Source organism: Adiantum capillus-veneris, chromosome 10 (assembly GCF_014529385.1).
Source record: "Adiantum capillus-veneris isolate H3 chromosome 10, ASM1452938v2, whole genome shotgun sequence".
NCBI lineage: Eukaryota > Viridiplantae > Streptophyta > Polypodiopsida > Polypodiales > Pteridaceae > Adiantum > Adiantum capillus-veneris.
The window spans coordinates 86,797,715-86,941,893 of record NC_140940.1 but is presented as its reverse complement, the minus strand read 5'-3'; the positions used below and the strand labels follow the sequence as shown (position 1 = coordinate 86,941,893).

Below are 144,179 nucleotides of genomic sequence, written 5' to 3'. Positions count from 1 at the left end.
AGAAAGCCACCTTTTCTTACCTCTTAAGAGTTTTTTTCTTCCTTATTTGTATCCTACATGGATACTCCCATTGTAAATATCCAATTCCATTTGTAAATTAATACTAACTCTACTAACACTAACCCACTATGAAAAGTCCTATCACCTCCATTTCTCTCCTCTCTCTTTCCTCACCAACTTCTTAATAATTCCAAGCAAAAGAAATTAGATAAATTGCTGAAAATCTAACCCAACCATGGTTAGAGGAGTAACCCTAGCCTTCAAAATTGCTATAAAAGGAGGGTGTAGCTAGCACAAAGGGAGAGCCATAAGCAAGAGCACTATGCTATAGCTTGAGAAGACAAGCTCAACCTCTCTAGAAGGAGCTCTTGAGTGGAAGCTCATTGTCTTATGCATGTGCATGTGTTGTAATAGGGGATTAGCAAGGGAACTCTATGCCATTGTAAGAGAGAGAGTGATCATTCAATTGAGAGTAGGAAATCTATCATTTCTCCTACTAGTGTAAGCCCAACATTTGCTGAATCAAGGAGGGTGGATTTGAACTAAGCTTGGATATTTTGTCTCCCTTCCAACGTGAAGAAATGGACAACAATGATGCGTAAGTGTCTTGGTGTTTTTTGTTAAGTTCTTGATAGCTTGTGTCTGGTGTTGTCATCAATCTAGCCATAAATCCCACATACTGTAAGAGGGCGACAGGGTGGAGAGGACTCCCCTGGCTTTAAGACAGTGATTGGGGTGGCTTTTCTTGTGATGTGTTGTGGTGAAATTTACGCAAGCTATGTTGAACAAATACTAATTTCACTTTGATTTGTCATGACAGATTTGTAAGAAGGTATTAATGCAACAAGCACCCCCTCTCCCTCTCTCTCTCTCTCTCTCTCTCTCTCTCTCTCTCTCTCTCTCTCTCTCTCTATCGTGTTTTAGTGTGTAAGAGTGTTCCATTGGTGTTAGGGTTAGTGTAAATTCCTTGCTTGTTTGTGGGTTGCTCTAACGATTCTCCTCTTTTGCGTCCTAGTTCGCTCTTAAACTAGGTGGTGCCCCTTGTGTAGTTGGGATTTGGCTGTGGGTTTGTTGTTTTGGTTTGTGTTGTGTTGTGCCCCAGCCCCATTGAGCAGCACGGGAGCCTTGAAGGGTGTCTAGAGGCCACTCTTCTTGTTGCCCGCCCCGGACCGCCTCAAATTGGTGCCCCCACGGAGGACAGGCTTGTGTATGTTTTGTGAAGGCTCAACCTTTAGCATAATCAAGTAGCTTGCATGAATCACGAGAATTTGTATGATCCCTTCATTCCCATTGCAAGGCAAAAGGTACACATAATTGTTAGTACTAAGTTGCAATTTCAACATGTCATTCGTAGAATTTTAGGTCCTCTTAGGTTGGCCGAGATAAACGCTTCAGTAAATCCTTTTATTTTGCCTCTCATTAGGTACGACCTTAGTTTGGACGTCTATATTTTTGTTTTGTTTTAAGCATTAGGACATGCATAGGCCATGGATAATGGCCCAGGAATAGAGGTTTTTCCCTTTCATTTTACTCCACACATTAGAATAAACGTTGCAATTAGTAGAAAGATCCATTTTCAACAACGAATGGTGTTCATGTTTGGTGCCCAAAGAGCAGGAGAAATTCTTGCATCACCAAACCCTGTCATTCTACCTCTCATCAACTACCACACTTCTTTTGATGTACATGTGTTCATTTTATTTTAAAATGAAGTGCAGCCCGGCAAAATAGTGTGTATGTTTGTTTTTTCTTTGTCCAAGTTGTTACAAGAAACAAAAAAACGATCATTTGTTCTAACTGGGAATGTGTGTGCAGTGACAGTTCAATCCTTAGAGATCTAGCTCTATTACCAATTGAGTTGCAGGAGCAAGTAGTAAGGCTTCTCCCTCATAACAAGAGGGTGGTGAAGTTAAGACGGAAGGTCCTACGCGTGGATTCCATTTTCCTCTTGTTGTTGGGCACTAAGGAAGACCGCGCATTCATCCAACTAGTGTGTGCCCTAAGATTGGTAAATAGAGTGAAATTTGGCGTTTGGCGAGTGCATTTCACCATTGAGGAAGACTCTTCAGGAAACTTGCGGCCAGAGTTCACGCTTCATAGACTCACATTTGGTGAATTTTTCCCTCATTTGGTGAATTTTGTTGAACGAATGTGAGGAATAGTGGTGCACTTCACAAAAAAAGCAATCAATGCATGAGCCTGCGCATCCTTTACATCCCAACGAGATTGTTCTGCTGTAGGAAAAACAACTCTAATAGCAGCAATTCTTGCAGCAAGACCCGCAACATCCTCAACATCGCCTGCATCCTCAGAACCAGGACGTACATCAATGCCCTTCACAATATTCCAGACTCCCTTAGAACATGTTGTATCATGTAAGCCCACACACAAAGGGTAATTGTTTCCATCCAATCTGTCCTCAGCAGCAAACATCTTGAACACATATGTGTTGTTGTCAGCCATGGTAAATGTTGCACCTGATGTGAAAATTGCCCAAAAAGCGGAGAAACGAAGCGGAAGCACTGATAGAAATTCTTTACAAAAGGAAAAAATAGCCTATGCAGTACTACCTGTAGTGGAAACGGAGGCCAAAATGAGCCCGAATCAAAAATCTGAGCAGACTAAGCTCTATGAGCATACCCAAAATTTTGGCCGACTTGCGAACGCTTGCCAAAGCTCACTGAAATTGGAGAAAATGAGCAGGAGTGTGCTAGAGCTGCTGGCGACTAAGCCAAGGAGGACGCAACCTGCTCTGATACCAATTGTTGGAATTAGGGTTGCAAGGAAACACACACATCTTGGAGAAGACGAAGGAAGCTCAAGGCACACAATAGAGAGTGTGTTACTTAGTGTGCAATGGAAAGATAAATAGCCCTAGAGTGATGGGCGTATATACAATGCACTGATACCAATTGTTGGAATTAGGGTTGCAAGGAAACGCACACAGCTTGGAGAAGACGAAGGAAGCTTAAGGCACACAATAGAGAGTGTGTTACTTAGTGTGCAATGGAAAGATAGATAGCCCTAGAGTGATGGGCGTATATACAATGCAAGGGGGGGGAAACCTCCTAAAGAGGGAAAAAATGCCCCGGCAGTCTTACTGTGTTCACACACATCACTGCCATATGTATATGGTAACAATAATTTTATAACATAAATGTTCTCATAGAAGAGGAACAACTATCACATTTATTTCATGTTTGATAATCCAGGTTTCATACACAATTTGACTTAATTCATAGCAAACGAAGATATATTATGATGGCAATACATACAGTGTACAATGGAGAGGAGAATACACAAAGAGAGAGATGGAGAGAGGTGAATAGGCCAGGAGTGTGAGGTACGCTCATCACAAGAATTGGAGCCTATTATGTGCGGTACATAATACATGTGAACGATCGGAGCATGAATGTCAACAACCCAGCTGATGTGAGGTACACTCAACACAAGTCCTGGACGTTGTTGTAATGTTGATTGATAGTTTAGTCAATCTAATCCCCGATGAAGTGTGTGGAATGCACAACACAACCATCAACAAACAATATAAAAATCTTGGATTGTGGTCAAACATCGTACACATTTACATCCAAGACAATACCAAGTCATCTACTGATAAGTGGCATATTTATGGATCAGAAAATACAAGGTGTGTCATGCTAAGATGAAGAGGGCATAGGTATGCATCTCTCCACCCTTAGGTAGTCAAATGTATCCCTCATATTTCTATGTAGTAAGAATGATGATGTGACTTAATCATATCCCTGATGAAGTGTGTGGAAGTCACATCACAAACATCGGCCAACAACTTAATAATCTCAGATGCAGGACAAATATCATATGTACCTACATCCAAAACAACACCAAGTCATCTAGTGATGAACAATGACGTGTCTTTGGAGTTCAAAACACAATGCCTCACACAAAGATGAAGAGGGCATAAACTATGCATCTCTCCACTCTCTGTTTGACGAACAGAAAATCTTGTGTGTACATGAAACAAATGATAATTTGAGCTACTCCAAAATTGAGCAACCTATAGACCACTCTAGAGTGAGAGGTGTAGCATCATGCCAGATACACACCACAAGTCGACCACTAAACCCTAAACTCAGCCCTATGGTGAGAGATAGACAACTGCACCACACAAGTGAGAATGTAGGTTTGTCCTAAAAACCCTTCTCTATAGTGAGCCAAGTGGCTGCACAGCACAAGAAAAGTGACTAATTTCTACACACTTTTGGAGTGAGCCGGATGGCTACAAACCACGAAGTGGCCTATAACCTACAAGCCAACTCTTTGGTGAGAGTAAAACAACTGCACCACATGAGTCTGGCACAACACACACAAAGAAGTTAGAAAAGAGTAGTACAAGTTGAAAATTTTACCTCAAGCTCTGGCTGTCCCAAAATCCTCCTCAAACTCTTGTAGTCTTAAGCTCTGTCTGTCTCAACAATCTTGTGAAGCTCTAGAACTACTCTCGATCAAAACCAGCGACGGTTTCTTATATAAGATATTTTTTTATCAAAAGCTTTTTTGATCGAAAGATCTTTCGATCGAAAAGACTTTCAATCAAAAACAATAAAACGCAATACAGTGATTATACGAGATTTTGGCGTATAATAGCGTTTTATACGTATAATTATTTCGATACGGGCGTATAAATGCAATGCATCTAGGAACAACTAATGAATCAAGAGATTCTCAGCATTTGACCCATTCTAGGAAAAGACATGAAGAAAGAATGGAGCGACAGACTCAATTTAATGGATCTCATTGGAGCAGGAAACATATTGATGATAGTAAGGGAAACAAGCAGAGCCACTGATCAGCAAGGCATAAATAAGGACAAAAACATGAAGAAGACACAGTGACTAATACTAATGATAATAATGATTGGCATGATGATACATATCATAACTATAAAAGACAATCCAAAGACAAGAATCCAGCTCATAAAACTAGATCCAATCCCCATGAACATTCTACTGACCTGGAAATCTCATTTCCAATGTTCAAAGGGAGAAATAAAGATGATCTAGACGTACATATCCAGGCTTTCAAATAGTATCAAGCTAAAGTATATAGATGAGGATGAATGGGGAGAATACCTTCCTCAAACATTGAAGGAGGTATCTAGGAAGTGGTACTACCATTATCTAGCTTATCAACTTAGATTATACAACAAGTTGATCAGAGCATTTCTTGGAATATTTATAATAGAGGAGATGAAGACATAATATGCGAGATGGATAAGATAAAGCATGGCAAGTTGTCAGTCATAAGTTATGTAGAGAGAATTAAGGAGTTGACAAGACAATTGCAGGAACCTCCATCAAACAAGAGGATGAGAGCCTGGATCCCTAATGGGTTTAAAAGTACGAAGTTAAGAGAACGGGAGGCTCCAATCCCTACAAAGAAATTCAACAATGTGGTTCAAAGAGCACTAAAACTAGAACAGTAATCTAAAGTGGAAAAGAGCCATAAGAAGAGGAATTCTTGTGGAAGTGAGACATTGGCTAAAGGTTCAGAGTCTAATACAAGTTCCAGCTTATCTTAGAGCGATTCAGATGAAAAAGACAACGGCAAGAAGGGGTTGTGGCCCAAAAAGCAGGAAGAAATGTCAAAACAAATAATTGAAATGGCTAAGACAAGGTTGTCAATCAAAAAGATGGAGATCTAGTGTTCAAAATGCAGATGAAGAGACCATAGATCTGATGAATGGCCTAGTGCACATATTGCAAGGCTTATGGGCACGTATGGAATAAGTGTGGAATCAGGATTCACCGTTTCAAGAAGAAAAAAGACTTGTCAATGATTGCATTGAGTAGTAAAAGCATATGGTGCAAGTGGCTCCAAGGAAAATGAGACCATAACAAGTACAAGTGGTGGTAGAGGTAGATACCAAGGGGTATTGGCCGAGGTAGAGGTAGAGCTGACTTTGTAAAAAGGAGCTTAAGATTTCACTATCTTCTCCAAAAATACTTCTTTTTTTCTTGGATATGGTCTTTGAAAGATGCACGAAGAAGAGCATTTGCTTGAACCCATTCAAATCAGTATTCATGGTATGGAAGGGACAACTTTTAGAACATATTGTCTCTCACAATGGTAATTGAGATGGCCAATCATAAGATGAAGTGTGTTCAGCAAGCCAAAGCTCCAAGAAATGTATCTAAACTAAGTCCTTTTTTGGGATACATGAATTTCTATTGAAGGTTTATCCATATGTTTGCAACAGAATTACTTATCTTGTATGAGCTAACTAAGAAGGGGAATAAGTTTCTTTGGACCCAAGAATGTGAACAGAGTTTTTAGTGCTTAAAGGAGACGATCATCAAGAATCCAGTCCTTCACCAACCAGACTCAGATGTAGTTTTTCATGTACATGTGGATGCATCTACAATGGAAATGGGGGCTATACTAGCACAGCCTGATGGAAGACAAACTATTCAATCTACTTCGCCAATCAACGGTTCAGTTTAGCTAAACAAGGGTACTAGACTACAGAAACAAAAGCACTAGGAATGGTTTTTAGTGCCACAAACTTCAAACATTATTTGTTGGGAAAGTTGTTTCACTTCTACATGGATCATCAAGCACTCCTTTTTCTCAAATAAAGTTATTATTCAAGGCGGGTAATTAGATGGATGATGTTTTTGATGGAGTTTGAGTTTGAGTTCTTCCATAAGCCAAGAAAGACCCATTTTAATGCAAATTTTCTTTCAAGAATTATAGAGGGCAGCTTAGAGACATCACTGAGAGATGAACTAGTTGATGTTGAGCTTTTTCACAATACAAATATAGAAGGACCAGATCTGGAATGGAAAGACTTGTATGACCTCCTTCAACTAGGAGGATTTCTAGAGGACTGGTCCCATGCAAAGAAAAAGGAATTTATGATAAAGATCTGGAATGGCAAAACTTGTATGACCTCCTTCAACTAGGAGGATTTCTAGAGGATTGTTCCCATGCAAAGAAAAAGGAATATATAATAAAGAGTTTGAATTTTACAATCATTGAAGGAGCTCTCTATAGGCTGGGTATTGATGGTGTACTTTGAATATGTGTGCCTATGCCAGAGAGGAAGCAAGTAATCACAAACGCTCATAGTGGGATGCATGTGAATTTTTTCTACTGACATCACTTACAAGAAAACCTTGCAAGCAAGCCTCTAGTGGAAGAATATGATGGCGGATGTCGGAGCCCTTTGCAAAACTTGTGACACTTGTCAGTGGATGGAAAATTATACCAACAGTTAGCTGATACAGCACCTTTGACTATAGTACACTCACTAGGAGTATTCATGAAGTGGGGCTTGGACCTCATGGGTCCATTCAAGAAGATTACTCCTAGAAAAATTTTGGGGTAAGCCCAACTTGTGGGAAAGCTCTCTAGCCACCTGGGAAAGAGATAAATGATGAGATGGTCCAATAGCAAGAGGACGCAACCTCTTTAGCCAATGATTGTAAAGCACTAAGCCTACTTGAGAGGTTTCTAATCAATCTTTGCACTTTGAGTTTACTTCATTGTGTCTATATTTTCTTTCTATGCTTTTGCACTTGGCTTCACCTAACCTTAATCTCCAATCTCTCTAACCCTAACCCTAACCATGGTCAACAAGCTAAGGCTCCATCCTCCATAGCTAAATGCTAAACCATTGGTAATTAGGGTAGCGCATGCTTCCCAACAAGTGGTATCAGAGCTGAGGGTGTCACACCTACCAATCAACCTTTTCATTTGATTGTCAATAGTAGCTTAATTAATCTCTTGCATTATTAATAAATTCCACTCCCTAATCATCACTTGGGATATGAGCATGCTCCACTACTCATGATGATTAGGTGAGAGGGAGCTGATCCTTTGCATTTTTTTCAATTAGTGTTTGCATCTCCTTTCACAATAAGCAGCCTTATTAGCCCCCTGTATTTCCAAAATTGGCATTCATAATTTGTGTCGGTGTAGATCTCATTAAGAGCTTTCCGTAGCACTTCACCAAGCCTAAATTGACCAAGGATTTCCATTTAAATTGATCAATTAAGTTTACTTTTTTTTTTAAGCCCATTGTTTTTTGCAGATCCAAAGTTTGTGTGTGTGTGTGTGTGTGTGTGTGTGTGTGTGTGTGTGTGTGTGTGTGTGTGTGTGTGTGTGTGTGTGTGTGTGTGTGTGTGTGTGTGTGTGTGTGTGTGTGTGTGTGTGTGTGTGTGTGTGTGTGTGTGTGTGTGTGTGTGTGTGTGTGTGTGTAAGCAATTGTGTGAGACAAATTTCTTAATGTTTCTTATTTGAAGCCTCTTTGTTGCTGACAAAGTGGTGGTGGGAATCATTCAGAAAACAATATTTTTTTTTAAAATCATCTTGACTTCTTCTACTCCACTTGCCTAAGGGTCGTTGGATAGATTTCAAGCCTATTCTAGAGATTTCAAATTCGAGCTGCACCCTCGTCATCATCGTCATTGATTGCACCAATAAGCATTGCATATTGCTATCATGCCATAAAGCCACCACCTGCAAAAACTCCATCTGTGCTGCTCCACCTCAACGCTCTAACATCATCAATCTGCTCTCAACTCTCTTTCCCACTCATTGGTGCATCCTCAAGGCTCATCCTTCTTTCTTCGCCTGCCTGCGAGACCCACAAGAAGTTTTGGACAAATTCTCACAGTAATTCCCTTGCAACTTACCTCAACATCATGAGCTTCTGTGAGGGAGGCACCGCATACCTAGCTAGGTACGATTGGGGGCAGGGGACCGGCGGCCCGTTGGGGGGGCCGGCTGTCCCCTGCCCCCAATCGTACCTAGCTAGGTATGTTGTGCCTCCCTCACAGAAGCTGATCATGTTATTGATTGTATGAAAAACACTAGAAAAGACTCTGTTTTCCTACATGAGAAAATTTCTAAATCTTCTTGTGACCACTACTTGCCTCATTGGTAATTGCACCTGCAACAGCTCTCCTGCCTTGCTCATCTGGCATGCGTTTTCACTACTGGCTACAATACCTTACAATACTGATTAGCCATAGACATGTGCCATCACAAACCTCAATCGACGTGCTCTCAGCAACACTGGAGGCATCCCCATGGAAGCTTCAAGCTAGAAGCACTATTTCCCGTGGCCATTTTCCTCGGCACACAAAGATACTCAAAACCCCATAAGGGGTCTTCTTTCGTAGGATTTTTAGCCACATAAAAGGTGATCCCTATTATAAGGAGGCTCCCCAAAGTAGCAAGAGAAAAGTTTGGTAATATTTTGACTTTAAGGAAAATGTCATATATGAAATGCATGTAACATTTGACACTACACACATAAGCATGATACCAAGCAATGCATGAAAGTTCAAACCCACCCAAGATCTTGAAAGCCCCACTAACTTCACACCATGTCTTTGCACTCACATGCTTTTTTCCTCACATTTGGCACAAAACCCTTGCATTCACACAAGCACAATGCATACGCGACTAGAAATTGGCATCAAAAGATATGGTAAGAACTTCCCACATGTGATGAGCACACAAGATGAAATGTATGCATGTTATTCACCATTATCCATGAATCTTGTATCCTCAACATTTTGGACCAATGACATTCTAAAGACCAATTATCAATATGATGACATAATGACAATGCATGAAGCCAATGACATGAAGATGAAGATGATGATAACAATGACAAAGAATGACGACAATAATAAAATGAAGAAAATTTTGAAGAGGACACACAAGAATGAATGAATAGATGAAAATTTGTACTACCTAAGTCACTAATGAATCACTAATTCCCACTTGTGAACCATAGTGATGAATCTGGTAGAGAATCGCTATGATGTATCATGGGACATTGAACCATGGTTGTTGAATCCATTGAGAATTGCCAGGATGTATCCACTTGAGAACCATGAAGCGTTAAATCTAGTGAGAACCGCCATGATGTATCAGGTAGATATGATCATGTTAGCCTAAGAGTGCACCATGACATAAACATATAAAGTCTTTGTAAAACCCCAAGTTTGTCTTAAGGTGGAAATTGTTGGGGTAAGTCCAACTTGTGGAAAAGTTCTCTAGTTTCCTCGAAAAGATAAATGATGAGATGGTTGAATAGCAAGAGGGTGCAACCTCTCTAGCCACCAATGATTGAAAAGCACTAAGCCTACTTGAGAGGCTGTAATCTAATCAGTCTTTTTGAGTTTACTTCATTGTGTCTTTATTTTCTTCTATGCTTTTGCACTTGGATTAGCCTAACTTTAATATCCATCCCTCTAACCCTAACCCTAACACCATGGTCAAGCTAAGGCTCCATCCTCCATAGCTAAATGCTAAACCATTGGTGATTAGCGTAGTGCACGCTTCCCAAAAAAGAAACAAGCACATCATAATGGCTACATGCTATATGAGCAAGTGGATTGAAGCCAAGGCATTGGCAGATAGCATTGCCAAATCAACAAAATATTCTTGTATGAAAATATTATCTATAGATATGGATGTCCTATCAAGATAGTCTCAGATTAGGGTACAGACTTCATGAATGGAACAATTCTGAGATATTTTAAGTTGAACACTGGAAATCCTTGCCATGTTATCCGAGGTGCAATAGTCAGATAGAGAGCAGTAATAGACAATAAAGATAATTTTGACTAAAATAGTCTGGAAAGAGCGACATCATTGGGATGAAAAACTCCAGATAGCATTATGGGCTTATAGGATTGCCTACAAGGTCACCACTGGCATGACACCCTTAAAAATGGTATATGGCATGGAGATAGTAGTTCTAATGGAGTTTGCAATCCCTAGCCTCATGCTAGCAACCAAGAACATCGAATGGATTTCAACAAGAATTTGAAATTGTGGCTAGATGAGATCAGAAAATGGGCCATGCTGGAAGAAGAGGTGGTCCAGCAATGAACACTCCGAAGAGGTGCTAAAGGCTTGTGATGACCGTAGCGATGGAAATGAATTAGGACATTTTTATCACAAGCATCGCTAAAAGTGTCAGTATGAGCGTTGAAAAGAAAACATCGCTATATAGCGATGCACATAGTGATGTTGCAGGCCCATAATAACAAAGCACATAGAGACACTATAGAGCCCTAAATAGCGACCCTGATAGCGATGCCCAAGCATTGAAAAATTTGGTGGCAAGGCAAACAATGCCTTGCTACCCAATCAACCGAATATATTGACCACAATACAAAAGCATAGAATTGACCAAAGCAGTGTGAATTGATAAAATCATAGAATTGACAAAAGCAATGTTAATTGATAAAAACGTAGAATTTACAAAAGCATAGTGAATCGACAACACCACTGTGGCACCAAATTGCATTACATTGTTCTTCACAATTTACAAAAAAATATTGTCGAACCAAATCACATTGTTGTTCACAATCTACAAAAATTGTAGGACCAAAAGCCATTATGAAAAATTGTAGAACCCATTTACATTGTTGTTCACAATCTTAAAAAATGATGTATACACATCATCTCCTAATATACATGCTATATAAAAGTAAGACCAACTAGTGCTAGCTAAGGCTACTTTGACGTAGGCTAATCTGATGTCTCATCGTAACCCAACGGCGTATCTGTCGGGTTTCGCAAAAAAAAAACAATAAAAACTTTGTAAGTTTAAACATACAAACATAAAACAATCTAACAACTTATTATTAAATTATGATAAATTTCATATCTTAAAATTAAGTACTTACCAAGCCATGTTGAGAGATCATAATGTCTATATGGGCGTTTAAGCCCTTTCTGCTTGCAAACTCACATCGTATGGTGTGGGGTCACGTCCAATCATTGACCACTATTTAGGACATACAAAGAAAATAACTACGTCAAATTCAATATTACAAATATCCAAAACTACTAAACATAAAGAGCCATGGAAAAAAACTTACAAAGTCGACCTCAAATGACGCCCATCCGCTCCCCATGTGGTGCGAGCTCCTTGCCTCTACTCGCGCTCTGGCCACCTCCTTTTGTTGCTTCCACTTGTCAGGATTCTCGCATGCTAATTCCCACTTTGCAATCTTCCAATCTTCTTTACATAGCCAAGCTCGTCTAGTCCACCCATTCTTTATTGCTTTCTTCACTTTGGAGAACTTGTGCTTGTAGTACTTGCGCATCCTCACCCTCACTCAGTCTTTTGTGAAGCGCTCATCCCAATTTGCCATGGGAAACTCGTCATGTAGCATGTTGACAACTCTGACTTTCAATTCATACAACACTTTTGACCACTTATTTAATATGTAGTGCCAAAAAACCTGAGAGCACAGGCCGTACATGAGCATAATCACCTTCTTGCCGTCCTCATTCAAGATCAATCCACCGCTGACATCGATCGAGTATTGCAAGCCCTCTTGCCTGGGCCACCAGAATCTAGGTGTCACTACTGCAAGTGTCTTGGTGGGGGTCTCAAGTGGTATCTTTAGAGGGGTTGTGTTGTTAGCTTGCAAATGACAAGGAAAACAAATGCCTTTGTAGCCTTGCACGAGCCACATCATCGGAAGGAAGACTCTTGCATTGCCGAAACCACTTGTGATAAGCACCTGTAAAGATTTATGAAGAACCCTTCTAGCATGAAACACACTTTGAATTAGGATAAACCAAGTACATCATCATATAGCTCATCTTGAGTAGATGTCTGTAGAGTATACATAGACTAAAACCAGAGGAAAAATGAGAGAGATATGGCCATCCAAAGTTGGGGGTGTACTCTCTCTTGCTCAAAAATGAGCTCTCTAAAAAGTTTGCAAGTGTTGCCGCTATAATAATGGGGTGATTTTATTATCTTTTATCCCCAAATATTTCTTCCCTCTCCTCAGTCGACAAGGATTTTTTGCAAGGCTTCATTTTATAGGCCCTTTTTTGGGCTCAATTTGGGTATAAAATGGGCAGCCGTTGACTTTTTGACCAAGGGAAGGGGTAGGGGCAAGTGTCCAGAGGACCAAAATAAAGGCCAAGTTCTTGGGCATCTGAGTGGAAATCCAAAATGGCCTCTCTTCTCCCCCAAATTTCCACGAGCCCCCATAGCCAAGCTTTGAGAGAGCTCCTCTCACCTTTGATACACCCCATAATAATGGGCACCGATTCCCCCTCTTATACCCCTTGCTTCGGGCCCAAGCTCCCCTTTGTGGGATTATTCAGTGCCACATGGAATCTTGTCTGCACTTCTGCAACTCCCTCTTTCCCCACATAAAATTTCCAACTTGACCCCTTCTCAAGACCAACTTCCCAGGATCGTAGTGCACTGGTCCGGCCACCAAATGCAACGCCGTAAAGCACGGCTCGGAGCCCATTAATTCGGCTATCTCCAAAAATTTAAAATCTCAGAATCTCTAATTTTAGATCATCAAGTTGGCCCATTTGCCTTTATCGCATGCATCTGCAACCACTTTCTAAGTCGAGACCGCCCACTTCGGATGCACATGATGTACAAGTCCGATTCACAAGCTATAAAGCACGGCCGAAAATGCTTATTGCAAACCATGTTTTGGAGACTCAAACAACCCAAAACACCAGTACACAAGCCCGGTAAAACCAAACCTTTGTACATGAATTTTTACATAGTCACTCCCAAGACTTGAAGCACTATGTACACATACATACATGAGGTTAGTTAGCAAGCACTATGTACACAGACATACATGAGGTTAGTTAGCAAGCCTTTTGGCATAATATAATGACTTTGTGTTCATCCTCCATTGACAGCATCTCATCTGTTAAAATTTTCATCAAAACGTGCTAGATATTTCTTCAGTCTATAGCCATTAACACGGTATTTATTTTGTGCACCACCCAAATCTACCAATTGATATGTGCCATTGTCAAACTTGTTCACAACAAGGAAAGGACCTTTATACTTGATTTGAATTTTTTCTGGAAAGTATTGTCTAGCTTACTATTGTCCTTCCCCCTTTGCAATAGCATAGCCCCAACAGCATCATCTCCCACTAATGGATTAACATAAAATTCCTTTTCCCAGTCAAGAGCTTACATAATGGGTAGTGTACTCAAAACTTCTTTGACTCTGTCAAAAACATCTTCACAATCATGTGTCCACTCCAGTGGATTATTCTTGCTACAATGGATACACTAACTGTGATGCCAAAGGTATAAATCAAGACAAATACTTAAACTACTGCATGAAAGTGGCCAACTGTCTTGTATCCTTTGGCTTGTATCCTTTGGAGATGACAGCAATAACAAGGCTTCTACTTTCTCTGGATTTTCTTCAATCCCATTTTTTTGAGATCACATGTCCAAGAAGCTTCACCCTTGGCTACGCCAAATGACTCTTCTTAGGGTTCAATTGACCTCGCATTCATCATACCTTGCAAAAGTCATTTCAAGCTTTTGAACATGTTCTTTCCTTGAACTATATACACAAAAATCATCTATGAATCTTTTGACAAACTTCCCAAGGAGCAAGGTAAGGACCCAATTCACTTCTCTTTCAAAAGCTCTAGGCCCATTTGTTAACCCAAAAGAAAGGCAGCAAAAGCAAAAACAACCCCATGGAGTGATAAAAGTAGTCTTTTTCTAGTCTTCAGGAGCAAGGATAAGTTGGAAATACCCTAAATAACCATCATAGACACTGTATCTTTCAAAGCCAGCCACGGCATCCAAAAGTTGATCAATGAAAGGTAAGGGATAAGGATTTTTCTTGTTCATTGTATTTAATGGCTTATAATCAACACAAACTCTCCAACGCCATCTTTCTTTGGAGTGACCACTAAAGGGCTCACCCATTCAGCATTATCAACTGGCACAATGAACCCTGCATCCAAAAGTTTATCCACTTCTTCCTTTAAAGCATTCATTTTCTCCTTAACCACCCTTCTTAATTTCTATCTTATTGGCTTTGCCCCTTCAACTAGTTCAAACTTCACAGGTTCTCCAACAAAACCCTATATTTCTTGATATGAAGTGATAAAAAAATTTGGATACATGTCCAACATTTTTAAGTACTCCCTTCTTTCTCCTTGTGTCAAATCAATACTCAACATATTTTGAATCAACCCTTTCTTCATTGGCAATTCCTATTTAGTCCGCATCAACTCCTCAAGTTGTTTTAAACGGCTTGAAGCATTTAGATCCCCTGACACTTGCAATACTTTGCCAATTTCTCTCTTCTCCTCGTCCAGCAACAAGAATGACACTTCACCCTCATCACTGGAACTAGTAGTAGTGTTGCTTTTTGAATCTTCAGAATTGTCTTCACTGGTAGCTTCGGATTCATCATTTTCACTCACATCTTCTAGTGCTAAAGGTTGATTGGTAGTCATATAAAACACCCTCTTTTCACCCTTCTTGCCATACACACAGGTTGTGCCCTTGCCTCAATCTTGCACAGCACCAACAGCTCTCAACCAAGGTCATCCAAAAATGAGAGGACCATTAGCCCTATTAGGAATCTGCTGAGAAAGTGGAAAGATATCACCTCCCATCCTTGTTGGCTTTGGACAATAAGTGCTAATATGATCAAGTTCACCACAATTATAACAGGTAGGGATGAACCTCCTTTGCGGCTCAAAGACACCTTTGTCCACGACCCACATTAGCATTAGGCTGAGCTTCACACAGATGGGCTATTCTCTACCACGATCAAGACCACAACCACCTTCAAGAACATTGAGCCACAATTCTTGCATCATGGTCATCATGTCTTGCATATTTCATTGTAATTGTTCAGTGTTCTCAACCCTTTGAGAAAGTTAAGCTCTAGCCTCTACCTAATTTTCCTCATTTTGGCCACCATTACCTTGCACATGGACCGCTTTCCCATACTCATTGAGTCTTTGAGATTTCCATTCTTTCGCCCTGGCGATAGTGACTGCTTGCTCGAAGGTAGCGGGCCTTTTCAGCTCAGCTTTGAACTTCAGACTTCCCTTCAAGTTTTCCACAAAACGGTCCTTCTTTAACATGGCTAGAGGTATTTCATTTCCGAAAGCTCGGGCCAATTATTCCATAAATGAGTGAACTGCATGAATAAATCATCAACACTTTGATTAACCTTCCGAGTATACCCCAAAATTTCATGCCAAACTCATCAGGTACTTCAATGGATCTGTATTGTGCCAAGAAAGCTTGCTTCACATGATTGTAGTCCAAAACCATCCCTGGGGTTTGTGCCTGTACTTCTGCTTCATAATTTTGTAACCAAGCTTTTGCCTCATCCTCTAAACTATATTGCAACAACTGCAATAATATAGCTTGATCTAGTATATTTCACAGTAAGAAATTAACTTCCAATTTCTTATTAAAAGTACATGCATTCTCATTAGGCGATCCATGAAACTGTGGAAACTTGTCCTCCATGTTCGATTGCCACAAAAACACTTACATGTGACATCGAAAGTTCAAGGGATGTCGATGGATCGCTCAAGTACCTAATCCACCTCACACTGGGAAACCCGGCCTGCAGTGCTTGGCTTCACAAAACCTCACGACCCTCCAAAGGTAGCAATCCAATTACACGACCGTCTCAAGTGCTATCCACAATTTGCACATACATAGGCGGTTGTCCATAAGGACCCACATCCCCTTTACATTCTCTACCTACAGAATAGACATATTTCATAAAAATTGGAGCACAAGAGCACTTGCTCCTCTGTGGGGGCACCAAAAATGATGCTATCTTGCAAACAACAAGGAAAATGAGTGCCTCTATAGCGTTGCACGAGTCACACCATCGGAAGGAAGAACTCTTCATTATCAAAACCACCTAAGATAAGCACCTGTAAAGATATATCAAGAACCCTTCTAGAATAAAACACACTTGGAATTAGGAGAAAACAAAGACATCATGACGTAGCTCATCTTGAGTAGATGTCTGTAGACTATCCATAGACTAAAAACAGAGGAAAAATGAGAGAGATATGGCCATCTGAAGTTGGGGGTGTACTCTCTCTTGCTCAAAAATGAGCTCTCTAAAAAGTTTGCAAGTGTTGCCGCTATAATAATGGGGGCTTTTCTTATCATTTATCCCCACATATTTCTTCTCTCTCCTCAACTGACAAGGCTTTCTTACAAGGCTTCATTTTATTGGTCCTTTTTTGGGCTCAATTTGCGTAGAAAATGGATAGCCGCCGGTGTATTTTTGACCAAGGGAAGGAGTGGGTTTCTTACAAGGCTTCATTTTATTGGTCCTTCTTTGGGCTCAATTTGGGTATAAAATGGGCAACCTTCGGTGAATTTTTGACCAAGGGAAGGAGTGGGGCAAGTGTCCGGAGGACCAAAATAAGGCCATGCGCCTGGGCAGCTGAGTGGGAATCCAAAATGGCCTCCCTTCTCCCCCAAATTTCCATGAGCCCCCATAGCCAAGCTTTGAGAGAGCTCCTCTCACCTTTGATAGGGCCTATAATGGGCACCCATTCCCCCTCTTATACCCCTTGCTTTGGGCCCAAGCTCCCCTATGTGGGATTATCTCAGTGCCACATGGCATCCTCCTCTTGCACTTCTCCAACTCCCTCTTTCCCCACAAAAAAATTCCAGCTTGACCCCTTCTCAAGATCGACTTCCCAGGAGCATAGTGCACCGCTCCGGCCACCAAATGCGACGTTGTAAAGCATAGCTCAGAGCCCATTACTTTGACTATCTCCAAAATTTTAAAATCTCATAATTTCTAATTTTAGATCATCAAGTTGGCCCAGTTTCCTTTGTCGCATGCATCTGCAACCACTTTCTAAGTCGAGACCGCCCACTTCGGACGCATATAACTCATGATGTACAAGTCCAATCACAAGCTATAAAGCATGGCTGAAAATACTTCTTGAAAACCATGTTTTGGAGACTCAAACAACCCAAAACACCAGTACACAAGCCCGGTAAAACCAAACCTTTGTACATAAATTTTTACATGTTCACTCCCAAGACTCGAAGTACACATATATATATGAGGCTAGTTAGCAAGCCTTTTGGCATGATCTAATGACTTTGTGCTCATCCAAAAATTGCCTGACAACATCTCCATGGGAGTCTGGGCTCGGAGCGAGGAGTGTTGAGTGGGGTGAGCCCAGAGGAGTAGCTAGTGGTGTGTATCAAGGATTGTCGAGGGGGGTGAGTCCCGGAGAAGTAGCTAGTGGTGTGTAGCTAGGAGTGCCAGAAAGTCACTCAAAAGCCAGATTAGAGGGCGATGTCGTGGTCGATGTGGGGATGGGAAAAAAAGTGGGAGGTAAGGAGCTTCGATGACTACAAGGCAGTGTGGAAGTGTCAGTGGTGCCTCCTCCACAGTAGCCGCTACCTCTACCACTAGAACAACGGTGCCTAGAGGAGTGTGTAGACCATCTAGTTGACATCAAGCTCTCGAAGCATGTTGATTGCTTTGAAGTAGAAAAAAAGGACAAAGGAGTGGGATGATGCACCAGTTCACTGGCGGTGTGGTGGGCGTCGTACCACCTCCTCTGCTCAAGGTATAAGGAAGAGTAAAAACGTATCTAAATCCATACCTACATTAACAAAAACACATTTGAAGTTAGAACATATTAATGATAACAATTTGGTTCACAATTTGAAGTTAAAACAATTTGATTCAAAAACTCATGTTTCATAAGTTTAGTACAGAGACAAAAGTGGGCAAAGCTGCTCAAATACAAAGTCCTTGACAAAAGGGAGAAAATTTGCTCAAATACAAATTTCGTGACTTTAAGAGGTCTCTCTCATCCTCACATAACTCAGCATAACTCCCTATGTCTATGTAGCGCTCTCCATCTAAGCAAATGTCCAAGAGGTCCTCTGCATGCATCCCTCCTTCAGAAGCTGTTTTGGGCTCATATGGTGCCACATTGGTGGCTTCTTATTCGTCTTCCACTCCGGTCTCCTCCATGAAGGCCAACGTAATTGGAAAATTGTAGCCCTCATACATTCATGCACTACATGGAGACACTTCTATGGGACATACCACCAGTTTGGTTGCAACTTTGTAGAATGGAATATCACCTGCAAGAGTGATGTATCCTAGATGAGTAGTGAAGGCACACAAGTCTTGTAAAGTCGGATGATGAGGCAAAATTTACCGACTTACTTGTTCACATTGCTCGGGTAATATGAAAGTGTCTCAAAGGTCCGTCCACTTCTTGGTTGAGTCCACCTCAAGGAAACCTGACTCTCCTTTGCGCACAGTAGCATCGCGGCCCTCCATGTTTATCTTGAACCATTGCACACCAAATAAGTCCACGACTAGACCTCTCATAATTTGATACATTATACATGTATTGTTTTTTATTGAAGTCAATACATTGGAAGAGATTACCTGAAAAGTTATGTGACGCTAGTGTCACTCCATCCACGTTTTTTGTGTATGTTGAGAAGAACCAAGAGCGCCTTTAATCTAGACACTCAAGCTCCATCATACAAGGGCGTGTCGGCCTCACATTTCATGTGGCCAGACGGTGGTTGAAAAATGGACAGTAAAGGGTTGGTAGATACATGGCAGTTGGTGGGCAATGGTCAATGGCCAGTGGCAAGATATAGACCAAAAAATCATGTGCAACAGTGGAAAGGGGGAAATGGGAAAACCATCAGCACATAAACTCGATGCCTCTATATAGCTCAGTGATCTCACAGCACCCCTATCCCCTAGCAAACACACATCCAGATACACAATCTGCAAACAACTAATGCCCAAGTCCCCGATCTCGACCATCCCAAACTATACACCCTCAGTTGCAAAACATGTTATGACAACCTCCATATATAACATTGTAGAGCACCATGCAACAAATAGGCAATCCAATAACAATCGATACTAAAAAACCCCTACCCAATCTTTGACATACACCTGTTTGCCCTCAATCTTGCAGACTTGTACACACCAACATCCGTATAGAAAGCATTTATACAACCATCACCCTTGGAGATATACTTATACGGACCATATTAGACGAGACAATGAGAGAGAAAAATTGAACAATTCAAGGATAGAAGACATCACAATCAGGTAGAAAACACTCCAAATGATGAGTCTCCCATGGATACCGCCTTCCTCGAGGCACCCTTCTCCTTGAATGCGCAGCCCTGCAGCCCTGCAGCCCGTCCTTCTCCTTTTCTACTACACCACCCCGTGTGTTTGTAGCCCCTGGTGGCCCCTCCCCTTGGTGGGACCCGACTCCAAAAAACTCAACCCTGCAGCGCCTTCCAATTGACTCCTCTCCTTCCTCACGGCCCTTGGTGGCCCTCCTGTTCCCTGTTCCACATGCGCCACCTCGTGGCCAATCCTCCTCTCCTGTAACACCTATTCATCATCAACCGGCGGCCCCTCTCTGTGACCCTGGCCTTGCCCATCACTTGCTGCCTCCCCTTCATCTCTCTCACGAGTTGGCCCCCCTGTATCCTCCTCGGCAACCCCCTTTGGCCAATAGCGACCTCGCTATTGGTCGCCTCTCCTCCCCAAAAACTCAACCCTGCAACCCCCTTTGGCCAATAGCGACCTCGCTATTGTTACCTTACCCTTTTGTCCAACCATGTACTGGAACAATCTCCAAGAAAGAGATCTCCTCAAAAAAGCACTACGATTGACACAAACACTCCTCCACAATTGCCTCTAACTTGCCCAACCATAGTAGCAGACCATTCCTCATCCAACAAAATCTCCTCTTTTGGAGGGGCAAACCCTGGCATGACCTGTATCCTGGCCAAAGCTTTACCAACAAGCATGTGTGTCTCTTCATCCATATCAACCATTGGACCATCAAACCCCCAATCAGACTCGTCCTCAATGCATATTTGATCCAAAGAACCTATATCCATGGCATCACCGATGCAATCCATAGCCAATGGCAGTTGATCCCTCTATTTAGCATCCAACACATCATGAGCATAATAAAAATGCGTAACCCCCTTGGTTTTCACTTCATCACCGTCCTCTCGTTGATCTTGTAGGCCCGCTTGGCATCCATAGACACAGCTTTATCCTTCTCAGGAAAACAACGAACCAATTGCACTACTATAGCACTTTCCAAAGGTACTTTAATGAGCAAAGTCATCAACATGGTGTCGCATAGCACCTTCCCCGGGCTTAGACACTCTGACCCACTCTTCCTTCACATTACCAATTACCATGTTATCAAACATACAACAAGGAAACTTTACCCTTAACAATAGTGGATCATCATAATCTGTCTCCTAACCATAGGATGTGGACTAATCCGCTCTATCCTCCTCGCTTGTCTCCCAGAAGCTTGAGCTTGTACCCTCACCATCATCAGCACCGTATATCGACTCCGTATCTACATCTTCATCTTCTTTTTGTTCCATGAAATCTTGACCATCCTCTTGACTTTGCACAACCTCCTCATCCACTTCCAAGCTCTCAACATCTGCAAACTGGCTACACTCTACTACCTTCTCATGCATAGCCTCTATGAGAACATGCTATTTTACCTTTTCATGTTTCTCTTGAAACTTGTCACATCAGCTAGCTCTTCTGCACACAGGTTCTCTTCAACAAGAGGATTATCCTCATTAACAATCTCCTCCACCATCAACACAGACACATCATAAACTGGAAACCTCCAAGGCACATGATTGACCATTGGTCTTACCTCAACAGGTACTTTGAACAATTGGCACCACCTTTGGTTGAACCACGGGATACTCTGCCACCACAACAGGCCTATAATCCATAGGCTTTAACAAGCCCAACTCGAGCTTCCGCTTCACCTTTTGGCTCTTCACTTTGGCTAGATACACCATGTCTTCATAGTTGTCCACACCAAATTCCACCTTTTCCCTGATCTTTGGATTCAAACACTCACGAAACTTCGCCAACTTTAGGTATTGGTTGCATCTACACCCTGTAGCAATCTCTAACTGCTTCCAACAGGCTTCAAACTACTCAAGAAAAACTAAAAACTCTTTACTTACATCTTGGCAAAGCGCCCTCAACTTTGCACCTGCTTCCCTTGGAGAAATCACCTTCTAAAATCGCTTTAAAAATTGATTTTGTAGCTTCTTCCATAAGCTTCAATCACCACTCTTCATACCATCAAATCGTACCTTTGGCCATTCGCGCATCAGTAGTGGCACCACTTGCAACTTTTTCGCATCTGTAACCATATGCATCGATAGCATCCATAGCTTGAAATCTGCTACCGAGTCTTCAAGGTCTTTAGCACCTGTAAAAGTGGGGCCAAAGCTTGGTTCCATCATCTCCGCCAACTTCAAATCCACCCATTGCACATTTTACCACAACCAACCGTCTGTCGACTTCAAACACCACTTCCAACTTCAAATAGGAGCATCAATGCGCTCCTCTATGGGGGCACCAAAAGATGGAAAGGGGAACGCACGCAACATACATAAAAATGTCTTTCTATAGCCCAGGGCTTCCACAACACCTCAATACAGTAGAAAACACAATCACAACACCAAACTCCATAGGCAAACCACTGTTTGCACATAATCCAATGCACACAATTGCTGCAACACCGCAAACAAATCCACTCACTCTGCATTTCTCAATTCAGATCCTTCCACACACACAACACCTCTATCTTTCTCTCTTTACACAAGACGACCTTGAGGGCACACCTTCCCAACACACACCCGGAAACACATGTACACAAGCAGAGAAGAAGGGGGAATCGGTGCCAGAATATGGCAATGACGACTTCACTTAACTCAAAATGACCACATACAACACCGCTCCGTCAGCACACACAGTGATGAGCTCAACATCACAAACCTTGACAACCCTCCTTGCTCCGCATAAACACCATGGCTCAATAATCCTCTCCTTGGCAAAACACAATGCCCCCCCACAATCTCGAAAAAAAATCATAATGGCAAAAAAGCCCTCTACAAATGGAGAAAACCCCCTCTTATAGAAGATGTAAAACTCAAAAAAAAAATGTTCATCCCTACTCGTGCAACTCCACTTGAGCTCTTTTTATCAATTTCCACACATTAACCACACTTGTTGGCATATCAATTTAGCATTATATTGCATGGGCTTGACACGTTTGCAATTTTCCATCCTCTCTCACTCACACTGCATGTGAACCACCTCTTTGAGCTCTAGAGGGTTGTCACGGTGTCGTGACAACCCCTATGGGAATCTTCTCCTCAATAAAAAATTTTGGCCACTTAAAGCTCCATGGGAACTCGCCCACTCCAACCTACCATGTCATCACTATCAACCACGGTCATCACCCATCACCATCCAACCCTGATTGCCCACAAGTGCCGACCGAAGCCGCCATCTACCCCAACAAAACCACCCGTGGTAGTGCCCAGAGGGCCACCCACACTTGGAAGCCATAGCCAAGCTCACATGAGCTCCACTCTCCCCTTTGATGCCCCCCATAAGAGGCATTGTCCCATCACATACACCCTATCGTCTCCTAGTCTTCGCATGTGGGGCAATCCCTTATGCCACGTGGCACCCCACGGCAATACACCCCTTGGGCCTCCAAACTCCACAAAAAATTTTCCAAAAAAATTCTTTTTTTCCCCTAATCTTCACTGCTTTGCCATTTGTTGCCTGATGGTCGGATTCTCCAACTGTAAGAGTCATCTGAAAATTCACCCTGCTAGCTTTTAGCAATGCAAACCATACTCATTGGGCCCTCCAACCAAACTGACCAAAACTAAGAAAAATTATATGGCGCCGCATCACTGCCAACTGCACCAAACTTTGACGAGTCGTATCTAGCTGACTAGGCATCCAATTGACGAGTTGTCACTTTGTGTCAAGTCCATAAATCACACACTACCTCTGTACGCCCTTGGAAGGCCCAGAATCTCCCAATTGGCATGCTTTCCAATACAATCTAGTTGGCCCATAACTGGCCTCCGACAAAATTTCACCTGACCATATCTTTCTCATTTAGGGCTCGACCAGTGATCCAAATATCGGCATACTCCCAGCTTGAGAACTTCAATCATGTTTCACCACCCATGCATGCACCTGCTTGCATACACATCCATGCTTGTGCCATCTTCTATGGTCAACACACTTTGGTTGCATCAAAGTTGAGGGGTTTTTGCAGTGGAGGAGCCCAAAAGACACTTCATGAGCCATGGCATGCAAAAGGGAAGTTTGACTAAGACCCGCATCAGGGGGGTTTTGGAATGGAGGATCCTGAAAGACGCTCCGTGCACTATGGCATGCAAAAGGACCATGCCCTTTTGTGAATCGTGGCACATGGAACGTCTTTTGGAATCCTCTGATCCCAAAAAAACCTCGACTCGGGACTTTGGTGCAAATACCGTCCAATTTGGCCAAAGTTTGCCCTGAAAACATGCTGTCACATGAAAAAAACCTCTTTACGACCCCAAAAATGTAGCATGCAACTTGATCATGGTGCAAAAATCCCCCCATACTTTGATGGACCAACCAATCCCCAATGTAACACATTGTTATCTTTTTCCAATTGGCCGCATTTTTTGAGATAAGTGCAAAACCAGACCCTTGTTGAATAGGCTAAACAAAGTATAGAAGAGAGAGAACCATAGAGGAATAGATCAACCCCTAAGAGTGAAGGAAAAAGTACAAGAACCAAGTCCTTTCATAAAAAGGGAAACCACATCCTCCCCCACCACCAATGACTAAGAAGAATAGGAAATAGAGAGCCAGCATATTGACCTCGCATGATATACAAAAATATTAAAAGGGCACAAAGCTCATGATTCCCAAAGCTCAATTTTGAAGGGTGGAGTGTGAAATAATTTAAAATTTTTCATGCTCTTGAAGTCCCACAATCTTTGAAGTGTCAATGAGAAAAAGAAATCGATGACTCTCTATCACCATTGCATGCAAAGTGAGTAGATGGAAGCCTGGATCTCCATCTAGTACTTGAGTTATGTCCTCCTAGGGCCAGAGTCTTGTAGTCGCCAACAAGGATTACGAGGGCTTCTTGCTTTCTTTTTAATTTGTTCTTACCCCTCTACGTGCTCTCAAGCACCAGCAACAAAGCTAGGACCATGTCCCAATTAAGGTGCCTCCACACCTCATGCCCAAGTCGATGAGGTCATCCTCATCCTCTACCTTGTAATCCCTCTTAGCAAACCCTTTTTGACAAGTTTCAATAGGCAATACCTCTATCTCTCCCACTCATCATCTCCAACCAAAACAAATCCTTGAACATTTTGACTTGTAGCAACTACTACTTGTTTGCATTTGATCATCGTCATGCATCTTCTTTGTACGCCCCTGGATGTGAGCAACTACATAAATGTTACTCATTAACACATAAACTACAACCTTTCATTTATCTAATTCTATTGCACATTCATATGCAATCACTCTTGTCCAACATCTAGAAGAGCCAATCAAACTTGAAGCTAATCAAATGATAGGATTATCTTCATTAGTCTCATTGCTTTGCCAAAATACATTGTCCGTCTGCAAATGTCCACCATGGATGTATAATCAATCGGCACTATGGTAGAGCATAAAAGAGTTGATGATAGAGATTATGGTAGACATAATCAACACTAGTGAAGATAAGAATGGACATAGAAATCTCTCTCTCTCTCTCTCTCTCTCTCTCTCTCTCTCTCTCTCTCTCTCAAAACTTGATGGTTCACTTCAATAAACTACCATGACATACACAAAGTATTCTCACTCACAAGTTAACCTATCAGCCGATCAGAGCAACCCATGCTAACTAGATTCTAGTTTTAATTGGACAAACAGTGCCATGCAAAGGGCCAGAGGCGAGGGGCCAGTCTGAACTGAGCTTGGGGTTTGCCTATATAAAGAGGTAGATGCTGGGTGGAGAATAGGGTTCCAGAAACTCTAGTCTCACAGTGGAATTGAGCTAATCCTAGCAAAGCAAGGCATGGAGCTATTCTAGGAAAAATGCATGTTTGAGCTCACTCACTCTTGCTCACTCCCAAGGATGAGGAAGCAAGCCACGTGGATAAGGCCGCTTAGAGAGAAAGGAGGCACCGTGTTGACCACTATAGAACTGCGAGGGGCCGAGCTCATTGTATTTTTGTCAAGAAGGGAGCATTTTTTTACTTTGTAACTCTCTCTCGAGCTCTCAAGATCTCTACAGAGCACAGTGAGCATTTCCTTCTCCACTATGCTGCCTGCCACCACTGGCCTCTTCAGAGCTTGTGTTTTTTTCACAGGCACCCACCAAGGGCAAGGGACACCTTTTGATTTTAAAACACGCTATTGTTGGGGGAGAAGGATGTTCCTTCCTCGCCACTTATTAGTACAACCAAGATTAGGAAGCTCTCTTCTCAAGATGAAATAGAAGAACTCTTTTTGTGTTACTCGTTGTGTCAATTTTTGTCAAATGTTGATAATGTCTTAAATGACAATTCCTCAACACTGCATTCTTCTCTCTCTCTTTTTCCAACTATGGATACTTTTCTTTCACTAGAATAAGAAAATGTTGCTAGTAAGTTAAAATATTTATCGTTGGAATACAAAGATGTGTTCCCATATGATTTTTCACCAGGGTTCCTACTAACACGTGTTCTACAACATTGCATAGGCATGGCTGCAAATAGCAAGCCCATAAATAAACACCCTACAAAATGATTCATTCTGAGGATACTGAGGCAAAGTGTTAGCTTGTTGACTATCTCAGTAGAGGGTCTATACAACCCAGTTCTTTGCCAAGGGCCTCTCCGATCTTGTTGGTGAAGAAAAAGGACAGTAGTATGTGCATGTGTGTAATTACCATGGGCTGAACACGATTACTATTAAGAAGAAGTATAGATTGTTGAGAGTGGATGAGCTATTTGATAAGCTCATACATGCTCGTATCTTTATGAAGATAGACTTGCAGCCAAGGTATCATCAAGTATGCATTAGGCTTGCTGATATACCCAACACTGCTTTTTGAACAAGGTTTGGACACTATGAGTTTTTGGTTATGCCCTTTGGGTTGACCAACCAACCACTTTATGACATATTTGTGCAATTTTGTTATCATTTTCCTTGATAAAATTTTCATGTATAGTGTCTCTAAGAAAGAGCACTTTGACATTTGGAGCAAGTGTTTCAATTATTATGACAAAATCAATATACGCCAAGGAATCCAAGTCTGATTTTCTCAAGGAGGATTTTCACTAGCTGGGGCATGTGATTTTAGTTGTCTGGATACATATGGATAAATCCAAGGTGGATGCCATTAGGAGATGGCCTTCTCCCAAAAAACTACAAGAGTTACAAATTTTCTTGGGATTTTTAGGTTTTTACTAAAGGTTTGTTAAAAACTATGCTCATATTGTTGTTCCAGTGTCGAACAAACTAAAAGCCAAGGGGAAAATCTTTTAGTGTGGAGAAGCTCAACAATAGATTTTTTATGCTCTCAAGGACGCATTAGCTACATGCCCTATTTTAGCTATTTTAGTTCGTTTGAAACCGTTTGTGTTAAAAATGGATGCTAGTAATTGTGCTATTGGAGCAGTTCTTTTGCAGGAGGGAAGGCCAGTTGCGTTTGAAAGCAAGAATCTTGATTTTACACATTAGAATCATTCTGCTTATGAAAATGAACTCTGTGCAATTATAGTGTTTGCTTTGAAAATGTGGCGATATTATTTGTATGGAGTTTAGTTTGATATTGTGTTTGACCATAAAAGTATAAAATGGTTTACACAACAAACGGACTTGAAGGGTCAAAAGGCCACGTGGACTATGCCTGATATTAAATCTCTTCTTTTCATTGAGCTTTGAAGTGATTTTTCAAGGGAAAATATGAGCATGATGACACAAAATCCAAAGTGTGGAGGCATGTGAAAATGAGGGATGCTTCTTACTCCAATGCTGGTAGTGTGTCTTAACCTCCACACCCAGTTCTCCTCTTTCCAGTGATCTATAGAGAGGGAAGAATTTTTCCATAGATCAGGGTTACCTACTCCACAAGGGTTGATGCCAAATTCTTTATGAATGTCATAATAGACCTAGTGCAGAGCAACCAGGCATAAAGAAAACTTATGCACTTGTATGATGACAGATTTACTAGCCAAGTTTACATGGGTATATTCAAGAATATTTCTTGCATTGCCAAAAATGTCAAGTGAATAAATGGAGCGCCTGAAAGTATGAGGTCTCTTGCATCCACTAGAGATTCCTAATGGTAAATGGAAAAGTATCTCTATGGATTCAATTGTAGGTTTAGCAACCATTGTATGAAGTCATGACTTGGTATGGGTGGTCATAGACCGGTTGACTAAACTTTGCAATTTTATTCCAACCAAGTCCACAATTAAAACTCCAAAGTTAGCTAAGCTATTTGTTAACAACTATACATGCTCTATTGATTGCCCAATAATATTGTGAGTGATCGTGAACCAAATTTAAATAGTCATTTTTGGAGGGTTGTGTTTAAACGATTGGGTAAACAAATCAACATCAGTATTGTAGATCATCCTAAAATATATGGTCAGATTAAATGTGTTAATCAAGTGCTAGAGGATATCCTACGAACATACGTTAGCAAAAAGCAATCAGATTGGGAATATTATCTCCCTAATCTTGAGTTTTCTTACAATAGTGCCAAGCATGTGACGATTGATTATAGTCTTTTCATGATTATGTATGGTTTTTAACCTAAGTCACCAACTATGGTGGGGTTAGTAGCTAAGAAACTTTAGCAGGTCAAGGATTTTATCCAAGACCACATGGAAATGTTGAGACAAGGTCGTCAAAATGTTTGACAAGCATAGGATTGGTATAAAAAGTATGCTGATGAGAAACATTGGCAAGTTACCTTCATGGAAGAGAAAGAGTTTTTTTTATGTGTGCTAAATCATTCAAAAAGTTTGAAGACTAGGCCAACACCAAAATTATCTCCGAGATATTGTAAGCACTTTTAGATACTCAAGAGAGTTGGAGATATGGCTTATAAACTCTCATTACCTATGCACTCTCGCATTCATCAGGTATTTGATGTAAGTTGTTTACGTAACGCTTGCATATGGACAACAGTTTCATTCACCAGCAAATTTTGGTTGATATCATTGAACCTCCAATCGAGTCGCATGAACCTCAACCATCATGATCTACGAACACATCATCATGTGCATCGACAATCATTAGTCAAATGGAAAGACAGACCTAAAGAAGGTGCCACTTGGAAAAACAAAGGAAGCTCAAGGCACACAATAGAGAGTAGTATTACTTAGTGTGCAATGGAAAGATAAGATAGCCCTAGAGTGATGAGTGTATATACAATGAAGAAGGAAAAAAACCTCCTAGCGAGGGAGAAAATTCCCTGATGGTCCTAAGTGTGTTCACACATATCGCTACACCTGTATATGGTAGCAAATCCCCCCTAGGAGTGATGCGATGAACGAGAGTTGGCACATAGAGTATAGGGAAGTGCCATTCCCTGAGGACATGATCAGCCCACAAAGGGGAGTAAGCCCAAAGCTTTGCGAAAAGCTTCAAACTTCTCATGAGAAATGCCTTTGTGAAAAGATCTGCGAGGTTTTCATGTGTTGGCACATAAGCCAAGTTGATCTCTCTTGTTGAGAGCCTCTCCTTGACCTAGTGGTAACACCTCAATGTGCTTTGTGTGAGCATGAAAAAGTGGGTTCCTTACAACTACCAATGTGCTCCCACTATCAGTGTAGATGATGTTGGCAGTATCTTGTCCAACACCCAAATCATCCATAAGGAGTCTGAGCCATACACACTCAACCATAGTTGTGAAAATTGCCATGTAGTCAGCCTCACAAAACTCGAAGTGTCCACAATAGGTTGCTTCTTGCTCAACCATGATATGAATGAACTGCCAAGCATGAAACAAAAACACTTGTTGACACTCTCATGTCAAAACAACCAGCCCAATTTTGAGTCCAAAAAAGTATGTAAATATGACGGCAATGATCCCCCCTTGGGATAAAACAATGCAAGATGTAAATTGCCACTCAAGTAGCCAAAGATCCTCTTAACAGCCTACCAATGCTTAGACCCTAGGTTATGCATAAATTTGATGACATGTGAGACTGCAAATTGAATATCCGACCTTCTGTTGCATAAATAAATAAGGCAGCCAATAGCAGTTTGGTAAAGAGTGACATCAGCAGGATCACCAGCATCATGAAGACTCAATTTCTATGGGAGTGGCAATAGTTTTGCAATCCTCAAGTCCAAACTTGCATAGAAATGTCTATATGTAACTTATCTGACACAAGGCAATACCACCATCACACTGCGTAAACTAATAATGCAGCAACCCAAAATCTTTCATCTTGAAAGTAGCATTCTAATCAGCCTTAAATTCAGCAATATGTGCCTCATTCAGACCAGTGATCATCAAATCATCCACATATAGAACAACAATGAGAAGTACATCGCCCTCATGCTTCACATACAAAGTGCTTTCTGTTGGACTGTTATGAAAGTCTCGTTTGACTAAATGAGTGTCAACTTTCTCTTACATTAACACCCTTTATCTTCCTGAACCTTAATGAAAAAACTTTGAGGTTGTGCTAAACTTCCTCAAATATGTCACCATTTAAGAAAGTAGTAACAATATCTGAATAATGTACATCCATCAAAAATTAGCTGCCAATGCACATAGAAAATGCGTGGTAGTCATACGACAAGTGGGAGCAAAAGTATCTTCATAATCGATGCCTTTTTGTTGTACATAACCTTTTGCAACTAGTCGAGCCTTATAGCAATCAATATCACCATCCGTCTTGTGTTTCAACTTGTAAACCCACTTCGTACCAGTGGATTTTTTACAAGGAGGCAAATCATATTCTAACTGCATGGTAGCCATCCAATTTTCAGTGCTTCATCAAAAGACAGAGGTTCCTCGGCATCACATAAGCTAAAAATGGTCAAAGCATAACAATTTGATGCATATGATGCATAGAAAGAACTTGAATGAGCACGATTAGACAAAGGTGCATCCAATTTACTGTCACGCAAAGTATGCACTAGCCATTTTGGCATACCCCTAGCTTGGTCATTCGTACCCCTTTCCACATCAAGTACATCATGTACATCTGCATCAGTAGTAGGCTTGATCTGCAACCTATTCAAAAACCCCCATAGGGTATACATTTGCTTCATTTAAACTTTACATTAAAATTTTCACCACTAAAGGAGGCAACAAACAGTCATAAATGTCATGTGAGCTTACATTATTGTCTCTAGTACATGACAGCAAGGGCTGAATAAAATCTTCCACAAACACAACATCCCGTAAAACCAAGATACGTTTTTTTTGTGGATGGTACAATCTATAACCTTTGGTTTTAGCACTATGGCAACAAAAATTGCATTTGACTGTGTTATAATCTAATTTTTTGTGTTGCGTTTGTAGCACCAAAGCATAAGGCAAACAACCAAAACACGCATGTGATCAATAGAAGGATTTTTATCATGCCATGCTTCATATGGAGTCATAGATTGCAAGCCTTTCGTAGGACACCTGTTAAGTACATAAGTGGCACACATGATAGCCTCAAGCCAAAATGAATGTGGCCAAGCTTGACTCTTGACTATACATCGTGCCATGCCCATTAGAAACATATTTTTCCTCTCAGCAACACCATTTTGTTGAGGTGTATATGGAATTGTACATTGGAGTTTTATCCCACGACTAAACAAAAATGCATTAAATTCATGAGACATATACACTCCCCCTCGATCTAAACGGAGGGTGCCCATAGTACATTTCGAGCTCATTTTGAGACATTTTCAGCCATGGCTAGAAATTGTTTGAAGCATATTAACACTTCAAACTTCACTGTTAAGTGGATATACCCATGCATGCCTAGAGTAATCATCAATGAAGTAAAGGTAATTTCCCAAGGATGGAGTTTGCATGGACCCACAAACATCACTATGTAGAAGTTGCAACCTACACGTAGCCCTAAATGAACCATCCTTTGGAAACTTTGAATGCTGCATCTTATAAAAAATACAACCTTCACAAGCATGCTTCACAAATGCTTCAAGAGGCAGCAAAGAAGCAACCGTATCAGATTTTTGAAAGCGCACTAAACTAGCAAAATCCAAATGCCCAAAATGTACATGCCAAAGTTTTTCTTCTAAAACTACCTTTGAATCCACAACTGTATTTACAAAATTCTACCCACACTTGTCATATAAAGTGATCTTATACAACCCACGACATAAAATGCATGATGCAACAATTTCATCACAAAAATTTAGATTATGTATTGTATAGATGTTATCCACAAATTTGACTACAAGACCAAACCTAGTGATCCGAGCCTATCACAAATTTTTGTTTATCATATTTTGTTGGTTTTCCTTGCTTCTAGAGGTTTACAATAAAAGAAAGAGTGAGAACAACCTCTTGGAAAAATTTAAAAAAAATGATTTTTTCTTGACTAGTTCACCGGAGGTGAAAGGTAGAGGGAGAACCTAGTGGTAAAGGGAAGGGAAAATATGTAAATGTGAAAAGAAAAGATATGATGTGGTTGTGGAGCCATGCACCCATGATTCAAAGGTCATGAGTGGCTCATATCATCATGGCTTTGGAGCCATATGATGATTCAAACAAATGGGACCCAAGTGGAAGACTTGGTAAAGGAAGAAACCAGGCACATGATTTTGTTGAATTTTTAAAAAATACTTCCACTCCGATCCAAGAAAAGTTGTCTTCATCAAAGTTGTAACTGACGAGCTGAATATTCTGGCCATATTTTTTTATAATTTTTGCATCTACGGTCTAGGAGATATGGCCAAAATGGTGGACGCCAGTTTTTTCAACTGTGGTGGAGACCACCCCCCTACCTTTACACACACACACCCTTCCTTTTCCACATTGAGACCTTCTTTAAAATCAGCCATTAGTCTTCTCACCCTCCTCTCCTTCCTCCTCTCTCTCAAGCTCAAAAACCCATCAAAGTTCCTCTTCTAATCACCTCTCAAGTCATGCTTAATCTTGTTGTAATTCAACCCCTTTCTATTATTACTAGATATGTATTGATTTTATGTAGATTCTTTACATTTTAAAATAAGGAAGCTCTTGGACTCAAGCTATGGAGGAAGAAGTGAAGACAACACAAGTGATGATGGAGCTAATTGGTCAACAAATCACTTGGAAGGAGCTTCTTCATTGGTTGAATGTCCCTAATCAAGCTTCATTTGTACAAATTACACTTGTATCTTAACTGCACTCCTAATCACTCTCTTTCCTATATAAAGAGGCCTTCCCCTTTGTAATTTCAAGCCTCCCTCAGCCCATTGAGCCTTTGTATCACTCACCATGAGCCCATAAGCTCATTCATTCACTCTATTCTTGCACATCCTAGAGTGCAAATTGTTTCATGCTAGTAACCTCTCCTCCTCTTACTTATGCTAATTAAGAGAAATGTTTTATATGCGTGCGAGAGTGCTTGATGTGATCTTGGCTAATCCTTGAGTGATTGTTTGGTAATCTATATGCTATTTATGTTGGGAGTGTTTGAAGTCATCCATTCCTTGTACACACACCACGGTTAATGCTTCATTCATAGTGATCTCTCTCTCTCTCTCTCTCTCTCTCTCTCTCTCTCTCTCTCTCTCTCTTTGTATAGCGGTCCTAGTCCACGCTTCCAAGACTAGGTGGTGCCCTCGTTTCATTTCCCTTGTGGCGCAATGGAGTTTGTTTTGGTGTAGAGGCCGCCATTCCAAATTTCCTTCGTCATAAATTGGTGCCCCCACTGAGGAGTTCTCAAGCAGCGCTCTATCAATCCTATGAAGGAAGATCCATCAAATTCTCCGAGACTTCCACTATGGTCTCCCCAAGAAGCTCGAGAAAAGAAGCGTCTTTATCTACAAACGGCACGTATGCGAGTAAAGAGAGTTAACTACACACACCCTTCTTTGCTTCAAGGAAAATCTTGTAGTCATCAAGTCCCTAGGTCAAAAAATTGTGTTGAGTGCTTTGTGGCTAGTGTGAAGACACTTCCTTTGAAGCCTCGACTTCAGGTGGTGAAAGCACTCTCAAACTCGGGTATTAACAAGTTTTTGGAGGGGGAGCTACACATCAATGGGGTGCGGTATTGGCAAGAGGCTACATATGGTGATGCACTCCAACTACTACTAGCAAGAAGGCTCAAGGTGGTTGAGAGGGTAGCCATCGAACCCTATGAACTCTACAAAGCTGAAGATTGGTCACACCAAAGCTAGGCTAATCACCGGTGAGCAAATTCTTCGCATCTCTCAAATGGTGGGATCCAAGAGAGCTCAACTTCAATGAAGTGCTTCATGGAAGTTTGTAATTAATGCACCAATGAATAATCCCATTTTCTACAACTTTCAATCAGTTCAGAATATTAGGGTGAATGTGCGCATTGATAGAAAGATTTTTTTCCAACAAAGATTGGTCTTCTATTTTGGAGCAGAGAGGTTGAGAGAGATATTGCTGTCCCCTGACCCTATAATATTTCCTATTTTGGAGTATAATGTATCTTTTGATGTTCACATCTTCATCTTGCTTTAAGCATACTCCATGAATCATAGGGATTTATATGGACCTTTCCAACCTCTTGCTAGACAAACTGTGCATATAATAGCTAGCACAAAGCTTAGGTTCCAAAACATCATAAGGGACTTACTAGGCCCTCGTCGTCTAGCTGAGATTAATGCATCTATCAATCCATTTATTCTACCCTTAATAAGATATGATTTGGGCCTAGACGTTTTCATCTTTGTGCTGTATTGAGAGGAAGGCAACCCACTTTTATAATGGCTTTCCCAAATTTTTTTGGGCGTAGTGGGGAAAATGCTGGGGATTTTTTGGATAACTTGGAGATCGCTTTCCTTGTCTCCGGGAGGGATGACGAAGCATTAAAATTGAGAGCTTTTCCTTTGGTGCTCAAAGAAGAAGCTAGGGTATGGTTCCAGGCTCTAGATCCAACCCAAAGAATTGATTGGGAGGGATTGAAGGTGGCTTTCCTACGAAGATTTCAACGAGCCAATTCGGCAGAAGAACTATGGCAACGGCTTCTGTCCCTTCATCAAGTTGACCCTCATGGTTATTCAACCTATGAGGAAGGTTTTCTGAAACTTTGGGGGCAATGGTCAGACTCACTAAACCCTGGTGAGCGAGCTCCCAATTGCCTCCAAAAGGATCGATTTATCTCAGGTTTGTACCCCTTGCTAAGGGAGAAGGTAAAGGGCAAATTTCCAAATGCTTTTGAAGATGCCTTAAGAATTGCTAGGGAAAAGAATAGAAAGATTCTCTATCAAGCTGGCCAGCTAGCTTTGGGAGGCAATATCACAACTATGGAAGCTTCTCACATACCTCCAAATGTGCCTAATGCACCAGACCTCAATAGAGGTCAACAAGAAGACATGCTCCAACAAATAAACAATCTCACAAACCAGCTAGAGGGGTTGAGAGTAAATCTTGTGCAGGGTGCAAGAAGGCCTATTGAGGGAAATGGTGGGAATCGGCCACCAATGCGACGTCAAGCAAGGGAAATGTTGTGTTACAATTGTGGGGAAATTGGCCACGGCATGTATAATTGCCCTCATCCCAGAAGATATGACTACCCTGTCAGAGGTCCTCGACAACAAGTAAGTCCACCCCGTGCTAGAGCTCAAGCACAAGAGCAACCGCAACCTCAAATTTTGCAGCCACCTCGTGCTCAAGCTCAAGCCCCTGCTACTCAACCAAATGTGAGCATCATAAGGATGGAGGAGGTCCTCAAGGGCAGAAGCAACCAGGAAGAAATAGCTAAAGGGAAGATGAAGATAGATGAAGTGGCTACAATGCCTATCAAACATGTGCGTGTCCAAGATGAAGTAGGTAAAGAAACAAGCAAGGATGCAAGCAATGAAGCAAGTACATCTCGGGCAACTAAAGATGAAGCCAAGAAGAGAAAGACCCGTACTAGGTCTCAAATTGACATCTCTGATTTTCCTATGGGATCTCGGACACAACCTTATGACTTGACAGCTGATGTGAGTTCTCAAGGACCAAAGATTACTTGGCCACAACTACTTCATATCTCCCCAAAGCTTCGATGACAATGGTCAAAAATGGTGAGCACGAGGGCAAAGCGAAGTAAGCTAGTAAGTGTAATCAAAGCATATGGTCTCAAGGATATAGTGCCTTTGGTGGAGGCTCAAATCAAGGGACAACGGATTCCAAAAACTTACATTGACAGTGGAGCAGAGGTTTGTGTCATGACAGAAAAGCTAATGCATCAATTGGGTTTAGAGGTAATGGAATTATCAAACTTTAGGGCAAAAATGGCCAATAATGTCTCTGTCACTTGTGTGGGTGTAGTGAAAGCTTTGAGAGTTTCTGTTTTTGGAATCACTACAGAGGTTGATGCTTATGTGATGCCAGTAAAGGGAGAAGGATACCCCCTTATTTTAGGACGACCTTGGCTCATGGGTATAGGAGCTAGGCAAGATTGGGCAACAGGAGACTTGGAGTTGAGGCCTCGCATGGGTGGCCATGGTCGGAAGGTGGTTTATAACCTAAAGAATGGGCGACAAGAGAACCTTGAACTAGAGACGTCAGCTGATGAGTGGAGCTCAAGTGGATGCTCCTCATCCCTGGACGAGGAAGAGAGTTCAAGTGAAGAGAGTGATAGCACTCTCGAAGTCATGGGCGTCACCATAAAGGAAACTACCTCATCAGAAGACAACCCAAGGATCCAAATGGAGAATGTGTGGGATGCCAGCCTAGAGGAGATGTTATCCAAGGATATAAAGGAAGAAGAAAAGGAGGGTTATGTAAATGTTCTCAAGAAGCATGCATCATTGTTTATTTCTGATTACACTCACATTACAGGTGTCACTGTAGTGAAGCATCATATCCATCTAAAAGAAGGAAGCAAGCCAGTAGTACAAAAACTAAGAAGATTAGGAGTTGTGCAACAAAATGCACTGTTGTCTGAGGTGAAGAGACTCTTAGAAGCAGGATTCATATACCCAGTAGAAGATTCAGAATGGGTCTCCCCAGTAGTGGTGAGGCCAAAGAAGAATGGTAAATGGCGAGTGTGCGTGGATTACAAGCCACTAAATGCTGCAACAAAGAGGGACCACTTCCCTCTCCCATTTCAAGATGAGATTCTAAATGAAGTAGCAGGCCATGAGAGATACACAGTGTGTGATGGCTACTCTGGCTACTTTCAAATACGCATTGCAGAGGAGGACCAGAAAAAGACTACTTTCATCACACCATGGGGATGTTTTGCATTTCGAGTCATGCCTTTTGGTCTCACCAACGCTCCAGCCACCTTTCAACGATTCATGAACATGGTCTTCCAACCTTACTTTGGTAAGTCCATAAGGGTTTTCATAGATGACTTTTGTATTTACAGCTCCAAAAGTATGCATCTCGGCAAGATTGATGAAGGATTTACTCGTCTAGCTAAGCTGGGTGGACAACTAAACAAGGACAAATGTCACATTGGGGAAAGCAAGGTTACACTATTAGGGCATGTAGTGTCCATTGATGGAATCGAGGTAGATCCTGAAAAGATAGAAACATTGCTAAATCTACCTTCCCTAACTTCCATCAAACAATTAATCTCCTTCTTGCAAAAGCTAAGATATTTGAGTAGATTCATACACTTACTCTCCCAAGTGATATTTCCTCTACAACAGCTGACTCGTCAAGAGACGCTTGTTTGGAGTGAAGAAAGTGAAGGGCATTTTAGAGAGATTAAAAAGATGTTAGGGTCACTCCCTGTAATCCTCCAACCTTGTTGGGAAGAAACATTCTTTGTAAACCCTAGTGTGGGAGAAGAAGCCATCGGTGCTGCCCTCCTACAAAAAGATCCAAAAACCTCCTTTATGAGGCCTGTGTATTTTGCTAGCCGCCTCATGGAAAACACAGAGAAGGCCTACACCCTGATGGAACAGCTAGTGTTAGCTCTCATGTTTGCGGTAACCAAATTTCGGCCATACTTGCTGCCGAAGAGGTTTGTAATTATCACTGTGGAGGATATGTTTCCCTATGCACTACAACATATGGAAATCTCTGACAAAATAGCAAAGTGGGTGGTGCGACTTCAAGAGTTTGATTATACAATACAGGTTGAAAGAACAACTCGAGCATGCTTAGCCGACATTTTAACAAACAAGTGCTATGAAAAAGTTTGCCATTTGAAGAGAAAGGAACTTCCACCACCTCCAGCTCTAGAGGCTTTGGTCAATGCTTATAGCCTCTACTTTGATGGAGCATACAAGAGAACCAAGGATAAGGCAACTGCAGGTATCGTGGTCTTATCCCCATTGGGAGAGAGGATCCATGGTGAAGGGATCACTCTAGAAGATGTCCACTCCAACAATGAAGCAGAATATCATGCTCTAATTCATGGCCTTTGTTGGTGCCTCGACAATTCAATTAAGAGATTAAACGCTTTTGGTGACTCCATGCTTTTGGTAAGGCAAATGCAAGGTACATGGGCTTGCAAAAATGCCCGTCTCTCTACTAAAATGAGAGAAGCAAAAGCTCTTATGAGGAGATTTAGGGAGGCACAAGTACATCATGTACCAAGAGACCAGAACAAGGATGCAGACCACCTAGCATCATCAAAGTTAAATGAGTCAATAGTGGGAGCAGTGGCCATCAAACTTCCACTTCAGCAAGGCAAGGAGGACTTGGAAGATATTATGCACATTCTGGAGCAAGGAGAGGCTCCTAAACACTTGAATGCAGGGGAAAGGCGATGGTTAGCTAGGAAGGCTACCAGGTATCGCATAGTAAATGATGACTTGTATTGTCTTGGTAAGGATAGTGTGCTTAGGAGAGTTCCTTTGAAGAATGAAATTGAAGAGATTTTAAAAGCTTGTCACGATGATATGTACGGAGGACACTTTGCACACGACGTCACTAGTAGAAAGGTTCTACAAGCTGGGTTTACTTGGCCAAGTCTTCATCGTGATGTCAAATATTGGTGTCAAACATGTGATGAATGTCAGAAAGCAGGACCACGACGGCTCATAGCTGAACCTCAGAATCCAATAAAGGTATATGGGCCCTTTGAGAAGTGGGGAATTGATGCCATAGGGCCTCTACCACGCACTCAGTCAGGTAAAGATTACATCATCATGGGAGTAGACTACATGACTAGATGGGCTGAGGCTATGTCGACCAATAGAATTACTGCTAAGGATGTGAGTCAGTTCATCTTTGACCACATCTGTTGCCGGTTTGGCACCCCTCTTGAAATACTATCTGATAGAGGACCAGGGTTTTAGAGCAGACTTGGTAGGAGAACTCATGAAGAAGCTAAATATTTAGCATCAACACTCTACTCCTTACTACCCTCAGTGCAATGGTTTGGTGGAAAAGGTAAATGGAATCATTTGCAAAATTCTCACCAAACAGGTACATGCCAGGCGCCAAGATTGGGACAAACACCTGAATGGAGCTCTATGGGCCTATAGAACCTCCTTCAAAACCACATTAGGGTACACACCCTTTCATTTGGTTTATGGAAAGGAGGCGCTTTTGCCCATTGAAGTGAAGTTAACAAGTCTTCGAATATTGGGTAGCCAGGTAGGCTCTCAAAAGGAGAAAGTACATCAAAGGATCATGGATCTAGAGAGGCTGCAATTGGATCGTGAAGAAGCCATCAACCACTATTCTCAAGAAGCAAAGAAGCGCAGAGAAAAGTTCAACAAAAAGCTAGCATCCAAAGACATCAAAAAGGGATCTCTGGTGCTTCGATATGACAATCGCTTCGACACTCGTAAGGATGGAAAGTTTCTTTTCCGATGGGAAGGCCCGTTCTTGGTCACCAAAAAGTTCAAAAATGGCTCTTACAGACTTCAAGACATTGATGGTAAAGTGCACAAGACCAGGACAAATGGATGGCGTCTAAAGCCTTATCACATCAGGATAAGGTCAGCTCAAGATCAAAGAAAGTAGGCTAGAGGCATAAATACCCCTAGCCAGGTTTGGGGGGGCTATGATCCGAGCCTATCACAAATTTTTGTTTATCATATTTTGTTGGTTTTCCTTGCTTCTAGAGGTTTACAATAAAAGAAAGAGTGAGAACAACCTCTTGGAAAATTTTAAAAAAAAATGATTTTTTCTTGACTAGTTCACCGGAGGTGAAAGGTAGAGGGAGAACCTAGTGGTAAAGGGAAGGGAAAATATGTAAATGTGAAAAGAAAAGATATGATGTGGTTGTGGAGCCATGCACCCATGATTCAAGGGTCATGAGTGGCTCATATCATCATGGCTTTGGAGCCATATGATGATTCAAACAAATGGGACCCAAGTGGAAGACTTGGTAAAGGAAGAAACCAGGCACATGATTTTGTTGAATTTTTAAAAAATACTTCCACTCCGATCCAAGAAAAGTTGTCTTCATCAAAGTTGTAACTGACGAGCTGAATATTCTGGCCATATTTTTTTTATAATTTTTGCATCTACGGTCTAGGAGATATGGCCAAAATGGTGGACGCCAGTTTTTTCAACTGTGGTGGAGACCACCCCCCTACCTTTACACACACACACCCTTCCTTTTCCACATTGAGACCTTCTTTAAAATCAGCCATTAGTCTTCTCACCCTCCTCTCCTTCCTCCTCTCTCTCAAGCTCAAAAACCCATCAAAGTTCCTCTTCTAATCACCTCTCAAGTCATGCTTAATCTTGTTGTAATTCAACCCCTTTCTATTATTACTAGATATGTATTGATTTTATGTAGATTCTTTACATTTTAGAATAAGGAAGCTCTTGGACTCAAGCTATGGAGGAAGGAGTGAAGACAACACAAGTGATGATGGAGCTAATTGGTCAACAAATCACTTGGAAGGAGCTTCTTCATTGGTTGAATGTCCCTAATCAAGCTTCATTTGTACAAATTACACTTGTATCTTAACCTCACTCCTAATCACTCTCTTTCCTATATAAAGAGGCCTTCCCCTTTGTAATTTCAAGCCTCCCTCAGCCCATTGAGCCTTTGTATCACTCACCATGAGCCCATAAGCTCATTCATTCACTCTATTCTTGCACATCCTAGAGTGCAAATTGTTTCATGCTAGTAACCTCTCCTCCTCTTACTTATGCTAATTAAGAGAAATGTTTTATATGCGTGCGAGAGTGCTTGATGTGATCTTGGCTAATCCTTGAGTGATTGTTTGGTAATCTATATGCTATTTATGTTGGGAGTGTTTGAAGTCATCCATTCCTTGTACACACACCACGGTTAATGCTTCATTCATAGTGATCTCTCTCTCTCTCTCTCTCTCTCTCTCTCTCTCTCTCTCTCTCTCTCTCTCTCTCTCTCTCTCTCTCTTTGTATAGCGGTCCTAGTCCACGCTTCCAAGACTAGGTGGTGCCCTCGTCTCATTTCCCTTGTGGCGCAATGGAGTTTGTTTTGGTGTAGAGGCCGCCATTCCAAATTTCCTTCGTCACTAGCAAGTGCAGATATAGACAAAATATTACTCTTGATCCCAGGTGCATAAAGTGTTAGGGGCTACAACCCTAACAATATTTAATACAGATACACAGTAATAATGCATACTACATTAATCTATTGCATACGAGGGTATTGAATAAAATCATGGAAACAAGAGACTAACTGTCGGACTGCAAGACAACGTCAAGAACCCAACTGCTCGCCTAAAAACTAATCCACTTAAAACATCAACCATTGGTGTGAAAACACCCTTAAGGTTCAAAGGTTCCATCCTTAGCTATAAACAAAAGTAAATAGACTGACACTGATGTATCTGGGCAGTAACACTAAATGAAGTCTTGCTTGAAGTTACTGCTCCTGAACACCTATATCTTTAGTTTGAGTTATTCCTCCTGATTGTGCATCCACATCATCTCCAGTTTCCACCAATGTAACCTCAGTAAGTGGTCTTCTAACATTACTTTAGCAAGTTTCATAAATGGGTCTTCAAATTGTTGTTGATCACCTGTGTCATTAATGTGTGTAACTCCAATTGAAACTGCTCCCTAAAATTCATCCTGAACTACATCCTAGAATGTATTTTGAACTTCAACTTCGACTGTAGTCTGAACTACATCACCTGTTGCAGTATCCATTTGCACATCCATTCGTACCTCCTGCTGCAACTGTGCATACTGATCCTTTAACTCAACATACTGTCTCTGCAAGATCATAATTTCCTCCTTTGTCTCCTCCTCTACAAAATCTTGATAAGGTTTACTCACAACATCATACATTTTGATCTTGATTTGTTCCCACACCCCTTTCATATATTCCATGACTTGATTTTTCATTTTGTCTATATCCCCTGAGCTGACATACCAACTATCTACATCTAGCTCTTCGTTAGACATGTCTCTAATCTTTTCTTCAACTTTCTTGCAAGATGCAACCCTGCTTAACAACACCCTATTGCTACTTTCCAAGGTAGCATTGACAGTAGACATTTCAGTTAACTGTGGTTGCAATACCTGAAACCACTCCTCCCTCCATTGAGAAATTTTGACTGAATTCTTTTCCCTGAATGACACCACCTTTTTATAAGAGGCCAACTCTTGTTGCATGAGTTCCTGAATCCTAGTCAGTTCCTGAACCTTCTTGTCCAAAAGTTCTATTTCAGTCTATGCCTTTTTGTCCTTTAAAGCTCCTTCTTTAATCTGTTTCAGTTCAATATGCATACCATCATTCTCTCTACTCAAGAATGTAAGATCCAGAGATTGTTGCTCGACATATTCCTTAACCAGCTTTAGTGCAGTTTGCACTTCATCCAATGACACAATAGAAAACTGAGCTTTAGAAATTGTAGGCCTCTCCAGAATAGGATCCCCAAACATTGTTACAAGTTCCTCCCCTGCCAATTTGTCCTTTTGATCGCCTGTTTTAGCAATTGTAGACTTAACAGGTTTGTCAGTCAAATGCATTGCAGTGTCAGTAAAAAAGTCTCCAAAATCTTTATCCATTTTATCCTTCATTGCATCTAAAGACTCCTGTTTGAATAATCTGCAGATAAAAGATCTTGAATATCTGTAGTCATTTGCAAAGACCTGTGATCAAATTGCAGTTTCTATCTTTTCTCCCTTCTCATTGTAAATCTTGCATCTTCAGTGATCTGTGCTAGAATTTGGGACTGTCTCCCCTGTAGAATACTTTTGTTATTGACATACTAAAACATAGCAGCTAGATAAGGCCCAACTTTAGTAGTCTTGTCCTTCCTTCTCTGTTTTGTATAGATCTCAAACTTGATTCCACCAAATAAGATATTGGCACATCTCATTTGTCTACCACTCTCAGTTGCCAAGAAAATGCCATAGTTTTCCCTACTAATATATTCTAATTTCACCAGCAAAAAGACTCTCTCTATAAACCACCTCACCTGTTGTAATTTGACTGAATTCTCCATGCCTGACAGTTGATAATAATGCCTTCCCCCTTGAGACTGACCAAAGGCCTTGGTCATATCCTTATCAATTGCCTTATTGACTTCATTGTATCTACAGTAGAAAGATCAAACACCTTGGTAATTAACTCTTCTATCAAATACTCTTGTTTGAAAACCTGTCCATCATTTTTCTGCAAGTGCTTCAGGTAGACTGAGGTCATTTGGTGATTTCTCCAACTTACCCAAGGCAATCTTGAAAAATAAAGCAAGCCAATCCTTCTAAGCCATGCAGTATTTGCTTCAATATGCTCTAAATCATACCTGAAGTCGAGAAAAGTGTAGTAAAAAAGATAGTTCCTCCCTTGCAGGTTGTACCATGCGGGTAGGAGTAACCATTTTCGGTTCATCATCCGAACTCCAGTCTGGCACCATTGGACCTTGATGGCAGCGAGTCTTCCTTGTAGAACGCATTGGTGTAGGTGTAACTTCATCCTCTTCTCAAGTATCCGGACAACACTCACAGATGAATTACAGACTATCGACATGTTCACCCCGTCGTAAAACGCAAAGGTTGGTTGTACACAAGGTGGTGAGCACGCGTTGCCTCTTTGCATGCATAACTAGTCACTGTCCCAAATTCATCATTAATAGGATGTCCACCTTGCTTCCACAATTTGTCCTTTACATTCCATTGGAAAATACTAGTTGATAGACAAATTATACATGTATTAGGGAGTCTATATATAAGATGCAAAATTATGTGTTTATCCTATCATAACACTTGTATATAGTAGAATATATTCCTATCTTAAAATGACTATGACTTTGGTCCAAGCCAAAAAAAAATCCCATCATTGCATATACAGTTGTATGGGGTATCAGATGCCATAAAAGACAAGGAAGAATGGCCATGTGATATCCATGGAACCCATGTGCACAATAAAATTTGCAACCAAGTCACATCCAACTTACTATGAAAATCCCAAATGTTCAAATTTTATGAATCAACATGGTCACATTTTTGTATATACTACATAACTTGAAGTGGAGACATCTACTATCTATACTATCTATGGAGGGGACTTCTTTTTCGGCATCGCTCAATCCGTGTGTCAGTCTTTTCTCCTTTTGTCGGGTCCACGCTCTCAGCTAAGGGAAGCTATTCCTAAGACAAGTGAATCTATTGCACACATCCTTCCTTCCCAAGATAAACACCACAAAGGTGATACTTAAGTTCCTTTTTGACCATCATGGCAAAGGCAGCCCACACAATGCCTCTACTCCTCTTGCTTATTATACGATTTTTTATTGAAGTGGCCGTTGGCATGGAGGCCAAAGAGAAGGCCAAGAAACTGAAGTTCTTCATGCTCACATACACAATCTCAAGACCGAGTTTAGTATGGTAGTGCTTTCGAGCAGGCTCCAATGACGCTGCAGCCCTAGCTTTCCAATGCAAATCTACACACCTTTCAAGAATGTTGCTGGCTGATGGTGAAGCTACATGGTGCACATGGGATTCAAGAGCTATCAGAGACTCACAACTTGACATTTGTGAGCTCCTACATGCGGTAGAATGTAGAAAAGGGTTATCATGTGTCAGAGGAAATCTCAAGTAGCAATCTTGAACTCAAGATTGCTATTTCTCTCTCTATATCCCTATTCTTTTTATTTGTATTTGTATCACCTGACAAAATTTCTCATTGAATGCTACACCAACCTAGGGGATCAGAATGTGCGTGTGTGCATGCGCACACATGCGTGCATGTGTGTGTGTGTGTGTGTGTGTGTGTGTGTGTGAGAGAGAGAGAGAGAGAGAGAGAGAGAGAGAGAGAGAGAGAGAGAGAGAGAGAGAGAGAGAAAGAAAGAGAGAGAGAGAGAGAGAGAGAGAGAGAGAGAGAGAGAGAGAGAGAGAGAGAGAGAGAGAGAGAGAGAGAGAGAGAGAATGAATCAATGTGCTCTAGTTGATGCCTCCTTTTTATAATTTATTCACCAAGAATACATCAACATGTGTCTACATGTCTTTATTGCCTTTGTCCTCTTGATCTTGCCCCCATCACAATTTGTATGTGTGTGTGTGCTGGGGGTTCTATGTATGTGTTGTGGTAGGCTCAGTAGATAATATGGGTTTCTTTCAAATCTTCTTATGCTCAACAAATAATAAGTTATTTCAAAGCTTATTATGCTCTTTCTTATAATCATGAGTTTGTGCCTCCTCATCATTTAAGGTTTTTTAGCTACTCGCATGTCATGCATAGCTTACAAATTTGTTGAACAATGTTGCACTGCCGAAGAGGGAAATACATGTGTAGATGAATGGAAAGCTCATAATGCATGGAGATTCCTCTATGGTGATGAAGGGAAAGTAAGGGGAGAGGTAAGTCATTTGTCATTGCTGAGTGATTGAAAGGAAAAGCAACTGCTTGGATAGTATAGGTAATGAGAAGTCAAATACTTGAAGAGATCAAGAAATGCTATTTCTTACACATGTGGATGACAAAATATTAGAAGATAAAAATTATTGAAAAATAATTATTTAAAGGGAATTTAGAAAGAGATTGTAACGTAATACTTAACAAAATCGTATATATTCTCTAAATAAAGGGCATTGATGTAACTATATGCTTTATACATCCTAATTACATATATTTAGATTATTTATTAAGCGCATACTGATTTTGTCTAGCCTGCACCTAGCCCAAGGGGAGTTGATGCATCAAACTCAACTCTATGGAGAGGCGAACAACCCAACACGCGATAATAACTGGTATAGATGGAGGAAAATAAGTAAAGGTGGAAGTCAAACAACTTACAAAAGCACAATAATTTCTTGATGAACTTCCTATTTGGGATGTCATCTTTTTTATTACAGCTGAATAGCCCAGTAGGGAAAGGGGGTGAGGGATCTATTTCTCTCTCTAGACATTATCACTCTGTAGACTCTCTAGAGAGAGGGGGAGAGACTATGTCTCTCTCTCTCTCTCTCTCTCTCTCTCTCTCTCTCTCTCTCTCTCTCTCTCTCTCTCTCACACACACACACACACACACACACACACACACAGATTTCTTTTCTCCCTCGTTTGGAGAACGGGTTACATACTAGTTCCTTTTAATCATTCACGCATGTTGAAAATGTCAATAGCTAACTATATAGCATTATAAATCTCACAACGATGACTTTAAAGGAGGTCATATTGCAAATTTATGAAATAAACTCCAAAACCAACACACCTTTTTGGAGCAGTTTTAAGTTGAAAGATCATTTGCAAACACAAAGTTAACATCAAATCCATATGCCAAAAAAATGCCAATTTTTTTAAAACTTTTAACAAAACTTCTCTGGATATAGAACACTTCAAAAATAAATTTGCATGTCCTCCAAGAATTCTAGACGGTTGCTTGGTTATTAGGACATAAAAGTATCCAACTTGACCTTAAAAGTGAAGGCCGAGAAAATGGTTTCGTAATTATATTATGCTTTTAATAAAGGGGAAATTACCAAAATACCCCTCTAATTTGTGGAAATTCCCAAAATACCCTTTTATCTATTTTGGTAGATTATTCAAGCTTATCAGTTCTTTATTCTTTTCTAGCAATCAAGATCCGTTTTTGAGTGCTTAGCATGTAATTTGTCACAAACTACCTCGCAAAAAAGGGCAATTATATCTAAAAATAATGAAGCAATTCATCTCCAAAGCCTACATAACCTACTCAAATTCTAGTTTTAGTATCTTGTATTGATAGACAATCAATCTTCTTATGAAAGGTATAAATTTTTTAATCTTTGGAAAAATATAATGTCACAACCATGGGTATTTTGGGAATTTTGGAAAATTTGAGGGGCATTTTGGGAAATTATGACAAAATATCGGGGGTATTTTGGGAATTTTTGAAATTTGAGGGGTATTCTGGGAATTTCCACAAATTCGAGGGGCATTTTGGTAATTTTCCCTTTAATAAATGTGAGTCAATGAGGTAACGTGCAATTTCATGGGCCTATGCAAGCTCGTGAAAACCACCTTGACGCGATACATTTTGTCGTGCGCTGACTGCCCATAGCGCTCTCTCTCTCTCTCTCTCTCTCTCTCTCTCTCCCCCCCCCCCCCCCCCCCCCCCCAAAACACACACACACACACACACAAAAGACCCGAACACGAACACACACACACACACACACACACACACACACACACACACACACACACAAGTACGAGCTTAAGGGTTCGACAATGGCTTAATCCTCCATTTCTGCTGCCTGCTCATCAAAGATCCCTTCACTCGGTATGACTTCGGTAAGCACACCATCCTCTTCTGCATTAATGTTCGTTTTGAAGATGATGCTGTTTTTACTGAGTTTGTGTGGGATGGATGCCCTTGAATGCATACCATGTATATATGCATCGAGTTACAACATTTTATGCATATACTTTTGAATCCAAATACACCACCCCCATCCGGCCCCAGCGGTATTGCATCAATAAAGAGATTGAGTGAGTTGCCAATAAACTTTGCTAGCCATCACTCACTTCAATACCTAAATTCAGATGAAGGCATATTTAAGCATGTTAGATCTATGACAAAGTGACAAGGAAGTGCATAAAGAGCCAGATCTTCCATGTCTACGACCGTGTGGAGAAGGAGAGCTTGTACTTTGTGGAAGCAATATAAAGAAATACCAAACGGCCAGATTATGGATAGAATGTGTTCCAAAAGCTCATTGTCTAGGAAAGTTTGGATGTGATGTGGTCACAATTCCCGAATGTGGATTCTTGGATGTAGTGTGGTCTACAATTCAATTTCTTGTGAGGCAACCGGTGCTCAAGCTGGCAATCTTTTTTAGGTGACAATTGATAATTGCAAACCAAGGTGTATCCAGTAGTTGACAGCTTCTGGGTGTCCATAGTAGCTTCTTTGTCGACTAGGTCTTCCCACATATGTTCACTATGAGCTGTAGAGAGGGTGTTAGATTGAATGGTCCAGTATGATCCCAATATTAATTTTGGCTTTAGGTATTTATTTTACTTGTCAAATTTCTGGGTAGGGTAATCTGTTGAGGGGGGTACTTAAGGCCCCCAAGCTAGTATATAAGAAATGCCCAAGCTCCCATTGTGTAATCACTAATTCGTTTCCCAATTGATTGGTTTAGCAGTCTCTCTCTCTCTCTCTCTCTCTCTCTCTCTCTCTCTCTCTCTCTCGTATATTCTCCCCTTCGCATTGTACGCTTCAGCTTTGTTGACTTTGACAGAGCTGTCTACTACACCTTGGATTTGCCACTGTTGTCCTTTGTCAAGCTTTTGCCTTTGCCTTTGGATATCCCAAGAAAAGTGACGACGGTTTCCATAGTTGTAACGGCACTCGTGGAAGGGAAGCTAAACTCTAAAGAACAGATAAAGGTTGGCTGAGTGGCCTAAAAAGATTAAGGGACTTTTAAGTGCTTTTTAAATCCTAGTTCCCTACAGCTTGAAGAATTTATGGAGCACCCGTCGAGGGGCCTAAAACCTAAAATACAAAAGCTTGAACTTTGGGGCCAATTTTCGTAAATCGCGTTGGCCATGCTGACGTGGCAATCGTACGGAATCCTGTGATTTTCACTGTTGTGATGTCGTGGCAGGTTGTACGGACTTTTGCGATTCACGCTGCTGGCAACTTTTGGGAGGAGATGCTTTTGGGTGAAGTGCTTTTTGTTAGAGTTACACCACCGTTGCTTCGCCATTTTGTATGGCTGGTGATTGTCCCGGGTTGGCCACTCATCGCACATCATGTAGATTGCATGGGCGGACACTTTTAGCACATGTCCGGCCGGTCATTTTCTAAGTTTAGCTGGGTGCACACATTTTTAGCCATTTTTTGGGCTTTTATGTTTTTTGCACGAGTTACACATTTTGCTTTACCTCAACTTAAGATTCTATAAATAAAATGCTTAGGGTCTTGTAGTCATTCAGATTGTGTATTGAGAGCATCATTTGCAGAGCACTTGTCTTTTCTCTCCCTCCCTCCCTCTTAACGTTTTTGGCGCGCGTGGCTCACACTCTTTCCGCTGCTCACTCTCACATGGTTTCAGTCGCCAAACCAGAAGAATTTGCATCGATCTCTTTCTCAAGACCTAGCGCTAGCAAAATTGCAACTTTTCATCACGAGAACTTGCAGATTTCAGCCTAGCTCTTCTAGACCAGCAGCGTTTTTGCAAAATCCAGCGTTTTTTTGAAGATTTGCCTAAGGTTTTTGCATTTGGCTGGCCTTGATCTGCATCCCTCTAGTGGCGCTTCCCTCCTGCAACAGAATCGCACAAAACCAGCAGTGAACATCTGCTAGCGATTTTGGATAGATCTGCGTTTTGCAGATCTTGCTATGTTTTTCCGTGCTTTGTTGGCATTTTTTGGTGATTTGCGACGTTTTTCACAAAACGCTGATCTTGTGCACCTAAGGGAACGGCCAAGGAACACCAAGGAGTCTTCTACACTGCCTGGAACTTGCAGATCTACACCTTGGACAGGTATCTATACCCAATCGGCACCATTTTCGGTACTTATTACTTGCTGTTTTTTCTCTATTTTCAGCCCCTCGATGGCTGAAAAGTGCGAGAACCCTCTTCTCTGACACTTTGCAACGCTCCCGCATCGACCGGTGGCATACAGGCACGTTGAAATCTCTATTACAACAGCGTTTTCAGTACCCTTTGCAGCGTTTTTTTGGGCGGACAGCACGCTAAATTTTTACCTTTTGTGCGGTTGATTCATCCCTTGCTCGTCAGGACACCATCCGGTCAGTTATCTTGGACTGTTATAGCCTTGGGAACGGTACCTTCATCCACCACTTGCGATCTTATCGATCTTTCTTTGGGACTTCTCTCTGAGCACGCGACATGTTGACTCCGAAGCATTAGGGAAAACAACAACGGTCCCAGAAGGGGGCCACTACGTCTTCTGTGACTACGGCCACTTCCACTTTTGCGACTACGTCGGCATCTGCCAATGCTACATCCAACAACTATTCCCTCATCCAGTTTGCTGAGGAGAAGAAGTTGGATTTACACAACTATTCTGTGTGGAGGACACGAGTCCGCACAATTATTGCCTACCATTGACTCTAGGAATGGTTGAATGATTTCACCCATTCGACTTCTCAACCTTCCCTTTCCACCGCTACTCAGACTCAGATCGACGAGTGGGTGGATCGGGACATACGAGTCTTCACCTTTCTTATGATGAACCTCTTAGACCGCATCACGAAGGAAGTTTCCAAAGAGGAGCATGCACATCCATTGTGGAGACGGATTCTTGACCAGTTTGAGGAGATCTCGTTTGCAAGACAGATCACACTTGAACGGGAGTTGTACAAGTTACAACCTCCAGTTCAAGGATTTCAACTCACTTGATGGGTTGACCCGCCGCATGCGGGAACTCTAGGACAATCTTGTCTCTACGGGAGGCGACATCACCTCGGCACGCATGACTGGCCTCTTACTATTCAAGCTTCCCCCACGCTTTGATCCCTATTTTCAGAGTTTGCTCACATTTGGACGTACCTCTTTTCCCACTTGGGACGAGATTTTCCCTTCCCTTAGACAGATTGAGGGGCACTCCGCATTCCGAGCCGGAGGTGCTGTGGATGCAAAAGGAGCTTTGATAGCTCAAGCAGGTAACAAGAAAGGTAAAGGTAAGAAGAAGAAGAAGTACAAGGACATCGAATGTTACCATTGCCACAAGAAAGGGCACATAGAATCAGAATGTAGAAAGAAGAAGCGAGACGAGGCCAACAGGGAGAAACAAACAGCCTCGACTGCAGTTGTAGCCTCTCACGAGACGGCGGGGACCCCTTGTTGCGACGACGACCACGCTCTTGCTACATCGCAGTCAGGTACTTACTTGGGTTGTTGACAGTGGAGCCATCACTCACATGACTCCCCAATAGTCATGGTTTAGCTCTCTCAGGGAGACTCATGGACAGACCGTCACTATGGGTGACAACCATGAGATTCCAGTGTCTGGCACATGCCAGATTACCCTCTTTCGTTCTACCTCAGACCCGAAGTTGAGTTCAGTGAAGGCGCTTTACGTTCCAGACATGGCCTTCAACCTCCTCTCTGTGTCGAGTTTGGACTCTTAGGAGCTGATTTATACTTTGGGAGTGGCATAGTCACTATAACCGGCCCGTACAACGTAGAGGGCGGTACTATTTCAATTACCTGTTAACTTTACACAGAGCACTGAGAAGGGAAGAGAACACAGTTGCGTCCAGCGACTAGAATGTCACTGCGCACACGAGACCGACACCCTGTAGGCCCCAAGGACTGGCGCCCCTTTCGGTATTTCTTTATTCAAATTAAGGTAGACGATCCGACCACTCAGCACAAGCTTTCACAAAGCTGTCCAAACCTGGCGAGGGCTGAAAACGCAGGTTTTCGACCGGATTTCGACAGCATAACGGCGCAAAAACCCTTGTAGGTCAAAAACACCAGTCTAGGACGGATTCCCTTGATATCTGGAAGCTTTCTGGTGAGCTGTCACAGAAATTCAGTGGGCTGTAATTCTCTGTTTTTCACTGCCGGGAGCCCAAAAGCCTGTACACGCATCCCAAGGCTCTCACGAGGCTCCCCCGATGTTCCCTTGCAGTTTAGGTGCGAAACCCTAAACCTGCAGAAAAACACAGCAGGCTGTAATTCCCTGTTTCGGATCGTTTTTAGCGGAGCGAACACGCCTACGCGTGTCCCAAGGGCTCCCGCACGCAATGGGACAGTTCCCCTGTGAATTGGACGAGTTTTCATGCGAGAAAACTCTCCAAACTCGCAATCTTTCGTGATGGAACTGTGCGTACCTATGGGGGATTAGCAATTAGCTAATCCGGTTCCTGTTCAGAAGGCTCTTGCCTTGGCAAACGCGCATACACCACGGGAACTGTACATAGGTCAAATGAGAAGCCCACTAGTGGGGCATAACATACTGTACGTAGGGGAGAAAGAGAGCAGTATGTAGCGTGCGGGGCATCACTCCCGTCACCATACTGTGCATAGAGGGCAAGGTAAGCATTCCATAGCTTCTGTACCTGCTACAATCCACCTGAGGCTGAAAATGGTGCCCCCTTTGTTGATATGCAGCTCGTTTTGGCCTCCCAGAGTGGCAGAATCGCTCACAGGTTGACACGTCGCCCAGTTTCCGAGTTTGGGCTTTCCCTGCTAAAAATATCTCAACTGGTGCGTCAGTTGACTTGGCAGCAGAGCAATAAAATGTTCCCCTTGTCATTCCAGAGCTAATGACGCGAACACATTTTCCGGTCAAAAATAGCAGTTTCCTAAATTTTAGGAGATGCTTCCATGGCGTCCCTATCGGTCTCATGACCATCATTGAAGACTACCATTTGACCAACATCTACAATGTGGGTTAATGTACTGGCCCCTTTCAACTTATAAAGTTGCAGTGACTTGACGAGTGGCCCAAATTCCAGTTTGGCGCACACGAGCTTCTATACTCATCAGAATTCAGTGCTAACTGGCCCGGGCAGTCCCTGTCTGACCGACCTAGATCCCCGATGTGAGAAACCCATTTGGCTGCAGCCGTTTCACACTGGCCATGCAATGTCCACTTGCACCTTTTCAAGGGTTTTGGGACAAACAAGTAAAAATAAAATAAATATATCTAATACTTATTTACGGAAGGCAACAGGAAAAATATACCTCCTGGTGACACACCCCACCCTTGAAATACTGCAAGCGACCTCGCTTGCATGCCAATACTACATGCAGATATCTCCTGATATCACATATATTCTATGATGGGAAATCCAAGATATACATGCTTCCGGAAATGTAGCGTTGGACAATTAAACAATCCCACCAACCTGGCTACGACACATATATCAAGCATAGAAGTCTTTCTAGTGTACTCTTGAGCACAAACTTCTCTAGCTAAATTTTGTATGGAAAGAGTAGATACAATTGCTTAACTACTCTCTTGAGCATCATGAACCATGCTCTTGCCTTGCTCCAAAAAGGCTGCATCAAGTCACTGTGGGTTCCATTTGAAAGGCTTCAAGATACAATTGCAATAGCTGAGGTGAATCAAGCAATTCAGACTCTTCCATCCATTTGGCATCTAATGATGGATAGTTCTTGAACTTCACCAAATAGCGTCTTGCAACCTTTCCTCTAACCTTTCTTTCTTTATGTGCCAATATCTGTTCAGGAACAAGGATTTCATCCAATTCTTCCACTTCGGCTTGTTCTTCATCAAGCATATTCTCTGGCACATCACCAACAAAGGGCCTTAGAAGGCTGACATGAAAAGCATTATGTATTTTCCAGCCTTCTGGTAGCTTTAACCTGTAAGCTACATCGCTGATCTTTTCTGAAATCTGAAAAGGACCATAATATCGCATACTGAGCTTAGGAAACAAGCGTTCCTTGCCTTTCCTTTTCCTTAACCTGGCCTTTTCAAAGCGCAAAAGTACCCAATCACCAAGTGAAAATACAAGTTCACGACGGTGACGATCAACAACTTTCTTTTGCTTAGCCTGAGTCTTCTCAAGAGCAATCTTTATCTTCCTGTATGTTTCATCCATATCTTGCACATACTTGTCTGCCTCAAATATCTTGTCCTTAGTCTGCAAAATGGGTGGGACTTTCTTTCCTCCTTCCACTATCTCAAATGGTGCCTTACCTGTTGATGTATGCACAGTGTTATTGTAAGCATATTCAACCAATGGGAGATGGTGTTCCCAAGTTGCCTTGTGCTCTGAGACATAACATTTGAGTAGGTCCAAGACAGTAGAATTTGCCTCTTCTGACTGTCCATCAGTTTGCGGATGAAACGAAGAAGAGAACTTGAGCGTAGTGCCCATGTTCTCAAACAATGCCTTCCAGAAAAGACTCGTCATACGTGGATCCCTGTCACTGACAATTGACTGAGGTATCCCATGATATTTAAAGATATTGCTCATGAATATCTTGACCATGTGTTCTTGCTTTATCTTCTTCCTAACAGGAATGAAATGGGCCTGCTTACTGAACCTACAAATGATAGTCCAAATCCCATCATTTCCTGTTTGCGTCCTTGGAAGATCAAAGATAAAGTCCATTGCTATACTTTCCCATGGCCTATCAGGGATCGGCAATGGCTGCAACAATCCCGGTTGCTTTTGTCTGTCAAATTTGACTTTTTGGCATACTAAGCATGATCTTACAAATGTGTCAACATCTTGACGCAAAGCTGGCCAATAGAAGAATGCCTCAACCCCTTTCACTGTCGCATCAATTCCACGATGCCCAGCATAAGGTGGAGCATGACTTTCCATCAAAATCTTTGGCCGTAACTGTTTAGTAACGCATAACTTTCCATTCATCATGAGAAAGTCATTCTTAAGCATATAGTGCTCATGATGTCGCCCATCAACAAGCTGGTCATAGATCCTTGCAAAATCTAAATCTTCAGCATATTGTGTCTTCATTTCGTCTAGTTCACAATGGTACGGAATTGACACTGCTGAAATTTGGGGCTTTCGTGACAACGCATCAGCCACCACGTTCTTTTTCCCTTGCACATGCACAATCTGAAAATGGAACATTGACAAGATGTTTGCCCATCGCATGTGCTTCTCAAACAACTTCGTCTGTGTAAGAAAATATCGCAAGGTTTGATGATCCGTTTGGACAACAAAATCAGCCCCTAGCAAATAGTGTTTCCAACTAGTGAGAGCATGAATTACTGCCAGCAATTCTTTCTCATAGACTTGCAAGTTCCTTTCAGTCTTCAAAAGAATTCTGCTCTCATATGCGACTACTCGGCCATTCTGCATTAAAACTGCACCAAGACTATGGCCACACGCATCACATTGAACCACAAAAGGTTTAGAAAGATCTGGCAAAATAATTACCGGATCTGAAGTCAGCTTCTCTTTCAAGTGTTTGAACGCTAAAATTTCCTTGGCTGTCCACTTGAAAGTAACTCCTTTTCCTTGCAGTGCATGGAGTGGAGAAGCAATCTCAGCAAAATTTCGGATGAACCTCCTGTAATAGGAACATAAGCCTAGAAAGCTTCGAATGTCATGTACGGACTTCAAGTGCGTACCCCATCCTTTGAAACAATGTGCCCAAGGAAGTGAATTTCTTGCAAAAAGAACTCACTTTTCTTCGCATTGATGAGTAGCCTATTCTTGCGTAGCTCATTGAAAACTGCGGTCAAGTGATCCCTATGCTCCTCTTCAGACTTTGAGTAGACAATCATGTCATCAAAGAAGGTACCCACGAAGTTTCTATGTGGTCTAAAAATTCTGTCCATCATTCTATTAAATTTGGCAGGAGCATTTGTGAGACCAAATGGCATGACAAGAAACTCATAGAGACCAAATGTTGTCCTGAACGCAGTCTTATGGACATCTTCCGGTCTAATGCGTATCTGATGAAACCCGCTCTTTAGGTTTATTCTTGTAAACAATGACGCTCCCTCAAGCCGATCAAGAATGTCGTCTATCCTCGGTATGGGGAACCTGTTCTTGATGGTATTCTTATTCAAGGCGCGACAGTCAATGCACATGCGCCATGAACCATCCTTCTTCTGCACTAAGAGTACAAGCGAACAAAAAGGGGATGAACTGGGCTGAATCAGCCCCTTCTCTAAAAGCTCGTTGACCTGACTCATAATCTCTTTCTGCTGGGCTGCACTAACCCTGTATGGTGGTCTATTCGGTGGACTAGAACCTGGCACAAGATCTATAGTATGATCCTCATGTCTCTCAGGAGGTAACTCCCCTGGCAAAGAGTCCGAAAAACAATCACTGAAACCACTCAAAAAAGTTGACCTGTCTTTATCTGAGGTAGACAAATTAGATACAACTTGAGGTACTTCTTTTGCAAAGATCAAGTACGCAGAAAGATGATTCTTTATTACAGATGAAATAGCAGAAGCAGAAACAACTGGAACAGACTCGCCTTTAAGCTTTACATCAAGGACATGAGTCTTTCCTCTATGTACAAGGGTAATCTTTTTGTTGTAAGTATCCACCATAGCATGCAACCTGTAACACCATGGGATACCCAATAACACATCACAGCCCTCAAGCGGCATAATATGAAATTCTTCCGCATCCACATAGCTCTGAATGTGCAGACGAAGCTTTCCCAGAATGGGAGTAACAGGCTCTGAATGTCCTGGGCATGCCAAACCTGCTTCCCCTGTCATACCCATCTCCTCTGCACGAATGCCCAACTTTGATGCCAATTCTGGTGATATGAAATTTGCATGGGCTCCTGGATCAAAGAAAACCAGCACTGTCTGGTCTCTAACTTTGCCCCAAGCTCTGCACAGCTCCGTGGCATCTGTGTTTGGCTGATCTCCAACCAAATCTGGAACAAGTCTTGCACTCGGCTTTGGCTTCTTCCCTTTATGGTCTACCTTGTCATCCTTATCCTGTGACTTCTTCTGTGGGCAGTCATTTGCAAAGTGTCCTTCCTGTTCACAAATGTAGCATTTCTTGGCCTCCCTAAGAGCTTTCCTTTCTTGAAAAGTTTTGCCAGAAAAATGCCTTTTTTGTCCTTGTCCTCGTTCCGAAGAAGATTTAGACTGCTTCTTGGACGTATCAGCTTCTTGAGTGGAGGGCTTCTTTGCAGGAGACTCAGAAGGCTTTGCTGCAACATTGCCCTTGGCTGAAAACTGTTTGCCCTGGGCCCCTTTCTTGTGGCTATTAAATCCATCGGAATCTCCCTTCGACAGATTGCTGGCCACTCTTGCATTCTCTATCAATTGAAACATATTCATGACAGTAGTCTTTGTGCAGTAGTCCCTAATTTTCTTGGGCAATCCGCAACAGTACTTCTCAATTTGTTCTGACAAAGGCACAAACCTGTAAGAGGTGACTGGCAACAGTGCGGCCCAAAACCGTTTATTGTACTCTTCCAGATCCGCACACTGTTTAGCATTCAACTCGTGCCATTCCGTCATTACATCCACTTCAAAAGTGTTTGTCAACCATGCAGGCGCAAAAAGTCGTTTGAATTGGATCCACGTTGTTGGGGCTTGACCCTGGTTCAACAATGCGGTCCACCATTGGAGCGCATTCCCTTTCAAGAAAGTGGCAGCCTTGCGTATCTTTGAAGATTCCGTGAAGTTTCCTCCAGCATAAGCTGCATCGAACTGCTGTATGAAGGTCAAAGCCTTTAATTGGTCCTCAGTTCCTCTGAAAGTTTCAAACTTCACTCCCTGTCCACCTTCCTTGTAATCCTTAGGCTGACTCAAAGGAGCCACATTATCATAAACAGGTGCCTGTAGCAGTGGTGCTCCATGAGTGTTCATTCCAGCACTCGCATCAACTGTTTTCCCTGTCATATCTGCATTTTGTATGTATGGCTGCGAAAAACCAGCCATACCAAATTGTGTTCCAGGCACTCGAAACTGGCCATAGGCACCTTGAAAAGCAGGTTGGACACCCATGTTTGCGTACATAGGGTTACCCATGCCTGTTTGCATTGTCCCGAACACATTCCCTGGCATATAACTTGTGGAAGGTCCAGCCATAGCTTGAAACACTGAACCACCTCCAAAATAACCAGGATAAGTATTAGGTAATGGAAGGGTTTGACGCATAGCGTGTTCATTACTCCCTTGACCATTCACAATGTCAAATTCTTGACAGCAGACTGTAATTCCCTGTTTCAGATCGTTTTTAGCGGAGCGAACACGCCTACGCGTGTCCTAAGGGCTCCCGCACGCAATGGGACAGTTCCCCTGTGAATTGGACGAGTTTTCATGCGAGAAAACTCTCCAAACTCGCAATCTTTCGTGATGGAACTGTGCGTACCTATGGGGGATTAGCAATTAGCTAATCCGGTTCCTGTTCAGAAGGCTCTTGCCTTGGCAAACGCGCATACACCCCCAGAACTGTACATAGGTCAAATGAGAAGCCCACTAGTGGGGCATAACATACTGTACGTAGGGGAGAAAGAGAGCAGTATGTAGCGTGCGGGGCATCACTCCCGTCACCATACTGTGCATAGAGGGCAAGGTAAGTATTCCATAGCTTCCGTACCTGCTACAATCCACCTGAGGCTGAAAATGGCGCCCCCTTTGTTGATATGCAGCTCGTTTTTGCCTCCCAGAGTGGCAGAATCGCTCACAGGTTGACACGTCGCCCAGTTTCCGAGTTTGGGCTTTCCTTGCTAAAAATATCTCAACTGGTGCGTTAGTTGACTTGGCAGCAGAGCAATAAAATGTTCCCCTTGTCATTCCAGAGCTAATGACGCGAACACATTTTCCGGTCAAAAATAGCAGTTCCCTAAATTTTAGGAGATGCTTCCATGGCGTCCCTATCGGTCTCCTGACCATCATTGAAGACTACCATTTGACCAACATCTACAATGTGGGTTAATGTACTGGTCCCTTTCAACTTATAAAGTTGCAGTGACTTGACGAGTGGCCCAAATTCCAGTTTGGCGCACACGAGCTTCCATACTCATCAGAATTCAGTGCTAACTGGCCCGGGTAGTCCCTGTCTGACCGACCTAGATTCCCGATGTGAGAAACCCATTTGGCTGCAGCCGTTTCACACTGGCCATGCAATGTCCACTTGCACCTTTTCAAGGGTTTTGGGACAAGCAAGTAAAAATAAAATAAATATATCTAATACTTATTTACGGAAGGCAACAGGAAAAATACACCTCCTGGTGACAGTCACCATTTCTGATTCTACGATAGGTACTATCCTTGCACGCAGTGAGCGCGATGGTTCCCTGTACCACCTCACTACTCTTCTGTCTAGGACCACGGAGTCTTCTTCTCTATGGCATGCACGATTTGGACATCTATGTTATCAGCAGCTTTAGGAGGTTGCTAGGACCTCTATGGTGGAGGGTTTACCAGCGATACGCTACTCATCAGGCGTATGTGAGGCTTGCCAAATGGGCAAGCAACACAGGGTTGCGTTTCCGAAGTAGGCCTCCAACAGAGCTTCGGCATCACTTACACTGGTTCACATCGATCTATGTAAGATCCCCAATTTTTGGGTCTCTTTTAAAAATAAGAAAAATAGCTTTCAATATCTATTTTTGTCAAATTTTGATTAAGATGCTTGATTGACAGTATTGAAAAGTTCTAAAGTAAAAAGCTAGGCCGTTTTCATGATCCAGTAGGTTAGACTGACGTTTGGTGCAGTTTTAGAAAAATCTGCTATTTTTAGCTTTTCATGATTTTTAGTGTTTTTTAGTGAAAAGCGAGTTCGTTTTCTTATTCCAGTGGACAAGGAGAACCTGTGGTTCAATTTTAGAAAATTTTGATTTTTATGCTCTTTTTAGCTTTTCGTGCTTTTTGGCGTTTTTGAAAAGCAATGTGCTTTTTAGGATGACGTAAACATAAAAATATTAATTTTAGTCTCCATCGGATTTAAAAATGATCACCCGAAGCAAAAACGAGACCAAACGGGATTTTTATGGGAATTATTTTATAAAAAGCGATACCGTAAATACGTCGGAGCAGTACGGGAATGTCATAATTATGCCGAGACATTACGGTGCGGCATAGTCTATCTAAGGTTCCATTAGTTGGCCGGATACTGTTAGATTGGCCAATTTTATTGTAAAAATTGAATGGTAAGGGGGAGAGTTGACCACCAAAAGCAAAGACATATTTTTAAGAAAGTCTCAAAAAGCATAGAGCTATTCCTAGCTGTGAAACTAGCGCTACCTGTAGCTTGAGGCACACTTCGGGTAGTTGTAGAAGTTATAAATTGGCATAGACACCTCAGTTTTCAGTGCCGTCTGTTGCATCTACTACTGCAAAGCTATACGTATCTATTTTACGGAGTGGTGTGCAAGCTCTTCATCACCATCTCCATAAGCTCTTCTCTCTCGTATACGAGAAGAAAAAGAAGAAGAAGAAGAAGGACATTCTCTCTTTACTTGCTAACTATCTCCTCTCTCGTTTCACGGTGTACGCGCTCTTCGGAAGCTCTCGTGGTGAATACCTCTACGTAGCTCTCATCACCGCTCTCTTGCGGCAAAGCAAGAAGCCTTTTGACAGCTCCTAATCGATTCTAAAGCACGGTGAGAAGCTCTAAACTCCATAGCCATCATCCTCTCTCTCTCTCAATGTCGTTTTTTTGAGTAGTCACCCTCTCGGTGATTGTTTTTTTATATACGAGTGCATGTATGAATGAACCGAGTACGTATGAAGTTGCCCCATGATTATTTCATTATGTTTAACACCCTGATTTATACACATGATGCGTTTCTGATCACGTGCGTGCATAAAAAGCGCTTTTTGTATCGCGTCATAGAAGCGGTAGGAACATTGTTTTGGCTGTAACTCACAAACCGTTATGAATGAGCCCGAATCCTTTATACCAGCGATGAAACACATCATTTAGAACTTGTCATGTGAAAATCACGCATGAGCTAAGAGATATGATCAAAAAACAACTTGCTTTCCACTGCACTTAGTCGAATTTTTTGACTCTAGGATCCTTGGAGAACCACTATATAGATTTACCGGATGGGCAAACCCACTTAACCAATTTAAAAGCTTGATAAAACTTGATGATAAATGTATTCAGGATTCCGTTATCATCTCGAGAATGCGAATTATTAATCGTTTCATAACTGGTTTTACTAACACGTGTAGGTGTCACCTAGGGGGAGTACCATATGATGTCGTGAGTTAATTGAGATGTTTATGTATGATTTATGGTTTGTTTTGGTAAGTTGATTTCAGTTATTAGATATCCATAAACTTATATAAGGGTATATGGTTAGACAACCCGAACCGCATAGGCAAATATGATTAAAGTGACTTTTTTTTTGTTATCGTTTGTTGTGTAAATACCATATGGGTAAAGTGATGTGACAGAGTGCTAGTCTATATTATGGAGGTGAGCTTGATGCATTGGTTTGAGGCCAAATACTTCTATTTGCATGTTATGCACGCTCCCGAAAATGTCAAAAAGTTGTTTTTTTGTATGTGAAGTTATGGTTTATAGTTGACCTAAAGGTCGGAGCTGTTTTGCATCATGTTTATGGTGATAGAATGTTATCATATGATATGTAAAGTTATGGATTGATGTGGATGCGTCATATACATAATTATGATTGCTTCCCACCTTTCTAGGTAAAAAATAAGGAGGTGAAGTGCAGATGTGATGCATCAACTTTGCATGGTTGGATGTTGTCAAAATTGGATTTTTATCTCATGATTAGTCGCTGGTCAGACTCTTTTTTATGCATGAAAGACTTACGTCTTAAGGGTCATATGTGTGTGGACTTCGATTAGTTGTAGGGGATATGTCAAACTCCAAGTGTGGGAGTTGGTTCATTGTGAATATGATTTGTGGTTAAGGGCTGAGATTCCCTCATGGATTATTGTTGTGATTTTATGGTGGAAGCCGATGTGGCTCATGGTTTGTTTTTCTAGATACGGTTGATCACCTACGTCGCTTAGCCTTAAACTAAAGGGTCGTTGACTTGGGGCTTTGTTGGATCGGGGGTGTTGCCTAGGTCTTCTTCTTTTTGTTAAGCTCATCTACATGGTTAGTGCGTCGGGGGTTGAATGACCTACATGGCTAACGCGTCGGAGATTTTGCCTTGGTTTTGTCTAAACACCGGGTGGTTGGCATCGTAGAGGGGTGGCGTTTAAACTGGTATGGTTGGTATTGATACCCTACCACCTACTGGTACTTGGGATCCTTTTAGAGCTCGGGTTCATGGAGGGAGGCGAAGCGGCCTCAGCTTATGTTTGGCTCAGGTAGGTGGGAGGTGTTCTGGCTCGCTCCCGGCGAAGTGAAATTCTCTCTGTTCGTAGTAGAGCGGATGTGGATGGGTGGACCGGTCAATCCCTACACAGGGTCCGGTGCTCTGCTAGTTATTTTGTCATAGGCTTTTTTTTGATGTTATGGTATATCCAGATTTTTATCATTGCATTAATACATGGTTGCCTGTTTTATTTAGATGGGCATTTAAAGATTCTCTGTTGTCATTCTCTCATGTCTCTGTGCACTCTACTTCACCCTCCACTATACTCTCTCTCTCTCTCTCTTTCTCTCTCTTCCCGGAATGCGGTGTATACATATATTGACCCTCCACAATGTTATATTTTTCTTGAGTACGCTTTATTCATAACACCCATTCAGGGGTAGTACTAGTCGCTAGGTACCTCTGGATGCAGTCCGGCTCATGGCCTAAACTCCATGCTTGGTCAGGCGCTAAGAACTCCCTCCCTATGCAAACGCTTCCGCAACTCCGATGTATATTGAAAATTGTATAAAGGTGTAAATTGTATATTTGTGCATAGACCCCCGGGGAGGGGTATCTCTCAATCTATGTGGCCCAATGAGCACTCCTTTATTTTTTGGCTCACAATTTTTGCTTGTGCTTGTGGATGATTTCAGCAGGTCCACTTGGGCTTGGTTCCTAAAGCTCAAGTCAGAGGCTTTCAATTTCGTTCGAAATTGGAAGACGATGGTTGAAAAGGAGAAGGACTTGCACGTCAAATATATTCGCTCAGACAGAGGGGGTGAGTTCACCTTGAAGGACTTTGCACAATGGTGCAAGTCAGAGGGCATCCAACGCCAGCTGACTACTCCTTACACTTCTTCTCAGAACGGAGTTGCTGAGCGGAAGAATCGGACTATCATGGAGATGGCTCGTGCGATGCTTGCTTCTTTGCCTCGTGTTTACTGGGCAGAGGCGTGCAACACAACGGTTATCGTCCAAAACCGTTCTCCTACCCATGATTTGCAGGACATGACTCCTTATCAGGCTTACTACGGGCGCAAGCCCTCGGTGTCACAAAATTTTGGGTGTCCGGCCTTTGTCCATGTGCCAAAGGAGAAGCGATAGAAGTTAGACTTTAAGGCGAAGAAACTCATCTTCCATGTTCCTGGGCTATTCACGAGAGTTTGACGGATACCGGCTTTACAATCCCGATGCCAAGACCACCACAGTTAGCCGTGATGTGACTTTCATGGAGCTCTTCAGCCAAAGTTACTTGGAACGGGAACGGGAACGGGAAACGGGAACGGGGGGCTCCGGAACGTATAGGCGGGGACCGGAACGGGAATGCCGGAACGGTCCACCAAAAAACGCTGAAATTAGCCTCAAAACAGCCTATAAGTTAGGAAACAACTATAAGCCAAGCTTCTAACACCTACTTGGACAATTAGAATCATGTTCAAGCATGTTTTAAGTTTTAACATGTCGCTTGTGCGCGATGCTCGTTAGTGGTTGCGGATGTAAATTCAATTTATTGGGGTTGTAGACACCTCATAACATACTAAGCGCATCACAAATAACATTATTTAGGAAGTGCAAAAATTGAAGAGCTCAATAGATAGAAAGACGGAGTAAAAACTTAAAAGACTATGACTATAAATTCAAGTGTGGCTTATAAGGCAAGCCAAGGCACTACAAAAAGGTAAGCACTGAGAAAAGATAAGAGTCGAGGCTCAAGAGTAAAGACTAGCCACTATGGACTCAAGAGCTCAATACATAGATGCCAAAATGCCATAATGGAAACATGTCAAGGGCCAAGGCTCAAGGACCAGTGGTAGAAGAGCCAGCCTGCCAATCTATAGTGGTGTCATGGAGATCATGGATGTCATCCCAATCCTCATCCTTAACAGGCTCGTCCGCATCATCCACTTCATGTAAAACCTATGTAGATCCACCCTCCCCAAGTATCTCCGCCTCTGCCTCCATATCCCACTGTAGAAAGGGATCTGATACTTTGGATGCCGACTTGCAAAGCATACGCAAGTTTACACTCACAAATACAAGATCATTTGCTTTCTCCACTGCAAGTCGGTTTCTCTTCCTGGATGCAACGTGGCTATAAACACTCCACAATTGCTCCAAGCAAGAGGAGCTAACCTCTTGGCTGAGGATGCGGATAGCTAGTCGCTGAAGCTTTGGCCCATCTGAGCCATAGTCCTGCCACCACAAAACTGAGGAGATCTTGGTGCGATCAACTTGGGCATCGGCAAGCCCAAATGATCCTTGCATATCCCTGTACATAGCAAGTTGATCCTTGATTTTGCGGCGCTCTTCTCGATCAGGGTGAAACATGGTCAAGATCTCGTTCCATTGCTTGGTCACCTCCCCATCATGCTCCTGTCCTGCACCTTGAAACTCTGGATCCAGCACAAAAGCCGCACCATGGAAAGGGGAAGCATAGGCGTCCCATCTGCTCTGACAAAGCAAGCTAATCTCCTCAAACCTATCTGCATCTGGCTCAAGTGTTTGGAGGGGCTCCACCATGCGATCCATGGCCTCATAAACCTTGCCAATGCAAGGTTGCATGCCATCAACTACTCGAAGCAAGTGGAGTACCGACTGTACCATTTGGTCTATAGTCTTCAGTGACTCCCAAAACTGGGGATCCTCTAACTTGCTTGCACATAAGATCCCTGCGAAGACTGAACCTGCGTAGGATGAGGAAGTGTACTCCGTACTGATGAGGGTCTGCCGCACTGCACTCTGACATTCGCATAGGCGATGAACCATTAGGTAGTTGTAGGCAAAGCGGGTCTCACAATACTTCAAGAGAACCTTGCCCCCTGACCGCTTCAAGAATGCAGCACGAAGGAGATTGTGATTGTTGATGAAGGACACTAGCTTGGACGCACTTGTAATGAGAGGCTCAATCCAAGGTAGGCGCCCTATATCCTTTGAAAGGTTGTTGAGACAATGTGCCATACAAAATGACACTTTGATGCGGGGATACATGCCCTCCAAAATGGCGTCGGCTGCCCTGTTTGATGCCTCCCAATCCGTGACAAGCTGCAACACCACCTCTGAGCCAATGATCTCTATGGCAGACGCCCACTCTCCAGCAAGCACATTGGCGGATTTCCCTGTTTCTGTGGCGTCATGTGAGTGGGCAAAGTACATCTTTCCCTTGCAATAAGCCACAAGCCCACTTTCCCTTGCAATAAGCCACAAGCCCATGAATGGATCTCCTCCTTGTGTCGCTCCATCTATCTGCAATGAGTGTCACTCCATACTTGGCCCATTGTCGCTTCATGTTTACGGCTGCCATCTCCACAATGGCCTTCTCTCTATCAAGAAGAGTAGTACGGAGGGTCTCTGAAGTGGGTGGCACGTAGCGTGGCCCGTAATCCCCAATCCTTGTGCACATTGCCTTGAAGTAGTCCGACCTATACAATGTACATGTCACAAAGGTCAAAAGAGAAGACAATGTAGATTGGAAAACAAACATACTAGTTATGGTCATGATATGAAAGAGCATTGAGAACTTGGAACTTACCGAGCCTTTATGAAAGGGATATGATCGTGATAAAAAAAGCGGGCAACGGCGGCATCCACATCCTCCTTCTTTTTGGGATCCCATGACGAATCTAGAGTTCGTTGACGATGGGTGGGATGAGAGGGAGTGCTCGTTTGAAATGATGATTGAGCCGTTGCACTACTACCTCCAACGGAAGCATGCGAATGAGTGGTAGAAGAAGGAAAAACCAAGTGATTGGGGTCAATGGCTTTCCGCTTGGGTCGATCATTTGCTTTGGCTCTTATGATGGCATCCTTGATCTCAAGCTCCTTCTTCTTCTCGGCCGTCACATTACTGCAAAGCTTCACTTGCTCCCCCACTATGTGAAGGAGATGTGCTCGAACCTTGCTTGTCCTGGATTTGCGTTGAAATCCACATAGTTTGCACGTCCATGATCTTGCACCGCCTTCTTTGCCCAAGACTTCGGAGTGCACCTCATCCCACCATGAAGGCTCATCCTTCTTTCCTCTCTTACCAACCGAGGGACCTTCATTTGATTCGAAAGCTTGTGCCATATTGATGGCGCTTGAGACTCGAGGCTTGAGGCTTGAAACTCAAGAGAGAGATGGAGGGATGGAGCTTGAAAGTTGAGAGAGGGATGGAGCTTGAGAGAGGGATTTGATGAAAGAAATTGGAATGGAGCTTGCAAGTTGCGAGAGGGATGAAGCTTCAACCTTGAGAGCTTGTGGCTTCGAGCTTGAGAGAGAGGGTGAGAGAGGCTTGAAGCTTCAAGCTTGAGAGAGGGTGTGAGAGAGTGGCTTCAAGCTTCAAGCTTGAGAGGGAGGGTGAGAGGGAGAGAGTGGCGCTTCAAGACTCAAGTAGCAATGCGGGAGAGTGAGGGGTATGAAATTGTGAGGGGTGTGGATTAGCTTTTATAGGAGAAAATAGTGAAGACACCCCCCCTCCCCCCCCCCCCCCCCCCTCCCCCCTCCACACACACACACACATCTCTAGTGTGAACCATCCCAAAAATGGGTGCTCCAAAAACTGCCGCTTGTTTTTGAAATTTATAAACTGCCGCACAGATTTGAATTTTAAAAACTGCCGCCAGACATTCCGGCCCGTTCTGTCCCGTTCCGCCCGGCTGGAATGCCGTTTTGCTGTTACGTTTCGGAACCGGAATGTCCGCCCGTTCCCGTAGCCGTTTCCTCGGCCGGCCTAGCTCGGAACGCCGTTACGGAACGAAATGCCCCCGTTCCGCCCGTTCCGTGTTACTGTGTCTTCAGCACACCTGTAGAGGAGACAACATCCAAGCCTATACCTTCCCTACCTTCTCCCCGTGCACCTCCTACACCTGATCCTATCCCTGTTCTGTTCCTGTTTACTCTACACCGCAGCCAGTTACTTCACCCGATTATGCCATGTCAGATTCCGATGCTGATGCGGATGATGGTTCTCCTTGGGTAGAGGCGATCCCACCTTGCAAGGAGAAGTTAGTTCCTGGTTGGCTCTACTCTACGATTTCTTCCTCTGGCGTCACGAAGTTACCAGACTTGCCAAACCCTGGACAACCTCGATGTTCTACGCGCCTCAAGGACAGGCAAGTCTATGATGGCGCAGAGTTCATGAACTTTGCACTCATGTCTCAGATTCAGGCTTCACCAGTTGAGTCTTCCTCGGTGGAGGAAGCACTCCAGCATGATTGCTGGAAGCGTGCCATGCAGACAGAGATGGACGCTATCGAGCAGAATAAAACGTGGACTTTGGTTCCCAGGCCCAACAAGCGAAAGGTAGTTTCTACGAAACGGATTTTCAAGACAAAGTACAAGGCCAATGGTTCCCTCGACAAACACAAGGCGAGACTTGTTGCTAGGGTTTCACACAGCGACCAGGCGTGGACTTTGACAAGACTTTTGCTCCCACTGCTTGCATGACTACCATACGCATAGTGTTTGCTCTCGCAGCCAACTTTGGTTGGTCTTTCTTCCAAATGGATGTCAAAGTGCGTTTCTGAATGCTATGGAGACGCGTTTCGAGATGACTGATCTTGGGCTTCTTCACTATTTTCTTGGTTTCAAGATTTTTCAAACACCAGACGGCATCTTCTTTTCTCAGCAAAAGTGTGCGAATGCTATCCTGGAGAGATTTCAGATGACAGGCTGCAGACCGATTGACACTCCTCTGAGCCCAGAGAGAACGCATCACTTTATGATCCTTCCCCACTGATTGACTTGGAGTTGTACAAGAATGTTGTTGGCTGTCTCGTATGGCTGACTTATTCCCGACCAGACATCTGTTACACAGTTTCTATCCTCAGTTCCTTCAACACCCGACCTTGTCAACGACATTGGCAGCGTGCCCAACGTACTTTGCGGTACACCAGCAGCACCTTGGACCATGGTGTGTTCTATGGTCGCTCCAAGGGTTGCACCTTACTTGGTGCGATTCAGATTGGGCAGGAAATCCAGGATACTTGGCGCTCTACTACAGGAGCAGTTTTCACACTCGGCTTGGGACCCATTTCATGGAGCAGTAAAACGGCAACCCATCGTTGCGCTATCTTCTACAAAAGCGGAGTACAGAGCAGCTTGCTATGTTGTTTGTGAGGCCATATGGCTACAGAGATTACTGGGAGAGTTGTGTTTTCCCCAGACTACTACAACTTGTCTTTTGTGCGACAGTAAGAGTTGCATTGCTATTGCGAGGAACCTTATCTTTCATGCTCGGACAAAGCGCATTGAGGTGCAGTACCACTATGTTCGGAGCGAGTTTTGGCTGGACATCTTCATTTGGAGTATGTTCTTACAATGGACAATGCAGCAGACATCTTCACGAAGGCTGTACCTCAGCGGACTTTGGCTTCTCACCTTCGACTCCTCTGTGTTGTCTCATCATCCGGTGCGGAGAGGGGGTGTTAGAGTTACACCATCGTTGCTTCGCCATTTTGTACGGCTAGTGATTGTCCCGGGTTGGCCACCCATCGCACATCATGTAGATTGCATGGGCGAACACTTTTAGCGTGTCCGGCCTGTCATTTTCTGAGCCTGCCTGGGTGCACACATTTTTAGCCATTTTTGGGCTTTTATGTTTTTTGCACCAGTTACACATTTTGCCCTTCCTCAACATAAGATTCTATAAATCGAATGCTTAGGGTCTTGTAGTCATTTAGATTGTGTATTGAGAGCATCATTTGCAGGGCACTTGTGTTCTCTCTCTCTCTCTCTCTCTCTCTCTCTCTCTCTCTCTCGTCGAATTTCACGGGCGCGCAGGAAGGGAAGGCAGCAGCGAGTGCGTGAAGGGTAGCGTGAGGGAAGCTCTCTCCGTGAGCAGGTCTCAGGGAAGGAGGGCAGCGAGCAGGCCCTCTCTCTCTCTCTGCAGCAGCGCGCGCAAGGTGAGCAATAACGCGCTGGATCCAGAGTCATTGGACATAGCAGTTCTATTATCCAAGGTTACACAGGCAGCATAGAAGGTTACACAGGCAGCATAGAAGGGAATTGACAACAGCGAGCAGCAGCGCAGGTAGGTCTCTCTCTCTCTCTCTCTCTCTCTCTCTCTCTCTCTCTCTCTCTCTCTCTCTCTCTTTGGGTATGCAGTAGAGTGATATGGATCGTTCGGACCCTGAGGGGCATCCTAACACCCCCCCGGTATCCCCTGTGAAGGGAACTAATCTGAACAATGCATTCAGTCCTGACATAAGAATGCCATTCAATAAGTATGTACGGAGAAGAGCGAGAGAGGTTGGCCAAACGCCTATCTCAGTCAAGAGATTGTCAAAGGCTGCCCGCACACGAGCTGCACCAGTGGACAAAGATGAGATGTATGCTTATGTGAAGGAGGAAATGGCAAAGGTTGAATCCCGAATACTGGAATGTATGACTGCATTTAAATCGGAGATTAGGGGAGAAATGCACACCCTTGGGATCTCTATGTATGCAAAATGGAAGGAGGAGATGCAAACATATGAAGGCAAATCACAGAAGGAGATGACAGCTCAACTCAAGGCTGAATTGGTCCCTCTTGAGGGAAAGATACACGCTTTCATGGCCAAGGACATGTTTAAATTGTTACAAGAGGGGTTGAAAGCTGAAGGCAAGGCCATGAAAGAGGCATGCAAGCAAGAGGTGTCCACAGTAATGGAAAATGAGATTAAAAAAAGCAAGGAGGCAATTGCAGCTGTGGAAGCAAGTGTGTCAAAAGTGCAAGAGAATGTTGAAAAAAAGGTACACACATGGGCTGAAATGGCGAAAGATGCGGTGGACAAAGAGGTGAAAGAATGCGCTCCTTGGATTGAGGTTGTCAAGAAAAACAAAGGCATGCCCTCTACTCAAACGGAAGTGATGAATGCTACACTTGAGGAGGAAGCCAAGCGCAAAGTTAGGCCCTCCGCGTTAGAGTGGTGGGATGGGAGGAGGCAAAGACCGCCAAGGAGGATGCCGCGGCTTTATGGAGCAAATTGGGAGTTGAGTCGTCATTAGTGCTGGATGCATGGCGGGTTGGGGATGTGCTAGACAAAAGGGGTCGTATCCTTATGCTGAAATTTGAGGACATTGGGAAAAAGAATGCATTCGTGGCCAAACGATCAGCATTGAAGGGTGAGAAAATCTACCTGGATGAGGATCTTACCCCCGCCCAAGTTGCACACCGTAAGGAATGTATGCCAAAGGTATTGGAAGCCCGAAAACAAGGAAAGTTTGCTGTTTATAGGGATGGACGGGTCATCATTGCCGAGCGAAAGGCTCGTTGACGGTTAGCCGCCCATGAGACATTGAGATGCACGGTGTGGAATTGCAACAGGTCACTCAGGTTAGATGCAGGATACTTTGAGGATACATTCAGGGAGGTGGACCTAGCTATCTATACAGAGACTCATCAGTGTGCAGGGAGAGAACTACCAAACGTCCGTGGTTATAGATGGGAATCCGTGTTCCGTCCGCAGCCCCGGACGCCTGGAGGTACTCGAGACTCGGGAGGGGTGGCAGTATTATATAGAGATGCCTTGCATGACAGAGTACATATTGTACATAGAGACCCTGAGGCACGCTACATGTGGATTCGAGTACGCAGGAGATGCAATAATAACTTGTACATTGCAGCATGCTATTTTCCACCGGCTCATTCGTGTTATGCTTCTCATGGGGAATCACCGTTTTTGCCGTTATATCAGGATATTGTGAGATTTGCTAGCATGGGGGACATACTTCTGGCAGGGGATTTCAATGCATGCACTTGCACGGAGCAGGCGGCAATGTATGATACTCAGGACGAGATGCTCCGCGAGTTGAACCCATGTGACTTGGATATGCATAGGATGGCACAGGATGCTGGGGATGTGATAGAGTACGGCATGCATTTTCTATCTTTAGGCAGTGCCCATGGGTTGCTTATCTATTATGGCCTTCCACGATGACCCGGATCGGATGCTCTTACATGTTGGAACCCCAAAGGGGGGTCGAGTACGGTAGACTACTTGATGGGATCACATGCACTGATTCCGGACATCAGAGATTTTACTATTTCAGGGCGTCCCCTGGCTTTGGCAGCAGATCATGCATATTTGAGCTTCACATTGATGGGTGGTGGTGATGCAGAGCTGCAGGGAGACCCATCCCCTAGACATCCACGTTATCAGTTTACTACGGCGACTACTGACATCTATGGGGCCACAATGCCGGATAGGCTGTATGTATTGGATCCACATCGCACACTGGATGAGCTCACCCAGGGTATGGCACATGTGTTACATGCATCAGCGGGATTGGCCTTCCCATGTACAGTGGAATCAATAGCTCCTCCCCTTTAAGTGCCACGGGGTCCCAAAGCATGGGATCAATGGTCCCAATTGAAAGGCGGGATGGCGATCGATCTGGATCGTTGATCGATTAAAATCTAAACTCGGGATCTCGAGTTTAGATTTCGAAAAACTAATCTCGGGAGGTCAGCCTAATCTCGGGACGCCTCGCTTTCCCAGCCAGGTTTTGAACCCTCGTCATCAGCTTGGGGGGCACACGCCTTGACCAACATGTCCGCGTGCGCCTCGTTGAAATAGATGTGATTTCACATCTATTTGAAGGTAAACTCGGGATCTCGACATAAAAACTAAACTCGGGATCCCGAGTTTAGTTTTTATGGATCCCACCATAAAAACTAAACTAGGGATCCCGAGTTTAGTTTTTACCCGTCGACGACCGAGATTTGCGCGTGCCTTTAATTTTGCACAAGAGCCATTGATCCAATGCTTTGGGACCCCGTGGCACTTAAAGGTGAGGTCAGCAGCCCCTCCGCGTTGCAGTGCTCCGTGCAACAGTTGGTATGATGATGAGTGCCGGGAGACCCGGAAGAGGCTTGAGAGAGAGGAGGCTTGTGGGGCATGTAGCCATAAGCATGCACAGACGATCTTCTGCCGTCTTATTCGGCGGAAGAAGAGGGCCTACCTGATACGCCTGGAGGACGAGAGATATATTAGTTGTTCTTGAGTCAGGACAGCAAGAGAGCATGGAGGATGTTTCAGGAGAGACAGCCGGGTACCCCCATTACAGCCCCAGAGGCATGGAGAGCGTATGCAGAGGCACTATATGATATCCCAGGACAGCCCCCCATTCCACAGCCAGGGGACATTAGACCGCACATGAGCGACTTCTTTACTGTACATATGGGAGCAGAGACCATCAGCAGATTACAACATGGGAGAGCCCAAGATCAGGATGGGTTAGTGGGTGAGCACTTCATCTATGCATGTAGGGAACTGGCCCCCCTTTTGGCTCACATGTTTAACAGGGCAGTTTGTGAGGGCTTTCCAGCCAGTTGGACGGCCAATACCATAGTCCCACTTTTCAAAAGTGGGGATCCGATGGTACATGGCAACTATAGGACCATTATGATTGGGCATTATCTGGCCAAGATTTATGGGTCTTTCGTAGAGAGAGCTCAGTGTTTGGGCAGAAAGACATGGCCACAGAGCTAGAGGACAGGTTGGTTTTCGGCGAGGGTTCTCCACTTTGGATCACATATTGACTCTTTGGGCATTGGTAGAGGAGCGGCGGGCAGAGGGAGACAGGAGGAGACTATATTGTTGCTTTGTGGACTTCCGCAAGGCATTTGATTTGTCCCGAGATTTTGTTTGATGTAGAGGCTACAGGATATAGGAGTTCCAGAGGCTATCCGATGGGGGATTTATGCATTGTATGAGTTGGTGACTGGGAGGGTGAGGGCCCCAGGTGGACTTTCAGATGCTATTGAAAGTACCATTGGGGTGAAACAGGGATGTCCACTGTCTCCCACTCTCTTTGGGATTTACATCGATGAGCTCTCAGAGTATGTGGATACATATGGTGATGCAGGATCCAGCCTGGTAGGGGTGATGATACCACTTCTTTCGTATGCAGACGATGTGTTATTGATTTTGGACTCTCCAGAGGGGCTATAGAGACAGTTGGATGCTCTCTAGATATTTTTTGCAGATAGGGACTTGACAGTGAACCTTGGGAAAACCAAGGTTATGGTGTTCAATACCACACAGGCATGGGTCAGTCGAGCAGAGCATCAGTTCACATTTAGAGGGGAGATGGTGGAGCAGGTACGGTCTTATGTATACTTAGGAGTGACTTTTACAGGCCCGCGCTTCTCATTGAAGCAAGCAGCAGATGCTAGGTTGGACAAGGGCTTTGCAGCTTTGGGGAGGCTTGAGAGGCAGTGTGCTCATGTACAGTTTCAGGAGCCGCGCATGAAGCTTTGGTTGTTCGATTCGTTGGTCACCCCGGCATTGTTGTATGGATCCATGGTGTGGGGGCCTAGCCTTAGTACAGAGGAGTGGAGGCGTATGGAGAGACCACTAGTTATGATGATTGCACAGATGATCCGGTGCAAGGCATCAATACCACATGCTATTGTTAGAGCTGAGATGGCAGCATCCTCCATAGTGACAGAGGCCATATTTCAGAGTGTGACAGGCCTACATCGCATATGGGAGCTCCCCCCAGAGAGAGATTCGAGATTGGCACTGGATTCCTCCAGACAGTTAGCAGAAGATGGCGTTCATGATTGTTGGTATGCACAGATGCAGACATGGTTTGGAAGACATGGACTACAGATGGATGCACTTCCACCCTTCCAGTATAGCTTGGACTACCCGCACCTCCAGCTTACGCGCACTGAGCGCAACCGGGTGATCAGATCAGATATTGTGCAGCTGGAGACAGAAAGGACCTGGCAGCGACCTCCAGAGCCATTAGGCACGAAGATGCCCATTACAGGGACCACTTCTTGCATGTTTCGTTGGAGGGTTTTTTGATTCGGCCAGCATACATGGATGTACATCTCTCACATGGGTTGCGTAGTGCCATTGGGCAGATTCGTACCTCCTCCCATCAACTACGCATCGAGACGGGCAGATACATGCAGATGGCCCGGACAGATAGGACATGTCAGCTATGCCACCAAGAGATGGAATCTGAGGAGCATTACATTTGCCGCTGCACAATCTATTACGAGATCAGGGGGAGATACCACTGCCTTTTCAGAGAGGGCTTTGGACCATTACGTCGGGTGATGGATTATGAGGACCAGAGATGCCTCGGACTCTTTTTACTAGAGCTGAGGAGGCACAGGGACAGACTATTACAAGACAGTTCTCCACTAGCAGATCGAAAGCGCACTATGCATGACTTCTTCAGTAGAGAGGGAGAGGATCTTGGGACACAGACTCCGTCTATGGATACAGCCACACCCCCAGGACCACGTCCATCGAGGCCTAGAGGAGTCCGTCTTGATCAGGCCACTGCACAGGGTCATACTCGCCGTCCTCGACCACCCGGTCCTCGACCCAGACCCCGACATTTGCACCAAATCAGAGCCATCATCGCTCGACATCGGAGACGAGTGCCACCTTTCAGCGGCCTCTCTATAATGGATCTACCCATTTGGGATATCTTGGGATAGAGGACAGGGAGATAGAGAGTTGATGGTCAGATTTGGATGGGATCAGTCATGTATTTGTACATATTCTCAGTTTTAGCTTTGTAGACTTAAACATCACTATGATGTTGAGTAGATCTTTTTTTCTATTTCAGTAGACGAGAGATGTATTACCAGATGTATAGTTTCTTGTCTCATGGGCCATTATGGCTCTTTCGAGACGTTAATATTTCTTTCTTTCTTCTCTCTTTCCCCCCAACGTTTTCGGCGCGCGTGGCTCACACTCTTTCCGCTGCTCCTTCTCACACTTTTGAGGCTCTGCTTTTAGGCAAGCCCTTGGGGCCTCACTCTCTGGAGAGCATCTGGACGTAGAGTTTGAGAGCAGAGAACCCTCAGGAGTTGTACTGTTGCGAGTATAGTAATAAAGAAATACCGAAAGGGGCGCCAATCTTTGGGGCGAGTGCATCTAGGCGCGAAACTCTCCCGTGCCGTGTCGACTCTCTCTCTCTCTTTGTCTCTCTCTCTCTCTCTTAAGTGTTGTTATTGATTTCTTGCTTGGAGTGTCTAAGCCTAGAACGCCTTCTCCGATGGAGTACCTGCAAAAAGCACAAACACAAAGCAACAACTTGTAGAGTTTATTCACAAATTTCACGTGTCGTTCCTTGTACGGAAAAGCGACCTTTGTACGCCGACTTCTCGCAATCACTTGCGGTTTCATAGCGGTAGAGTCTCCTTCTGGTAGTGCTGGCAAAATTGGGAAGAGAGGGAGCGCTAGGATTGCTTTTATAGGTTATGGAGGGCAGCAGAAATAGCCGGAGGAACTCCCGCAACAATACCACCTATCTGTAGTGCTGAAATAGCTGGCGGGAGAGAGAGAGAGAGGGCTGTCACTTTTAAAAATAATGTGAATCTGTTCAAAAGACGAGCTGAAAACTGATGCTGTAACAAACTTGGACACTCCAAGTCAAGAATCAACCGCGACAGCACCAAATAACCACTTCAAAACAATTCACAGATCACAATAGATTTGCACTGGCCCGACGGAGTTCCGTGCCTAGAGATATTGGCCCCAAAGACTGGCACCCCTTTCGGTATTTCTTTTTATATTAATCAATCATCAAAGTACAAGAGAGCGGTTAGGGTTTCACTCTCAGACTCTGCGTCCAGATGCTCTGAGAAGTGAGGCCCTCACCACTAATTTAAAGGTTACAAGGGATGCCCAAAAGCAGAGCCCCAAAAGCTTTTAAAATCAAAAGCATCAGTTCTCTCTCTCTCTTGAGAGTCTTTTCTCTTTTTTTTATAAAAAAAAAGCAAAAGCAAAATTCGCGTCGCTCATCATTTTCCAAATTTAAAATAAAAAAAAATAAAAATAAAAATAAAAAAAAATCCGCCTCCGCGATTTCCGGAAATTAGGGTTTTTGGCAAAATTTAGGGTTTGCAGGAATTTTAGGGTTTCTGGCAAAAATTAGGGTTTCTGCTGTCCGCCACGTTATCACTTTGTGACATACCCCCCTCTTGAAAGCATTGTAATCGACCGCGATTACGCCTGCAAAACCGACAAAAGCCATAAATCGTCTTAGCAGACACTGACTGTTAGTACCTACGTACTAGGAACACACATCTAGCACATGTACAAAATCGACAGTCACATCACACGACATCACAGGACATCACCAGACATCACAGGACATCACATGACATTCAACATTCATTCGGATCTTAGACCATGATTTATCGGCAATGTAGCTAGCAATCACATCTAGGTCCAATCGGGACCTCATCGATGTCCGATTGACTAACCCCTATTGCAACCATGTCTATTCGAGATCAAGTAGACCAAAATGCTGCAGTCATTTCGTCTATCAGTTCCTGCACTCACAAGAAGTCAAGAACAAATCAGTATCATAATCAGGAATTCCATTTCATAAAGTCATCCAGCAGAATACTGTCAGCTCTCAGTATCCCTGAAGCTCAAAGAGACATCAGTGACTTTAGTATCAAAATCGAGGCATCTGTTGACAAAGGAGTGGAGTGACTCCCCTCTTGTGCATCCCACTGCACCAGATCTTCGGCCAAGCTGAGTTCTGGGTTCCGTTTGGAGTAGACTATGCTAAACCAAAACATCGAGGTAAAGTTTCACAATCCGAGGAGTATCTGCTAGGTCCTCCTCCTCCATCTACTTCGCATTAAATGCAGGAAAGTTCTTGAACTTAACCAAGAACCGCCTTCGGACTTTACCCTTATTCTTCGTATCATTATGTGCCAAAATCTGTTCAGGAACAAGGATCTCCTCGTTTTCTTCCACTTTGGGTTGCTCATCAGGCTCCCCATCATCAGGCACATCACCCTTAACAGGGTTCAAGAGACTCACATGCAATGCATTGTGAATCCTCCAAGTATCTGGCAGTTCCAATCGGAAGGAGACATCATTTATCTTGTCAGTGATCTGGAAAGGTCCGTAGTATCACATACTAAGCTTTGGAAAAAGCCTCTCCTTTCCCTTTTTCTTTCTTAGGCGTGCCTTCTCAAAAGTAAGAGCACCCAATCATCCTCCTTCAGTTTCCAGTCGCGACGATGGCGATCCGCTGCCTTTTTCTGTCGTTCTTGAGACTTCTGTAAAGTCTCGCGAACCTTGGCAAAAGCCGTATCCAAATCTCGCGAATATTCATCCGCTTCAAATTTCTAATCTTTCGTGCTCAGGAAGGATGGAACCTTCGCAGCAGTTTCAACAATCTCTCATGGCGTCTTCCCCGTCGAAGAGTGTATCGTGTTATTGTAGGCAAATTCCACCAAAGGTAAGTTCTTTTCCCATTGAGTCTTCTGATGTGAGATACAAGACTTCAATAAATCTAAAATCACTGAATTGGCAATCTCAGATTGCCCGTCAGTCTGCAAGTGGAACGATGACGAGAACTGCAACCGCGTGCCAATGTTCTCCCAAATTGCCTTCCAAAACAAACTCATAAATCTGGGGTCTCTGTCAGAGACAATCGTCTCAGGCGTGCCATGTAATCGGAAAATCATCGTGATCATTCTGTATTCTCGGGAGATCAAAAAAAAATGAAATCCATTTCAATACTTTCCCAGGGGCGGGTGGGTATGGGTAAAGGCTGTAACAATCCCTGTGCTTTATGCCTGTCAAACTTGACCTTCTGGCATACCAAGCAACTGCGCACAAACTCTTCCACATCCTTCTTCAGTCTCCGCCAAAAGAAATCTCTCTCTACCCCTTTCATGGTGGTAGCAATGCCGCGGTGACCCGTAAAAGGTGGACAGTGGCAATCAGTTATAACCTTTTCCCTCAACGGCTGTGTAACGCACAACATAGTCTTTTTCATCAAGTAGCCTTCCCGAAGGGAGTATCCCGCTACTGTCTCCCCATCCCGTATCCGTGTGAAAATATCTGCAAAATCTGTATCTATGGCATACTGATCGACCATATCCTCGAAGCTCCTATGATGTATCGCGGAAATAGCCAGAACCAACGGTTTCCGAGACAAAGCATCTGCCACCACATTCTTCTGTCCCTGCACATGGACAATCTGGAAGTGGAACTATGACAAGATGTTCACCCACCGCATCTGCTTTTCCGAAAGCTGCTTCTGTGACAAGAAGTAGCGCAAACTCTGATGGTTTGTAAAGACAGTAAAATCCGCTCCGAGTAGGTAATGCCGCCACTGAGTAAGAGCATGGATAACCGCCAAAAGCTCTTTCCCATAGATTTGTGCTGTCATCTCCGGCCTAGAGAACAAACGGCTCTCGTAAGCTATGACATGGCCTTCTTGCATCAAGACCGCACCCAGACTACGACCACAAGCATAACAATATACTTCAAATGACTTCTGCAAGTCCGGCAAAGTCAAATCTGGTCCCGTAGTCAATTTCTCTTTCAATGTCCGAAAGGCAGTCACCTCTGTGGGTCCCCACGGAAAAGGTACCCCTTTCTGTGTCAAGGTATGCAAAGGGGAAGCAACCACTGCAAACTTTCGTCTGAACCGCCTATAGTACGAACACAGTCCCAAGAAGCTTCTAACTTCATGGACATTCCTCAAATCGGGCCAATCACGGATAGTCTCTATCTTGGCCGAGTCCATTCGCACTCCTGCTGCTGACACAATGTGTCCCAAAAAGTGTATCTCTAGTAGGAAAAATTCACTTTTCTTAGCATTAATCACTAACGTGTGATCTCGTAATTGCCTGAAAGACTTGAAGCAGATGATCTCTGTGTTCTGCCTCATTCTTGGAGAAAACAATGATGTCGTCAAAGAAAGTGCCAACAAATAGTCTGTACTCTCGAAAAATCCTGTCCATCATCCGGTTAAATGTCGCAGGAGCATTGGTTAAGCCAAAAGGCATCACCAAAAACTCAAATAACCCAAAGGTCGTCCGAAAAGCTGTCTTGTAGACATCTCCTGGTGCTATCCTGATCTGATGATATCCACTCTTCAAGTCAATCCTGCTAAAGCACGAGGATCCCTGTAACCTGTCGAGTATATCATCGATCCTAGGAATCGGAAATCTGTTCTTGATGGTGATTTCGTTGAGAGTGCTATAATCGATACACATTCTCCAAGATCCGTCTTTCTTCAAAACCAACAACACTGGAGAGCAATACGGTGAAGTACTAGGCTGGACAAGACCCTTTTCCAAGAGGTCTTTCATTGAGTTCATAATCTTTTCATACTGTACTCGGCTCACACGATAAGGTGGCCGATTCGGTGGCGTGCTTCCAGATATCAGATCAATGGTATGATCTTTAGGCCCTCTCAAAAGCAATCGGCATGAGCGTGGAGAAAAAAAATATCTTGGCGTTCTTTTCTTCAGGTCAAAACATATTCAACTTTTATCCATCGTTCAGTTCTCCCAAAAGAATGAGTAAGAAAACTGAAGTTCTTCAAGTACAATCTCTAAGCCCTTCATTTATCAAAGTCGCTTTCTCGGCCCGGTAGTCAACCACGGCGTAGTTCTTGTGGTACCAAGGGATCCCGAGTAGAACGTCACTCACGTGCCCTGAACACCCCTGTCATTGCAAACGAAGTTTGCCAATGCTCGGTGTAATGGCAACATCCCATCCGGGTGCCAGTCGAACTACCTCCGCCTGTGGCGTCAGTCTGTCGGGCGCAGTTCCAAATCGAGCCGCCAATTCCAAGTGAAAAGAAGTTGGCCTTGTCTCCTTCAAAAGAGCTTCCTGATCCTTCACTTTGCCCCGAAAGCGGCAAAGTTTGTACTTTCATTCATTAGATTCGGTGCAGGTCCCACGCCATGTGGTACCAGTTCTGCTTTTCTATCTGCCTTTTCTGCCACATTCCTCAGCTGCTCTCGAACTCTCAGACCTGTCGTCGTCTTTATCATTCTGTTCTTTCTGTGCCTTATCAGGGCACTTTGCGGAAATATGTCCATGTTCCCCGCATCCAAAGCACTTCCCCTCTCTGATGAAGCGAGCTCTCTCCTCAGGAGTAAGCTTGGGTCGTGCATCCTTTTTTTTTCTCTGGGTTGCTCTTTCCTTTTCTACTTTCATTCCCAGAAGTCTGTCCGGTTTGTTGTGTCATGGCCTCATCTGTGGGGTAGGTCAGACTGCCAGAGTGAATGGCAAAGCCCCGCTTCGCATGACTCATCAACTCCTGAATAGAAGCTGACTTCTGTTCCAAGCAGTGGTCTCGGATCTCTGGAGGTAGACCCAATGTAAACCGCTCAATCTGTTCTCTGAACGAGATCTTCTTAAATGAAGAGGCAGGTAGAAAAGAGCTCCAGAATCTTTCACAATAAGAATTCACTATATCGCTCTTTGTCATCCGGAGATGGTTCCAAGCAGCTCGTATATCTCGCTCAAACTCTTGAGTCAACCAAGAAGAAATAAAAAGCCTCTTGAATTTCAGCCATGTAACTGGCACAGTCTTGCTTAATAGAAGCGTGGACCACCAAGTACGAGCATTCCCCTTAAAGTAAGAGGCAGCTCTCCGAATCTTGGAGTGCTCTGAATAGCGTCCTCCCGCGAAAGCGATGTCAAACTGCTGAATAAAAGACAAAGCCTTCGAAGCACCTGAGTATCCTGAAAAGTATCAAACTTGATCGAGTGGCCACCTTCCTTAAACTCTCGGACTTTCTTGCTTTTATCTTCGAGAAAGTCATACTTGTTGGCTTTGTAAAAATTCTTCTTGTTCGCATAAAACTTTCTGTCATCGGAATCTGAGCTGTCTGTAGACGAGTCCTCAATAGAACTGTCAGTCTCTGGGCGAGATGTAGCCTTCTTTACCTTTCTCTTGCCCTTTCCAAAGCGTTGCTTCTTGCTTCGCTTTTTACCTTTTTTGTCTTCTTCGCTCGAATCCGAGGAGCTAGAAGAACTGTCAGAAGAAGAAGAAGAAGAACTGGGTAGGTCTTCAAACTTGACGCGCTTCTTCAATTTCTTTGCCTTGTCAAATGTCGACCGACGACCCAAATATCCCGGGAAGTCAGTGCCTTTCTTCTGCTTTTTGCCGTGCATTTTGGCTTTCTTTTGCGTGTCAAAAAGCTGAGCAATCCGTGCATCAACCATGTTCTCCAGTTCCTGCTCCGTATATTTTCTTGGAGGCAGAAGGTTTCTTGAGAGCGGGTTTCGGGAGTGGTGTTGTGGTTCTCTGCCACTCCATCTGTACCTCTTCCAAAGAGGTCTGGTTCATATATTTTGCCATCTTCGGGTCCTTGGCAAAATTGAGCATCATCTTTGTTGCATCGCTGATCAACTGGCGACGCTCTATCTCTCGCCGCTCCGCCTAAGTAGGCCAAGGCGGGCCATACTCTCTGCCTGAATCTTCGTTGTGATCCCAGCCCACATCTCCAGATGCAGAGGGAGTCGACTGATCATTGCCTGAAGCCATAGGTGCCGCGGAAAAAAAATTCGGGGATCGGATTTCCCGTAGAAGAGAAATCGGCCGTGCTCTGATACCACTGTAACAAACTTGGACACTCCAAGTCAAGAATCAACCGCGACAGCACCAAATAACCACTTCAAAACAATTCACAGATCACAATAGATTTGCACTGGCCCGACGGAGTTCCGTGCCTAGAGATATTGGCCCCAAAGACTGGCGCCCCTTTCGGTATTTCTTTTTATATTAATCAATCATCAAAGTACAAGAGAGCGGTTAGGGTTTCACTCTCAGACTCTGCGTCCAGATGCTCTGAGAAGTGAGGCCCTCACCACTAATTTAAAGGTTACAAGGGATGCCCAAAAGCAGAGCCCCAAAAGCTTTTAAAATCAAAAGCATCAGTTCTCTCTCTCTCTTGAGAGTCTTTTCTCTTTTTTTTTTTTTAAAAGCAAAAGCAAAATTCGCGTCGCTCATCATTTTCCAAATTAAAAAAAAAAAAATAAAAATAAAAAAATTTCCGTCTCCGCGATTTTGCGGAAATTAGGGTTTTTGGCAAAATTTAGGGTTTGCAGGAATTTTAGGGTTTCTGGCAAAAATTAGGGTTTCTGCTGTCCGCCACGTCATCACTTTGTGACAGATGCTACATAGCACTTCCAAGACATCCCTGGATGCAACTTCATGCATAGATGATGTAGACATAGATTTCCTTATGGGATAGCATTTGCTTTCCTGGAAAGCACTTAAAAATATCTTGCTTTTTAGAAAAAGCTTCTCAAAACCCATCTATATTTCTATGCTTGCGTCTTTATGCGTAATTCTTGTACCCAGTTCAATGCTCTCGTCACCCATCATATGATGCATCGAGAATATCCATTTCCAGATCTCTCCCACCGAACTTATGGAACAACTTCTTCACGATGCTTAATGTCACCCATCATATGACACGTCAGAGTTGTCCGTTCCTGATGGTTTTTATCAGTTCCAATAGATCTACGGTTCGTAAATTTCACAGTTCAAGTGTACACATTTAAGTTGTCAGGTGCAACGGAATTGAATATGGTGAAGATCTAGTTTTACACTTCCACAATCCTTCTACTTCTTTCCTTGCGTTAGTGAATGTTTTGTGCTTCAATGAATGTTCCTTTTATGTTCCTTTGAAGAGAGGGGCTGAGAGAATGCAATAAAGATGTGTAGGGGGAGAGAAAAAGAGAGACACCCGATGGGGTCCCAACCAACCCTCTCAAGGGCCCCCCACACCGTTATCGATGTGGTATTTTCTTTTGATTGAGTAAATGGAAAGTACACACATGCAATACCTCAATGCAGACTCTTACCAACTTGATTAGGGAATGTTGCCACGGTAACTCCTCAAGATGAGGCACCTCCGGGGCTGATTTGATACACCTTTGAAACTGTCTCAATGTGGGATTGCTGATGGCCACCAATGGGAAGATTTGGGGCTGAGATGCGCACCCAATGTGAGAGGAATGAAGGGCTGAAAACGCAGATCTCGAACGTCAGATGATGGACAGCGATGGAGCACTCAATTTCGGCGAGGGAATGGCCGAGGGGAGGGCTCAATTTGCTGCCGAAGTACCAGACCGCGTCTGTCAATGGGAACTGCTACGGATCTCTTGCACACCCGGCGAGGGATGGGCTGAAAACTGAAAAACGTAGGGCTGATCTGCTGCTGCCACAGCGCTTGGGCTGAAAACCAAAAATGCTGGCTGGTATGGCTGAGAATTGCCGGCGATGGGGCCGAATTCTGGAAACGCTGGCTGCTGGCTGAACTCTACAAAAATGCTGGATGCTCCTAATGAGAAAACGCTGGCTGCCTTTTACTAAAGCGCTGGCTGAACTGGGCGCTTCTTTCTTCTTGCTTCAAGTGCTGGGAGATGGTTCCCTTTATAGGTAAAGTTTGCCGGTTATAAAGTTATTAGTTCAGGTAGGGCAAGTGTCCACCAAGTTTTCCAACAAATAAATCATAAAAATGATTTGTTAAAAATAGGTCCAGGGGTCCAGATCTGGGTGCAACTATTGCACATCCGCTCACCTGGGAATCCGATCGACGCGGGGAATGGCTCGTTGGATTCCTCTAACCTAGAACTACATGCGTCATGCTAGATGCCCACCAAAGTGTAATGACATCTGTCAAAACGCGTGTACAAACCAATTATGCAAGAGGGTTCCAAAACTGGAAAACCTAATCTAATGGACTTGTCTGGACATGCAGGTCCTGCGAACAGGCTCACAAAATTGCCGGTACTAATCCTCCTAGGATTCTAGACATCCCTATATAGGAAGAAGGGGAAAACTGGCTCTGGAAGTTGATGAAGCATGTCCACGTCGCACATAGGGCCATGTGCACGTGACATAAGTATCCTAATTTCAAATTAATTGGAAAATAAGATAATAGTCCATTTAGCAACAGGGGAACGCGCGAATAATCAATAAGCTGAAAATACGTAGAATATTGACCAAAAGAGACGAGGGAGAAGATCGACACCGTATGGACCAGAAGATGGGCTGGCCCCCCCCTTAAAGAGAATCTTTTTACAAGCACAAGAATCGGAGAAAACCCCTCCGTTCTAGATCTTAGACTTGATGGTCATTTCCTTCTTGAGCACTTCCCAATGTCCTTGGATGCAACTTCATGCACAGATGCAATGCAGACATAGATTTCCTCACGAAAAAGCATCTATTTTCCTAGAAATCACTTAAAAATATCTTGCTTTTTAGAAAAAGCTTCTTAGAACACATCTTTATTCTTGTTCTTGTCTCTCTACGTGTAATTCCTTTATCCAATTCTGATTTTCTCCAGACCAATGGAATATTCCCTATCCGATGCTCTTGTCACCCATCATATGACGCATTGGGAATATCCATTCCCCAGTCTCTCCCACCGAACTTGTGGAACAATTCGTTCATGATGCTTAATGTCACCCATCATATGACACATTAGAGTTGTCCGTTCCTAATGGCTTTTATCAGTTTGAGTAGATCTATAGTTCCTAACTTTAACAGTTTAAGTGTACACATTTAAGTATCATAATCCCATTAAATAGAAATCAATTAGAAAATAAGAAAATAGTTCATTTAGCAACACTGTGGCCGCTGCCACGTGCGCCTTATTGCTATTCAGGGTGGAATCACTTGATTTGTCTTTGTCCTTTGTTGACACTCGAACCTTGCCCTTGGAGACTGAGACGGCTTCCACTCCAATCCCAAGATAGCTGAGATCATCACACTCAAGCTTTTCCTTCATGATTTGCAAGCGTAATGTTATGGCCACCATCTTGTACTCCTTCGGAAACTCCAAGGTAGCTAACTGAGAACCTGTCAATGCACTATCCTTAGCCAATTTTTGATCCAAACCGTCGAAAACACTAGAGATCTCCGCAGGAACAAACCCCATAGAGGACATGAAAACATCGTTGCAAGATGCACCACCTACAGATTTTAACAACTTGGATGGCGTCTCAAAAATCCACCACATGCAGTATACTTTAACTTGTAAGGCGTTTCAAGAGGCTAGCCCAACTCGCAGAAAAATCGTTGCCTTTGATGCATACGTTTTGAAACGCTGCCCGTTGGAGATGCTTGTTGAACCTTTGTCGGGGAGCACAAACCTTGCTTCCTAGCGTTTTAAAACGCTATAGAGACTTGTAGGCTATGTGAACTGTCCTCGCATTGCTTGAAATGCTGACATAGTCGCCAATTGTCCCCAAGTTCTGCTGCCTCACGCCTTTCAAAACACTGGCCTCTATTAGGTGTCTTGTCTCTCTGTGTTTTTGGAGCCTTCACTTGGAGTTTGGAAGGCTCCTTCTGCTCCTTCCAATGCGTGAACACTATCTGCATGACCTTATCACCCATATGCTTGACATATCTGGAATCTTTCATGGTTTCCAACATGTGATCCAACAATTTTCTCACCGTACCCTTCTCTTCTGCATCACTGATACGTATTTCTCCCACTTCTATCTTTTCATATGCATCTTCCTTTGTAAGATGTTGTTGCTTCTGGTCTTTCTCCATGATGCAAATCTGAGATGGGATTGCTTGGTAGAAAAGCAACTGGTTGAGCTCTGATACTACTGAAACATGCTGGCAGAATTTGAATAGGCGGCAAAGTACTGCAAAAGCTTGAAATTACAGAGCTTCAAAGTACAGAATCTGAAACAACGTCAGAAAACGACATAATCACCTGCAGGAAGGTGCAAAGTTTCTCTCGGGATGTTATTGGCCGCTAAGGTAGTGGGCCTAGAGGTGTTTCTTTTTGTGTTAATTCATATCAGTGTTACAACAGCTCCTCCCAGTACAAGAGAGGCTCAACTTGAACTCTGTGTGCTACAACGCCCTTGGAGTTGCTTTTAAACAAGTTTCTAAATGCATGTTTGACATGACAATAACAATGGCTGAAGGCAGTTTCTGTGGGTAAAAAGCACAGGATAGGTATGTGTGTTTGTGTGTGGACACATACAAGTTATTCGCATTCCTACATCATCTGCTCCCACATCATCTTCTGCTGCCATGTGATTGGCGATTGCCAGGGGTATTGGTCTGCCAGGTTTCACAATCAGGTGACAATACATGACTTGGTCCTCTCTTGGTTTATGTGCCGACACTGCAGATGTCGATTAAATTGTAACAAGATCCTTCGCCGTTGTGTAGAATTCATATATGCAAAGTGAGTTACCGATTGGCAAAACAATGGACACTCCAGATATGCAGGTCCTGCAAACTTATTCACAAAATTGCCAATTTGAAATCCTCTAGGCTTTGTAGACATTGTTTGGCTTTGGAAGTATACAAGGCGAGTATGCACCTGACACCATCATGTGACTATGAGAGTTTTTTCTCAAACTTTTTATTGTCTGTCTTGTATTTGAATACCTCAATAAATTTAAAAAAAGCTTGTCAAGAAAGTTCAGTTAAAGATCTAGTAATGTGGTAAAGGTGACCTAAATCTGATGGCCATTCGGTGTAGGTATTGGATCAAAGAGAAAGGAAGTGCAAAAGGATGATCTCAAAGTAATACAAGTTTGGAAATTATTAAAAGATGGTTATATCAACAAGGCAAAAAATGAATTATGAGTAAAATGCAATGATGGTCAATAAGCATGTATAAATAACACAATGATAGGCTATATTATATTTCTTGTTATATTTCCCTTCTAAAACAAACTCGTTCTGATTGCAATTGTGGTTTTTCTAATGCTATATATTTAGTTTCAAAATCATTTGATTAATCATGTGTTTTGCTTTTGCATCTTGTAGAGGGCAGCACCTCCTATTGTACCAGCCTTTGGGGATGGAAATCAACATTACACAATGTTCTTTGATAGTGGGGCTGCACAAAAAAAAGATCCAGCGCCAATTGGAAGGGAAGAGGGAGAATTTGGAAAAAAATCACAAGGCACAAACACAACAAATAAGCCTTCCTATCACAAGACATCAAAAGATGCAGTTCATGGCAGCTCAAATCAACCTAAACATGAAAGTAGAAAATATAATGTTGATGGTGATGCTAGATCTTCACCATACAAAGGGAGGCTTGGAAATCGACCTAATGCAAGCCCTCTAAGGGCTCTTGGTGATGTTGCTCAACCACATGGAAAACATGGATCTGCAAGTAGCTTACCACATCAGAATGTATGCCCTTTGCTGAAGTGCTAAAAATTGAAGTTTTATTTCTTATTTTCATTCATACACACCCAAAAGCATTTCATGAGGTTGGATCATGTATGTGTGTGTGGAGAGACACACACACACACACACACACACACACACCCCCCCCCCCCCCCCCCCCCCCCCCCCCCCCCCCCCTCTCTCCCCCCCTATTGGCAAAGTAGGGCCTACATTACTAGCATTGTGCCACCGACTTGGGTATTGGGCAAGGAGCTCGTAAAAAAATCTTCAAAACTATCATTACAGAAGGAAGGCGGCTCCTTCCATCCTCGGACCGTGTAAAGGTGAGCTTTCTCCCCTGGCAGTAATGGCATCTGACGGACGAGGCGCTCTCACAGCATGGGGCGGCTCTACTCTCTTCACTTCAGACACTCAGGAAAGCGTGCATGCCAAACCTATAAAGGTGAGGGCACTCCTTAGCTCTCACTTAGCTTGAGATTCAGTGTGTATATTGGGTAAACCCGTTCTGTGTTATTTCCGCTTGAAATACCAAAAGCAATGGAGCTTGCTACTCAGTCACCACAGGTATTATAAGTCTTCCTAAACTGTCTTCTTTTCGCTAGAAACCGACTGCTGTTTTTTTTTTAGCATGAGGCCTGATCAAGCTTAATGGTTATTATCCCTTGACCGACTGTGGTTCTGGAGATGTTCTAGCATAGCATATGGTTGCTAAATACTACATAAAGCTCTCAAAGGCTTTGGCAATCGTTTAAATGACTGCAGAATAGGTGTCTTTGGTTTTTTTCTCTCTGACTAAAACGTTTTCTCCCCTAAAGAAAGATTGTAGCAGCATATGGGTAGTGCTACCTACTCTTTTGCCCTCAATTAGGGTGGGACATATTTAGATGGGCTGGCATCTCTTGGGCAGATCAAGGGAAATGACTGGATGTACTAACTAAGGCATACTTTGATGGATAGTGGTTGTTCTGCTGCGGAACCTTGGACAATTTTTTCGTTACTGCATATAAATTTTTTTATCACCAAGCTCCTATCTACTTGTTTTTTCTGATAGGCCTAGGCATTATTGATGACCTTGGAATCACTTATGCATAGGAAATGAAGGGAGGTATTTTCTGTTTTCGGTTTTTTTTGAAGAGAGAAACTTGTCATAGAAGCCGAGGCTTGCCACATTATGATGAAATGGCTCTAAAAAAAACCATGGAAAGACTTCACCTCTGCATAAAATTATTAGGTAGATATGGGGCAGTATGTTGGCATGTACAGGTGTATATGGTTGGGAGTATATTGGTTGGCTTGGCTTCATGGCCGTTCTTAAACATCTGTTTCAACTGACGGAAAAATTGGTTTTTCCCAAATATATGAATAGAAGCAGCATTTGAGTGTGAACCTAATGGTCACTTGGCTCTGGAAAAAAAACTAGCATGATGGACTGGTTATGTCGCTGTTTTTTAAAAAAAAACTGGTTTTTTTCTGGCTTTTTTCTCAAGCTGTTGCGAGTTATCTCAAACTTGTGGCTTAACTAATCTTTTGACGTTAAAACTGGTGTTTAAAAAAAAGCTAATCTTAGCTTTGTATCATTCAAAACATGGGGTACTGTGTATGGATTCACAATGTGAGGAAGGATGACCTCTTGCTTGGCATAACCCTGGGGTTTTTTTAGGGGAACTACCAATCTTTGGATATTCTGCTCTTTATGAAGGAAAGTATATGGTTTTTTTAGCATGTGGAAAGGAACTGATAAAAAGACGCTACACTTAAAAGTATCTTGGCTAAAATAGAGCTGAATACTGTCGAACTGAATGGAATACTAAGGGCTTAATGAGAAACTCGAAGTTTTTTGAAGGTAAGAATGTGGGGATTACTCTCAACATTGCGGAAAAATTAGACCTCTTTCTCATAAACATAAAAGCTCCACTTGAATAGGTTTTTTTGATACTCTCTTTTTGGAAAGAGAATAGTTGCTACTGTTATTTTTAAGCATAGCTACCAAGCTATGGAGAAAGCTTGGGAAATTGAAGGTAAGTATATGGTTGGTACTCTCAAAACTTGGCATAAATACCGAGATATGACTCGAGAAATGTGGTCTCACGTGATAAGAATGGAGTTTTTACAAAACTTTATTGACTAGTAAGTATATGGCTGTTTCTATGAGCTCAAGCATAGCTACCAAGCTATGGCTTAAACAAGTAGACCTCACTGTTTTTAAAAAAAATCTCTATAACCTAGCTTGTCTAAAGTAATTAAATTCTGTAAAGATGGACATAGATAACAACTGATATAGTCCATTAATACCTGTAAAACACATCCAAGGCTAACTGAATTGTTGTCTTGTTTGGATGGATGCAGGTAAGGACTCTATCTTATCTTGGAGGGTTTCTTTTCTTTGGCAAGCAGCACTTCTGTTATGAAATATCCATTGAAAAACGGGGAAGTTTTTTTACTACCAAACCACATTGAAAGAGGATCTCTTTCTCACAATCTTTGTACTTAGATAATTCTGATACTGAGTTATTTTCGTACAAATCAGTTCATTGATCCTTGGTCAGTTGTCTTTTGAATGTAAAAGTTCAATTATGTCTTATTAAGTAAGATTTAATACAGCTACACACACATCCTATACATAGGGTTTTCCCTCCGGGGATACCGGGATGCTGGCCTAGGATATTCTCGATAGAATAGAGTTCTATATTGGGACCCACAGTTGTTAAAACCTTTTTTGGTAGGCTGGCGTTAGGTGGCCCCTTTGTTAGACTCTCTTCTGGTCCCCTGCTCACGGCTACCATAGTCTCTGACTCAGCCGGTTTAAGGTTTGCAGGACCAAAAAAGACTTTACCTCGAAGACACTTTTCTAATCTTTATATCAACTGTGTTTCAGGACTGCTCACAGTATAGACTGACAGCTCGCATGAGTACAAATCACAACCCTAAAAATCACGCAAAGATCCTTGACCAGATCAAGCTCTTCATAAAAGAACATGCACCAAAAGACTCCATAGCGGCTAGATCTAGACCTTTCCTTCCTAGGAAAGCCAAAACATGTATCACATACTATGGCAAGAAATGATTTACCTTACCTCAATGTTTTTTGCAGACTCTTGCCCTTTCTCAAGGTTTGGAACTCACCTCGGAGCCCCTCTCTGTGGCCTCCTCTATGGTCCTCAGATGTATTAGCAATTTGGATGCATCACAACTTATTTATGACTCTGCCCTAATTTCAGACAAGAAGCTTTCAGTCTTACATATGTTATCTTTTAATGATTGGGTAAAAATTCTAGCTTCTTTAGACAAAGACCCCATAGAAGGTGTTAATCTACTATCCCAGTACATTGCCCAACTTCCTGTCCTTGCTTCACAATATCAGCAAGAGCTTGCCCTTTTCTCCTCATCTGGTGCTGAGCTGACAAATTTCCTTAGAAAACTCTGTGGACTTAATCCATCATTTGTTAGCACCCCTAATACCCCTGCCATCCCTTCAACAGGTGGAATCTTCTGTCGGGATAGTGCCGCTCTAGAGGCAGTAAAAGAGTTTCAATCTAACCTCTGCTCTCTCAATGATGTCAATCTCCTTGAGATGGTTCCTAAAATCTCAAAAGTCTTTCCAGTCTTACCATTAAGACAAATAGAAATTGAATCTCTCGGGGTAGACCATCAACTCTGGGTTCTACCAAACAAAGCGTTCTTGGCTCCAATTCTCAGCGAAACTTGGGTTTACCTAGCCAACCTCCCTGCATCAACGGTGGAGGACTGCAAACTGAAAATTCTACAAGGAGGACATTTTTTGGACAAAGGTGAACTAATTAAAGCCCCTTTTAACCTACACCTGATCGATCACTCTAAATGCCCATCGAACACTGGATTGTACATACGCACTAAGGGTAGCATGGAGTTTGCTAAAAGTAATCCGGACTTCTACACAGAGTCTATCTGGAACGTCTTCCGACCCTATGTAAAATGTGCTTGCAGATTTCTGGACCCCAAAGCCTCCTGTGAGTCAAGCATTATGTGGTTTGACCATGCTATATGGTTTATCCTCAACCATTTGGAACTCCTATTCCCAGAGAAACCTATTGACTTTCATCTATCCCTCATCTGCTCTTGGCTAGGTGGGCAGGCCAAGCAGATTGTGATTGCTCAAATTGCCTTTAACATCTTCCGAGGACTGATGCATGATATTTTGAAAGAACTAAAAGCTGAGGAACCCGGTCTGTACCTCACCACATATTTAAATTACAAAGGAGTCAAATTCATTACTAATTTGCTAAAACCCTGTATTGAAGAAGATGATTCCCCTGCTTTTAAAAGAGCCAACTCTTTAGCTACTCCCAACTCTTTTACCTCCTTTTTTACACCTAGCTCCTCATCTAATCGAGGAAAATCTCGTAGCATTACTAGAGGGAGAGGCAGATTCCCGGCTGTCAGAAGCTTCCCTGAAATCTAACCCTTAAAATATATTGCAGGTATCTACAAATTCATGTGGAAGAAAAGTTCTGAGCAAAGTGGATTCGAACACACACACACACACACACACACACACACACACACACACACACAAAGAGAGAGAGAGAGAGAGAGAGAGAGAGAGAGAGAGAGAGAGAGAGAGAGAGATGAAATGAAATGTTATATTAACGTCTTCAAAAGGCCAGAGTGACCTATGAGACCAAACTGATACAAAAGTGGTGAATCTTTTACAATGTCTGAAAAGTGTGAAAGTGTGAAAATAAATGCGAAAAAACTAAATACAAAGTATTAGATAAACTTCTTAGGAGCATTCTGGGTGTCTGGCTAGAATGCTTCTAATCCTTTGTTGTAGTCTCCTCCGGTGAAGTGTGCTTCTGCATCTCGGTGGTGGTCGTCTCGATTTCCTAAGCTCAATCGCCCTTTCAATGAGGGTGCCTTTGGTATGAATGTGGGTACTCCTTTGTGCTCACTGCTGGCCTCTTGCTTCTCCTTCCATTCCTGCTTCTCTCGATCCGAAGAAATCTGTGATCTGCCTCTGAGGCTGTAGTGCTCTTTGTCTACTCATTAGATTATCCCTGTCCCGATGTAGTTCCAGTAGGTATAGGCCTAAGCACCTTTGATCTTGGTATTGCATGACTCTATCTAGAGGTCCAAAGCCTTCTTTAAATAGGCAATGGAAACGCCCACGTATCTCATAGTATACGGTGCAATGACATATGTAGTGTAATTCTGTCTCCGGCTCCATTCCGCATAACTTGCAAATTCTGCTCTCAGGTGGGATTCCTCTAAATCTGCCAAAGTCAATTTCCAGCTAGTGTGAGGATGTACGAATCTGACCAATAGCACATCTCAAACCATGAGACAGGTGGGTATCCATGTAGCTCGGGCGAATCACAAAACCATCTTCAGATAGCTGTAGGAAGTTTTCTTTGTAGTCGGCCATCTTCGTGCCCAATTCTTGTGTAGGGTCTACCCATGTCCTCTTAGTGTCCAATTGTATAAGATCCTTGCGGATGATTTTATTAATCTCCGTTCGTGTGATTGCCAGTGATGGAGCCTCAAGAGAGTATTGGAAGGGGGGTAATCTTTCCATACTGAACCCGTGTCTTTGAAACCACAAGGACAGTTGCGCATACCAGCATGATGTATCTCCTTTCATTGCTAATTGTCGAGAGGATTCGAGGGCCAATCTAGTATATTGGCAATTATTTGTATCCCATAAACCATGTATAAAGGACACTGATCTGGTAAGAGCTTCAATTTCTATCGGAGGGGCAGCTAGTTCCGCTCGGGTAATCGTGTGTGGTACGGAGGCCTTGGCTCTAATCATTCGGGAAATCATAGATACCAAAGGTCTCTCCATTGACTTCCAATTATCCTGATCCACAGATGGTCCCCAAATCTGGACCCCATAAAGCATAGCCGAAGCCACCACAGTATCAAAGAGCCAAAGTTTTGTTTGTGGTTCCTGAAACTGCACTTGTGAACACATCCTCTCCAACCCTCCCAAGGCCGCAGAGGCTCTGGAGAATCTAGCATCCGCTGCTTTCTTAAGAGTAAACTTCGGTCTTGTAAATACCACACCAAGGTATGTGTATGCATCTGTGTACTCTATTGTATCCTGGCCATATGCAAATGTAGGTGCCGATCTCCTAACTCACTGCGGTGTGGTGTTAAACACCATAACTTTGGTTTTACCCAAATTTACCGACAGTCCGCTGTCCTCCGCGAATTTATGTAATGCATCTAATTGCCTCTGCATTCCATCTGGTGATTCTGCTATCAATACAATATCATCTGCATACAACAGCAAAGGGATCCATGACCCTGCAAGTTGAGCACCTCTATCACCCTCTCTATCAATGTAATCTGATACCTCATCTATATACATACCAAATAAAGTAGGGGACAGTGGGCATCCCTGCTTTACTCCAACGGTGGAATGAACAATGTCGGAATCCCGTTCTGGAGTACGTACATAACCAGTTACTGACCCGTATAAGGCCATGATCCCCCAGGTAATCTCTTTGGGGACCCCTAACTCTTGCATTCTACGCATCAATTTGGCCCTTGGTACTGTATCAAAAGCTTTTCGAAAATCCACAAAGCAACAATACATCCTTCTCCTGCTTGCTCTTCCTTCCTCAATAATGGCTCTGAGCATAAGAATATGATCTAAAGTGGAATAACCCCTCCTGAATCCAGCTTGTCCTGTTGCCCTTATGCCCTCATTCTCTACCCATCTACTCAATTTTTGTTCCAGAATGGATGCATACAGTCGGGTCAATGTGTGACCCACCATAATGGTACGGTAGTTCCCAGGTATCATAGGATCCCCTGACTTGAAAATAGGTACGATAGTAGATAATTTCCAAGATTGAGGTAATCCTTCACACATGACCCGATTAAACAGACGAGCAAGGACTTCTGAAAGTAGATCCCTTGCATGGATCAGATGTTCTGCTACTAAACCCTCATGATCATATGCTCTTCTTGTCTTCATCTTATCAATGGCTTTTTCCACCATTTCCGTAGTAAAGAAAGTACTAGTAGCAGGGCATGGCTCGAGCGGACTGGTAGTGGAGGCTGTCCAGATACCGTATATAATGATGTTACATATTGACCCCAAATCTCAGGAGAAGTAATTGTCGGAGGCGATGAGTGCTCGTGAAACAAATGCCAGGCCTCATGTGAGTCCTGACTCAAGAAGAGCTGATATAAATCCTTCTTCAGTTTGGCTAAAAATGCCCTTTTCTTGCGACGTACTATACGCCGAAGAGCAATCCGGGACTGCTTATATGTGATAATCCCAAGTGTAAGCTCTTTCTGGACCTGGGTTCTCGTCTCTCTGCATTCCTCGTCGTACCAACTGTTTTGAGGCATGTTCCCAGATCCTCTCTTCTGATCAGGCTGAGTATGTGGGTATGCCTCTGGTGCTGCTCCATGTAGTATCTCTGTTAGCTGAGAAGTAATCTCCTCTACAATATGTACTGGCTCGGCTGCCCACATCCTATTATAGATCTTTTCCACATAGACTGAATCAGTCTCTGGCATGAAAGTATATCTTGTGTGTGTCTTCTTCCTTTGTACTTGAGAGGCATTGTATTGGAAGGAGATTGATAAGGTCAAGAGAGCATGATCCACTGCAATCCCAACCGGTCTGGGTCCCACCTTAAAGTCCTCGATACTAGAAATAAAGCTTGGTGAAGTCATGACATAATCCACTGTACTGGCCCCATGCCTGTGCGGGAAGCATGTGAATCCCCCAGATAAAGGGAAATTCTCTAGACCATTAAGTAGGGCCAAACCATGTGTAGTTGCCATTTCCATGAGATGTCTCCCATATTCAGTGTGTTCTTTATCCTGTGAGTTTCTAGTAAGCCTCTCCTACGATAAATCCACTTCTCTGAGCATTTCCTCATAAGTATCATAGAATACTGCTTGAGAGTTGGCCGTTCTGGCATTAAAGTCTCCTAAGAGAACGATGTCTCCATCTCTAGAGAACTCCCATATGTCATTATTCAATATGGAGAAAGGGGACTATCCTTTAGGTGAGGAGTAGACTGATGTACTTGGAGAGGGAAGTAGCATATAGCGATATATAGAAATCTACCTGTCTCGGCTCTCATTCTCACCCACATATACCTTGCTTGTTCATCTTTCCTGATAATCTGTAGTAGTGGTTTCAGCTCCTCTTTAAATAAGACTGCTACTCCTCCTGAACCCCGGCTACCTTGCAGAGATCTCTTGTCTGGTCGACCAGTTGTTTCCCATAAAACATGTGGCATAAGCTGTCCCGGTATTTGGTGTGTCTCTGAGTAGAAAACTATGTCTCTGTCCCTAAAGCTGTCTTCAAAGGCACCTACATCTAGCCTATATGATCCATTACAATTCCACGCCGCTATCCGGAGCGTCGCCCCATAGGTCTCGCACCGTCATGATGAGCGCTTTTCCAGAACCACTACTTTCCCTCCTCTATAAAAGGCGATTTTCCCCTTTTCTCTTGCTGCCTTGATCTCCGGCATCAACTCTTGCATGTGTGCCACTTGTGCCAATGTAAGGTCATCTCCCAGGAAAATACCGGTTTTCTTAAGAGTTGGCCTCTTCTTTAGCAATTCTTTCCTTATTTCTATATTCGGGAAACGGAGAATAAGTGCCCTATCCTTTACATTTCCCTTCTCGTCGATTCCTTTATTAACGTCTACTAGAGGCCGAACTTTAGAGAGAGAGAGAGAGAGAGAGAGAGAGAGAGAGAGAGAGAGAGAGAGAGAGAGAGAGAGAGAGAGAGAGAGAGAGCTTTATTAACGTCTACTAGAGGCCGAACTCGACCTATGAGACAAAATCGATGTACAACTGTCAATGCCCTCTAGGTGACCAGAAAAACGACAAAATATAACATGAAATAAAATAAAATAGGACTGAACTAGTAGGATAGGAGTGATGAGTGGAGTGGGGTGGGAGATGGAGCACTAACACTAAGGATATGTGAAATATATGCGTAGGGGTGTACAAGAATGATGCAATGCAAACTAGCTAGCTCCATCCAGTCCCATAATGAGGATGTAATATGTGATACATAGGCGATGGCGAAGTAAAAATCCCCTGTAGCATGATCTCCAGATGTAGATGTAAATGAGCGATCTGCTCCTGGATACGGCGTTGATGACGAGCCCAAATCCCTGTAATCTCCCTCTCATGTAGTACAGGTGTCTGGTAACCAGATGCTCTCGGTCTCCGTTTGGCTCGGAGGTCCTCAGTTCGCTGAAGGGTAACCCCCTCCTGTGTCGGCATATGCACTGTAGTAGATCTCTGAAAGAAGTCAATGAGCTGGAGCTGCCGTCTCTCCCTCCCTGTAATAGGATCCTATAGTAGCATCTCCCTATGACGCTGTATCTCCGTCAAGAACTGGCCAAATCGGCGCTGGTCTGTAGACTCCATGATCTGGCGTAGTGTGGGGTGTCCACTGAACAAGGAAGTGTATCTGTCTCTGATGTCACTGTATGCTCTACACCTGCAAACGTAATGCTCCTCGCTCTCAACCTCCTCCTGACAGTTTGCAGATGAAATGAAAATGAAATGAAATGTAATATTAACGTCTTCAAAAGGCCAAAATGACCTATGAGACCAAAAGGTTACATGTGGTGAATCTAATACCAGGTCTGCGTACAAAAAGTACAAAGAACTGAAAAGTTAATAGTGGGTAGGGGTGGAGTGAAAGCTGATACAAAGGGAATGCAAAGGGTGAGGTGATACAATGGAGCTCTCTGACAGTAGATGCATCATATACGTATACATCAGTATCCAAAAGGCTATAGAGGTTCAATATCCTCCAAGGTAAGCACTCTGTCCGGACGGCTCCTATGTCGCGCCAGTATGGTATGGATCCTTTGTCGCAATCTGCGTCAATGTCGAGAGGGCCCCCTCATCCGTGGGCAACGGGACTTCCCCAACTCTATCGCCTGATCAAGCAGTATGCTTCTGGTGCCTTTGGTGCTGCTATGCTGTGGGGGACTGCTCAAACTCCTCTCTGTGTCACTGAAAGAAATCTGTAATCTGTCGCTGACGTTGGATCTCTCTCATTGTGCCCCTCTTCAAGAGGTCCTCTCTGAGTGTCTGTGAATCTTATAATCCGAGGCATCTCTGATCTTGGTATCTCATGACTCTAGAAAGTGGTCCCAAACCCTCTCTGATTAGACAGTGAAAGCGGCGTCGTATCTCATAGTATATTGGGTAGTGACATATGTAATGTAGCTCTGTCTTGGGCTCTATTTGGCACACCTTAGAAATCCTGGACTTAGCGGGTACTCCTCTAAATCTTCCTGTCTCGATCTCTAGCTGATGTGAGGATGTGCGTATCTGACCAATAGCACATCATATCCCATGGGATAGATGAGTATCCATGTATCCTGGTATAATCACAAAACCATCCTCCGTGAGCTGGAGAAGATGCTCTCTATAGAAAGCCATCTTCGTACCCAACTCATGTGTAGGCTAAATCCACGTCCTCTTCGTATCCAACTGAATCAAGTTCTGTCTGATGAGCCTGGTAATCTCTAGCCTAGTGAGGGAGATGGAGGGTGCATCGAGAGAGTACTGAAATGGGGGTAGCGGATCCATACTAAAGCCATGTAACTAAAACCAAGATGCCATCTCCGCATACCAACATGATCTATCTCCTTGCAATGCGAGTTGTCACAAAGACTCTAGTGCTAATCGAGCATATCTGTCTCTAGGGAGAGCCCAAGTGCTACGCATAAATGAAATTGATCGAGTGATTGCCTCCACCACCAATGGAGGAGCAGCGAGCTCCCTCCGAACAATGTCATGTGGTACTGAGGCCTTGGCCCTAATCATCCGAGAAATCATAGACACCAGGGGCCTCTCCATACATCTCGATCCATCAGTACTGCCAGCTCTGCTATGACGATCAACTGAGGGTCCCCATATCTCCACTCCGTACAGCATGGCCGAAGTGACCAAAGTGTCAAAGAGCCAAAGCTTTGTCCGAGGTTCTTGGAACTGAACCTGCGAACATGTCCTCTCAAGTCTCCCCAATGTTGCATAGGCTCTGGTCAATCGCGTTTGTACTGCACGCCTCAGGGAAAATACTGGACCATTGAAAACCCTCCAAGATAAGTATATGTATTTGCATACTCCACAGTCTCTTGACCATTTGTAAAAGTGGGGGCAGACCTCCTTACCCACTGCGCCGTAGTGTTAAACACCAGTACCTTGGTCTTATCAAGGTTCACAGACAATCCGTTGTCCTTTGCAAATACATGCAATGCATCCAAATGAGGTTGCATCCCCTCTAAAGAATTTGAGATCAGCACAATGTCATAGCAACGGAATCCATGTCCCTGCAAGCTGAGCACCTCTATCACCCTCTGTCTGTACATAATCTAAAAACTCATCTATATATATCCCAAAGAGAGTCGGAGATAGGGGACAACCGTGCTTCACCCCAATGGTGGAGTGAACCATGTCGGACATGCTATCACAAACTGCTGACGTTTCAAGCCACTAAAGAACAGAGCCAATCTCAAATCCCGGCCAAGGGGCCAAAACCCTAAGAAGGCAGCAACAGCAGCAGAACAAGAAGTTTTACAAACTTACAAAGTCTTGACGAGTGGCCTATTTTTAAAGAAGAGTTCCCACTAGCTTACGAGACCCCATCCGATGGGGCCCAAGTGACATAAAGGCATTAAGAATAAAGCAGAACACACTTAGAAGACTTTGCATATCAAAATATGATGACGTGGCACTTGTACGGACGTTCCTCAATTTGCGACGGATTTTTAGGAGTGTTTTTTTGGGGTCAATTTTTCATATTTGATGCTTTTAGGCTTTGGGCCTTTAAATATGAGCCTTGGGGACCCTCTCTAGCACTCTTTTGTGTGCAGATTGCAGAGGAGGTGCTCCTCCTCGGCTCTTGTACTTTGCGAATCAGCAATGATAAAGAAAGACCGAAAGGGGCGCCAATGTTTGGGGCCAGTGCTCTCTTGGGGTGGAACTTCGCCACTCCCTGTCTCATGTCGCTCTCTCTCTCTCTCTCTCTCTCTCTCTCTCTCTCTCTCTCTCTCTCTCTCTCTCTCTCTCTCTCTCTCTCTCTCTCTCTCTCTCTCTCTCTCTCTCTCTCTCTCTCTCTCTCTCTTTCATTTCAGTTGTTACTGAAGTGCTAAAAGTCTGTTCAGTCTATTCTTTTCTATTGGCACATGGTGCCCGTCTTGTGAAGTGCTAAAAGTCTGTTCAGTCTGTTCTTTTCTATTGGCACATGGTGCCCGTCTTGTGATAGTGGTATCAGAGCATCAGGGGTGTGCTTTTCTCAAAGCATACAGGTCCTATCAAAGAGCGGACAAGGCACTTGGGCACTTTTGGAAATTGTTATTGAAGGATCTTTGGTCCCGAACCCGGACTTATTAGCTACTCCCACCCTTCATACATCGCGCATTGGGCGTGCTCCCGTCTTCATCGCTCTGTCTTACAGGGCATAAAGCCATTAAGAATCCCAGATTACACATGGGTTCTTGTGGAGAATCTGATAGAGATAACACCTCCTAGTTGAAATCAAGCGCGGGAATTGAAGAAAAGAATGAAGATTTGGGCAAATTTTTTTTGGTTAAGTTTACCAGAGCAGTATACAAGCGTCCACTACAGATTGACATTGGTGTGAAAAGATTGATGAAGTTTTACAGACTTACAAAGTCTTGACGAGTGGCCTATTTTTAAAGAAGAGTTCCCACCAGCTTACGGGACCCCGTCCGATGGCGCCCAAGTGACATAAAGGCATTAAAAATAAAGCTGAACACACTCAGAAGACTTTGCACAACAATATATGATGACGTGGCACTTGTACGGACGTTCCGCAATGCGCGGAGGATTTTTAAGAAAATTCCAAAATTTTAGGAAAGTGTTTTTTTTGAGGCCAGCTTTTCATATTTGATGCTTTTAGGCTTTGGGCCTTTATATATGAGCCTTGGGGACCCTCTCTGGCACTCTTCTGTGCGCAGATTGTAAAAGAGGTGCTCCTCGATTGTTGTACTTTGCGAATTAGCAATAATAAAGAAAGACCGAAAGGCGTGCCAATGTTTGAGGCCAGTGCTCTCTTGGGGTGGAACTTCGTCACTCCCTGTCTCATGTCGTGCTCTCTCTCTCTCTCTCTCTCTCTCTCTCTCTCTCTCTCTCTCTCTCTCTCTCTCTCTCTCTCTTTCATTTCGGTTGTTATTGAAGTGCTAAAAGTCTATTCAGCCTGTTCTTTTCTATTGGCACGTGGTGCCCGTCTTCTGATAGTGGTATAGGCATGTGCTTTTCTCAAAGCATACAGGTCCTATCAAAGAGCGGACAAGGCACTGGGGCACTTTTGGAAATTGTTATTGAAGAATCTTCGGTCCCGAACCCGGACTTATTTGCCACTCCCACCCTTCATATATCGCGCATTGGGCGCGCTGTCGGAAAGTGTGCGGTCTAGCTGGGAAGGTGCAAAACCTCTGGCTGTGAGAGTTCGTGATGAAAGTCACAAACACTTTGTGGAGAATCACCAACCCTCTTTCTAAGGGTGACAGAAAATCTAAGAGCGTTCGTGACAGCAAAGTCACAAACCCTCTTTCCTATTGTGCTTGGAGTCTGCTTGTTTTCGTAGTCGAGATTATGATGAGAGGATCACCAAATCACATTCAATTTCACTTTACAAGACCATTTAAAAACACTAAAGTTTCAGCCATGAAACTTTAATGCTCATACAAGCATAAATATTAATCGAAACCCAAACCTCTTTCATGGTATCATGTAGCCTCGCCCCCAATTACATAGTCGTAACATCAAACAATTGAAGGAATGCTCGAGCTTCCACCTTCACGACGACAATTTTCTGATTTTGCAGAGAATTAAGAGCTTCTAAAGTGAAGCCCACACACTATTTTGATAAGGGGAAACCTTAATTCACTCCCTCGCTACCTCAGATACAAGATTTCGAATAGGCGGGACTACCCTACACATAGATTGAGCAACCATGGAAGCAATTACACAGTAGAGAAAAATTGTTGGTTTTTTTTTGTAAAAAGCCCGCTTCTCTCTCTTCCCCACGGCATTATGAGCCGATGTGTCAATTTTTGGGCCATTTTGCCACTTTGGACCAAAACTAGGCCATTTTCAGCTCATTTTTGACCCAAAAAATGACATTTTTGATGCAAAAAATCCCAAACGGAGTCAGGAAAATCCCTAAATTTGTGGGATCACTCGCATAAGCATAAAAAGCATAGATAAGCATCCTTTTCTATCAATATACCATTTTGGGTCACTTTTCATGCAATTCTGCAACGGCGTCTGTTAACTGCTATTATTGGCAATTTTTGCCCTCATCAATCTTTATAGGCGAGATGAGTGTGCCACCATGAAACACTTGGAATGTATACATTGTAAAACCAAATTAAGCATCCTATCAAGTGGAAAAGCATGCAAATGCGCCACATCCAGGGCCACGACTCCCCGGATAGGTATGTACATGATAATGACCGCAGTAGACGCTTCAACATATATCACAATATGTACATGATTGCTTTTATTTGCATACATCGAGAAGTGTCAAGAGTGAGGTGAATGTTTTTTTTCACACTATGTACGTGCCACGGCACAACATCCACCCCCTCTGAACCTGCACATCCTCCGGTATGTGCCACAACAACATTTGTAGAGCATTAAAACTCATGGTGAGACGCCATATTCTCACTTTCATCCTCAGTTTGCACATAGTTGGCTTCGTCATCCTCTTCACTTGGTTGTGCATCAAATGGATCAGAATCCCCTCTTCTTTTGAATAATTTAATTATTTTTCCTGCAATGGGAATTTTCAATTCTGTCCCATCCAGTTCACGCAAGGTGTAAGTTGCATTTCCATGCACATGTTTGATAACGTAAGGACCAAACCATCTCTTTGCAAGCTTCCTTATTATAGAGTGCTAGTTTTCAAGGCTACTATCGTACACCAACACCCAATCACCTTCTTCAATGTCTTTTGGTCTGAGCCTATGCATCTTGTCAAATCTGTCTTTGTTTTTCAACCTTGCATTCTTTAGTCGAGCTTTTGCAAGCTCAATGTCTTCAGGCCTTCTTTCTAGTTGCCGTATGCGCATTGCAAGAAGGTCTTCTCTACTCTTTCCATCTTCCCATGGCAATACATTCCATGTAAGAACTACATCTTCAATTGGTATCATAGGTTTTTGACCATACATTAATTCAACAGGCATATAGCCAGTGACTGAACTATGTGTTGTACGGTCAGCCCACAATGCAAATGGTAGTAACCTTGGCCACTGTCCAAGCTTACCTTCACAAGCCTTAGCTAAAGCTTTGATTATTGGAGGATGTCCTCTTTCACTTTTGCCATTTCTCTCTGGGTTATAAGCACAAGTTAAAGCTAGTTTGATGCCCATTCTAGAGAAGAATTCCCTTGCTTCATCAGCATCCAATTCTCCTCTATCTGCAGTTATCTTTCCCACACACCCATAGCGACAGATCACATCTTCAAGAAGAAATTTACATACAGCTTGTGTACTCTTTGTCCTCAATGCTCGCCCTTCAACTTGATTAGACAAATCTTCTCTTGCAAGCACCAAATACCTCATTTGCCAAAGTCCCAAAGGCATTGTAACCAAATCCACAACCCATTTATAATGCATGGCTAATGGATAAGTAGGATGTATTCCATCACGATGCCGTACATTTGAATACATTTGGCATGTCACACAAGACTCCACAAACTCAGCCACATCCTTATACATCCCTTTCCACCAATACCTTTCTTTTACCTTGGCAAATGTTGCCCATACACCCCGATGTCCTACCCATAAACTTTCATGGAACTCCTTGATGATTTGTTGCTGAGTAACCTTATCGCATACTACGCACAATGGTGTTCCATCTCTTCGTTTAGGATGCTTCCATAGGTAGCGATCCCTCAAGAAGTATCCATATGCTTTTCTTCTTATCCTCTTAAATTCTTGCTCAGTCCAATCATCCTGCTTCTGCAGAGTACTTAAGTAGCGACCTATCAAGAGCCATTCATCCTCATATAGTTCCTCTGAAAAGGACTCAAGTGAAGACACAAAACATGCATGACTACTCTTTGCATGTTCAATAGTGTAAAACTTTGTGCCAACATCATCTCCCTCAATAATCATGTCCTGTTCATCTTCATATCTTGCCCTAGATAGCATATCTGCCACTGGATTGTCTTTCCCTGCAATATGCTTGAACTCAAGATTCAAGGACTTCATGTAGGCTATCCATCGGAGCATTGCAATATCAGGAGTCAAACAGTTTGTGATCATTCCAAGAAGAGGCAAACAATCAGTTTCCACAACCACTGATGCCCCTATCAAGTACTCCTTGTCACACCTCAATGCTGTAACCACCCCCCATAGTTCCCTTTTTACTTGTGCATAATCGCGTTGGCGAGAACTCAGAATCTTGGCTCCAAATCTCACCACATACCTTTTTCCTTCATCATCATCTTGCCCTACTGCCCATCCTATCTCTGTAGGACTTGTGTCCACTGTCACAATGACAGGTCTCTCACATGCATAGTCTACCTTTCTCAAGGTTGGCGATGAAAGAAGTAGCTTCTTTAGCTTTCTCATGGCTTTTGTGTGCTCTTCTTCCCATCGAAACTTTTGATTCTTTCTCAACAACCTATAAAGGGGATCTACTACATGTGCATAATGTGGTATCCAAATAAGATAGAAGACGCAAGCACCAAGAAATCTTCGAACTTCAGTTATAGTTGTACATGTTTCTTTCATGTTTTTGATTGCATCCATCTTTTTTGGACAAGGCCTTCTACCCATAGTTACCGGGGAACGCCCCCTAGCCCCTGTTCCGGCATTCCGGGGGGCAGTTTCCTTCCCGAACGTTCCGAAACGTCCCAGAACGTCTGACGTTCCGGGTGGCCAGTGCAAACTGGAACGGCCGTTCCAGAACGTTCCGAACACCCCCGGAACGTTCCGAAATGCCCCTGGAACGGCCAACGGCTACAAACAAATTTGGCAAAAATTGAAAAAATTGAAGTAAATGTTTGGGCTTCTTTTTGAAGTGTGCAAAGCCTCAAGGACTCATAAAATGCACCCCCCTCCCCCTTTCTCTCCACAAGCTAATCCTCAAGGCTCAAGCTCTCTCCCTCTCACTCTCAAGATCTCTCCCTCTCAAGAGTCACTCTCTCAAGGCTCAAGGCTTTAAGCCTTCAAGCTCTCTTCCTGTCCCTCCCACTCTCTCAAATCTCTCCCTCTCCCTCTCTCTCTCTCTCTCTCTCTCTCATCATCTAGTCATAGCAAGGTTGAATGGTCTTCAAAACGAGTTTTTTGTGAGTATTAGAGTCAAAGCACTCTAATACTCCTTGTATTTAAACACAAGGAGCTAAAAAATGCACTATTTGGGTGTTTTTTATAACTCCCGTTCCGCGCCGTTCCCGTTCCGAACCCCTAGCCGTTCCCCCGTTCCGCGGGGATCCCGTCGCCGTTCCCGTTCCGCGTTCCGGGTAACTATGCTTCTACCATAAGGACCACACATATACCCCACAATCAACACTTCATTAACACCAAATACAGATTTTTGCCTTGACAGGGTAAGATTAACTTCTTCAAGCTTTGACAAAATCTTCTCACAATCTTCGATATGGTCTGCAACAAACTTACGGCACCCCCTTGAATCCATAGCTTCATCTTTATCTTTGTCTTCACATCCTTTGATGGGCACATCATCAAGAAATGGCATTGTGATTTGAGGTATGAAGTCACGTAGAACCATGTTCATCCCATTCATTATGTGTGCAACTGAATTTGTTGCTCCTTGAGGTAAGGTACACATCCTTACCAATCCCAAAGGTGTTTTCATAGTTGTCAGATCTCTACTCTCAACATCTGGCTGAAATTGATCGTACACTGAATAGAGATCTCCCATTGAGTAAATTGACCGTCCTGCAAACGCCTTTGTAAATTCATCCACTATAGGTCCTGTATCCACATTCCTGATGGTAACCTTGTTTACAGGTTGCATATCTTGTATGAACCGCAAAGCTCCATTCTTCTTAGGCACAGTGAACCACCTGTTTGAATATGACGCACAAGAAGGCTCCAAGATACCCATGCTAATCTTTTCATTGAGTAGATCTACTAACTTTGGCAAATGTGCTTTTGGAACCGGAATTGGGCGTAGATTCCAAGGTACGTGAGGGATAGTGAAGATCACCATAGGTGCAACAACATTAGGATCAACACACCCTATCTCATGTGGCTGGAAAGCAAAAGCCTTACCATGTCTTGCAAGCATTTCTTTAAAACTCTTCTTCTCTTCTTCTATTAAAAACTCTTCACAGCCAACTTTTATCTCTTTTAGGGATTCCATTGTGAACTTGTGTCCAATTCTTTTTGGATCCTTGAGACTCGGCTGCAAAGAAGCTTGCTCTAGCTTTTTCCTGCAATCTGATGGTAAAGGTAAGGCCACTGGTCTCACTTTCTTTGCCACCGTTTTGTACTTGGTCTCCACACGCACTTCCGGTCCTTCATTAGCATTGAAATCTTTCTGATCTTCAAAAGCCTCAATCACATCATACATTTCCATAGAGCATACTTCCACAATGTGGGTTCCATCTTGCATGCTAGAATCCATTATAGATTCAAGCTCAAGCATAGTATCTACATGAGAAACTTGTTCAAAGAAACCTGAAATGTATTCACTATCCTCTATGAAACCATTTTCTTTCATGTATTTCTGTACACTATATACATATTGTCGCGCACTTCTTTTCATATCATCAAGCTTCATAAAACATATTGACCCATGCTTTGTTAATCCTTGGAAACCTGTAGAAAAAGCTTCTTCTCGCTTTGGGTCAGGCGAGAATCTTTTTCTTCTTGTACCATTGCAATCCCGCTTCACAATGGTACATGGCCAAAACCTCTTGTCTCCCTGTACTCTTTGAACTCTTTGTTCGCTTTTGGTAGAGGATACTCACGAAGACTATTGCGATTCCTCTCGTGATTCACACACACTCAAAAATTGCACTGCTCGCTTTCCATCTCTGCTCTTTACCCTAGCATAAGCAGAACCATCATCCAAGACCTTTGTTTCCATGCGAACGGCTGTGATGTATGGTTGCCCAAGGATAAGAGGATAGGTAGACATCTCTTGCACAAAGAAGTTTTGCTCATCCTTCATATTACCAATCGTCACTTTCACATTTGGAAGTCTATAGATGTCCTCAGTAGAAGTGAGTGGATTGTGAACTGCTTGAAAGATATTGCCCTTAGGAGCGCTCGCTACTGCTGCTCCCCCCCCCCCCCCCCCCCCCCCCCTTGCTGCCTCCCGTCCCCCGCTTGCCCTTGCGCGCATCTGCCCAGCCCAACCCAGCCCGCCCGTCCGCGTGCATCAGCCTAGCCCGCCCCGCCTGCCCTTGCGCGCACCTTCCCGCTGCCCCTACCTCGCGCTGCCCCCCAGCCCGTCCGCTGCCCCTTCTCGCGCCGCCATCCCTCCCCCCGTCCGTTGCCCCTTGAATTCTTGCTCACTGCCTTATCCCTTCTCCCCCCCCCCCCCCCCCCCCCGTCTTCGTCATTCCCGAAGGTTCCTGCACTTGGCTCTGCAACACTGTTTCTTCGGACAGTGCTCTGTGTGCTCGGTTGCAGAGTCTCTTCACCGCCCGCTTCTTCGCCACAGCAGTAGACACAGATGGAGGCTCCAGCTCCGCCACAGAGGGACTCATCGGAAGCCCCCTCGCCCGACCCGGTTGAGCCCACCATTCGACTTGCTCTATCGCCGACAGAGCAAGCGAGCCTAGCCACTGAGGTTGAGCGTTTGCAGGCGACTTCGGTCATCTGCAAAATTCTCGGCACCCGTCCTAGCAGAGGAGAGCTGCGAGACCTTCTCCAGGTTTGCCTTCTCGCAGAGGTGGGCAAGATCTTGGATGTCCAGATTCTCGGACGGGGGTACCACCAGATCTAGTTCGAGACCTCCGAGATGGCTTCCAAGGTCATAGCTATGAGTCCACTGGCCATCCGAGCATCACGCGCCCACTTTTGACAGTGGCGACATGGTTTTGACCCGACTTCGGATGTGCTAGTAGAGGAGGCAGACATCCCATCTCTGTCTGCTTTCCGGGTTTACGGAGGGAGTATCTACCACTTCTCTCCAGGATTGGCTCCGTCATCGGGACTGTCCTGGAGTCACCTCGTACAGCAACATCAGTAGCTGCCAAGGCGGCTGGCATCCCCTCAGTTCGAGTTTTGGTCAGAGATACCCACACGCTCCCGAAGGTCATCCTTCTGCCTCGGGTGAGTGGGGGTTGGTTTAGACATAGTGTGGAGTACTCGGGTCTCCCGAACGAGTGCTTCATTTGCAGACAGATGGGCCACCTAGCGATGGCCTGTCCACGGAGGAGGCCACGACCTGCACCTCAACCTCAACCCCAGCCTGCCAAGGCTGGGCCGCAGCCACAGCCAACGGCACAGCGCACAGATTCAGAGCCACCCTCCGAGCCTGGGGCTCCAGCGGAGGAGGGGTGGCAGCAGGCCCGTGGCCGTCGACGCCAGGGGCCACAGCGACAACCTGGCACTCAGAGTGGCCCTCAGGTGTCTACTCAGCAGCAGTGGGTTCCCACGGGGAACCGCTTTGGTCCTCCTTAGCAAGACGAGCCCCCTACACCAGCCTCCACCCCTGCTTCACCCTCGCCAGCTGCCCCCCCTTCAGAGTTCCCCTCCTCCTCCTCCTCCTCCCCCCGCCCTCTGCTCCCGTCCACTCCCCACCTCGCCCCTCTACCTCTGTCACCCCACCCCGCTTTTCCTCCCCCCCCCCCCCCCCAGCTCCTTCTCCCCCCACTCCTGCTCCAGTTCCACAGTCGTCTCAGGAGACTGGTCCCTCGCCGGCGGCTAGGAGATCTCTTAGCAGCGCCTTTGCCACGAGTCGCCTAGCGCGAGAGGGTCAACCCTTCTTGCGGCCCCCTCTGCAGATTCATATATCTTCCCTTGCAGCTATCCCTCGTGGTCTGACGAGCATTGACCTCCGATGCCGCTGGGATTTCTTCGACTACGGGTTCACTCGCTTTCTCGGCGATTCCGCAGCAGACCACGAGGCAGCTTGTTTCAAGGTCCATGCTTTGTTCCTCGCCGCTAGGGGGACAGAGGCCTTGGACTCGGCAGTTGGTTTCTCCTTCCCCCTCTGTGGTAGGACCGAGACAGAGTGGTCCCTCGACTCAGTTGTGGGATGGTTGCATACACAGGTTCTCGAGTTCTCTCACCACATGGGAGAACTTGGAGTTACAAATTTGCTGCAGACTTTGTGGCCACTGGCCAAGTTTGCGGTGACACCCCCAGACTCAGCAGGATGTAGGCACATTGTGGTGTACTTTTTTGCTGATACGCAGTGTTTGCCTTGCTATGTATACATTCATGAGGACTCCTGGACAGAGGAGGTTGCTTTACGCACGGCTCGCTTTGCTTGGGCTTGGGCTAGGCACTCACTGCAGTCTCGCCTATCTAGAGGACGTTCGGATGCGGATTACTCCCCATCCAAGCCAGCCTCGAAGGTAGCCCGTCTTGCTGCTGCGGCAGCATCTGTTCTCTCTTGCTCCCCATGAGGATCGTCTCGTGGAATGTGCAGGGACTAGGTGGGCCCCAGTTTCAGCGACAGCGGGGCCGATTGCGTCAGGAGCTTCAGCGTTGCCTTGTGGGAGGAGAGATTGATCTCCTTATGCTTCAGGAGCACCATCTGTCTGAGAGCCGCATTCGGCGATGTGGTCAGATTTTGCGTGGACGATATGATACCTTTTGGTCAGCTGCTTTTGGACCTGGAGGCATCCGGGGTGGGGTATGTATGACTATTGCGGACTCATTGCAGCAGGCCATTGTGGGCAGAGGGATTATTGTGCCAGGCAGGGCTCAGTGGATTACTATGCAGGTTCAGGGTGGCCTTGTGGGCTTCGTGAACATCTATGCGCCCAATGTGGCGAGTGCTCGTGCAGAGTTTTGGTCACAGATTGTTGGGTCTTTGCCACAGGTTGACCATTGGTGTGTAGGAGGGGACTTCAACATGTTGGAGGACCCTTCTGACAGGATTGGAGACAGCCATGCTACTGTGCATGGAGTCGAGTTAGCAGCTTGGGAGAGGTTGTGTATGACTTTGAGGGTCTCGGATACATGGCAGCACTCTGGCTTTGTGAGGCCTCCTGAGAGTCTTGCCTTCTCTAGATCGGACCGCAGAGTGGGAGGAGTGAATCTATCGCGGATAGATCGCTTCTACACTAGTGACCACTTCAGTGACTTGGGGGGATCAGTGGGCATCCTGGCAGAGACATCCTTCTCGGACCATGCACCAGTGATCCTCACAGTGGCAGACAGGCAGAGGAGTGGGAGCACGATGCTTCGCATCCCAGAGCCGGTCTTGTTGGACTCAGCACTCAGAGAGAAGATAGAGGCTCTCTGGACAGAGGGCATGGACAGCCAAGCTCTACCTGCAGACAGAGTGGCCTTAGGCCTAGCTCAGCTTAGCCACTTTTTTCTCCAGGAGTCTCTGGCTCGACGGGCTGCAGCGAGAGAGGAGGAGCAGCGTCTCAGACGAGGCATTGCTTCACTATAGAGGATGCAGGAGCAGCATCCAGACAGTGCTCCTCCATGGTTGGAGGAGCAGTTATAGCAGGCTCGACAGGAGCTTGCTTGCACAGAGGAGAGGCGTCATGAGTTTGCCTTTCACCGCCAGGCATCTCAGTGGACTCAGGTGGGTGATAGAGTGACTGGTGCTTTTTTTGAGACAGTGGGACCTCGGTACTCGCATGCCAAGGTCAATCAGTTGAGGAGACCCGATGGGTCAGTTGTTTGTGAGCCCGAGGATATGCGTGCAGCTGCTACTGACTTTTACCGGGAGTTACTGTCGGCTGAGCCCCAGTCAGAGCGGCAGGATGCATGCAGGGAGCAGGTTTGGGCACAGCAGCCTTGTCTTGTGACTGAGGAGATGCGCCAGAGGCTAGAGATGCCTCTTCAGCTTGAGGAGCTGCACACGGCTCTTAGGGCCCTTCCTCGTGGTAGCTGTCCAGTTGAGGATGGGCTGACTCCCAGCTTCTTCTTGGAGTACTGGGACTTGCTTGGCCCAGATCTTTGTAGTGCCTTTCAGTACATTCTGCACACAGGAGTGATGCCGGATAGCATGAGTGAGGGCCTCATTTACCTCATTCCAAAGGAGGGTGGCTCCTTGGATGAGATTCGACAGTGGCGCCCCATCACCATCCTCAACTCAGCCTACAAAATTCTTACCAAGGCTCTGAGTTTGAGGATTCGGCCACTTTTGGAGAGCCTTATACATGGGACTCAGACAGGTTTTGTCAAGGAACGCAGTATCCTTGACAACATCTTCACTTTCTAGGAGGCTTCTGCCCTGGCACGGCTCCGTGGGGAGGACCTTGTGATTCTTCTTCTCGATTTTGAGAAGGCATACGACAGAGTTGACTGGGACTTTCTAGAGGGCACTCTACGTAGGATGGGCTTCTCAGATGCTTGGATCAGAGGGGTGTCAGCTTTGTACAGACAGGCTCACAGTCAGGTGCTTTTGGCAAGAGGTAGAGGTGAGCGCTTCATGCTCATACGATCGGTCAGACAGGGTTTTCCTCTTGCCCCCTTTCTCTTTCTGTTCTATGCGGAGGCGATGAGCAAAATTTTGGTGTCAGAGCAGGTTGGTCTGAGGGGCTTAGCACTCTCTATACGGGGAGATGAGCTTCTAGACGCTAAGTTTGCCGACGACTCAGCCTTGTACTTAGAGGGCTAGGAGGCCAATCTACATAGATGTGAGCAGGCTTTGGAGACCTTCTGCTGTGCATCAGGCGCACTGATCAACTGGAGAAAGACAGTGGCTTTCTCGGTTGGCAGTGCTCCTGTGCCAGATTGGATGCCACGAGAGGGTTTCAGGTGGATTCCCCCAGGGACTGCAGTTCGATACTTGGGTTGTCAGGTTGGTTTGGACTTGTCCCCCGAGTAGCAGATTGCTCCTCTTCTCCTGTCCATCAAGAGAAAGCTGTTACATTGGAGCTCAGCACGGCTTTCGCTGGCTGGTAGAGTAGTAGTTGCCTACCAGGTGTTGTTGGCGACTATGTGGTACATCACTTCTTGTTGGATCTTCTCGAGTTCTTGTATCAGCCAGGTAGAGAGGCTGATCAGGAACTTCCTTTGGTCAGGTCGTGACACTCAGATTGCCCGAGCCAAGGTGGCTTGGTCGGTCATCACACTTCCTTGTTCTCAGGGAGGGCTTGGGATCATTGATCCAGCACAGCAGAGTAGAGCCCTTCTTGGGAAGTTCGTCGTCAGAGGACTTCTTCCAGGCGAGGAGCCCTGGAAGGAGTTCTTGCCACAGAGGCTTCGTGCTAGGGTGCCTCAGTTAGGAGGCCCTTGGCAACCTTCGACCAGATGGATCTTTACAGAGTTGCGCCGAGTTGGTTTGAGCAGGAGACTGGAGGACCGCTTCGCTGTGAGTTTGCTTCGATCTTGGGAGCTCTTACGGCGTGGCCTAGAGCAGAGACAGCCGACGTGCACGGAGGAGCGCCTACGGCAGCCCCTCGTCTGGAACCCCATGGTTAGCACTCAGAGAGGCCACTTGGTTGGGAGTCGGCCTCATGTTTCTTGGGGTCCCATGGCAGCAGGTCCAGCGCGCTCTCTAGGTGACTGGCTAGAGTTCACAGGTTTGTCAGAGGAGGTGCAAGGTTTCCAGCTACAGGGCATGAGAGGGGTGCAGAGCATGTGTCAAGACATCTCAAAGTCAGTTCCAGCTGAGTGGCTCACGCCTCTCGAGCCAGTAGCACCCCGGTGGATGGGAGCCTTCACACGACTGGAGGTTCTCATTTCAGTCAGGGCCTGCTCAGAGACTGTCCCAGCCCTATTCTTCGAGCTTCAGGGTGGGGGACGATTACAACGAGTTGCAGTAGAGGCCCCGCAGGTAGCAGAATGCTATTTCCAGAGGATCCGAGTTGTGGGCATCTGTGGGAGGACTTGCGTCATAGACCCTGACCTAGCAGCTCTTGAGACAGGACACTGGAGGCTATGGGCTTGGGAGTGTTGTCCACTGGCACGAGTACAGTGGGATCCTGGTGAGTGGCTATGGAGGGACCCCTTCTCTTCTGCAGACCGCCCAGGAGTCCCCTTTTTTCAGTACACTGTTCGGCTTGGACGTCATATACTTGCAGCACAGAGAGAGGCCCGCCCCGCTGCAGCACGTCATTGGCAGGAGGAGGGCCTCACAGTCGAGTTCTTGGCAGCCTTTTGGCAGAGGCTGTGGGACTCCAGACAACCGAGGCGCGTCACTTTGTTTCAGTGGCTGGTTGCACACAGACCCACAGCAGTAGGGAGCTGGCTTGTGCATAGTGGTCTCTCGGCCGCATGTGTAGCCTGTGACGAGTTGGTGGAGAGTCAGCGTCATTGTCTTTGGGACTGTCCCTCGGCCCAACAGGTGTGGCTACGAGTTCTTCGGCTGATGCGTGCCCTCTCCACGGCTCGACAGTACACTTGGGGGGCAGCGGCTTGGTCCACCCTCACGGGCCCGGCACTTCAGTTTGAGCTATCTTCCACCAGCAGGATGATAGTGATGCAGGGGGGGCGACCTACACTCCAGCCTGCTACAGAGCTTACTCCACAAGAGTGGTGCAGTGTGAGAGAGGAGTGTTGGGAGCTCATCAGTGGCCTGACACTTTGGTTCATCTGGCGGGCTCGCTATTTCCGCATCTTTGAGGCTCGCCCTGTGCCACCAACAGAGACTGTTCGTGACTTTTGGCTAGAGCTGATCCATACTCTCAGAGGACAGCTTGAGGGACTACAGGGTAGCTTCGACCGCATGCGGGAGCGCCGCGAGGCTTTCCTTCGACTCTGGCGCCCTGGGCCTTTCTACACCATAGTCCAGGGGGTGCTCAGATGGCATTACTGTCCACCTGTGTGGCTCTTCCCTCCTCCCATCTCTTGATTTAGCCTCATTGTATATATGCTGTTTTTTCATTGGGAGAGTTTCCCCATCATGCTTGTTGTAGCCCTCTCTTGCAGAGGTGGATGTAGCTCTATGGGCAGTTTTCATTAACTAATAGAAGGATCTTTTTCTCGGAAAAAAAAAAAAGTGCTAAAAGTCTGCTCAGCCTGTTCTTTTCTATTGGCACATGGTGCCCGTCTTCTAATAGTGGTACAGGCGTGTGCTTTTCTCAAAGCATACAAGTCCTATCAAAGAGCGGACAAGGCACTGGGGCACTTTTGGAAATTGTTATTGAAGAATCTTCGGTCCCGAACCCGGACTTATTTGCCACTCCCACCCTTTATATATCGCGCATTGGGCGCGTTGTCGGAAAGTGTGCGGTCTAGCTGGGAAGGTGCAAAACCTCTGGCTGTGAGAGTTCGTGATGAAAGTCACAAACACTTTGTGGAAAGCGTTTGTGGAGAATCACCAACCCTCTTTCTAAGGGTGACAGAAAATCTAAGAGCGTTCGTGACAGCAAAGTCACAAACCCTCTTTCCTATTGTGCTTGGAGTCTGCTTGTTTTCGTAGTCGAGATTATGATGAGAGGATCACCAAATCACATTCAATTTCACTTTACAAGACCATTTAAAAACACTAAAGTTTCAGCCATGAAACCTTAATGCTCATACAAGCATATTAATCGAAACCCAAACCTCTTTCATGGTATCATGTAGCCTCGCCCCCAATTACATAGTCGTAACATCAAACAATTGAAGGAATGCTCGAGCTTCCACCTTCACGACGACAATTTTCTGATTTTGCAGAGAATTAAGAGCTTCTAAAGTGAAGCCCACACACTATTTTGATAAGGGGAAACCCTAATTCACTCCCTCGCTACCTCAGATACAAGATTTCGAATAGGCGGGACTACCCTACACATAGATTGAGCAACCATGGAAGCAATTACACAGTAGAGAAAAATTGTTGGTTTTTTTTTGTAAAAAGCCCCCTTCTCTCTCTTCCCCACGGCATTATGAGCCGATGTGTCAATTTTTGGGCCATTTTGCCACTTTGGACCAAAACTAGGCCATTTTCAGCTCATTTTTGACCCAAAAAATGACATTTTTGATGCAAAAAATCCCAAACGGAGTCAGGAAAATCCCTAAATTTGTGGGATCACTCGCATAAGCATAAAAAGCATAGATAAGCATCCTTTTCTATCAATATACCATTTTGGGTCACTTTTCATGCAATTCTGCAACGGCGTCTGTTAACTGCTATTATTGGCAATTTTTGCCCGCATCAATCTTTATAGGCGAGATGAGTGTGCCACCATGAAACACTTGGAATGTATACATTGTAAAACCAAATTAAGCATCCTATCAAGTGGAAAAGCATGCAAATGCGCCACATCCAGGGCCACGACTCCCCGGATAGGTATGTACATGATAATGACCGCAGTAGACGCTTCAACATATATCACAATATGTACATGATTGCTTTTATTTGCATACATCGAGAAGTGTCAAGAGTGAGGTGAATGTTTTTTTTCACACTATGTACGTGCCACGGCACAACATCCACCCCCTCTGAACCTGCACATCCTCCGGTATGTGCCACAACAACATTTGTAGAGCATTAAAACTCATGGTGAGACGCCATATTCTCACTTTCATCCTCAGTTTGCATATAGTTGGCTTCGTCATCCTCTTCACTTGGTTGTGCATCAAATGGATCAGAATCCCCTCTTCTTTTGAATAATTTAATTATTTTTCCTGCAATGGGAATTTTCAATTCTGTCCCATCCAGTTCACGCAAGGTGTAAGTTGCACTTCCATGCACATGTTTGACAACATAAGGACCAAACCATCTCTTTGCAAGCTTCCTTATTGTAGAGTGCTGGTTTTCAAGGCTACTATCGTACACCAACACCCAATCACCTTCTTCAATGTCTTTTGGTCTGAGCCTATGCATCTTGTCAAATCTGTCTTTGTTTTTCAACCTTGCATTCTTTAGTCGAGCTTTTGCAAGCTCAATGTCTTCAGGCCTTCTTTCTAGTTGCCGTATGTGCAATGCAAGAAGGTCTTCTCTACTCATTCCATCTTCCCATGGCAATACATTCCATGTAAGAACTACATCTTCAATTGGTATCACAGGTTTTTGACCATACATTAATTCAACAGGCATATAGCCAGTGACTGAACTATGTGTTGTACGGTCAGCCCACAATGCAAATGGTAGTAACCTTGGCCACTCTCCAAGCTTACCTTCACAAGCCTTAGCTAAAGCTTTGATTATTGGAGGATGTCCTCTTTCACTTTTGCCATTTCCCTTTGGGTTATAAGCACAAGTTAAAGCTAGTTTGATGCCCATTCTAGAGAAGAATTCCCTTGCTTCATCAGCATCCAATTCTCCTCTATCTGCAGTTATCTTTCCCACACACCCATTATCGACAGATCACATCTTCAAGAAGAAAATTTACATACAGCTTGTGTACTCTTTGTCCTCAATGCTCGCCCTTCAACTTGATTAGACAAATCTTCTCTTGCAAGCACCAAATACCTCATTTGCCAAAGTCCCAAAGGCTTTGTAACCAAATCCACAACCCATTTGTAATCCATGGCTAATGGATAAGTAGGATGTAGTCCATCACAATGCCGTACATTTGAATACATTTGGCATGTCATACAAGAGTCCACAAACTCAGCCACATCCTTGTACATCCCTTTCCACCAATACCTTTCTTATCAAGACATCTGACGGATGCGGGCACGTTAGAAACAACCTCAGCTGGTGGAGGCTTAACTACATTGAACTCCTCAATCTTGACACTCCTCTTAGGAGAGTCAGACTTAACAATGGCTTTACCCTTTTGACGTTGCAAATGCGGCAATCTTTCTTTAAATGGCCTTTCTTGTGGCAATGATAGTATTCTACATTTCACAGATCACGCCCACAACTCTTGCTACAAGCATTCTTACGGTCCTGTGACGGGCTGCGACCTCTTTGTATGTGACGACCATCACTAGCCATATATGCATCGCCATGCCCACCGGTGTCAAGAGATTGACGTCTAATCTCTTCTGTGAGAAAAGCACTAGTAACAATACTAAAAGCAAACTTACCGCCAGGTGCGGAGTTGCTAATGGCAGTGCTAAACGTATCCCACGATGAAGGCAAAGAGCATAGCAAGAAAATAGCTTTTATTTCATCATCGAAATTGAGTCCCTTAGATGTAAGCTGCGTAACAAACTGTTGAACTCATTTAAGTGTGAATTGACACTGTCGCCCTCTTATATATTCAAACACATGAGCTTTTTCATAAAAAGAACCTTCTTTGAGCTACTCTTGCCATCCTAAACTGAGCATGATGCTCCTATAGATCCTTTGCAATAGTTTTGTCCATAATCGTAAGAAAATGGACTCACCAAGGTACAAGCGAATGGTCGCCGGCTGCAAGACCTTTCTTGACCAAGACATCAAGCATACGCTACTTCCATATCGTGAAGGTTGTGCCATCAAACTTCTTGATATAATACTCTTCTTTCTCAAAAGATCTAGTTGGGAAGAGCAAATGCAAGAGAGTGAGACTAAGGATTTATGGTGAAATTTTTGCGAAAATTTCGACAGACTCTCCTTTGTACGGGGAGCAAAATCTCAAACCTAAAATAGTGCTTATAGGGCATCGAATCTTATATACTTGTCACAAAGTGATGACATGGCAGACAACAGAAACCCTAATTTTTGCCAAAAACCCTAAAATTCTTGCAAACCCTAATTTTTGCCAGAAACCCTAATTTCTGGAAATCGCGGAGGCGGATTTTTTTTTTTTTTAATAATTATAATTTGGGGAAATTTTGAGCGACGCAAATCTTAGCTTTTCGCTTTGATTTAGGAGAAAGAAAGAGAAAAAGAGAACTTGCTTTTTACTGACTCTCTAAGAGAGAGAGAGAGAGAACTGATGCTTTTGATTTTAAAAGCTTTTGGGGCTCTGCTTTTGGGCATCCCTTGTAACCTTTAAATTAGTGGTGAGGGCCTCACTTCTCAGAGCATCTGGACGCAGAGTTTGAGAGTGAAACCCTAACCGCTCTCTTGTACTTTGATGATTGATTAATACAAAAAGAAATACCGAAAGGGGCGCCAGTCTTTGGGGCCAATATCTCTAGGCACGGAACTCCGCTGGGCCAGTGCAAATCTATTGTGATCTGTGAATTGTTTTGAAGTGGTTATTTGGTGCTGTCGCGGTTGATTCTTGACTTGGAGTGTCCAAGTCTGTTACAGTGGTATCAGAGCACGGCAGATTTCTCTTCTACGGGAAATCCGATCCCCGAATTTTTTTTTCCGCGGCACCTATGGCTTTAGGCAATGATCAGTCGACTCCCTCTGCATCTGGAGATGCGGGCTGGGATCACAACGAAGATTTAGACAGAGAGTATGGCCCGCCTCGGCCTACTCAGGCGGAGCAAAGAGAGATGGAGCGTAGTCAATTGATTGGCGATGCAACAAAGATGATGCTCAATTTTGCCAAGGACCCGAAGATGGTAAAATATATGCCTCTTTGGAAGGTACAGATGGAGTGGCAAAGAACCACAACACCACTCCCGAAACCCGCTCTCAAGAAACCTTCTACCTCCAAGAAATATACGGAGAAGGAACTAGAGACCGTGGTTGATGCACGGATTGCTCAGCTTTTCGACGTGCAAAAGAAAGACAAAAAGCACGGCAAAAAGCAGAAGAAAGGCACTGACTTCCCGGGATATTTGGGTCGTCGGTTGACATTTGACAAGGCAAAGAAACGGAAGAAGCGTGTTCGATTTGAAGGAGTACCCAGTTCTTCTTCTTCTTCTTCTGACAGTTCTTCTAGCTCCTCGGATTAGAGCGAAGAAGACAGAAAAAGCAAAAAGCGAAGCAAGACACAAAGCTTCGGAAAGGGCAAGAAAAAGTCAAAGAAGGCTACATCTCGCCTAGAGACTGACAGTTCTACTGAGGACTCGTCTACAGACAGCTCAGATTCCAATGACGGAAAGTTTTATGCGAACAAGAAGAATTTTTACAAAGCCAACCAGTATGACTTTCTCGAAGATAAAAGCAAGAAAGTCCGAGAGTTTAAGGAAGGTGGCCACTTGATCAAGTTTGATACTTTTTCAGATGCTTCGAAGGCTTTGTCTTTTATACAGCCGTTTGACATCGCTTTCGCGAGAGGAAGCTATTCAGAGCACTCCAAGATTCGGAGAGCTGCCTCTTACTTTAAGGGGAATGCTTGTACTTGGTGGTCCACGCTTCTTTTAAACAATACTGCGCCAGTTAAATGACTGAAATTTAAGAGGCTTTTTATTTCTTCTTGGTTGACTCAAGAGTTTGAGCGAGATATACGAGCTGCTTGGAACCATCTTCGGATGACCAAGAAAGATACAATCAATGCTTATTGTGAAAGATTCTGGAGCTCTTTTCTACCTGCCTCTTCATTCAAGAAGATCTCGTTCAGAGAACAGATTGAGCGGTTTACCTTGGGTCTACCTACAGAGATCCGAGATCATTGCTTGGAATAGAAAGTCAGCTTCTATTTAGGAGTTGATGAGTCATGCGAAGCGGGGCTTTGCCATTCACTCTGGCAATCTGACCTACCCCACAGATAAGGCCATGACACGACGAGCCGAACAGACTTCTCAGAATGAAAGTAGAAAGAAAAAGAGCAACCCAGAGAAAAAGGATGGCACGACCCAAGCTTACTCCTGAGGAGAGAGCTCGCTTCATCAGAGAGGGGAAGTGCTTTGGATGCGGGGAACATGGACATATCTCCGCGAAGTGCCCTAAAACTTCGGATGACCAAGAAAGATACAATCAATGCTTATTGTGAAAGATTCTGGAGCTCTTTTCTACCTGCCTCTTCATTCAAGAAGATCTCGTTCAGAGAACAGATTGAGCGGTTTACCTTGGGTCTACCTACAGAGATCCGAGATCATTGCTTGGAATAGAAAGTCAGCTTCTATTTAGGAGTTGATGAGTCATGCGAAGCGGGGCTTTGCCATTCACTCTGGCAATCTGACCTACCCCACAGATAAGGCCATGACACGACGAGCCGAACAGACTTCTCAGAATGAAAGTAGAAAGAAAAAGAGCAACCCAGAGAAAAAGGATGGCACGACCCAAGCTTACTCCTGAGGAGAGAGCTCGCTTCATCAGAGAGGGGAAGTGCTTTGGATGCGGGGAACATGGACATATCTCCGCGAAGTGCCCTAAAACTTCGGATGACCAAGAAAGATACAATCAATGCTTATTGTGAAAGATTCTGGAGCTCTTTTCTACCTGCCTCTTCATTCAAGAAGATCTCGTTCAGAGAACAGATTGAGCGGTTTACCTTGGGTCTACCTACAGAGATCCGAGATCATTGCTTGGAATAGAAAGTCAGCTTCTATTTAGGAGTTGATGAGTCATGCGAAGCGGGGCTTTGCCATTCACTCTGGCAATCTGACCTACCCCACAGATAAGGCCATGACACGACGAGCCGAACAGACTTCTCAGAATGAAAGTAGAAAGAAAAAGAGCAACCCAGAGAAAAAGGATGGCACGACCCAAGCTTACTCCTGAGGAGAGAGCTCGCTTCATCAGAGAGGGGAAGTGCTTTGGATGCGGGGAACATGGACATATCTCCGCGAAGTGCCCTAAAAAGGCACAGAAAGAACAGAATGATAAGAACGACGACGGGCCTGAGAGTTCGAGAGCAGCTGAGGAATGTGGCAGAAAAGGCAGATAGAAAAGCAGAACTGGTGCCACATGGCGTGGGACCTGCACCGAATCTAATGAATGAAAGTACAAACTTTGCCGTTTTTTGGGGCAAAGTGAAGGATCAGGAAGCTCTTTTGAAGGAGCCAAGGCCAACTTCTTTTCACTGGAATTGGCGGCTCGATTTGGAATTACGCCCGACAGACTGACGCCACAGGCGGAGGTAGTTCGACTGGCACCCGGATGGGATGTTTCCATTACACCGACCATTGGCAAACTTTGTTTGCAATGACAGGGGTGTTCAGGGCACGCGAGTGACGTTCTACTCGGGATCCCTTGGTACCACAAGAACTACGCCGTGGTTGACTACCGGGCCGAGAAAGCGACTTTGATAAATGAAGGGCTTAGAGATTGTACTTGATGAACTTCAGTTTCTTACTCATTCTTTTGGAAGAGAACTGAACGATGGATAAAGGTTGAATATGTTTTGACCTGATAAAAAGAACGCCAAGATTTTTCTCCACACTCATGCCGATTGCTTTTCAGAGGGCCTGAAGATCAAACCATTGATCTGATACCCGGAAGCATGCCACCGAATCGGCCACCTTACCGTGTGAGCCGAGTACAGAATGAAAAGATTATGAACCCAGTGAAAGACCTCTTGGAAAAGGGTCTTGTCCAGCCTAGTACTTCACCGTATTGCTTTCCAGTGTTGTTGGTTTTGAAGAAAGACGGATCTTGGAGAATGTGCATCAATTATAGCACTCTCAACGAAATCACCATCAAGAACAGATTTCCGATTCCTAGGATCGATGATATACTCGACAGGTTACAGGGATCCTCGTGCTTTAGCAGGATTGACTTGCAGAGTGGATATCATCAGATCAGGATAGTGTCGGGAGACATCTACAAGACAGCTTTTCGGACGACTTTTGGGTTATTTGAGTTTTTGGTAAGCCTTTTGGCTTAACCAATGCTCCTGCGACATTTAACCGGATGATGGACAGGATTTTTCGAGAGTACAGGCTATTTGTTGGCACTTTCTTTGACGACATCATTGTTTTCTCCAAGAATGAGGCAGAACACAGAGATCATCTGCTTCAAGTCTTTCAGGCATTACGAGATCACACGTTAGTGATTAATGCAAAGAAAAGTGAATTTTTCCTACCAGAGATACACTTTTTGGGACACATTGTGTCAGTAGCAGCAGGAGTGCAAATGGACCCAGCCAAGATAGAGACTATCCGTGATTGGCCCGATTTGAGGAATGTCCATGAAGTTAGAAGCTTCTTGGGACTGTGTTCGTACTACAGGCGGTTCATACGAAAGTTTGCAGAGGTTGCTTCCCCTTTGCATACCTTGACACAGAAAGGAGTACCTTTTTCGTGGGGACCCACAGAGGTGACTGCCTTTCGGATATTGAAAGAGACATTGACTACAGGACCAGATTTGACTTTGCCGGACTTGCAGAAGTCATTTGAAGTATTTTGTGATGCTTGTGGTCGTAGTCTGGGTGCGGTCTTGATGCAAGAAGGCCATGTCATAGCTTACGAGAGCCGTTTGTTCTCTAGGCCGGAGATGACAGCACAGATCTATGAGAAAGAGCTTTTGGCGGTTATCCATGCTCTTACTCAGTGGCGGCATTACCTACTCGGAGCGGATTTTACTGTCTTTACAGACCATCAGAGTTTGCGCTACTTCTTGTCACAGAAGCAGCTTTCGGAAAAGCAGATGCGGTGGGCAAACATCTTGTCACAGTTCCACTTCCAGATTGTCCATGTGCAGGGACAGAAGAATGTGGTGGCAGATGCTTTGTCTCGAAAACCGTTGGTTCTTGCTATTTCCGCGATACATCATAGGAGCTTCGAGGATATGGTCGATCAGTATGCCACAGATACAGATTTTGCAGATATTTTCACACGGATACGGGATGGGGAGATAGTAGCGGGATACTCCCTTCGGGAAGGCTACTTGATGAGAAAGACTATGTTGTGCGTTACACAACCGTTGAGGGATAAGGTTATGACTGAATGCCATTGTCCACCTTTTACGGGTCACCGCGGCATTGCTACCACCATGAAAGGGGTAGAGAGATATTTCTTTTGGGCCGAGACTCAAAAAGGATGTGGAAGAGTTTGTGCGTAGTTGCTTGGTATGCCAGAAGGTCAAGTTTGACAGGCATAAGGCACAGGGATTGTTACAGCCTTTACCCGTACCCACCCACCCCTGGGAAAGTATTGCAATGGATTTCATTTTTGATCTCCCAAGAACATAGAATGATCATGATGATTTTCCGATTACATGGCACGTCTGAGACGATTGTCTCCGACAGAGACCCCAGATTTATGAGTTTGTTTTGGAAGGCATGAAGGAGTACGAGCGGAAGTGCGACGCGAGAGAGAGTGCGAGAAGAAGAGCACGACGATATGGTGAACTCGCTCTACTGTAATGTGTAGAGCATAGTGAGTTCTTATTAGGTTTTAACAAAAGAATATGTGTACATACCTGGCGGTCCGCCCTCTTACCTGGGCGACCACATTGGGATTTATACCCCAACAACCTCCCACTTAAAGTCCAATGTGGTACTTTAAGTGTGAGAGAAGCTACTATACAAGCTAATATACAAGAGATGTAGAGAAGTGATGTACTACCCTACACCTAACTGCTTGCGAAAATGCGCAAAGCTCTCTGAGGGAAGTCCTTTTGTAAGTAGATCAGCAGGATTTTCTGTGGTGTGAACTTTGACAAGCTAAAGTTGCTTATCCTCGAGCATTTCCCTGATGAAATGATACTTCACATCCACATGCTTTGTCTTTGAGTGATAAACTGGATTGCGAGCCAATTGTATAGCACTTTGACTATCACAATATAACACAGGCATCTCTTCTTTGATTCCCAAATCTGTTACTAGTCGATGAAGCCAAATTGATTCTTTGAATGCCTCTGATGCTGCAACATATTCAGCCTCTGTAGTAGACTGAGTAACACAATCTTGTAATCTAGAACGCCATGATACTGCTCCACCAGCCAATGTAAAGACATACCCTGACGTAGACCTTCGGTTGTCTAAGTCACCTGCATAATCTGAGTCTGTAAAACCCTTTACACTTAGCTCCTGACTCCCATAGCATATATGCATACTCTTTGTAGCTTTCAGGTATCTCAATATTCCTTTCACTGCCTCCCAATGTTTCTTGCCTGGGTTTGACATGTATCGACTTACTACTCCCACTGCAAATGCAATGTCTGGGCGAGTAGCAATCATTGCATACATCAAACTACCCACTGCAGACGCATATGGAATCTTATCCATTTCAGCCTGTTCTTCCTCAGACACAGGACAATCTTGTTTGCTAAGTTTCACATATGGTGGCAATGGAACACTCAGTGCCTTTCCCTTCTCCATATTGAAACGTTGCAAAAGCTTGTCAATATACTCTGTTTGAGATAACCAAATCAACTTCTTTGATTTGTCTCTCTCAATGCGCATACCAAGTATATGACTTGCCTCACCCATGTCTTTCATGTCAAACGATTTTTCCATCTTTGACTTCAAAGCTGAAATTTCTTCCAAGTGCTTGTCAGCAATCAACATGTCATCCACATACAAAATAAGGATCAGCCAACTATCATCCTTAGCCTTCTTTGTATATAGACAGTGATCGAACTCACTACGTTTGTAGCCTTGAGAAAGCATAAACTTGTGGAATTTATGGTACCATGCCCTCGGTGATTGTTTTAAGCCATAAAGACTCTTTAACAACTGGCATACCCAATCTTCCTTGCCTTTCTCAACAAACCCTTCTGGCTGCTGCATGTAAATTTCCACATCTAAATCACCATGCAAGAATGCTGTCTTGACATCCATTTGGTGCAACACCAAATCTAATATGGCAACCAATGCAAGAAAGCATCTCAATGTAGTCATCTTGACCACCGGAGAGAAGACTTCATCAAAGTCAATGCCTTGTTCTTGCTTAAAGCCCTTGGCAACAAGCCTTGCTTTGTACTTTGGCTGACTATCATGGGCGGTGATCTTATACCTGTAAACCTATTTACAAGGTAGAGCCTTTTTGCCCTGTGGTAATTTAACTAGCTTCCATGTCTTGTTTTTATGCAGAGCTGTCATCTCTGACTGCATGGCCAATTGCCAATTCCCGGAGTCCTTCATTTGCACTGCTTCCTTGTAACATGAAGGCTCATTGCAATCAGTCAACATGACATAGTTCATAGATGGAACAAACCTATCAGGAGGTCGCGTGACACGTCCAGATCTACGCACAATAGGTGGCTCAGGCTCAGCCACAACCTGTGGTTCCAATCTATCTTGTCCTTGCTCCTCTTGAGCCCTGACATTTTGTCTTGCACGTGCAGGTCCATCTTCTTGGAAGACAACTCTTCTAATCTCCTCAACCCTCTCTGGTTTAGAATGATATTTGGATTCATTAAAGTGAACATCATTGCTGCGGACAACCTTTCTGGATTCGGGATCCCAAAGTCAGTATCCCATCTCACCAGAATTACCATAGCCTAGAAAGATGCACTTTCTACTCTTTGGCTCAAGTTTGTTCCTAAATTCCTTTGGAACGTGAATATATGCCTCACAGCCAAAGACTCTGAGATGCTTGTATGAGGGCATTTTGCCTGACCATACCATCTCTGGCACTGAATCCTTCTGCAAAACCTTGCTAGGAGATCTATTTACAAGATGAACAGTTGTTGATACAGCTTCAGCCCAAAACCCATTTGGCAGCTGTGCATTAGACAACATACTTCTGACCTTCTCTTGTATGGTCCTATTCATCCTCTCAGCAACACCATTTTGAGGAGGATTGTAAGGAGCAGTAAGTTCACGTTTTATACCTTTTGACTCACAAAAGTCCTGAAAGGCCTTTGAAACATACTCTCCACCATTGCCAGTGCGTAAGCATTTAAGCTTCTTGCCACTCTGATTCTCCACAAGTGTCACAAACGTTTTGAAAACACTAAACGCTTCATCCTTGTGCTTGAGAAAGTAAACCCATACTTTCCTCGAGTAATTATCTATAAATGTCATAAAATAAGAAGCTCCCCCTAGAGATAGGTTAGGCATAGGTCCACACAAATCACTATGAACAAGTGCCAACTGTGTATCTCTTCTACTGCTTCTATGCTTATGTGGCTGCTGTGTTTGCTTACCATACAGACAATGTTCACAGAATTCAAAATCATTAAATGAAAAGCCAGGCAAATAACCAGAACGAGACAAGATTTCCATTCCCTTCTTGGACATATGTCCTAACCGGCTATGCCACAAAGAAACGTTCGGCTGCTCGGTTACATTGATTACATTTTTAGAGACATTTGATACATAAATCATGTAAAGTCCTCTAGACTTTACTCCATGTGCTACTGTCATAGAACCCTTGGATATCTTCCACATGTTCTGTCCAAAAGTGGTGACGTAGCCAGCATCATCAAGTAAACCTGTGCTGATCAAGCTCTTTGTAATTGCGGGAACATGTCTCACATTCTTCAGCGTGAAAGAAGAGCCATTCTGAAACTTCAATTGAACATCTCCAACACCTAAGATCTCACATGTCTGCCCATTGCCTAGCCGAACATGATCTTTAGTGGTCACATAAGAAGTAAACCACTCCTTGTTTGGAGACACATGAAGTGATGCCCCTGAGTCTACAATCCAGTCACTTAGTGCATTTTCATCAGATGCTGTAAGAAGAGCTGAGTCCATTGTATTCTTCAAGAAGTAGATGTCTCCTGACACTAGACTGTCATCCTCTGCAACAGTGTTTGTCACATTTATTTCTTGAATCTTCACTGAGGACTTGTTCTTCTCACCATGGTCTTCAGCTTTCTCTTTGCCTTTTTCTGCTTTCCATTCTCTGCAGTCTCTTTTCATGTGACCCTTCTTGCCACAATGGTAGCATTCTATGTCACTCTTGCCTTTAGCACTGCGGGACTTGCTACGAGACTGATTCCTCTTTCCACCTTTGTACTTTTCTTTGGTCCTTCCCCTGACAACTAAGGCTGTTCCTTTGCCTTTGTCCATTGTCTTTCTATTGGTTTCTTCAGTAAGCAGACTTCCTTCTACACCTGCTATGTTCAAACCATCTGGAGGTGTAGAATTACTCAAAGCTGTGCGAAAAGTGTCCCAACTTTCCGGCAATGTGATCAACAGGAACATAGCTCTAACAGGTTCATCAAACTTGACACCTTGAGCTGACAACTGACTATAGATTGTGTTGAATTCATTCAGATGATTGGACATAGGTGTCCCTTCTTTCATCTTCAAGTCAACAAGCTTCTTAAGCCAGTATACCTGTGAAGCTGCACTCTGCTTCTCATAAAGATCCATGCTTGATAAGCCGACATCTCGTCTGCTACATTGAAGTAAACGCTTTCTGCCAAAGTCAGCATAATGGTAGAAAGTGCCAATTCATCCATTTCGTTCCATTCATCTTCGTCTATATCTTCTGGTTTGATCCCCTTGAGCTGTATAGGTTTTATCTGCTTCTTTTGTACCAACACGTGCCAAATCTGCTTCTTCCACAATGGGAAATTGGTTCCATCCAGCTTCTTGATATTGTAAAGAGCAGTGTCCTGTGATCCAGCCATAGCTACGCTTCACAATGGTTTACTTTCCTGGGAAAAGTTCGGCAGAGTTTCCCCTGTAAACTGACCTCTGAACCAATATCAACCTGTCAAATGAACCAAGAAAGCTTCAGATTCTGCATAAATTTCGGCAGAGTCTCCTTTGTAAAATGGCTCTGGTGTACCAAAAAACAGACCAAAAAACAGCTCAAAAAACACTGTCTCTCTGACACTGTAAGCTGCGGGTAAACCTGTCCTGCATCTATACTGTCTCTCACTGTCCTGTCACTGTCCTGTAAGCATAGACTGTGACAATGCCTCAACGGCAGTAAAGCAAAGATGCAATCCCAACTGTCTAACTCACAGTCAATACATCCTAGCTGCCTATCTAAGGGTGCTCGAGGGATCGCTCCAAGACCTGTATCACCGAAAGGATCTCAACATTCGAGAATCCCCTAGCTCAATAAAACCTCACTCGACCCTCAACAAAGGCTGCAGTAAATCTGACAGTACATAGACTTCCCACAAAGTCATACATCCACAAATTTCCCACTATATGTTGTAACCGCTGCGGCGGTTGTTTGCTGCGTGACTCACAGCCAGCAAACCCTCAACAAACATACATCATCTCTGACAATACATCCCATGTGGAAGTACCTGCAATGTCAGGATGAAATCTGGAATATCAAGCAGCAAACACAAGCTACCTGATGAACTAGTGGATGTCGCCTACAGTCTGTGTGTAGATACGTCCGTGTCGTATGTGACACGCCTCCAAGAACTGCGAGCCGTCCTTCGATGTGTAGACAGCCACAAATCAACACTCTGGGAGTGTCGATATCCTCAGCACCTGCAGTCGTAGGCCGAAAACCCCAAATTTGCAGAGTCGGATCTGCACCTGCCGAGACCACGTAGTCGAAAATGGCCTGCGCAGACCTTTGTCGAAGCCGAACGGTGACCGAGATGACCTCAGAATGAAATTCAGAGCACACCAAGTCCTACGGGCTCTCCCATAAGATTTGGGGCCGTGTCTTTGCCAGTCGAATTTCACTCCAATCTGAGCTGGTGACTCTAGCCTCCTGTAGTGCTGCCCAGAGCCTCGATCTGAGCTCTGATACCAGTTGAAGGAGTACGAGCGGAAGTGCGACGCGAGAGAGAGTGCGAGAAGAAGAGCACGACGATATGGTGAACTCGCTCTACTGTAATGTGTAGAGCATAGTGAGTTCTTATTAGGTTTTAACAAAAGAATATGTGTACATACCTGGCGGTCCGCCCACTTACCTGGGCGACCACATTGGGCTTTATACCCCAACAAGGCAATTTGGGAGAACATTGGCACGCAGTTGCAGTTCTCGTCATCGTTCCACTTGCAGACTGACGGGCAATTTGAGATTGCCAATTCAGTGATTTTAGATTTATTGAAGTCTTGTATCTCGGATCAAAAGACTCAATGGAAAAGAACTTACCTTTGGTGGAATTTGCCTACAATAACACGATACACTCTTCGACGGGGAAGACGCCATGTGAGATTGTTGAAAGTGTTGCGAAGGTTCCATCCTTCCTGAGCACGAAAGATTAGATATTGGAAGCGGATGAATATTCGCGAGATTTGGATACGGCTTTTGCCAAGGTTCGCGAGACTTTGCAGAAGTCTCAAGAACGACAGAAAAAGGCAGCGGATCGCCATCGTTGCGACTTGAAATTGAAGGAGGATGATTGGGTGCTCTTACGTTTTGAGAAGGCACGCCTACGAAAGAAAAAGGGAAAGGAGAGGCTTTTCCCAAAGCTTAGTATGCGATACTACGGACCTTTCTAGATTATTGAAAAGATAAATGATGTCTCCTTCCGATTGAAACTGCTAGATACTTGGAGGATTCATAATGCATTGCATGTGAGTCTCTTGACCCTGTTAAGGGTGACGTGCGTGATGATGGGGAGCCTGATGAGCAACCCGAAGTGGAAGAAAACGAGGAGATCCTTGTTCCTGAACAGATTTTGGCACATAACGATACAAAGAAAGGTAAAGTCCGAAGGCGGTTCTTGGTTTAGTTCAAGAACTTTCCTGCATTTGATGCGAAGTGGATGGAGGAGGACCTAGCAGATACTCCTCGGATTGTGAAACTTTACCGCGATGTTTTGGTTTAGCATAGTCTACTCCAAACGGAACCCAGAAACTCAGCTTGGCCGAAGATCTGGTGCAGTGGGATGCACAAGAAGAGAGTTACTCTGCTCCTTTGTCAATAGATGCCTTGATTTTGATACTAAAGTCACTGATGTCTCTTTGAGCTTCAGGGATACTGAGAGCTGACAGTATTTTGCTGGATGACTTTACGAAATGGAATTCCTAATTATGATACTGATTTGTTCTTGACTTCTTGTTAGTGCAGGAACTGATAGACGAAATGACTGCAGCATTTTGGTCTGAATGATCTCGAATAGACATGGTTGCAATAGGGGTTAGTCAATCGGACATCGATGAGGTCCCGATTGGACCTAGATGTGATTGCTAGCTACATTGCCGATAAATCATGGTCTAAGATCCGAATGAATGTTGAATGTCATGTGATGTCCTGTGATGTCTGGTGATGTCCTGTGATGTCGTGTGATGTGACTGTCGATTTTGTACATGTGTTAGATGTGTGTTCCTAGTACGTAGGTACTAACAGTCAGTGTCTGCTAAGACGGTTTATGGCTTTTGTCGGTTTTGCAGGCGTAATCGCGGTCGATTACAATGCTTTCAAAAGGGGGGTATGTCACAAAGTGATGACGTGGCGGACTGCAGAAACCCTAATTTCTGCCAAAAACCCTAAAATTCCTGCAAACCCTAATTTCTGCCAGAACCGTAATTTTCGGAAATGGCGGAGGCGGATTTTTTTATTTTTTTTATAATTATAATTTGGGGAAATTTTGAGCGACGCAAATCTCAGCTTTTCGCTTTGATTTGGGAGAAAGAAAGAGAAAAAGAGAACTGGCTTTTTACTGACTCTCTAAGAGAGAGAGAGAGAACTGATGCTTTTGATTTTAAAAGCTTTTGGGGCTCTGCTTTTGGGCATCCCTTGTAACCTTTAAATTAGTGGTGAGGGCCTCACTTCTCAGAGCATCTGGACGCAGCGTCTGAGAGTGAAACCCTAACCGCTCTCTTGTACTTTGATGATTGATTAATACAAAAAGAAATACCGAAAGGGGCGCCAGTCTTTGGGGCCAATATCTCTAGGCACGGAACTCCGCCGGGCCAGTGCAAATCTATTGTGATCTGTGAATTGTTTTGAAGTGGTTATTTGGTGCTGTCGCGGTTGATTCTTGACTTGGAGTGTCCAAGTATGTTACCTACTGCTCAAAAAACACCGTCGAGAAAGACTGCCAACTAAGTGCCAAAAGCACCTACACACCTCTATACATGTCCTATGGCGAGGCCACGATCTCTAGCAACCTATATCACCGAAGGTTTCTCATACATCTGAGAACACCCTAGATCAATAAAACCTCATGCACGGCCCTCCAAAGGTTCAACAGACTCAATGACTAGCCACAGTTTCGAAAAGGGCTCTTCCTAACTCAGTCTCAGAAACGGCCAAATAACTGCCAAATCAAGCTAAAATAGGCTCCACAACGGCGTACATATGCAGTATCCGCAACACAACGTACATGAGTTGAATAGATCACTTCGAGATGCAAGACACGTAGATAAACACGTGCCAACAGGTATTCAAGCAAAACAGATCCTTGCGGGGATAACGTTCTCAAAAGAGCTCACACACTAAACTTGTGCTATCACACGCAAAAAGCCATGGAACTCCCACTGGAACAAAGATGATGCAAATACCTGTAGTCAATCTGGTGTAGACCTTGTGAGCATAAGAGAATTGCAAATGTGGAGATATGGAGATCTCAATCTCAAAAGTAAACCAGAAGTGTATACATTATGCCCAAATCGCATATGGCATAACCAAATCTTTCTCAAGCTAAGAGACAACCATGCTCCACTGAAGCACAACTTGTATGTTTGTATAACTATGTCTTTGTCTCCGTCTCTGACCTGTAATGAGGCAAGAGAGTTATACTTGCTCTCTCTATGTGTAGTCGCAACCGAAGAGCTACACTCTCAGTATGTCGAAGTCACCGATGCCAAAAGTGTTTGAGAGTCCAATCTGGTCCTGAGAAAACAGCCTCTGTGTTTTCAATTTTAGACATACTTGCACTTCAAATCAGCTGATGAGCTCTTCTATGAAGTCGTAGAGCTGGAAGAGAGCTTCCTTTTTATAAAGAAAGTTTTTGAATCCGAGTTCTTTAGCTCAAGTTATGAGAAAAACAGTGACCTGCTGTCAATGTGCCCTAAACTGAGTGACCCGCTTCTCTCTCACAGAAAGCTCCATCTCTCCTTTGTGGCTTGTGGAGTTCAGCCCCTTGCCACCTTGCTAAGTGAGCTCTATGTGCCGAGCTCACAATGCCTCCATAGCCATGGAAGCTTTGAGCTTCGATCCGTTGTTGATGTGAAGCTCGCCGGGAAGAGGGAAATGCCGGGAGAGGAGAAGCACCACAACCTTTGGCTCTGATACCACTTAAAGGGTTTGCGTGCACGGATGCGTGAGTGCAGTGCTATGTGAGGATGGAGAGCACGGAGTGGGTGAAGCACAGAGAGTGAGTTATCCTCTCCTGCTCCTTATTCTATATTCAAGTAAAGAATAAGTGAGTTTGTAATGATGGGTTAGTAACGGGTAACCGGCCAGTTGGTCTGGACCCCAACATTATTCCGGTTAGGACAGTACAGAGTAGGGGAGAATAGAACCTTGTCAAGGAATTCAGCTATCTCAGCGATGCAATGCCAGAGGAAGGTCTCTTTTTTAATCATCTTGATAGGCTGCCAGGGAATAATGTGAACAATGTGGCCGCAAAGCACAATGGTTGATGTAGATAGTAAGTCTTGCTTGTCCTCAGCCTTAATGAACAAACTCTCTCACATATCTCTAATTTTTAAGCCCTCATGCTCTTTTTTTACTATTTACGTATGTATGTTTGGTATTCGTATTAAATGTACGTGCTATGCATGCATAAACAAACATATGTATATGCATGTCTCTATGCATGCATATACAAACATGTGTATGTGTCTATATTTGCAAAGATATATTTGTAATAATAAAAAGAACAAGTTGGCATTAAAACATTCTTTCAATACTACTTTTGAAGCTTTTGTGCAAAATTTTATCAAAGACCAAAGGCTTGCTTTCATACTCTGAAATACTGTTGCAATTTGTGTGCAGCAGCATGCAAAGGCTTTACAGTTTGGAGCATGGGAAAAAAACCCAGATGTGCCAATCACAGAAGTATTCGATGCTCGTGTTCAGAATAGAGGGCAGCCTTTTCACTCCCCAGCTCATTGGCAAGCCTCAAATGCTCAGGAAAAGAGGTCAAAAGACTCTAAAAGCCCATTGGTAAGATAATCATTCAATCATGGTTTCCATAATTAGTCAAAATAGCTACAGATGCATGTTTTAAATTTCATAATCAAGCCTAGCTAATTTCATTTAAACTGTTTGGCTTTATTGGCACTACCTTTGGGTTAGAAAGGAGGTGTATACCGAGGGACAACGGAGCATGCTTCGTATTTTCAAATCTATGTGTTTAATCTTCTCCCTCTCTAATCCACACATTATAGCTCTAGTATGTGTGGCTAATCTTTTTAAGGTGTGGGTGTCTTAGGTATTTCTTGTGTATATATTGATTGACTTGAAGTTTGATGCCACCTTTCACATTGTAAAGTCTGTGTGTTAATTCATGTACATGTGCAGAAGTGGAGACGGATGAAGAGTAAAGTCAACTTGAAAAAGGTAAGTAGTAGGGGTTTTGATTGTTCTTTTATATTGATGCATGCTTGAATTTCCTTTTAACAGCATCTCTTCTCTTCAGTGGTTGAGAAGGTTGTTTGGATCACATTGACTCAAAAATGTACTCATCAACTCAAAGTGATTGTAGAATTAGTCCTCTTCCAACGGGTTTGTATATCGATCTTCCTTTGTGAAAACAAAAAAAGGTCCTATTCCTTTTGTGCTAGGAGTTTTGTCCCTTTCGAATATGGGTACTTAGATTGAGCTGAAATAGATATATGATGATCTCTTTTATGAGGACTACATATAGAAGTCATCAAGAGAAAACAAGTGGAAATCCCAAGTTCAAATGCTTGATGGTATTGTTAAAGTTGTCGTTCAATGGGATATAATTTTACATTCAATACTAATTCTTGAGGAGCTACATTATTTGCAAAGTTTTGTTAATGATTGGTTTCACATTCTTCTCGGATCCCTTCTTGAACATTTTTGGCTCTCTCTCTCTCTCTCTCTCTCTCTCTCTCTCTCTCTCTCTCTCTCCTTCCTTTCTATCACCCAAGTGTGGTAAATTGGTTATGCCATTTCCCTCTTAAATAACAGGTCTTGAGTTCAACTCTCCGTGTTGGATAGATCTTTAAGGTCTCTTGGGATAGTTTCCTATGACGTTAAAAGTCTCTTCTTCTTCCTCTCTCTCTCTCTCTCTCTCTCTCTCTCTCTCTCTCTCTCTAGGTCTTGAGTTCAAGACTTCTCCAATAGACCTTTGAGTTCTCTTGGATTGTTCTTATGAAGTTAAAAGCTTCTCTTCTCTTCTTTTTGCATGTACATTCTTTTATTCGAGCACGCTTGGATATATGTACACAAGCTTAGTATACACATGGATGCCTAGTATAATTCACAAGTACTAAAATGGGTTTGACCAATTTTTGAAGGGAACTACCGTAAGAATCGTGCAATACAACACCATATTAAGTTTTTGCAGATGTAAAAAACATTTTCCTCTTCCATAGATATCACTAGCAATGGATGTTTTCTCTCCATTCACAATAATATACATGTGCTCTCGAAACTCAATACGTCTAAAATTCTATGATGATGAGGATTGGGAGAGGGATGAAGGTTTAATTTAATTGTGACATAGCCTCTCTCTCTCTCTCTCTCTCTCTCTCTCTCTCTCTCTCTCTCTCTCCCACCAAAAAAAAAAGGTGTTCTTAAATATTGCATTGAAAATGTTCTCTTTCTTTCACATGCATACAAGCATTGGTACATATTATTGAGAAGTGAGAAATGTTCTCTTTCTTTCACTTGCATTCAAGCATTGGTACATGTTATTGAGAAGTGAGAAATGCTAAAAATGATAAAGGAGGAGGTACTTTGTCTGCACTTGGATTCTTGCATGTATGCCTTACCTTGGTCACTTGATATATGATGCACTTTCTCTTCAAAAGTTAGAATTGCTAAACTGATAGACGAAGAGGTACCATGTCTAGTAGTTGGATGCTGCCATGCATGCATTACATTGGTCATTTGCCTAATTGCATGCATACTTGCTCCTTTGTCACCTACCTTGTGATGCGATTTTTTTGACCTCATCTACACGAAAGTTGGAACATGGATTACCCGTTGAAATTCTTGATTGTGTTTCACGCCTAAAATTATAAACAACCTGAGCATTCTATATTTGATCTTTTTTCTGTGTCTACTTGTAGAAATATGAACGTACTTCTTCTTCACCCAACCACTTCGCCTTATAGGGCTCCGAGCACCTCTCTTTAGGAACCCGTTGACTTGTGGCACTATTCATAGCCTTGGCCTTATCTACCTTAACTTAGGGACCATGTCCCACAAGTTATACTACCCTTGTCTTGACATTGCTCCCCCTTTAAAAGGATTTTTATCCTCGAAACATCAATGAAATATGTTTTCCTAAAGGCACCACTGTCTTCCCAATAAAACGACATTTGGTCGAACTATTTTCTTTGATAGAAAAGGTTGAACATTGTAGAGTTGTTTGATTGCAATTAGAATGTCAACTAAAAGCTTAAAAAGATTGTCCCTTTGGCCATAATGGATTTCAATCAACATACGAACCTACCTCAACCAAAGTACCCTAAAGGGGCAAAACTTATTGCTCCTACTCTTGAAATAATTTCATTTGGAAACATGGAATGCTTACATACTCCTGCAAATCAGTCAAGCGAATGATCGGTGGTTGGCTTTGCATGTGACACATAAAACTTTTGGCACCATGTGTCTAAGTCCACGGATGCATTTACTTTCCACATGCAGAGTAAGTCCCAAAACAGGTTTTTCTATCTTAAAATAAAAAGAATAGCATCGTGTGGAGTGGCTATACTAAACTAAATGTAATGGATCCCCAAAAATCCTAACCCCACAATCTAATGGACCGATAACTTTACTCTTAAAGAATCAATGCCCATACTATTATATAGTACTTTGTATGGGAGAAAGAAAAGTGTGACCCTTCATATGATCTAGCTAACCCAAACTGGATACTCATAGTGTAGGCACAAATAAATAGCATCTAATTAATTTGCGGCTGATAACAAATAGGCTAAATAAGTCAAAATATGTTCAAAACTAGGAAGGCATCATACAATGAAGATAGTGCTTTATAAATTGTGCTCTTGCCATGATCATGATGTGTGGCCTTGTGTCATAATAATCAATATCTAATTCTCCTAAATGATTTTCTCATATTAAACTGATCATTTAATGTGGGAAAGTGCCAGGGGAGAAAAAGCTAAACTATTGGTTAAGCTAGTAGACCGGCTATTGTAGGGATCCAAAGGAGGGAAAATACGGATCCAAAAGGGGGGCCATCTGCAAAAGAGCCATGTGCAACAATGGACTAAAAAGACCATAAGGTTCAGCCCATTAAGACTTCCAAAATGCTAAGGTTCCAAAATTCAAAGGTTGTGTCCAAAGGTCAACCATAAGGGAATTGGATGCTTTGTGTGTGTCCAAAAAAGTCTTTGCACATCCCTACATAGGAGGGGGCGAGCCTTTCTTGTAGGGGATGAGAGAGAAAGCCACACACACACACACACACACACACACACACACACACACACACACACAAGCTCCCTTTACACAAAGGGAATGAGGGACACATGTCAGCTCCCTAGCCCGGATGCCCACAAGGTGTACCCAATTCCTATTGGATAGCCTTGGAGGTGGACCAATGAGAATTAGGCTAGAGTAAATCTAGTTTAAATAAATTAAAAACACTTAATAAAAGAACCAATGAGAAGTAAGTCCTCTAGAAGACTATTGGACAGTCTCCCAAGGGGTCCAATGAGCATTCAGGAGCTGCCTGATTCCTATTGGCCAGGAGGCAAAGGGGTCCAATGAGTGTTTAGTTGAACAATGCTTATATGGTATGCTAAGGAGAACAATGCTTTCGAAAAGCTTATCTCTCAACCTGTGCTTACACTACCGGATCTCTCAAAACCATTTGAGGTCCAATGTGATGCTTGTGGTGATTGCCTTGGAGCTGTTTTGCTCCAAGAAGGGCACGCCATAGGCTATGAGAGTCGAAGGCTCGACCCTGTTGAGCAAGCTCCAAGCATATATGAAAAGGAACTCTTTGCAGTTCTACATGCCTTAGACTCATGGAAGCACTATTTATTGGGGACTCCTTTCATTCTGCGAACGGATCACCAAAGTCTTAAGTACTTCATGACGTAGACCAAGCTCTCCGACAAACAAATGAGGTGGGCAAATTTCCTTTCGCAATTTCATTTTCATATTGCTCACATTGCTGGCAAGCATAATTAAGTAGCTGATGCACTCTCAAGACGGCCGAGAGTGAATGCGGTTTCCATAGCAACTCACAATGATCTATCTTCAATGATAGATGAGTATGCTATTGATCTCGATTTTAGAGATGTGATTTCAGCCCTTGCATTAGGGAAGAAAGAAGAACCATTTACTTTACAAGATGGTTATCTTCTCTATGGAAATAGAGACTATGCGTTACTAACTCACTACGTGAGAAAGTAATGTATGAATCTCATGCTCCACCTTATGCGGGGCATAAAGGGATTCAGTCTACCTTAAAGGGAATTGATACATATTTCTATTGGCCTACCATGAAAGTGAACATACAAGAGTATGTTTCTAAATGTGTGGTTTGCCAAAAGACAAAATTTGATAGAGGGAAGCAACTTGGATTGCGTCAACCCTTGCCAATCCCTTATTCACCATGGGAGAGCATATCCATGGATTTTATCTTTGGATTGCCTAAGTCTATCCATGGGAATACGGGAATATGGAAGATAGTAGACAGGTTCAGTAGACAAGCTCATTTTATACCTGTCAAAAAGACTATCAAAGCCCATCAAATGGCAACCCTCTTCATTTCACAAATTTTCAAGTACCATGGCTTGCCAATGTCCATAGTGTCGGATAGAGATCCTAGAATGACCAGTAATTTCTGGAAGGGTCTCTTTGAGAATTTAGGGACAAGGCTAAACTTCTCTTCGGCCTATCATCCACAAACGGATGGCCAAAGTGAAATAGCTAACCTAACAATTCTCAATCTACCAAAAGCCTATGTAACGGAAGTAGATCAAAGATCCCAATGGGAGAAGTACTTACCCTTAGTGGAGTATGCTTACAATAACACTGTACATACTTCCACGGGAAAAGCACCTTCTGAGGTAATTGAGGGGAGATCAAAAAGTCCCTTGCTACTTAAGGTACATGGGAAGATCTTCGCTGCAGATGAGTATAGCCGAGACCTACAAGAATCTTTTCAAAAGATTAAGGATGCTATCTCTATCTCACAGCAAAGGCAAAAGGCTGCTCTGTTGACAAGCACAGAAGAGCCCAAGCCTTTAAAGAAAATGATTGGGTCTTATTAAAGTTTCCCAAGGCTCGATTAAGGCACACGACGGGAAAGAATCCTACGGGACACCAAAAGTACTATGCTAAACTAGCAAAAAGGTATTATGGTCCCTTCCAGATTCTTAGGCCAATCAATGAGATGGCCTATAACCTCAAGTTGCCCAAGCATTGGCTCATAAACAATGCTTTGCATGTGCGCCTATTAAAGCCTTACAAAGGAGAGCCACCTCAAGAACCAACTATTGAAGACCCACCGGAGATCGAGGACCAAGAGGAGGTGTTGCAGCCCGATTCCATTCTCCGACATGAAGACAAGGTATTAAGAGGCGTAAGACTATCCGACGATATCTTATTGAGTTTAAGAATTATCCTTTTGAAGATGCTAGATGGATGCAAGGCATACAATTAAAGGATAACCTAAACTTTGTCAATGCTTACAATGCTTCCCAAGAGTAAGCAGATGTATAAAATGTTAAAAATGAACAAAGTTTTTTTTTGTCTTATAAGACTCTCTTTTTCTTTATTGGGCACAAAAATGAAGTAGTACGCATGCTTAGATCAAGTTTGCGGAGACGACGCCTCCCAAACACCAATTAGAGCTTGTCACTCTACTATGGAAGACTGATAGGACTAATCTGCAGACATGCTTGCGGCAGCCTCAGGCTCTTAAGCGCCAAATGGACTAGTCATCCATTGTGGAATGATGTCGTAGGGTAACATAGGGATCCTCTACCCGCTAAGAAAAGGACTCATGAATATGCTTTATCTTCTCTACACCATAGTCGAGGACGACTATGATTTCAAGAGAGAGGTAATGTCATAATAATCAATATCTAATTCTCCTAAATGACTTTCTCATATTAAACTGATCATTTAATGTGGGGAAGTGCCAGGGGAGAAAAAGCTAGAATATTGGTTAAGCTAGCAGACCGGTCACTGTAGGGATCCAAAGGAGGGAAAATAGGGATCCAAAAGGTTGGCCATCTGCAAAAGCGCCATGTGCAACAATGGGCTAAAAATACCCTAAGGTTCAGCCCATTAAGACTTCCAAAATGCTAAGGTTCCAAAATTCAAAGGTTGTGTCCAAAGGTCAACCATAAGGGAATTGGATGCTTTGTGTGTGTCCAAAAAAGTCTTTGCACATCCCTACATAGGAGGGGGCGAGCCTTTCTTGTAGGGGATGAGAGAGAAATCCACACACACACACACACACAAGCTCCCTTTACACAAAGGGAATGAGGGACACATGTCAGCTCCCTAGCCCAGATGCCCACAAGGTGTACCCAATTCCTATTGGATAGCCTTGGAGGTGGACCAATGAGAATTAGGCTAGAGTAAATCTAGTTTAATTAATTTAAAAACACTTAATAAAAGAACCAATGAGAATTAAGTCCATTAGAAGACTATCGGATAGTCTCCCAAGGGGTCCAAAGAGCATTCAGGAGCCCAATGGCTTGCCTGATTCCTATTGGCCAGGAGGCAAAGGGGTCCAATGAGAGTTTAGTTGAATTGTTAAATTACCTAAAGCTCTCACAAAAGGATAAAGGGGGACGCATGTCAGAAGACTATCACGTATGCTGCTTAATAGTCATTGGCTAGCGCTGGGGAGGTCCAATGGGGAGATAGCAAGAGCAAATAGCAAGAGGGCTTGCCCAAGAGAGAGAGGGGGCTGATTTTGGGAAGGCATTATCACACACACACTCACACAATCTCATGTGTGAAGAAAGAGAAGACTATCTCTTCCCAAGCTTTAATGGAGAGCTCCTCACCTACTCCAAGCTTGTGAGATAGAAGCCTACATCGACACACTCTTGGCATGTGGATGCAAATCCAACCAAGAGCCACGCTTCAATGCATGCTCATCTCCTCTACCAAGCTAATTACTAAGCTAAGCTATGCTAATATGAGTGATTATGTGAGGAGATGTACATCTTTCTCGTAAGATACTCCTTCTTCCTCTCAATTTACTCTCATACCCTGCTAGCTCTCACCATCTTCGAAGGTGTGTGAGGTCTTGGGTCTGAGATCGGGGATAATTAATGTTGTGTTTGCTAAGTGTTTTTCTTAGTGCATGAAGCTTTCATCTTTATTGCACTAGCTAGTCTTGAAGGAACACAAGAAATTGTATTGTACAATGTCTCTCTTGATGGGAGAAACCATAATACAAAGCCTTTTGGAGGGGGGACCGGCTCCATACAAATCCGGTCCTCAATTGTTGTCAATAGCTTAATTTCTCTCTCTTTTGAAAGTATTGTTTATGCTATCTAACTAGGTGTTATGCTTTTTGTTGCTGTCTCCACCCAAGCACTCTTGTAATTCTCATTAGGAATCTATTCTAATGAAATGCCCACTATGTTCATGCTAATTTCCTCTACACACAAGTTTTTAGGCCATTAAATGTTACACCTTGAGCAAAGGGAAACCTTGCTTTGTATTTGAACACTATTGTGTGGCTATTAGAAAAGGGAAACCTTGCTTTGTACTTGAATCCGATAAACCATGGATCTCCCTTAGCTCATTCAGATAGAGGACGCCTAGAATCCGTGGCCCTCCTCATAGACTCCATATCTGAGACCTGAAGTGTATGTCGATGATGAACAAGGTCTACGTGAAAATATTTCTCATCTACATCATAGAACAAAGCTTCTACAATCGTGTCTTCTGGTGTCTTTGGATGTAAATGAGTAATTGTAGCCTTGATGTGAGGATGCAATCCAATAAGAAAACTCAAAACCTTGTGGAACTCATCCAACGTGAGGATAATCTCTATTTGGAGATATACGTAATTAGATAAGAATTGTGCTTGTAACAATTGTCACCAAAGCATCCCATATCTAACATTTGTCAACACTAATGAACCGTGAGGAAACGCCAAATGGATCTCCCACACCCGCAACTTTAGATGACTAATCCTTTTATCTCAATAAGCCCTTTCTCACAGCATTGTACGATGCAAATATCCCAATGTGGAGCTAAGTTGCATTGTACTTTATACGAGGTACATATAATATGCTTTGATCAAGGGTATTATAAACACCATCAATTAAACAGACATATAATACGATGCCACACCAACAAAATTATCGTATCGTTTAATTTGTTAATAGTTTGATAAAAATATATTTTGATCGAACTATATTTCGGTCAAAATATGTTGTTCTATATTAGATGATCTGTGATCCATTTACCATTGCGGACCTTTTTATTGAAAATGTTTCCTTAAGTTCAACCTAAAGGTGAACTCTAAAACCCAAAACCAAAAAAAGAAAAAAAAATTGATGATTGAGGTTTAAGTTGGAAATAATTCTTTTTCAATAAAAATATAAAAATATAAAATTAAGTTTAAATTTTTATATATAGATATACCAGTTAATATATTTTGTTTAGAGTAAATTTAGTGAATGCTTACCATGTGTAGAAAAAATTCATACATGGAGGTAATTTACTTTAATTTAATTTTAGTAGTTACTTTTTTGTGTAAATCCATGCTCACACTTAAAAGTAACTTAGGTAGACTTAGTTAATGAGTGAGTAATGCTCACACTGGATGTAATTTTTGTAAGTAGAATAGTGATCGCTTGCCTTGTGTAGAGTTTGACTCACGAGATTTCCTATTATGTGCAGAGTTTACTCCCACTTGACAGCTATATAGATGTCAATTAGGCAATTCTTCGTCATGTGTAGAGTGAAAGCTCACACTAAAATTAACTCAATCCTATCTTCAAGGATGCTTTGATGAGCACATCGAAGAAGTTAAGCTAGCCCTTTGTGAAACAGTTTCAAACAGGAGATGGGATATTTGGATTCATAAGTATCCTTGCTATGCGACCACAAACACTAAGTGATTTCGGCTTGTGAACTCTCCTATGTTCTGGAAAAATGTGGAATATATTATCAATGTTATAGAGCCTTTCGTGCATCTAGTGCACTTGGTTGACAAAGACGAGTTCATATTTTGGTGGGTCTATTGGTATATGCAATCAGGTTTTTTGCAAGCTAAAAAAGAGTATGTTCTTTGTAGTATAAGAGAAAAACATGATGGTCTCTTTTGCTAAGAAACGTAGGGATCAATTACACACCCCTTTACATGGAGCACGTTTTGTGATGGATCCAAAATTTCAAAGGCACAATCAATCTGCTAATAATGAGATCATCAATAATTTTAAGAGTGTGTACAAATTTATTGGGTGATACAGATGGTATGGTAGCTTACACGCAGAATACAACTTACATCAACAGAGAAGGAATGATCGAAGATCCATGGCACATAGTTGCAATTAAGACAATGAGTGCATCTGTTTGGTGTAGAGTATGACGGGCAAAAAGTGGAGCTACAACATGTGGCTGTTAGAGTCTTGTGAGTGGCCGCCTCTAGAGGAAGTTGTGAGTGAAATTGGTCATCTTTTTTCTTTGTACACACTAAGAAAAGACATTGATTAACTCCTAAACGGACAACATATCCACTGTACGTCTTTTGCAATATACAACTAATGCACAAGCTGCCATGATGAGCTACAAAGCAAGCTTTGGATGTTTTCAGACCCACAAAGGAGTTGCAGAGGAAGCCCACTCTGATGATGTAATTGAGTAGGATTTGGAAGATGTGGATCCCAATTGTTCGAATGTGGAGGAAGTGGATGATATGTGCCCATGATTGATGCTCCATATGATGTATAAGTGCCTTATTTATCAAATAAATCCCTTGAGTATCAGACATCTCTCTCTCGCTCTCTCTCTCTCTCTCTCTCTCTCTCTCTCTCTCTCTCTCTCTCTCTCTCTGACATAAAGTAATTTCATTAATCTGGTTATTATAAAAGTGTGACAAAAAAAGGACAATTACAAAAAAGATGGGTTATGCATAAAGAAGATTTATCTTAGATCTTGGGTGCAATCTCCAGGGATTTAATATTTATGTAATTACATCAAATTTTGTGTGATCACAAGGTCTTATTGACACATTTACAATGATCACAGTAAACATGATCACACAAAAACCGGTTTAGGGTGACTTGCAAACCCACAAAACTCCTGTCGGGCTTCCCTGTTTCCCCGACGGGCCCGCCCGGTTGTAGTATTTTCCCTGCGGGCCCGCCGGGGAAGCAGAAAAGCCCGGCGGGCTGTTTGCATTATATATACGCGGGCCCGATCGGGCCCGCTGGGTGTATTACCGCTTTCGCCTTCTGAGAGAGAGAGAGAGAGAGAGAGAGAGAGAGAGAGAGCTTGCGCCACCTTTGCAGGTACGTCGAGAGGAGAGAGGAGAGAGGGGGTCGTGTGGGAGTGCTCTACGTTGCAGTACGCGGCAGCAGAGCAGAGTACCTGACCACACGATTCGAGTATGTGTTGTGTGTGTGTGTATACGTTGTGTGGTAGCGTGCCTTTTGTCGTAGTGCGTGGCAGTAATAAGGTACCTTACCACACAATGGGAGTGTGTGTATAAGCTGTTCTCCGGAATAGTGCTTATTACGGAGGCATCACCTCGGTGACGCGGGGAAGATGGTGTCCTTGTGGTAAGTATTGGCTTACTGTCTGGGTACTACGTCGGTAACGCGGCAAATCTAGTATCCTTATGGTAAGTCAACTTCCCTTCCCCTTTCCCAAAAAACATATGGGCATCGGTCGATAATGCGCCTAAGAGATGTTCGTATATAGGCCATTGTTTTTTCTTAGATTCAAGCAGCACTCGGTCGATAACGCGGCTAATAGAGTGTCGTTTGTTAGAAGCATATGTTTTTGCATAAATATGGCATTCAAGTCATTAACCCGACCGTACGAACGTCATATAATTTGTATGTGCATGTGCAGTTAATTTTTTAAGTATTAAGTATATGAAATACTTGGTTGGTAACGCGGCTGTGAAGAGTATTTCATATACAAAATGTATAAATTGTTTGATTTGTTGTTTGAAATTATATACTAGCTAATCATATTGAAAATAATACTTTATTCATCAATCATTGCTATTTTAAATGTTCTATTTATATAGAATACTTTATTCATCAATCATTACTATTTTAAATGTTCCATTTATATAGAATACTTTATTCATCAATCATAGCTATTTTAAATGTGTCATTTATATAGAATACTTTATTTATCAATCATCGCTATTTTAAATGTTTCGTTTATATAAATTACATGTAAAAAAATATTTGCACACAATTGCATGTTTAATATTCGTTTTTAATCTTTTTAAAGGACTCTCAAGCATTATCGTTAGTTTTAATGCTTCATTTACATAAATTCTCTGCAAAAATCTAAATACAATTTGCATGTTAAATATTCTTTTATATCTTTTTAAAGAGCATAAATTATCATCACTTTTTGATTGCTACATTTACATAAATGCTATGTAAAAAAGTGTGTGAACACAATTTGCTAGTCCAATTTGTATACTTCCAATGTTTTAAATGTTTTGAAGATTTTAAGTCGGTGTGTGCTTTGTTTGAATTAGTATGTGCGCACGGAGAAAAATATAAGTTACAAAATTCAATATATACTGAAATGTTAAAGACCGTTAACATGTATTGTTTGATCTGAATTAAGTTCTTATAAACCATTTGTTTGAATTGTTTTTTACACGTGTAACAGATTGCAATATTAAGTGAAGATTATATTCAATTTTTATCAATATTTCCATAACATTTGTTAAAGTCTTGAAGTGGTGGTTAAGAGTTTACCTGAGATAGTGTGAGAGTGGTAGTGTCATTCGCAACCATGAATTTGTAATTGATATGCTATTTTTGTATTGTCCAGTGCAAATATGACACCAGATCAAAAGAAATGTATTATGCGTGCCATTCGTAAAGAATGTATTTTGGCAATCTCATCATGTGCAGCTGACCGCATACAGCAGATTAGTGAAAGCAATGTCTACATCAAAGACATCACTAGCGTTATATGGGAGAACACAAAGCGCAGGTTGCAACTTGAAGGCCAATACGAGTTGTTTAGTCCAGCTAGGATACGAGAATTTGACCCCCACCATAAAGTCAGGACAGTGTTGGGCAATATGAAAGTATGTTGCAGAGACTTAAAGGAAGATATCCGACCTGCTTGCGACATGTCAAAGTTAGAGCTCTGGGATAAATTGTGGGAAGAACAGAAGGTAAAGATGAAGCGTGTGAAAGCGCAGGACCAAGCAGCATTACCCAAGATATTGAAGATGGCACAAGATGCACAAGCAGCTTTGGGAGGTCGATCCGATGCCAGCGGCACCAGCACAATTATGCGCACTGCTTTAAATGCAAAGTGTGCTCATCTTGTTGGCATCCCTCACGAAGCCTTGGTAGAAGGTATGAGGATTGGAGCTGGCTGCTTCGATGTGTGCACACTGTACACTATCAAAGGTATCTCATTTTTTCCAGACCACATTACATATGTGGGAAAATGTTACAAGGGAGGGAGTGAGACAAAATTTGACAGCTTTCAGAAAGAGCAGGGAATGCAAACACTTCACCTCTCCATTGTAAGGTGCATTGTG

At 43.5% G+C, this 144,179-nt stretch overlaps 1 protein-coding gene across 2 annotated transcripts; it reads left to right on the top strand.

Moving 5' to 3' along the window:
* Nucleotides 1-47,285: 47,285 nt before the first annotated feature.
* LOC147449191 (uncharacterized) lies at nucleotides 47,286-132,267 on the top strand. 2 transcript variants are annotated; one of them, XM_086521733.1, is made up of 5 exons: nucleotides 47,286-47,475; nucleotides 86,409-86,783; nucleotides 131,270-131,437; nucleotides 131,795-131,833; nucleotides 131,913-132,267. In XM_086521733.1, exons 1-5 carry the CDS (start codon nucleotides 47,467-47,469, stop codon nucleotides 131,940-131,942), a joined length of 621 nt encoding a protein of 206 aa, XP_086377859.1. In that variant the 5' UTR covers nucleotides 47,286-47,466; the 3' UTR covers nucleotides 131,943-132,267. The 2 variants fall into 2 exon arrangements, with proteins under 2 accessions (XP_086377859.1, XP_086377858.1); XM_086521732.1 differs by having other exon boundaries at nucleotides 131,267-131,437.
* The last annotated feature ends 11,912 nt before the right edge of the window (nucleotides 132,268-144,179 follow it).

Bases quoted from the DNA above. Each gene is read 5' to 3' on its own strand.
- LOC147449191 (XM_086521732.1), top strand. The intron at 86,784-131,266 runs GTATGCCCTTTG...ATTTGTGTGCAG, and splicing joins GTAGCTTACCACATCAGAAT to CAGCATGCAAAGGCTTTACA. The intron at 131,834-131,912 runs GTAAGTAGTAGG...TCTTCTCTTCAG, and splicing joins GTAAAGTCAACTTGAAAAAG to TGGTTGAGAAGGTTGTTTGG.